Below are 126,528 nucleotides of genomic sequence, written 5' to 3'. Positions count from 1 at the left end.
TATTTCAGTCCGTGTCTTACCCGAGTCCTTTGTCCGTCATTGATGTTACCTGATGTCAGTTGCCGTTCAATGTTCCCTGCCCCGGATCACTTAATAAACCCCTTGTCAGCCCTGAATTCGGCTTGTCTGCTCGTTCCTGCCTGCCGATCCCGCTTCGCCCGACCGCGTCCCGTGACAGTGGTATTGTTCCAGGCAGGGAAAACAACTTAGGAGAAAATTTCCGTGCATGTTGGGTGTTTGTGGTACTGTTGGGCTGAGGGGGTAATTGAGTGACTATTAACCTTTGAAATCCAATTATATTATTTAAACAGGTTAGTAATTAGTGTGATTTAGATGAGGATAAGGATGTTTTATTGTCATTACAAAACGTGTTCTACATGAAGGGAACAAAATGAGGCACTCAGATCCGGTGTATTAGCAATAATAAAATAGAAATAAAATCGAAAGAACAATACAATGAATAATATGGTAACAATTAAAATAAAATAGAATAAAGACATTAAGATAAATTCCATTAGGAGAATTTAACCATGGATGTAAAGTGAGCAGGTGTGAGTGTAGCAGAGATTACTGAGGTCTGTGTGTAATAAAGTATATGTGACACTGGCTGAGGAAGCAGCAACGTGTGTGTGTGCAAAGTCACAGTAATAACCTGCAGCACTGAGGGATCTATTGCAGCGAAGCCCTGACATGTAACACTGGTGATGAATAGCAGTGTTAGATATAGGTATAGTGAGGTACTTATAATTATAGTAGGTGTAGGATCACGGCCTGGATTAGATTTAGTTAGAAACATACAGGGCAAATCTAGATAACACATACACACACAGATTACATATAAATATAAATTTGGGGGCAGTGTGTAGCTCAGTGTGCTAAGCCTGTGATCAGAAAATAGCCCACTTTAGCCCAGCCTGGGCACATCTGTGGGTCCTTCAGCAAGGCCCCCAGTTCCCTGGGTGCCACTATGACTGGCTGCCCATCACGGCCAGCTCACTCTGAGCAAGTTGGGGGAGGCAAAACGAAAATATCTTGATTGGGATCAATAAAAAGTATTAATTCTTATCCTACGGTCTGAGCATTCGGTCAATCCAAGTACAGAGAGTGGCAATGTGGACAATGCTGCTTGCATTTCCGGCCCAGTAAGGCCTGCTGCTGCTCCACAGCTATTTATATTCAGCACTGACCTTTTTCCATTCAGTGGTTGTTAAAATAACTTTGTGTAGCCTAGTAATGGTGTAGTGTAATATTCTTTGGTTTGTAATATAAGGGATTAAATAATATCTTCCAAGTGAGATACAGGCCCTCCACATTTTCAGTGAAAGGAGACCAGACAGCATGAAAGCTCTTCCTACAGTTGCCTCTGCTGTATCTCAGATTTTCAAAAGGTAACATAGAAAACACATCTTTAACCTATTGTCTGAAGGCAGGGGGTCTGGAGGACTTCCACTGCGTGAGAGTTGTTCTTCCACCCAGCAGAGGAGAAGGCTGTGGCTCTGGCCTGTGAGGCGGTGTATTGTTTTTCTGCGGGGAGATGTGAGCATCGGGTGAGACTCGACTCAAATGCAGCCACTTTGAGACAGACGTGGACTTTAAGGAAACACAGACTACACATGGAACAGCAATGACTGAGCTGGGGAACGCAGTGAGGGCAGGCATATTTATACACAGCACACTAATCAGCGATAAAACAGGTGTACAGGGTTAGGATGGAGAACTATAATGGGATACAGGAGAATTAGGAGGGTTACAAAGGGCCAGCAGCGACCCCTGCTGGCATGAGTGGGAGGAGACATGAAAAAATAAGAGATTACAGATCATGACAGGAGCACCAAGCACAGCAACAGTGGGGTCATGCCCAATTATCACACCACATATATGAGAAAACATTATGAAAATCTGTTCCCAAAAATTGTTCAAACATCAGCATGACCGAAACATACGACTGGTTGTATCTAGGCTACACTGGCACTGACAGCAGAGTGTAACAAATTACCAGCTACGACATATATCTGATGATTCAGAAGAAAGACAAGTTGAAGAAACAAAGTGGTTAATTGACTATTGTATAATAATCAAATCACTTCATAATCATCCATCCATTTTCCAAACCGCTTATCCTACTGGGTCGCGGGGGGTCCGGAGCCTGTCCCGGAAGCAATGGGCACGAGGCAGGGAACAACCCAGGATGGGGGGCCAGCCCATCGCAGGACTTCATAATCATGTAATACATAATATGTCACGATGGGAAGAGGGACAATCCAAGGGCAGCCTTGTGGGTTTATTGCTAAACCGAAAGACATGAATAGAACCCAAGAGGAGGAGGAGAGCGTAAATAGGAGGGGAGGAGGGAGGAATAAGCAGGAGGAGTCAGGGAGAACCTACTAACACGGGGAGCAGAGAGGGGTCCTCCTCCTTTTTCCGTAAAACTAATAGCTTGTGACATGGTAAGAGGCAACTTCTTTCTTGAGAGAATTTCTTTAAAGGGCAAGACAACCAAAGCTGTAAATCTAACAGGAAAAAATAGCCTTTGTAGAATTCTATGTGAAGACCCTCTGGGCCAGGCGCCCTGCCGCTCTGCATTGTTTTATTTGCATTTACAACTTTGTACTCCATAATTTTAATATTTTATCACGAAGCCTGAAGAGCAATATGAACTATATCATGCTTTAAGTAAATTGTCTCATCCATTATTAGATTTAAACACAGTAAATAATTCACAGCAAACTGTACTTACAGCCTTCATCCTGCTCTTCAGTCTCTGAGGTGCTGCATCTAAATGGGGACTCGTCAAAAAGCCAAGTGGAGCTGTCATGAATGAAAGCCTTGTTCAAGCTTCCCCTGCCTGACAGCAGGTTAGTCTCTCATTAGACTAAAGTATATTTAACTTCTACAGAACTTTGCAGGCTCATCTAGGATGGAGAATTTCTGCTGCTGAGCGCCTTAGAAAAGATTCTCAGAGGGAGATACGAGTCCTAGGTGCCTGCTGGGTACATATTCAAGACAGAGTTAGGACCGACTCCAAAAATTCTGCACTGTCTCCCAGATTAGAGGAAAAAATTGTATTTTACTGAAAATTTCATTTCTAATAGATGGAATCTGATTTACCTTAGACTTGGTCAGCAGTCGTGGATAAATTTCAGAACAACAGACGGCCTGTGGGCTGGGGGGGACAGGCAGGTTGGCAGGTGGGGGCACGCGGAATGCTCCTAGGGGTGTGGTGGGTGTGCTTATATGATTTACAGGAGCCGAGGCTAAGAAAGGCACTAAACTGCACAAACATCCTCATGTACGAAGTTTTACATGAAAAGGGGCCATGGGCTTGTTGGCGCTATAATTCTTAGCACTCTGACTTGCTCTCTGGGGCTTTGGGTTTTTGAGACAATATGAGAAGGGCAGGTGCCCTTTTGCGTGGAATGTCTCCCATCCCTGTTTTTCCTTCTTCCTCTTTTTGTTTTCTTCAAGTGCCAACAAGAGAAATTAATATGACAATAGCAAAGCATCTGTAATCGCAACAATTTTCTGGGAGAAGGTGTGTGTTTTTTGACATAAATGCAGGGGTGCCAATATTTTTGGCCATGACTGTAATAGTTATTTGTGATTTGTAATCATTATTTAATTTTATCGATCCATCTACCTACCTACACTAAAAAATGTACAGTTGGATGTAATTAATTTTAAGACAAATGGTTACATGAAATTACTATCCAAGAACATTTTATTTTGTAATTCAAATTTTTCTTATTTTTCAAACCAAAAAGTTACAGCACTTCAGCCATTCACATTTATAAAACAATATGACCAATCACTAGTTCAACCTCCCAGCCATTTATCCTTCAAAAACATGGCCCTAGAAACGTTCCCACATTTTCATCATATCTTGTTTCCCATTTAGTCTGTCCAACATTTTTTCATATGAAGCTGCCTTAATCATCTCATCGGTCCATTCCTTTATATTGGGGATTGTTGAGGATTTCAAATGCCTTAATATTACCCTCATGGCAGTTATGAGTCCCACCATCACAGCCTTAAACTGTTTATTATTCACCTTTGGCAATTCCACTCTATCTCCTAGCAGACAGAGTCGGGTTTGCGGGGTAAAGTAAAGCCTAGCCATTTGTCCAGGAGACCAAGAACTCTACCCCAAAATGGATATACCTGAGAGCACTGCCACAGCATGTGTAAATAAGCCCCCACCTGCCTTCTAAAATTCCAACACTGATCAGTATTAATTAGTCCAGTTCTATTTAGTCTAACTAGTGTCCAGTACTATCTGTGTATAATTTTATACACTAAATAAATTTACCTTTTACTTCCCTATATTTCCCCACTCTAGAAAGTATTCTTGACCTTCTCTATTTTAACACTCGTGACTCAATGCCTCAGTTGCAAAAACTTCCAAAAACTCCCTCCTCCTTCTACATCATACTTACTCTTTACGTCTGATTATGACATAAACATCCCATTTACGAATAAAGAGTTTTCACTCCTTTGGGTTGCCATTGTTTCCATACTTTTTCCTATTCGTATTTCAGGATTGTGCCAAATTGAGGAATATGGCTGCATGTAATGTGATACTTTAAGCTTCTTATGTATTTTGTGTCACGATCTCGCTGGCAAAGCGGGCGATCGGCGGGCAGGCGAGCGAACAGGAACAAGCGGACAGGCAAATACGGGGCAGAGCGAGGGTTTAATAAGGTTTCGGGGAACAGGGAGCATCGGACACTGACTTACATCAAACGACATTAATGACGGACAAGGGAAACCGGGGAGACGAGGACTTAAATACACAGGACTAATCAAAGTAACTAGACAAAGCTGGAGACGATCAGGGAAATACACGTGGGTAATCAGGGGGCGTGGCACACACGAGGAGCGGACGAGCCGGGCATGACATTTTGATCCATACATTCCTCAAAAAAGATATTATCGGGTTTGTGTTTCTTATATTGTCCCCCCATTGTCACAGAATGTGCAGAGGTTGAAATAGTGAAGCCAAATCGCTCTCGATAGCTATCCAGTCCACATCAGAATTCACATTCTTCCAGTGATAGTAGAGTTTGGCTATTTCAAATGACATGCTATATAATCTAACATCTGGCAATCCTAGACCTCCCTTGTCTCTGGGCAAAGTAATTTTAATCCTAGGTTTTTTCTTTCCCAACAAAAATCTTTTACTATACTCTCGTACTGCTTAAATATCCTTTGCGGAATATTAAATGGAAGCATCATAGAGAGATAATTAACTTGAGGCACCACAACCATTTTAGTAACATTAACTTTCCCCCCATAAGGATAATTTCAATGCTTTCCATTTGTCCATATTAAGTTTAATTTTGTTCAATGAGGGTTCAAAATTCTGAATTATTATTTTGTCAATATATAAACTCAACAGATTTAAATTTCATGTTTATAGTTCAATTTTATGTTATATAAACAAAATAATTTTTAATACAGTGCATTTTTTTATTAATTCAATAGCACCCATGTTCAATCCACTTAAGTTTGGAAGGTGTATTGGAAGGTAACGCAGATATTTCTTAAGTGGGCATCCAGAGATATCGTCCCCCCTCCAAGTACCCCTTTTCTCCACCAGTTCTGTACGGAGCTCGACAGGAGGAATGGAGAGGTAGAGAAAGGGGTTAGTCTCACACAAAATGTAATGCAAAATAAAGAGTAAATACAAGTGCCATGAAGCAGAATTGAGCTCCAGCAGGCCTCGACTTACAGTAAAGGAATTGTAAGGCAGACATGCTAACAAAACAGCTTTACATTCCCAATTCCAAACCATTAATGGGCAACCTTAGAGTGACAACGGCTAAAAAAAACCTTAGCTATAAGTTGGAATGAAACATTGTGAAAAGCCAAGACTCCACATGAACATGTTCTCCCCTTGCAGAGTCAGATCACGCATTTGAAGTGTTCCCAAGTGTTTGTGTGTTTTAGGTTCCTGTTAGTGAGGGGTCCTTTGCCGTTCTGTCTGACATCCAACAGAAAGTCCACTGTGTCTCTGCAACTTAAGCTGAGTCAGTGTAAGTGTGTGGCTCAGTAGCTCAAGTATTTGGGCTTGTAATCCAAAGTTTGCTGGTTTAAATCCAGCTTCAGATGGATAACTGTATGTTTATGGGCCATTGAGTTATGAAAAATAATCAATGTAGTGAATCACTATATTCTCAAATTACTTGTTGTACTTTTACGAACAACACCATTTATTAAAGAAACAAATTTGCATTGGCAGAATGAAGAATTAAAAATGAAAATAAACTATCATTTAAGAAATTGTGGAAAACTGAATTTACAATATTTGTAAATTGAAGGAAGAGTCCATTAACTTAACGGAAAATGTGCTGGTAATTTTCTGCCAGTACATTTTCCGTTTTTTGGTGGATTTTTTTTTACAGTGTATGACACGCTTGAATTCACTGAGCTCAAGTGTATGTGAAAATTAATATATTTACATCTAGTATGTTTCATGGCTTCACTGTATTTCCCACTGCAATGATCAGTTTCATCTAACTGCTGATGTTAAAGGCAGAGCTGAAATTTAGTTTAGTCATGACCTCAAAATTTAATTGAAGTAGGTATTCTGTACAACCAGACGGAACTGCTGGTTGGGCTGGTCATCACCTGCATTTTCTAAGTGATGTCTAAATGTAAAGTTTCAAATTGCACAATATATATTAATCTGTTTTTAATGTTTTTACAAAATATTTTTTATGTGTTTGCATCTTATATTTTGTATAATGGGCTTGTACATTTGATTCTTCCTTGATTTCGGTGTAATGAAGTGTAACTAGTGAAAAAGAGAGAAACGTTTGGGAAGCATTATTGAGCTGATTGTCCAGAGTCACTTGGGTGATAATTAAGGTCAATATAAATGACGTATTACCCACTGTAATCCTTTGTATTCCACCCGCACACTCTGTTAACAAAATAAGAGGGTTGAAGTTAAATCAGGTTAAAAAGGTAAATTTGATCCTCCGCCTATCGCGGAAGATGCGTTCCAGACCCATCAGCGATAGGTGAAAATCCACGATACAGAAAGACCATATAAATTATTTTTTAAGTTTAAGCCTTAAAATACCCCTCCCACATGCTTTAAACACATGTAAACTCATTAAAACAACACATATATCTGTTTGTCGGGCTAAGGATATGAGTGACATAATAATAATAATAAAAATAAATAATAATATGTAATATATATATATATAGACACACACACAACTTTCTCTCTATATATGTAATGGAATATATAAAAATAAAAACATATATGGCTCTTACACATTCTTTTCATCCTTCTTCATGTAGCGTACTGTTGATTCATTCAAGCCATAATGGCGAACGCCGTCCGCATAACGCTTTCCTTCCCGAAGCACATCCAGAAGTTTTACCTTCTCCTGAATGGTCAACGTCTTCCATCGTAGGGCTTAGAACAAAACGAAAACAATCGGACCACAAACAATGTACGGGATACGCAGAGAATCGTGAGGCGTCGGAGAAAAATCCGTGATATAGTGGGGGAAATCGCTGTAATGTGAAATCTGCCAATCCTGGTTTTCAGCACCATGGACAAAAACCTGTCATTTATAGGGACCTATTATGCCCATTTTCACTGTTCATAATTGGATTTTTATCTTCTGCTAGAATAGATTCACCCTTTTAATAGGTGATATCCTAGAATCCAACATATTATTGCAGGGCTATTTTCATTTGATGTTAACCAAATGTGATATATTTATTTTTACTTTTGATATCTCATCCTTTTCCCCTTATCTGATAAGAGCCGCTGTCCGATGAGACAAGCTGGTGTATTTTTACTGCTCATTGAAAAGTGGGTGGTGCTGACTTTGTGTATTACATCACACTCTGAGACAGTCACTGATTGGTGGGATCTGAGGGGGCGGTGTGACCTGAAAATCATCTATCAATCAACCCAGGATGGGGGGACAGGCAAGTGTAAGGCAACAGTGCTAACCACTGCACCGCTCCTGAAAATCATGAACCATTTTAAATGTTGAAGTATTTTTGAAATATTTATTAAATTTAAATATTTATTAAATCAAAACATTGAGCAGTATACATGATATAGCGACTCATTAATGAATAAGCAATATAATAAGATTCAATTTTGCTTTCACTACTTAAAGCGCCAGAACAAAGCATTTGAAAAAATCAACAGCTATATCTCTTACCAGAAATCAGGAACAGGTTAAGAAAATCCACAGACTTCGTCGCGAGCAGTTTAATATACGATCTATTTCCTTCTACCCAACTCCACACATCAATAATATCACTGCGCAGCAGATATCGCCAGGGAGCTCGTGCTTGTGTCTAATGCGCAGTGATACGAGTAGTGTACTTCGATAGAAGCACGACATTTCTACGGCTGATATTTCCAAACCTGAACAACTCCCAGCACAACTTTGATGGATAGATAGCATTAAGGCCCCTCTAAAATATCTTTTTATAGTTTTGGGGTGAACCTCCCATTTAAACGAAGTACATCGTGGTGCTCATGAATTTGAAAGCCTAGATGCCTCATCTCGCTTTTCCACAACGTGTCAGCAGCGCCACCATCTTGGAGCGGTAATTAGGCATAAACAAGCAACATGTCAGGGTGTAGATGGAAAGATCTTTTGGCCATAACTTCTTTACTAATTAACGCATTTATATCTTACAATTATGTAGAATAAATAAAAAAGCCAACCACTCCCAATTTATGTAGTACTCCTGATAGTACTCTCAACGAAAACTAATCATGCTAGTATCCCGTCAGTGTCACAGGCTAGTAAACATTTTATGTATTTTATTTGACCGTACCGCAGATTTTTTTACCTGTGAAATGTGGTTCCCTGTTTTCTAGTTTTAACATTCCTCATGTTGTTGCAGTTTCGAAAATAGTCGGTTCACTAAGAGATATCACTCTTCTATTTCACAATTGCCGCGCCAATATGGCGTATCGCCCAACGAGGCATCCAGGCTTTCAAATCTATGGCGATGCTGCCTACGCTACTACCCGTCACATGACACAGGAGCTACCGAATACCCGCCAATCGGGAGCCGGCTAGATCAACCACGCCCACCCGTCACATAGAGAAGAGTGAGGCGAAAGAAGCCAATCAGTTTAAAAATGTCACCATTAACGCGGTATTTAGTAGTCCGGAGATATTTTACTTTAAGCAAGGCACAAAATAAAGTTGTAGTATTTGTAATAAAATTTGAAGATTAGCCATCCTCAAGGAGCTGACAGGAAAGTCAGGTACAGATATAGTCCTCATTAACCAGCTAGTCGGTTACTAAACGTCGCCAAATAAGGTTGCCTTTTTCTATGATGTTTTTTTTCAGTTAAATTGACATTAAACAAAGTAATCTGAGACCTGAGATATAACATTGGCAACTATGGTCATTTTTTACAATCATGGATATTTTAACATTGAGGACGTGTGTCTCATGTCATTTTCACATAGCGGGAGTTTAATTGTTTTTATCTATGTCTATGTGTCAACATATATCTATTTCGTTATGTCACTCAAATGTATGATTAGTATCGACATTTCGGTAGACTACTATGTTGTAATAAAACTGTATGGTCCTCTGGGAGTTGGGCAGTAGAAAGGAAATGTAAAGTATCAATAAGAAATACTATTAATGAAGTAGCCGCCCTATCCTTTTACTTTGTATGGAGTGTGCATACAAGACACAACTAATGCAGTTGTACTGTTATGTATATAATTTAAAAGGTATACTTGCCAGCAAAAGATTGAGTTAATAAAATTAAATGAAAAGTATTAAGACCCCTTGTCATTCATAGTATTATATACTTCTTAATTTTACAAAGACTTTTTTCCTATCATATTTTTAAGTTTTTGAAGTTGATAATCTGGAAAACTGCTGCCTGGGATCAACTATCCATTCTTGACTCTTGGAATAGGATTTGAAGTTGAATAAAACAGCCTTACAGCACCCTCTTGTGACATACAGTAATATGGAAAACAGAACAATTACTAACAGAACGCAACATCCCCCCTTATGTATTCTTCTTCCTGCAGCAGCACTGTATTCTATAAAAGACACGCCTTACCTGTAACATTTCTTCCTTTAAGGTCACTACACCCCAGACAAAACAATAATGTAAGTTCAACAAAAAACATTGTGCTTGTGCCTTCCTGTAAGTGCACAACCTTTCACTATGAACTGCCTGTTTTGCTTCCAACAGAAATCAATTACAATTAGAAATGTTCCATTCACTGAGGACCACAGTAAGAGGATCTATGAACAACTGTTATATATTTTACACTGAATCTCTCTTTTCCTTAAAGGTATCTCTTTCTAACCAGAAAATCACGCTCAGAACATGCATTTCATTTCTTTGTTTAACTCTGTGAAGTTCCATAGTCCTTGAGCCGATGACGGTTTGTGTGCCCTGGCTGCACAGCTTCCAGTTCCTTAGGCCATTCCAAGCTCAACTGTTCTTTGGCAGGGCTGGAAATTTGGGAAGTCCACTGGGTACTGAGGCCAAATGGGCAGCATGCCATGCTTTCCCGTCAGCCAGGATGGGTCTCGATGGGTGCAGAGAATTTCTAATGCCCTTTTTGCACATGCGCTGGTTTCCACAGCCGCACTCTGTGCCCATCTCTGAATGACGGAGTGCGAGCTCCCTGTCTTGCATCACAGTACTGTTTCATGCGAGATTGGCAAAGAGACACCCAGCAATGCACTTTATTATCATGTTACTTAATTATCACTTATGCCCCTTCAGTATCAGGCCAAGTACAAACACTACACAAGCAGAGTATTCTGTGGGGAAAGATTAATGTCCTCAACTGCTGAGAGCAGCGTGCTGGTGATGCTCTGTGCTCATTACATCTGTGAGCTCATTACTCTCTGTAGTGCTTTTCAATGCTGCATTGAGCAGTTGCCAGGATGTTATGCTGCCTCTGAGGATAACTGTTTGTTTTGAAGTAGAATAATTCAGAATAATTCAGAAGATGGATACAGATTTTCTCTTATTAAACAAGACACGGGCTCACTCATAATTGTCCAATAAGAGATAAGGAGCATTCCTATTGAACAATCATGACTTCTAGCTTAAGTTAACTCCGCTAACTGAGAAATCCTGCTTAGTGGAACACCTCCCAGGTCAGAAGAGAACAACTACAACAACCAAGAGTCACTACCTGGCTTCTGGTTATTGTGCATTAGCTCACAGCTCAGACTGGGAGTCATTTCATAATGAATCGACTCCTCAAGTCCAAGCCTTGCAGTGGACTGCAAAGCATCCAGGGACACTGCGCAGCACGTGAAAAGATAGCTCTTATGGAGTGACCACTAAACGTAAAAGTGGAAAAATAAATCATTTTAAAAATGTTAAATGAATAGTTAAGGAAGATGTGGCATTTGATTATGTCCATGCATTTTATAATCTATTCAGTACAGGATCATAGGGGAGTCACAATAGGACATACTGTAAGGAAGGGGAATATTCTGCCAAGAAGGTCAGTGCATCATAGGACTCACTGACAGACACAGACACACACAGGCACAAGGAAACAAGCAGCAGAACATGCATATTACATGCAGAGCCAACAAGCCTGTAGGACCTAAGAACAAACTTAGATTTGGGTTTAAAGTGTTCTATCTGGGATTTTCTTGCTGTTGGTACTACAGCCAGACACACAACAGTCTGTAGTCATGATCCTCGTTCCCCAGTAAAATACTATTATTTTCTTTCATGCGTACTTTGACAAAGACATCAGCTTAATACAATGCACAAGGCTCACAAGTTGAAACTTCAAGAATAGGCACAGACCATGACATCACCTTAAAACCAGCTTGGAAGGTGATGAAACTGTAACCTGGCTGTCTTCATCGCCTGATTTAATCCCCATCGTTAACTATGGGGCCTTAATGTAGCATAAGATTAACCACGATCACAAACATTACACTTCTCAGAGCGGCGTCTAGGAGGTTGTCCTAGTTGCTTGTGTGTGTGTGTGTGTGTGTGTGTGTGTGCGTGTGTGAAGTGATACCAGGCTCATGATGGTCATTGACAAGAAAGGGCATTAAACTTGGCAAAAGGGACCGCAAAGAATGGCAGATTGTTATTCTTTATATAAATTCAATAACTAACTAAGTCTTCTTTTATTATTGCTTCTCTTAAAAGAAAAGAGAGAAAAATCCATCAGTTTCTTTTGTTTTCGTTTGTAACTAATTTTCTCTAAAAAAGAATTTACTTTTAGCAAGACAAAACTTCTGAATTCATTTTCTCAGTCTGTCAGTTTGCACGCACACACACACACACACACACACGCACAAACACACACACACATACACACACACACACACACACACACACAGTCAAATGCATTCATAAATGTATATATATAGTCAGGAGTGGTCCTTTCACCACGATATGTCACCCATGTGCACTGTCTTCGAGTAGTGAACCAGTTTTCAATACAATGGTTAAAAAGGCTGTTACGATCCTCAGTCTAGGGTTGAGGACCGCCAGAAAGGTAAAGGGAAAGGAGAGGGGAAAACGAGACAACCAGGGTATGGGAAAAGGGAACATGGGACACAAAGGGATCTATTTTTGTATTTTTTTTATGTTTATTCACAAAGACTTTCACACACAATAGGGCAGCAGACTTCGGGAGTGACACCGCCAAAACAATAAACAAAACACCACTAACGAACACGTCCCAAACTAAGCTAACTCTAAACGAAAAGAAAATGACACAGACTAATCCTAACTCCCTAACCAAAACACAGAATAAGCAACACGTACGCAAAACAAAACAGCCGTCACTCCCTACGCACTTAACAGAAACCAACATACAGAACACCAAAGCCGAAACACAGTATCCGAGGGGCGAAGCAAGAGAGGAGTCAGGAGGAAGGCAAGAGATCACAAACCAGAAAGCAGTCAAAACCAAAGGCAAAGGTACAGAGGGATAAGGCAAGAGACGAAAATCAGAAAACCAAAACTGTCATACACGATCAATCAAAAGAACACAAGCAAATCAATAACGCAACAACCAACTGTGAGCAGAGCTGCCGCTACTCTCCCGCCACGGCCTTTTAAATCATAAATGCGGAAGTAGCGTATAGCTCGGGGCGTGGCCAGGTCCGGGAGGCGGAGACGAAGGCAGCCGGACAACGATCAGGACAATCCCCCCCCAAACCTTACGGCACGTAACAAGGCTCAAACCTTCAGTGCCTCGTTGTGCCATCTCTACCAGTGTTTTTTTCAACAGGGAAAATACAACTTGTATGCTGGCCTTAGAAGCACAACTTAAAAGAATAGCTGCCATGCTTCTGCCTAGCATGGCAGAGGGAGTAAAATGGTATGGGACTGCATTGGTGCTGGTAAGGTGGGTGATTTACACAGAGTACAAGGTGCAATGAACCAGCAAGGTTACCGCTCTGTTTTACAACTCATGCCACCCCCTGTGGTCAGCACTTCTATCAAGCAGCAAGGCTGATTCAAAGCACACTGGTGAAAGATGAGGAATCCAGAGAACTGTCCTGCTTGACTGGCCTACAGAATCATCACATCTCCAGCCTATCAAGCTCATGTGAGACCAGCTTCACCGTGAGGTCAGAGAAAATACCAAGCCAGTCCCACCTCTGGGAATAGCAGGATTGAAATTTCCCCTAATATTGTCATAAACGGACAGCTCTAATGGCAAAGGACTGCAAAGCTGTAATTGCTGCAAATATAGTTTTCATACAGTTTGATTAATTGAAAATGAAGATGAAACTTATTGCAATATTTATTATATCACAAAGCAGAAGGCAGCAGGGAAAAGTAAAAAAAGAATCACCCCAGATGGGACTTAAAACCACGATATCCAGCTCAGAAAGTCAGAGCCGTGGGCGTTTGGCCAGTGGGGCAACCGGCAGACCTGAGCTTATGACCGGGACACTTGACTCACAATGGAAGCTCAGCAAATTATAAGCAAGCCTGCAAAAGTGACATGAATGGATCTGTGTAATCTATGGTAAAATGCATCTTGGGGCTGAGACATTAACACTCACAGTCCATGAGAAGATGACATCCATCACTGGATCTCAGTCAAATGCGCTCATCGAATTTCCGCTATGCCTTTGGCATTTAATGTTTGTACTTAGCTGAAGAGCTAACTGCAAACATTACTTGAATGGGATATAAAAAAAAAAAACATTTGCATTACAGCAATACGTCACACATGACTATGTAAGTGAATAGATGAAACCCTGAAATGCCGAACCTGAACAAGGTTTTCTGGATTACATTCATAATCCTTTGGATCATCGACGACTGTTCAGCAATAAAACCAATAGGTAATGGACACAATCCACTCACCTACAGTAGAGGGGAGCTTCTCCAACTGCAGTCGGCTATCACCTCAAGGCCGGCAGTTGCTCTTCCTCTGGAGTTTCGCCTGAGTAAAAGAGGTAGGTGAGGAGGTGTATGCTCCAAGCTGAGGAGGAGACCCTTCAGACCACCGCTACTGCCCATCATACTGGCCAATGTATGTTCACTCCAGAATAAAATGGACTTATTGCATGCCAATTGTCGGGTGGAGCGGTATCACCTATGTTATTGTCCTGACTGAAACCTGGCTTGATGACACCATCTCTGAGGTTAGTCTCTCTAATTTTATGATCTGGCGGACTGACAGGATGTCTCAGTCAGGTAATAAGTGGGGTGGTAGGGTCGGCATATTTGTCAACGAGCGGTGGTTACACGAATATTAAAGTACACCGCATTGTTTTGGACACCTGACATGGAGATGCTGATTCTATCTGTACGCCCCTTCTACCTTCCGTGGGAATTCCCTACTGTAGTAATTAGCTGTGTCTACATTCCACCAAGCGCCAACACCAAGGCAGCGGCGGAGCTAGTGTGTGAGGACGCCAGCTCCATGACGGCAAGATATCGCGACGCCCCGGAGTTTACTGCGAGTGATTTTAACAACTGTAATGTCAACGCTGTTTTGCCATCTTTTTATCAGTATGTGGATATTCCCACTAGGAAGCTTAATACTCTGGACTTATGTTACAGTAACATCTCTGACGCCTTCATCGCGTGTGTACATCCTCCACTTGGCCACTCTGACCGCAATGTTGTCTTCCTGCTACCTCACTGCAAACCAGAACTGAAGCGCATTAAACCGCATGTGCACCTGGCCACCCTCTGGTCGGAGGAGGCAATTGAACGACTATAAGGTTCACTTGCATGTACAGATTGGGACATTTTCCAGGGTGATCAAAACCATAAAGTTTCTGTAATTACAGACTACATCAAGTTTTGTATTTATTCCACTATTCCCACCAGAACTGTCTGGGGATATCCTACCTACAGACCCAGTATCACTTCCCATGTTAAGCACAGCTTGAAGGAAAAACACAAAGCATTTCTATGCAAGGATTGGTCTTCTGTCCAGTCACTCAGTAGACAAGTAAAGAATGAGATAATCAATGCCAAACTCAAATATAAGAATAGACTGGAGCAAGAGTTCAGTACAATGAACACCAAACAGGCCTTTTGGTTACTCACTGGTCAAATACCCTACCATGACCTTCATCCCATAGGCACTGATCTTACAACTTTTGCTGACTCCTTAAACTCCTTCTATACAATGTTCGATAACTAGGAGTACTCTGCTATCTGTGAGGAGCTGCTCAATGGCTTTCCCTCTGACGATCCTACAAACCCTCCCTTTACTGTAGAGGACATGAGGCAGCAGCTAAGCAGATGCAAAGCTGGCCAGGCCGCCGGGCCTGATTGTGTACCAGCTAAAGTTTTGAAGCTATTCGCCACAGAACAAGCTCCCATCCTTCATTCCATCTTCTGAAACTCATATAGATTGGTGACCATTCCTACAATTTGGAAAACTTCTACCATCGTCCCGGGTGCTAAGAAACCTCGTCCCTCTGAGCTAAATCATTACCGGCCAGTAGCACTCACATCGATAATAATGAAATGCCTAAAGAAAATTATACTCCATATCATCCAGCCAGCTGTCAGACCGCAGCTGGACTCATACCAGTTTGCCTCCTGGGTGAAGAGCAGAACAGAGGATACTGTAGTATGTCTCCTCCACTCCCTTCTCCAACACCTTGAATCTCCAGGCACCTTCGCTACTGTCCTCTTCATTAACTCCAGTTCCGCTTTTATTATCATTCAACGCCACCAGATGATCAAGAAGCTTCTTCAATTGAACATATCCCCATCTCTCATCCGTTGGGTCCATAATTTCCTCAGCAATAGACCACAGATTGTAAGGATAGGCACAGCCAAATCAGCAACTGTGATCAACAACACTGGACCCCCTCAAGGGTGTGTCCTCAGCCCCTTCCTCTTTACACTCTATACCAATGACTGCATTATTTTTCTAACTTTTTCAGTGTAAGATGAAGTTACTTCAGAAAATGTACATTTTTTCTAACCCTTTTCACAAATATTTACAAGGGCTGCCAATAATTGTGGAGGGCGCTGTAGCTTCTCTAGCTATATTTTTATCAGTGAGCTCCCTTGCCTGCAAGTTTTCTTTTACATATTCTGCAGCACCACCTCCCTTCCTGCTTATCTGCTCCCTACTATGTAAATGATTCTCACTGACTGAACAACATTGAAATAATTGCTGTAATCATGTTACAGTTTACTATGAAATGTTTCTGTGCAACAGGTCAGCAAAAGAAATGGGTGTGCAGAGGCCTAACAGTGAGGATACGTAAAGACCACCATCCTCAGCCTCAGCAAGTGGTCCATCAACGTCAAGCGGATGACAGTGAACAGCAAACCCCAGTTCTGCCAACCATAGTTACCCCATCAGCTTGGAGGGAATCTGTGGCTGAGGGGATGAGGAAATCCACGGGGCGGAAGGACCCATTCTCTGTGCCTGAGTACGAGATCCACCACTGGTCCGGAGTGAGATACTGGTCACGAGAGGCAAAGAAGACATCTGTAAATGAAAAATCCATTCTGGACCTTTGTAATGCCCTGCAGTCGTTTACTCTCTCTTGAGGGGGAGCATTATAGATTTCTAAGGCTAACAGGATGTCCAACACCCAGAATTGTATTTAAACCTTTAAAATTATAAAATAAGTTCAGTCTGATATTGTGTCAGCCAAATAGTGTCATCAATGTGCATCATAAATAAAACACATAGCTTACGGTGGACCTAAATTTTCCAAACAAACCAGAAATCATATGAATCATGTCAGTGCACTTTGTACTGAATTGCTCAGGTATAGTGATGTATGCAGGGTTTCATCTATTCCCTTACATAGTCATGTGTGACGTATTGCTGTAATGCAAATGTTTTTTTTTTTTTAAACTCCCCATTCATTTGTGTTCCTGCCACTCTATAGCTAAGTACAAACATTAAATGCCAAAGGCATAGCGGAAACTCGATGAGCGCATTTGAGTGAGATCCAGTGATGGATGTCATCTTCTCATGGACTGTGAGTGTTAATGTCTCGGCCCCAAGATGCATTTTACCATAGATTACACAGATCCATTCATGTCACTTTTGCAGGCTTGCTTATAATTTGCTGAGCTTCCATTGTGAGTCAAGTGTCCCGGTCATAAGCTCAGGTCTGCCGGTTGCCCTACTGGCCAAACGCCCACGGCCCTGACTTTCTGAGCTGGATATCGTGGTTTTAAGTCCCATCTGGGGTGATTCTTTTTTTACTTTTCCCTGCTGCCTTCTGCTTTGTGATATAATAAATATTGCAATAAGTTTCATCTTCATTTTCAATTAATCAAACTGTATGAAAACTATATTTGCAGCAATTACAGCTTTGCAGTCCTTTGCCATTAGAGCTGTCCGTTTATGACAATATTAGGGGAAATTTCAATCCTGCTATTCCCAGAGGTGGGACTGGCTTGGTATTTTCTCTGACCTCACGGTGAAGCTGGTCTCACATGAGCTTGATAGGCTGGAGATGTGATGATTCTGTAGACCAGTCAAGCAGGACAGTTCTCTGGATTCCTCATCTTTCACCAGTGTGCTTTGAATCAGCCTTGCTGCTTGATAGAAGTGCTGACCACAGGGGGTGGCATGAGTTGTAAAACAGAGCGGTAACCTTAATGGTTCATTGCACCTTGTACTCTGGTTCACTACTTGAAGACACAGTGCACATGGGTGACATATCGTGGTGAAAGTATCACTCCTGACTATATATATATATACATTTATGAATGCATTTGACTGTGTGTGTGTGTGTGTGTGTGTGTGTGTGTGCAAAGTGACAGACTGAGAAAATGAATTCAGAAGTTTTGTCTTGCTAATAGTAAATTCATTTTTAGAGAAAATTAGTCACAAACGAAAACAAAAGAAACTGATGGATTTTTCTCTCTTTCCTATCAATAGAAACAATAATAAAAGCAGACTTAGTTATTGAATTTATATAAAGAATAACAAACTATCTGCCATTCTTTACGGTCCCCTTTGCCAAGTTTAATGCCCTATCTTGTCAATGACCATCATGAGCCTGCAAGTATATAAGAGTCTAACAGGTCGAGATGCTGTTCAGCCAAATGGCTGCTTCAATATTAGTTTAAATACTAGAACTCATGGCCATAGGTGGAAATTAATGGGAGAACATTTTAAACTGAACTTGAGAAAACACTTTTACACAGCGTGTAGTTAGAGTATGGAACAGTCTTCCTGTTCATGTAGTGCAAGCTAAACCCCTGGGTTCCTTTAAATCAGAGCTATAGATAAGATTTTAAAAATTCTGAACTATTAGTCAAGTTCTCCCCAAACGTGCTTGATGAGCTGAATGGCCTCCTCTCGTTTGTAAATTTCTTATGCTCTTATTATTTTTCAGTCCAAACTTGGTACCTATTTGGAATAATAGATATATTACCCACCGAAATCAGTCCCCGTACCATGAACGTTGGGTAGAGAAAAACATCTGGTCAGCTTTGCATCTATTGGACATCACAGGAAATGTTCTGTTTTTTGAAAACTTTTGTTTAAAACATAATAGTTTATTAAAAAAGAATTTGATATTGTTCTAAAAGCTATTCCAGCTGCACATTTAATGTTGGTCAGGAACCTTTTAAACAATTCTCCCCTTGACCTATTTCATAGGCTCCCTCCTCTCCAATACAATGGTATTATTTTTAAGGAGGGTAAATTCCTAAATAAAATTATTAGACATAATATTATTAGACATTACTTATGAACTATTTTGTCACCTTTCCAATAAAAGTTCAAATTAACCAGTAAACACATTTGCACTAAATATATTTATTATCCAATACCCCTCAAAGTCAGAGTTACACTTTAAAATATTCAATGTTATATATCCCTGTAATGAATTTCTTCATGCTAAGTTTAACTTTGATAATATATTTGCACCTTTTAAAATAATGACATAGAAACTTTGGACCACTTGTTCTTCTCTTGTTGCTTCTCAACAAGTACAAAATTTCATTTCTTGACTTCCTTTACTTGTAATGATATTATCTTTGGTGTTGTCCTAAATGATGATACGCTTTATCTTTTACTCAATAAAATTATATTGTTGGGAAAATCTATATTCATAAAACAAGATTCGTCATCATGGCTTATAAATGCTTATTATAGTTCATCATTGTTTGTTTCAGTAACGATAACATAAACAGGGGTAGGCACCAGGAGAACATCATTGGCTCTTGCATCGATTACTTTTCCTGTAACACCCTTTAGATTGTTTCCCTGAAGGGCAGCAAACCGACAATTTCGGTGTGATTGAGCTGATCACGTGTGCATAGGGAGGGAATGCGGACCACATGACCTTCCCGGCGAGCTCAGCGCATCCAGCATCACTTCGCAAATACAATCAAAATGTTTTATCTTTATTCACACTTTCTATCTTTATTCATTATCTCTACGATCTCACTGCTGGACGAATGCCTGGCATTCAGAGCATTCTTTATTAGCCATTTGCCTTTGGATGCAGTTTATTAGCATGCCCCAAAGCGTCCAGGCACCAGTAATTGCTTCCCACGTTACTCCGGTCCTGGGGTCTTCTGTAACTGCCCTTTGGGATTACATATATTCAGCATATGCTTTTGTCCGAAGTGAGGAGAGTTTGGGGTCAGAGCACTTGGGTCTAAGGGACTTGCTCAAGGGCTTAACAATGTTACGATTACTCTGCCATGGGAGTTGAACCAACAACCAAACTGGCAGAGATGGCCAACCTGCTGAGCTCCACACCCGCTGACGATCTCCTTTTCCTGTCTGCTGCAGTCTCCATGGACCTGAGTCCAGAGAAGCACTCTGAACTTGAGGAAAGGAGCCCTTCTGCTGGAGATCCAGAGGCTGCGGGAGGCGCTGAGAGAGGCCCTCATGGAAGTGGAGGGCCTTGAATCCAGCACCAAACGCAGCCAAATCTTAGAAAAGAATAGGCATGTCGCCATGGGAAGAAAGAAATTCAACATGGACCCTAAGAAGGGTATCCTGTTCATGGTACAAAACAATCTTCTCCGGCACACGTCTGAGGACATCGCCCAGCTCCTATACAAGGGAGAGGGGCTGAACAAAACAGCCATTGGGGATTACCTGGGTGAGAGAGACAACTTCAATATCCAAGTCCTCCAAACATTTCTTGGGCTTCATGAATTCGCAGGGTTCAACCTGGTACAGGCTCTCAGGCAGTTCCTCTGGAGTTTCCGTCTGCCAGGAGAAGCACAAAAGATTGACAGGATGATGGAGGCCTTTGCACAGAGGTACTGTCAATGTAATCCTGGAGTCTTCCAGAACATTGACACCTGCTATGTACTTTCATTTTCCATAATCATGCTAAACACTAGCCTTCATAATCCAAATGTGAGAGACAAGCCCAGTGTGGACAGGTTCATCTCCATGAATCGAGGAATCAATGATGGAGGCAACCTGCCAGATGAACTCCTCCGAAATCTTTATAAGAGCATAAAGAATGAGCCATTCAAGATTCCTGAAGACAATGGGAACAATGCCTTCTTCAACCCTGACAGAGAGGGTTGGTTCTTCAAACTGGGAGGAGGACGGGTGAAAACATGGAAAAGGCGGTGGTTCATCCTGATGGACAACTGCCTTTACTACTTTAAACATACTACGGATAAGAAACCCAGGGTGATCATTCCGCTGGAGAATCTGAGCATCCGTGAGGTGAAGGATCTCAGGAAGCCTAACTGCTTTGAACTGTACATCCCTAACAACAGCAGACAGCTGATGAAAGCCTGCAAAACGGAGGCGGACGGCCGCCTGGTAGAGGGCAATCATGTGGTGTACCGCATCTCGGCGCCAACCCCTGAGGAGAAGGACAAGTGGATACAGAGCATCACTGCTGCTGTGAGCACTGACCCTTTTTATGAGATGCTGGCAGTAAGAAAAAAACGGCTGAATAAATAAATAACGATAAAGACTGTGTGAATATGGTTGGATGTGCTATTGCAGAAAGTATTTATTTCAGAACAAGGAACTTTGCACAAAGTAATGTTTAACCTTAAGGTAGCATGACCGAATTCCAGGTTTTGTTTTGATGCGACTTATTGTTCACTACAGATTTTATCATCGAAATGCCCTGTCCTTTTTTTGTATAAATGTGAAATTAAATGTTATTTGCACTGTATTGCTGATCTTTATGTCAGAGTACCTTTTTTTCTGAGAATCCACACTGCTGTAAATTTGCATTAACATGATTAGGATTGGGATGGAAAAATTATTTTCCATCTTAACCCATATTCTAAGCATATTGATTTCTGTTTTTTTTAACTTTTTTTTTTTTAATTTTACTTTTACAGCAGTATGATTTAAGACACTAACAGCAATTCATTTTTCAACCAGTAATTGTTAATGTGATAGGAATTGCATTCAACAGCAAATGCGTTCAGCTTAACCAAATGTATAAATCTTACATATTCTGATGATTCGACATTCCCCCGACGTCTGTGTGATGTATTTCAGCAACAACACGCAGTTAATGAGATCACTATGCGGAATTTAGCCGACTGTTATTTTACTGATTAGGATATATCACCCAAGATTGGGGTATACTATATATCAAGGGTCAGCAACCTTTTTGAAACTGAGAGCTACTTCACGGGTACTGAGCCATACAAAGGCTACCAGAACAGACTTTACCTAAACTTATCTAAACTTCATGTAGAATAAACACGTTTTAAATGCTTTTTTGGATATTGTCATTTTCAAATCTATATAAATACAAATGTGATTAAAGAAGAATAGCAACAAGATAAAATGAAATTTTAGTCGCTGCCCACTGGTGAGTTGTGGTATTTTTAGAACAGGTCCGTGGGTGACTCATGTGGTGCTTGGGGGCATCCTGGTGCCAGTGGGCACCATGTTGGTGACCCCTGTTCTAAATGGTATGTAGGATTTGCAAACTACACCAACGCTTCTGATGTAGCTACATTTAGGCATATAGTGGAATAATATAGTGGAAGATTCCTTGGTGAGTGTCTGAGAGCGTGAAAGTCATGCCAGATGCATGGTAGTCGGCAGCCCTGCTTTCCGTCTGCATCTGTCTCTTACTTTAGGTGGCTAGAGATCCAGCATTACTCAGGATTCGGAGCCACTTGCACTGATAATAATTAGTTTCTTTTTCCCCTTGCAGTCTGCTGCTGTATAACATTATGAAATCAGCCCAAAAATCCGCAACCCATGACCTCCTAATATTTACCCGAAACTATGTTTTCAAAATAGCACAACTGGGCATGAACACCGCGGACCTGGAAACTCTGCTGAGCACTGACAATCAGCGTGCAAAGGCTCTTAATTTGGATATGTTTGTGAAACGTTCTGCTGCACAGCACAACAAAGAAAAACAACTGGTCAGTGATAATGAAAAGTACAATCAGCATTGTTTTAACCATGAGAGTCCAAATGCTTAGATAAATTGTCAGTTTTTCAGTGTAAGTATGCTCCTGAGCGCCACGATTCTGAATGATAGTCGGTTTCTCATTGAACCTCCATGCCACTCTGTTAAAATCTCTTGCCACCCCATGTAAAATTTTCTAGATCCACCACTGTGCCAGAGCTAAGACTTAAGAATCTTGAGTATTATTTCAACATAAACTTTGCTTGGGTGCTTCATACTTTAAATTAAATATAAATTATGGCAACGTGCAAAACTATTAAGGAAAATGCAACATATTTGTTTTTCATTTACATAATTATATATGTTGATTATGATTCTTTTTAGTTCCACAGTACATGCAGATACTAAAATTCAAGCATGCACTCTTAGGTTAATTGCTATCAGTTTATATAAAGATTTATAGAAATTTCAGTCAGAGACTAGCTTCTGATATAGAAAGAATGTTTACATTTTTTTGGCTGTGGAATAGTTTTTCAGTGCTGCATGTAGTTTCTCTTTATTGTTTGAATAGGGCACACTTACACATCAACAAGTGCAGTGGCAGTTGTGATGTTCTCGCATATAAGAAAATACAAGAACAACTTTTATTAAAGAAAACGAAAGGCTTTACTCTCCATACTCCAGTGAATTGCATGCATAGGCCTACTGCCACATCTCACTTTGCCAACTTCCGCTTCCGTGCGGCTCAGGAGGATCTGGCTGCAGAACACTGGAAAGGGGTCCACAGCTCAAGGGGACCACCAGAGGACAGATGGAGTGGAACCGGGAACCAAGGGATTTGCCAGTGACTGGCACTCACTGTTGTTTTCGACTACAATAAAAACAGCTGTACTGGCTAAATAATGAGCATACAAAAAGAAAAAAAGACATGGATAGGAATAAAAAAGTAATTAAAAATAGAAAAACAACTGAAGAGTCATTCACACTGAACACGCGTCTCTGCTCTCAGGACGACGATCCTGCCAACTGCGCCAGACTGCGACAGACCGAACTACAAAACTGTAGATTCAGTGGACAGCTGACTACGCCACCCTAGGAATTTCATCCAGCTTTCCATTGAGACTACAGTTTTGCAGTCTGTTCTGCCAAACAATGTATTAAAAAGTGCAGTGTTATACATGACACTGTAATTAGTTCAATTCAAGAGATGTACTATCAAGTAATAATAGTGTGATTATCATAATCACACAAATATATGAATTCCTCTGATACTGAATTAAACAACCCTTTATGCTGTCCCTTATGTGAATTAGTAAACATTTCCACACCTCTTTCACCATAGACAACCATTCTCTCCATAGTCATATGCAATTCCAATTCCCCCTTTTATTTATTTTATGGCAGACAGACAGCAGTGTATTATTATATTATAATTATATTATATTTATTATAATTATATAATTATATTATATTATAATTATTATATATATATCATTATATTAGGGTGCCCCTCGCAGAAGGTAAATTTAATCTTATTTAATTACATTTTCTATATAGCGTCAGATGACAGCAGACGTCATTTACTGTAAGGTTACCTTTACTATATAAGATATAACAGCTCCCAAAGTTCTTCATCTGGTACAGAAAACATACGCCTGACAGATGTTGAAGTTTATTCCGTCTTTATTCTTCTAGACACCGTGAAAAACTATAAAATAAACATATTATTAAATTCCTGCATTACATTTAATCTTACAAGACATTCTAAAAGATCCATGATATTACCGCTAAACAGCGGCTCATACATCACCGCAATTCCACTTTTCAATACAAGACAACAAGTAAATACAATAAATATAAATTACCGTGTGCGCCTTCTGACCAAATGCTTAGGAGTTATTACAGATCCTGCCGTGACAAGCCGACAAACCACAAGTTGACTCCATGAATCTCCCAGCATGCATTTACACCTAACCTATTCCGTCACCTGACCATGTATTCAAGGGTTAACACGGATCAATTAAATAGTCAGCAGAGGGCACTGGCATACATTTCACAGCATACATTCTATATTAAATCAAACCAGCAAAAGGTGATTATAAAATAACCGTCTTAGCGACAGTTACAGAGTGGCGTAGTCACCCTTTCGCTCTATAGCGCCCCCTACCCCTACTATGTTTATAATTATAATAATTGCCTCATGTGCAGTTACGCTGGTTAAATTACCTGGAAATGTTATTAACTGCACATTCTCCTAGAAACTAACAACGGTGCTCACTCAGGTATATTTATAATGGTCAGAAAGCTGATGTAAAGTCTGATATAGTGCTGAATGTGTTATTTTGTAGACAGTAATAGGTTTGATTAATTTTATATTCCATTACTGTAGAAAGCTATACTTGCTTACTTAAGGTATTTTGCGTTATTAATGTGTGATTTAAATGCAAATAGTTTTATTACAGTCAGCATTTATTCACAGTGAGTAGCTTGTCATCATGAAGAGGAAGTGTGAGTTTTTGGGCAACCACAGAAAAGCAGGAAAGTAAGTACAGACAGTGAGATAATTAGTGCCAGTCAGATGATAGACGTATACAGTATGTGAGTCAAAGGTTCTTCATATATTAATCATCCCATTCAGGTAACAAATCCTGAGAGATCCATTCCTGAGCATCATGCCAAGAAGCACCACTTGTTTACTGATAACTGCTTTCATGTAAACTCTGCTGTGCTGAGAGTAAAGATGAAGAGGGAGAGACAGCAAGAGGCTGCTGACGGCAGCGAATGCAGGCGACATGGAGGGGAGTGAGAAAAGGAGCAAATATTGATGTTTAAGAGTGAATAATGACGTCACAGCAGCCTGATCCTGATGTTAGTTTAATATGCTTCTTAGTTTGGCCTGTGGTGTGTATTTCAGATACAGCATTTAATCAGGGAGACTGAGTGTGAGTCAATGGCAGAGAGAGAGAGAGAGAGAGAGAGAGCAGACAGGCAGGTGAAGATGAAGGTGTATTAGGGAGGAGGGGGGAGGAGCTTGGACCTTCACCAAATCAGCCAAATGTAAATGTCACGTCTATCAAACAGGAGACCCTGCTTTCAGGAGAAATGGTTTAAAGATCACAATGGGCTCCCTTACAGCCCCCCCTCGTCTTAAGGGGGGTTCTTTGTTTCTACTGTGCAAAATAATTTGTAACACAAATGTCTAAACTGGCATGAAAGACACATTCAGCTCTTGTGAAGACTGGCATGTGAAACTGGAAAAGGCACTGTGGAAATTCAGTGCACATAAAGACAGGCAGTGCCACAGATTAGCACTGATGACATGGATTCAGAAGATCAATCCTGTTAATATTCAACCTTCAGATGAGCTGGAAAGAGCAGCAGCAAGTGAGGAAAAATCTTCTGAAGTTAAGTACTTGGCACGGCAAGGCCTGGCTTTTCGAGGTGTTGGTAAGGAGAGTGGGAATTTCAAGCAGCTTCTAATGCAAACAGCAGAGGGCGATGCAGAGCTGACCATGTGGCTGAAAGGTCACTTTGATTTCACCAGTGCTGTTTAACTGTAACACCTGTTCCTGGGTTGCCCTCAGTCCTTGTTATTGGTTATTATTCTCACTGTCCTGCATTGTGTCTTGTTAGCTGTGTATTTAAGTGCCTGTTCTGCTTCTGTTCTTTGATGGTTCATTATAGCTGTATGTTGTATGTATGTATATAGTTCTCTAGTTGTGTTTATTCCATCATTTAGTTCATTCCTGGTCATTTGCTGTTTATTTTGGATCCATCCTGATCCTTTTGGTTTTGATGTGTGTGTTGTAAAAAACCCTATTTTTCCAGCCGTGTCATGCACTGCCGCAACCAGAAGAGGGCAGAAGATATGGCACAAAAACAAAGGAAGAAGCCTAACTTTAAAAAGGACAAAAAACATCAAGACTCATCCAGCATTGGGTGGTGGGTTAACGAATAACACAAACAATCAAAGAATAAGCAAACAAATGAGAGAAAAGATGCAGAGATGACTGAGAAGCAGGGGATGACTGGAGAAAAGACGACAGGACCAGAAGACAGGAGGGATACAGGGAGAGCGGAGAAGACAGTATAACTGAAGAATGGGAGAAGAGGAGAGACCGCAGAGGAAGGAGAACATAGATGACTGGAGGGGAGGGAATATAGGAGCAACAGAGAGAAGGAGGAAGGGCTGCGGAGGAGAAGACAGGATAAGAGGGGAAATGTGAGCAGAGAAGGACAAACACCCCCACTGCCCAGCAAAGTGCACTTGTAAGTAAACCACAATTTTAGCCTTGGGCTCAATATCTGGACTTGTCTCTGTGTAGCAATGCATAGAATCCTTGACACTGGTTATGACTGTACTGTATTAGTCCTAAACCTGCCATTATAGTGTAAGGAGAAAAGATTTTTTTTTAAATAAATCATTTAAAAAAAAAGGTAGAGCGATGTAGCCGCCGGAGAAGTCCCCCCCCCCCCCCAAAGCCCTGTTTATTCCCTTCTAGCTACCAGATGAAACTCACAATGCACCCCAACGCCACCTAACTTCTCTTCCACATGATGCACCTTATTTACCCTCTGAATCCTGTCTATTATTGAGCGTTTTTCTATCCATTTGATTATAAGCTTATTACACTGTATGTACATTAGTCAGCCACATATGCTGTACGGCTTTGTTTTCCGGACAGTCTGGGCTACTCAGATATGTAATAATTCGATTTGTAAATGCTGACAGTCTTGATATTATCCTTCTTATCAGGAAAAACTACTTCTGCATATAGATATTTCTCAATTTTTAGTCTCATCTAATATAAAAATTGGCAGGTAGTACAAATATAACCTTATAAATGCTGAGATTAGAGTATCTGCGATGCAGGAATGCAGGGGTTTCATTGGGGACCTTTCTATGGCTTAGTACTGTGAAGGAATACATGGTTAGTGCCAGGCGCAAATGAATATCTTTGATTTTGCATCCATGTGGTAACTTGCTGAAGTTGTCTGATAGTCAGTAATACATGGTTTAATTATTATGATTGTTTATTTATTACTTTATAACATCTAAAAGAAACTGAAATAGGAAAGCTTATTTTAATTTATGGTCCACTGGATAAACACAGACATTACAGACGGTTTTAGAGTCTAATGCTGAATGTTTTTTGCGATCATTTTTCTGCCTGCATATGCTGTGATTGGTGCAGTGAAATTTGAGAATGTGTTTGTGGTCAGTATCATAGCCTCAGACAACAAACCAATGCTGTAGCGTGTCACTGTGTTTACATGTGAGAGGGGTTCCAGTTACATAATGGACTCGTTCTAATTGTTTTGACGGAGCTCGACAAACCTAAAAAATAAATGCTGGTTTTATCAAAAACTATGTCATATAGCTATATTCCAGATTTATTACAGCCAAACACATCTCGGAGCTCCGAGGAACCTCCTTCTCCCTACATTTCCCTCCTTCACACTCTTCCCTCAAATACTGTTACATTTGTCTTTTTTCCACACTCACACCCTATCTTGATCATACTCTGACTGCATGGCATCCATATGCAGGGCAAACTATTTTACAGTCTTATCTAGTATAATAGGACATAAACATTGAATTTGATAGTTATCTTTTATTTACACATTAGAACACAACGCATGAACATGAAGGGATCGTTTGCATTTGCAACCAACACCTCCGCAAACCCCCCTGCGGAATACTGGCCGCGGACAGGGGTGGGAATCCCCAAGCTGGAAGACTGTACTGCGTCACGTTAACATTAGCTAGCTAGTTAGCATGGATACAGAGTGCACCGGGCTAAAACTATAAAGGACGTAAGGTGTGTGATATAGTAAAACACTTACTAACTGGTAATGCACGTTAGCATTACGTTAAATGACAACTTTACCTGTTACTTACCAGAATAGCCTCCTACACGTGCGACGAATGACAGCAGGCAGAAGGCTGCGCGTTTTTCAGAAACACACCGGAGTTAAACTTACGCCGCATTATTTACCGGCACTTCTATCACCAACATTTGCAGCCGTTAACTCATATGTGGTAGTAACACTGAAATTACTTTCTCTGCGTCAAAATAAGGCAACACTGTGATTTTGATACTTTATCATTTATACTTAACTGTACCTTCCTCCCATTCCTCCGTCTCTGCTTATTGACATTTAGGAGAGTGTCAGATATAAATTAACAATTCAAAATTATCAAACAAAGACAGACACAACACTGAAAAGATGACAAAGACACAGTTTGAAAAGTAAATATGTTTTATTGCAAATCTCTTATCTTAACATAGCCTACCTTATCATATGTTAACTTAACCCATCTTATATTTTAACTTAGCCTATCATCATATTTTAACTTAGCCTATCTTATCATATGTTAACTTAGCCTATCATATTTTATCTTAGCCTATCTTGTCATATCTTAACTAAACCTATCTTATTATATTTTAACTTAGCCTATCTTATCATATAACTTAACCTATCTTATCTTATCAACTTAGCTTATATTAATATATTTCGTCTTAGCCTATCTTATATTTTAACTCAGCATATCTTATCCTATCGTATCTTATAGCTACATTAACACTTAAACAGTATCACTTTCCGTTGGGTCCCGCGGGATCCCAGTCCCAATGCAGGGCTCTAACACGGGTATTCTAAGAAAAAGAAAATAAACACTTTACTTAACTTTACTTAAAGCAGTCATATAACTAATAAATAAATAAATAAATACCCAATTAATGCCTTATAAATCATTTATAAAAGTATAAAAAACACGGCTGTAAATACTTATACAAAGGCATAACACATTATAGCTATCTTGATAATACATTATGAATGCTCTGATGTATATATACACAATAAATATCTTCATAATACATTATATCGGCCATTAATCCATAATAAACATGGCTATAATGTGTTATGCTTTTTTTTCTTCAATATTTATACCCATGTCTATAATATATTTATGGATGCATTACAGTGCATTGTGAAGGTGTCAATAATGCAGTTATATTACTGCTTTAAGTCATTTGTAAACCTGAATTCACAACCTTATAATTACTGCCTCTTGCTACTTCTTCTGAAGGGCAGGGGACAGCAGAAGAAGCACCACTTCATCTTCTTCTTCTTCTTGTGGCTCTTCTCAGTATCATCTTCAGAAAGATCTTCGGCATTCACATGGAATGATACTTCTTCTTCACTGTAGATCTTCTCGGCAGCATCAGCATCTTCTTTTGTTTTATCTGTCTTCATCACTTCAGTCTCGTCCTCTTCCTCAGGTCCTTCTTCTGGTATAGTCAGTAGCTGTGATCTGTCTTCAGATGCCACCATACACTGAAACCTGACCAGTGTGGTAGCATCAGCATCTTCTGCCTGCTGGAATACCACATCAGCTTCTTCATTTTCCTCAGGTCCATCTTCCTGTAAAGTCTGCAGCCATATTCTGGCTACATATGCCGCCATGCACTGCCAACTGTCCACTGTGGCAGCATCAGTGTCTTCTGCTTCCTGAAGCTCCTCATCTGTTTCTTCATCTTCCTCAAGGTCTTCCTCCTGGATGGGTTCTAGCCAAGTTCTGCCTACTTGTGACACCACATATTCCACAGCATTCCCTGTACTTTTCCCTCCTCCTCCCTTAACCTCCTCCACATTCACTCCCACCTCACATACATTCTCCTCACCTCCATTTAGCATATCCATCATACTAATACCAGCCTCTGTCCCCTCCATCACAACCCTGGAGGCCTTCCCCTCAAATGTTCCCCACTCTGGTACATCCACATATTCCTCACTACTCTGCCCCCTTACCTCACCCTCCCCCCGGCTTGTCCGGTCCTTCCTGACTTTCTTTTTTTTGTTAAGGTAGCAAGTTTTATAAATTTCCCAGTCTTCAGATGAAAGGCCGTAATTACTCTGAAGACTTTGAGATGAAATACTAGTGCTGGCTAGCAGTCCATCCTTTCCCACACTCTCCCCTCCCTTACCCAAATCAGTAGACCCCCCCAATCCCCCCTTAACCCCCCCAGCCTGGACAGTGGGGAGTGTCACTGGTGAGAACTCCTCCACACCTTCTCCCCAGTTGATCACTTCATCCCACAGGTTCCAGGCTTCCCAGTGTTGGGTGTTGGTCCATCGATCAGCTCTCTCAATTCGCTCTCTGGGGAATAAATGAGAGATTAACCAGCACTTAAGAGAGATAATAAAATAAATAAAGAGCTGGAAATTCTTCAACCATACAGAAAATACAATTGTTATAATTATTATAATAAATAATTACAGGGTTCACATATATAAAAAAGAAAGAATAAAAGAAACAGCGAGCAAGATTGCAAAAAAAATCTACTGTAAAATGCACGATACTGTAAGTGCAATAGCATATTAAACAGTAATGTCACCAAATTATAACTAGAATCAAATACGAAACAACTGTGTTCCACATCAAATGAATACCCAGATGAATACTACCAAGAACTGAGTTAACACTAACCAAGCTAAGAATATTTGAAAGTGTTAATCCTGTGTAACAATGTAAATAGATGTAATGATAAACTTAGAAGCATCTAGCCTACTCCGAAAGTAATGGCCCAATTTTTTTTAACAATTTACCTACCACCCTGTACAGTAGGGGGTCCCAACTTCCGGTCGGTGTTCCGGTACCGTCCGCGCGGAGTATTGCACCGGGCGGCAGACAACCGGGGGTAGAGGAGCCAGCCGTCCCGTTTATTAGGGGATCACGCCGTTTTGGAAAGAAAGCTGCCCGTATTGATGTACGGAAATACGCCATTAGCCCCGCATGTCCGTATACACCGTCAATCTCCCGCCGCTCGGCGTGAGAACCCCCAAATTATACCGCCGTCTTACCCATCCGTGACACTTTTCTACGACGGAAACCGATCCGCGGACATCGAAAGGTTGGGAAGCCCTACTAAACTAGCATGTTTGAGATGAATTTACTAACCAAATAGTCTGTCATTATTTAAATATTAGCAACCACAGTAGCAATAAAAACCACTGCACTTTAAATGACGTTAAAAAATATGTAATATTAAAAAAATATGTAATGTTTTTTATTGTATTATAGACATTTACTATGTCATTATAGTATAAAAGGCTAAATAATCAAAGTAGCACAACATCAGTTGAAGAATTCAAAGACATTTTGGAGAGCTAACAAGCTACTCACCTCTGCGCCATTTTCACTCAGAGTTTGTTGTGCTTCAAACGGTAAAGTTTGTTTACGTTGTTTCTATGGAAACTGCTCTGACTCTCCGCTTGACCGTAATATAAAGGCATGTATGCAGTAATTTTCTGATTGCAGATTTGATCCCTATGCAGTAATTGACCTCTTGGACCCTCTGGGCTGCCTTCACCTGCATTGAGGCAGCTGTTACGTTTGCTGTCATTACATTCAGCCCAAAATATCAAAGTACAGGATTTAAGATTTGAATTAATAACAGGACCATGGGAAACAAAACATATATGTTATTGATCCCTCGAAGAAAGTTTTCAATTTTCTCCTTCTTTCAGTTCTTAAATAACGTGTCAGTTTTTGCTCTGTTTGGTTGGGATTTACCATTTTAACATTGTAGCAGTTCCTAGGCAATACACAGACAAATTCTTTTTTTTAGGATGGAATTATGCTGTAAACGATTACCTTCACGTTTCAACAAAGGTACTTGCTTTTGATATATAATTTTTTGTACATGTGTACTCTGGTCATACCCCTTGTACATATGGATGGCATGGAAGGACAGTCACTGCTGTCACCTATACTGTCCCTGTCTGCTTTTCTCATTTAAGTGTTGATATGGCAAAAGAAGATGGACCTTTTGTAGAAATTTCCAGCCAGAGACTTGGTTCCTATATGAAGAGAATATTTTATTTTAATTCAGGCTAAGAAACTACAGAAAACCAGCTCTGCATGTGATCTCCCCTTTACTGCACAAGGAGGGCACACACATCAACAATTAGCAATGCAGCAAAATACAGATGAACAATTTCTCACAGTTTCAGAATAAATCAGATTTCTCTGTAATTCAGAGATTGTCTAAGACTAGATCATTTTCTGCACTTGAACCTAATTTCAAGATAAATGACACCTGGGTCTATTAAAAGAAGGTGATGCTGCCTGACCCACCAACCAAGGCTGGGAGGAAAGGGAGGAATACTAGTCAAAGGAAGGAAGAAAAGCAGCCCACCCTGTCTCATGGTCATGGATACAAAAGTCAGGGAGTGTTACGAAGAAGACACCACACTTAAGACCATTGGTTTTATGCACTGAATTACACCAGATAGAGTTTTTGCATTCTAGCTGTGTTACGTAACATTCCTCAGCCTTCATTTGTTTCCACAGAATGCAGGACATAATTTAGGGTCCCAAACAAGACAGCGGAACTGCAGTATAGCCAATTATTTGTTTCAGTAGTTTTATAACAACTCGAACATAAAATGTTTGTTTTTCTTAGATAAAAGTCCAGTTGAAACAGACTTTATTTTTAAATGTTAGATTGGATTTAAGAGATGGAATATGTTGCTTGTGTTAATACTGCTTTGATTTTGAGGATGAAGTCTGAAGTGTAGGTGACGTGTAACAGGTTGTTATTTTACTTTTAATTTATAATTATACAAGATTCTGTTTTCCTTCTTCTGTCTAACCTGATGGGTACAATATCCTTTAAACTTTCCCATGATGCTTTTGTCCTGCATCGCCCCTCCCTCTGTCTTTTCCCCTTTATAAGGGTCCCGACCTCATTTCCTCTTCCCTTTGGTGTATTGCACACGTGGGAAGAGGTGAGGATCTAGTGGCAGGGTCCCCCGAGTTAGTAAATCAATTGTATAATTATGACCCATATATATTATATTTGATTTATTATTCATCATAAGCAGGGGATAGAAAACACGTCTATACATAAGTATATACATTGTTTTACTTTGTGCAGAGAGAGCGAGAGGGCCAGAGCATATGAAGTTTACCCCTTTCCTTATTTGTTGGGGAAAGCGCCCGGCGTTTCCACCCCAACTCCACATTTATGAGACACACACAGGTTGCAGTTTTACTTGCAAGGGTACCCACACTCTCTGCAATGCAAACTACAGCAGAATGTGTTACAAAGGGTGGTTCCCCTTGACTCCTTTATTTATAGTCAGTGGGAGGCGCAAGAGTCATGCAGAATAGGGAGGTGAGAGAAAGTTCTGGTTTTGCTAAGGTGGGAATGCTATTATTAATATAATCTAAAGTATGAGGCTAGGGGAAAACAAAATAATATATATACATATTTACATTCATTGCTGATCATACAGGAGTGATAACAAAATGATTAATAACAGTTTCTTCAACCTAACAGTCCCTCCTGTTTATCATGACAGTATGATCAAAAACATCAGTATTGTACAAGTTGCAAAAGCATTTCCAGTACAACTGTCATTTAGATCACATCATCATCATCCTAACTGTGGAGTACAGAAAACCATCAGGAGTCGTTCCTCCTGTTTATCATAGAAAAACATCTAATTCCGTTACTTCAGGTCCGAGCCCTGCACGGGTGCTTTCGGCTCAGCCGTCATTTTGAATTACATGTCTTCTTCATCGCTATCGCTGGAAACAGGCTCTGTCTCCATATTCTGAGTAAGGGAGAGAAACATTGTACTGTGTGTCCGAAAAGCAGCATTAAGAGCTTGATTAATAAACATTTTCAAACATGGTATAACAGTTATAAAACAACAGAAAAACAAAATAAAAAACAAAACAAAAGAAAATATAAGTGAAACAATACTTTGGTACCCTATACCTGCAAAAGATGCGGCACATTTGGCCTGGGACATATTCATGGGTTTTCCATATACAGTGGGTCCTTCACTCTGAGTAGGCATCACAGAACAAACATAGCAATTCGTCACATTTTTTGCTGTTACAGTGTCATGTACATATCGATACCAGTAGTTCTTCATGAACGGGTGTGAGTGGTCAGCAGGCAACGGGCGCAGATGGAAGTCATCATGGGTCCATCGCCGTAGGTGCTGCAATGGAGCTAGTGGGAGCAAGGACAACCATACAAGTCCAACAACAAGAATGACCCCTAGAGTCACCTTACCACATCCCCACCCCGTCAGAGCCATCCTAATAGAGTGCAGTTCAGTTGTTTTCTTCACCGGGTTGAGACAGCAGCACCCTATTGGTTACTGTGCCTTTGTAGCGGACTTCCACTGCTACTCTGTCGCTGAGGCCTCTGATAAGGGCTTGATGGGTTTAAAGTGACTTTTGTGTATCCAGGAAGGTCGTTCTGCTATTTTCACAGCTGTTGGTGTTGTGAGGAGGACTTGATAAGGACCGTCCCACCGGGGTGTGCTCCACTCCTTCCGCAACAGGACCTTGACCAGGATCCAATCCCCTGGCTGCAAGTTATCCTGTTGGTTAGAAACAGAATTTACTGGCAGACTACTGGGGCTATGTTTTTGTTGTGATGATAGCAACTTTCGCATCCAATTAGCCAATGTATTTTCTCTGTCCGCTTTCCCTATATCACTCATTTCAGTTGCTAGAGGAAACGGCCTTCCGTACACTATCTCAAAAGGTGTTAATCCTGCAGGAATGGGAGTTATTCTCATCCACAATTTTACTAGAGACAAACATTCTGGCCACGGCCTTTTTGTCTCTTCCATTGTTTTTCTGAGCCTTGTTTTAATAGTGCCGTTAGTTCTCTCCACTAAGCCTGCACTCTGAGGGTGATAAGCACAATGATTCTTAAGCGTAAAACCTAATGCTTGTGAACAAAGGGACATGGTCTGATTTACAAAATGAGTCCCATTGTCTGATCTTATAATATGAGGTATGCCATAAGTAGGGAAATAATGGCCTACCAAACATTTTGCAACAGTCATTGCATCACAGTGCTTTACAGGGTATATTTCTACCCACTTAGAAAAGGTGTCTATAATGACTAGACAGTACTTCTTCCCTTGTGACCAAGATAATTCAATAAAATCCATATGTACAACTTGAAACGGGTACTCAGCTACAGGGAACTGGCCACGTTTTGGTCTCATGTTACCCTGTGCATTATGTTTACAGCAAATTAAGCATGTTCTACAAAATTGCTTTGCATAATCAGAAAAATTTATAGCATAAAAGTATTGCTGGATAATATGTACCATCCCTCCTGTTGAGACATGAGTATTTCCATGGCTCACTAAGGCAGCTGTTTTGTATAAGTTTTTTGGTAGGATGGGCTTGTCATTCATATAGTAAACTTTCCCTTGCTGTATTGCTCCTCTCTTGATCCAACTCTGTATTTCTGTTTTAGGAGCATGAATCTGTGCATCACACAGCACATCACTATCTATGAAAAGAATGTCTGCCACTGATAAGGTGGGCTGTTTCAGGGCCGCTTCTTTGGCAGTTTTATCTGCAAAGTTGTTTCCTTTAGCTATTGTGGAAGCATCGGTTTGGTGTGCTTTACATTTGCACAGTGCAAGGCGAGTCGGTAATTGTACAACATCTAATAATCTAAGTAGTAAGTTTGTGTGAGTTAGAGACGTTCCCTGCGATGTTTTAAAACCTCTATTTTTCCACACTCTTGCATGGTGATGAACAGCTCCAAACACATATTGACTATCAGTGTATATAGTAAGTGACTTATTTTTGAATAGCTCGCATGCCCTAATTACAGCATAGAGTTCAGCCGCTTGTGCTGAACAAGCAGGTGGGAGTGCATTGGCCTCTAACACTTCAGTGGACGTAACTACAGCATACCCGACCTTATTTTTTCCCATATCATTTTTTGATGCTGATCCATCTACATAAACAACCATTGAATCTGATATTGGGGTCTGTAAAATATCTGCTCTGGGTTTTGTTTGCTCTTCCACAACTGCTTTGCACGAATGTGGCTCTCCATCTTCCGTTGTCGGAAGAAGGGTGCTAGGGTTAAGAGGACCACATCGCTGTATAGTAATGTTTGACTGTGAAAGCAGGAGTGAGACTAAGGTCAGATGTCTAGCATGTGTGAGGAACGGAAGCGGCGTCTGCAGTAAAACTAATGAAACTGAATGTGGCACCTTCAGGGTGAGTGGGTGACACAACACTAATTCTGCTGATAATTTTACTGCTTCTGCAGCAGCTGCACATGCTTGCAAACATTGTGGAAAACCAGCTGCTACTGCATCTAATCATTTAGAATAGAATGCTAGTGGTCTTTCCTTTGTCCCGAACGGCTGTGTTAATACCGCTTTCATATAACCTTGATTAGCATCAACACATAAGGTAAATGGTTGTTGATAATCTGGTAAGGCAAGTATCACATTTGTTTGTAGTATCATTTTTAAGTTTGTGAATGCCAATTCTCCTTCTTTTGTCCACTGAATTTTATCTTTTAAGGCCATGTCTTTCCCATAAATTAAGGTTTGCAGAGGTTGAACGAGTGCAGCATAATCAGGTAGCCATTCTCTGCAATAATTACAAAGTCCTAAGAAGGACATCATTTGCTGTTTAGTCTTTGGCTTTGGTGCCTCTTGTATTGCCTGTTTTCTAGTTTCTAATAATGATCGACCTTGTTGGGAGAGTTTATGTCCAAGATATATAACTTCCTCCCTGCAATATTGTAATTTTTGTTTTGATGCTTTATGTCCTGTATCATATAAATGCTGTAACACCAACAGTGTGGCTTCCTTACAATGCTGTTTTGTATCTGAAGCAATTAATATATCATCTACATACAGTAGCACTTGACTATGGGATGGTATTTTACAGGTACTCATAGAATATCTAAGGGCCATGGTATATACATGTGGACTTTCTGAAAACCCTTGAGGGAGTCTAGTATATGTGTATTTTTTTCCCTTATAGGTGAAACCAAATAAATGTTGAGAATCAGAGTGCAATGATACTGAGAAAAATGCATTACTGAGATCAACTACTGAGAAGTAACTTTTATCAGGGGTTAATGAGTTGAGCAATAAGTGCGGGTTGGGCACGTCTGGTGCTGCGTGTTGCACTATGTTATTAACTGGTCTTAAATCCTGCACCATGCGCCATTTCCCTGTATGTCCCTTCTGGACAGGGAAGATAGGAGTATTGCAAGTGGCCTCAGGAGCCTCTCGCAATATTCCTGATGCCAACATATCCTGCACTACAGGGGCTATACCTTTCTCTGCCTCAGGTTTTAACGGGTATTGTCTAACTACCGGGCGGTGTTCTGATTTCACAATTACTTTGTATGGTGGGAACCCCTTTACCAGTCCTACATCAGTGGGGGAGGACGACCACAACCCTTCCGGGAGGCGATCTAGATCTGGACATGATCCCCCCTCCAGAACAGAAAAAATTTGTCAGGTTGGGTCCTGCAAGTGTGTGGTGAGAGTGGTTTGAACTCTCCATCCCAAAGGGAACCGCCACACATTGTGTTTTTTGTCATAGCTCCAACAGGAGCCAGGTACGGGTTGGTAGTCATTGTAACTGTGCATGGAATCTCGTAAGAACATCTCTACATCCCTCCACTGCATCTGAGGTGGTTTTGATAGAGATACGTGTGGTGTTTCCCCTCTGAACACAGCCTGTTGTTTATTAGATAAGATGACTGAGGCAGCAGAAAAGCCAGTAGTGGAGTTAACATACAAATGTTGTAAGGTAATACAAGTGTCTTGGAGGGCATGAAACGTTTTGTCATAGGCATAATCTGGTCCTGGGGTGCCTTTGTACCACATAGTGACGTGTAAGGCATCGTCAGGCATGAACTGGGTTTGTTTAGGGGACTGCTTTTCTCTAGTTTTTCGCAACAATTCTCGTGTCTGTGCAGTTCCCCCTAGGTCCAGTGACCAGTAATATTGTGGTGCTCCGGTTCCTTGCACAACATAGGCTTCCTCATTTATGATTGCTTTCATGCCAGAGTTTGTGGCAACTACACTAATGCCCATCTGTACCATAAGGTCACGGCCTAACAGATTGACAGGGCAAGAAGGGCTTATTAACACTTGTGCTTGACATTCAATCCCAGTTTCCTTATCTTTTACTGCAACTGGGTTTGTTAGCTGATGACTGTCTGTTTGGCCTCCTGCTGTTTTTATATTTATGACAGATGAGGAGTATGTGACTTCAGGAGGACTGGAGGTTAGGACAGTCCTACAGGCTCCAGTATCACACAGGCATTCGTATACTTTGCCATTTATGATTAATTTCCGACTTGGCAAAGTTCCCCACTGCCTTTCTGCTAATAGCTGACATACTGCTTGCAAATCTATTTCCTCATCCAGGAGGTCTTGTAAGGTAACCTCCGTTTCTTCCCTTAAAATGACCTCTGTTTCACCTCGGATAGTGTCGGCAACAGGGGTCTCCGAGGAGGGTCATTGGTCATTTTCGGTGGAGTTTGGATTAAATGGTCGCTTCCCTGACCTGCAGTCCCTGCTTAAATGTCCAGGTTTCCCGCATGTCCAACACTCTGTTTCCTGTGAAAACCCTCCTGTTTGTTTATTTCTAAATCTTCCTCAGCCTCTAAATCTTCCTCTTCCTCTACCTCTGAATCCCCCGCGTCCCCGAGGGTTCGTTTGCACTAGCGCTACCACGTCAGAGGCGCTGAATATTGTATCTGTCTTTTGCTGTTTCTGCGCTTTCTGTGCGTGTTGGGCATATTCTAAGGCTTGTTGGACTGAGCCAGTATTCTGATGTACCCAATGTTTGTCGAGATATTTTCGCAATTCAGGCTTTAGGCCTGCGACAAAAGCTCGTTTTAATTGTTGCTGATACACTCCTCCATCTTCCTCGTCGTGAGGAATTCCTGAATTTCCCCTGAACACCACTCGCATCCTATCCATAAAATCCTCAGGTTCCTCTCCATCTTTTTGTTTGCACTGCGCTATTCGCCCATAATCTGCACGTCTTACGAAGGCTGTCTCTACCCTGTTTCGCAAGTCTCGTAATGCTTGTATGAGTTCCTGCGAGTCATGTGCTAAGACTTCATCATTATTACCATGTCCTGTGAAGTCTCCCGCTACACGTCCCCATTTATGGGTAAACAACTGTCTTAGGCATCGGTACATTTCCCTGCCGTTCAAATGAAAACTACTTTGTAATTCTAGGATGGCAGTCCAAAACTCGGGTACCCCTTCTTCAACCGGGGGTATTCCTTTTAAAGCCGCTGTTCTATCCTCAGCGGTCCAGGGTCTATATACTAACATAGTTTCGGGTCCTGCATTATTTGGGCCTCGATTTGGATTTGCCACTTCTACGAGGGGACACTGCCATTCCACCTCCTCTTGGATGCCATTGTACTTTAGCTGTGGCCAAATCTTTTACAGGATATAGAGAGGGATCAGACCCTCGAGTTAACATGCGAGATGGTTCCACCCCCCCCCCCTTGCTTCTTGTCTATCTGTGGCTGGAACCAGCGCCGGTGCAGGCACCGGAATTTGTGGGGGCGGTGGAGGAGCTGGAGGGGCAGAAGGTCTTGCTGCCGTTTCTTCGTCTAGTGTGATTAAAGCCACCTGCAGTTTTTTCTCCTTATTTCTCTTTTTCTGTTGTCTCTTATTATCTCTTAGTTTACTCTGTTCTAACCATGCATCAGAGAGAACGTATTCCTTTTTTCTATCTTGGCCTTTTTTATTATTGGTAGTCTGTAACATCTCCAGTTTTAAGTTTCCCTGTAACTTTAATATATCTGGAGTGTGGAGTTTTCCTTCAAACCCATGTTTTTTCCTCCATCTCTGACTACTTATTTGTCCTGATCCTGGTTTATATCCTTCCATAAACTTCTCATCTCCCTCTAGTTTGATTTGTTTACTCAGATTTTTTCCCATTGTTACCTTTTATTGAATACACTACAAAACATAAAAAATCCTAAAAGCAAGTCCCTGGCATGAGACCTCAGGAGGACACCAACACGGCCTTCTACTGCTCACTATTAGAGCAGCGGTGTTAGTTTTCAGGGATGAAACCCGTCCTTGATCCTTCAGTCACCAGTATGTTGTTGCTTTTAGGGTGGATCGTGTAGGTTAATCTAAAACCTATAAAAACACATCCACATACATCAATATATATATTTCCAATAACGCCTACTTTCTCTCCCGGTTAATTTCGGCTAACCTCAACCACATGCATGTCTTGGCCACCTACTTATTTAGGTGCCGTATGTCTCACTTGGCCACCTACTCACTTAGGTGCCATATCTCTCACCTGTATAGTGTGCTCTCTGTTCCGTCACCGAGGTCCTTCAGACATCACCAGACGTCGAGCGCAGTTCTAACCACCGGCCTGATGACGAATTCACATCACAGGTCTTTCTTGCACCCGTCTTCGAGTGACTGCCGGCAGTTTTCGGTGTCGCTTCTCTCGGCGTACTGGAGACGTCTTCGGGATTCCTCGGATCCGGCTCGAAGGACCAAATTCTATGTTGGGGAAAGCGCCCGGCGTTTCCACCCCAACTCCACATTTATGAGACACACACAGGTTACAGTTTTACTTGCAAGGGTACCCACACTCTCTGCAATGCAAACTACAGCAGAATGTGTTACAAAGGGTGGTTCCCCTTGACTCCTTTATTTATAGTCAGTGGGAGGCGCAAGAGTCATGCAGAATAGGGAGGTGAGAGAAAGTTCTGGTTTTGCTAAGGTGGGAATGCTATTATTAATATAATCTAAAGTATGAGGCTAGGGGAAAACAAAATAATATATATACATATTTACATTCATTGCTGATCATACAGGAGTGATAACAAAATGATTAATAACAGTTTCTTCAACCTAACATTATTGTTCCCAACAGTTTCAATAAAATCCAGGAACGACAACGGCGTCTGTAATATCCCTTCCTCCTGCACCCCACACACACCTGATAACACCCCAAAACACAATGCAGAGTATAGGCAGGGAATGACCGGTTACATAGGTACACTAGTGCGGCTTGTAAATATGCCCTTAATTTATGCCTGAATATCCCTCCCATATAGTGGCTGACCACATATCATGTGAAAGACCTGGAGAGAGTGAGTGTATATATATATATATGTATGATGTACATGTGAGAGACACCATCGGAAGTCCAGTTCAGTTCCTCAGAGGCACTGCTATGGAGGCACTTACAGTAATAAACTTGCTGACCGCAAAAACTGGCACTATGATGGAAGTTATGCAGAAGTGCAGAGTAGATGGAATAATTTTTGTACCTCAATAAGATTGTATGCCTTTTGCCTGTGTCTCCAGCCAGTGCCGGGGGTGAAACGCGCCTGCAATTATCAGCGGGATAACATTATCGTTTTTTTTATTCTGTGGAAAATGAAAGACCGATTTGCTGGCCAGATTTATTCATGAATCATAAACATGTTGTGGGCTATATAAGTAAAGTCAGGGCTCTCAAGTCTTATGCATTGACTGTGAGACACTTGCATTTCAACCAGTACACATGTTCACACAACGCACCTTATGTTTGTCAAGCTGAGAAGTAAGGGTTAGGGTTATAATTATCAATAAATAATGTACTTCCCTGTGAAACAATGATGCTGGATGTTTATTTGCATATCATGATATGGTGCAGCCTTTTAATAGGTTTCTGTTTTTCTGTTAATCCATTCATGGTGTTGAATAAGTCAGCAAGCATAAGTGTAAGGCTAGTGAGTGACTGGTGTTTTCGGGGGAGACTCCCTAGAGCTGGAGAGAAATACCTTAAGGCACGGGATGAAAAATCCCAAATCTTCCAGGAAAAATGTCAGCATTATATGTATTTGCCACACAGAACAGAACAAAAAATTCCTTAGGGAATCACACGCCTACCATAGTCACTATACTACTCAGAACGCCTGGCAGCCACCAAATCAAACATAGGAAAAGGTCCGGATTCATAGCGTTAGAATGTGGTAGAGACTAATATCCATAACGTACCATCCTAGAACACACTGTGCTCTAAAATTTAAACCCAATTAAAATCTGAATATTAAATGAGGAAAATAATTTGATTTGTTCTTCTATCCCAAGTTGTGGTCTAAAAGCAATAAGACCACCATCCATTATACCTGCTTTGGGGAAAATGCACTCCTGTAGCCACTAGGGGAGCTCTCACCTCTTCTGGGCCCAGCTAAATAATTATGTTACGCATTCTAACAAGCTTTATTATCTGTGTCAATAAGCCCTGCTTTTACACTAACACTCCTGCTGAGAGGCTAGTTTGATTACCAGTCTTGCCCTTGTCATTAGGAACACATGAGAATTTGCGCAGTGCTGTTTCACAGTGGATTCTCACTGGTTTTCCTGGTACGATACATTTTATTTAGTTTCATACCACAGGTTATTGTAAGAGGGATCAATTGGTTTACTTTTATACTGGTGCAAGGAAACTATTATTATGATGGTGGGTTACCAAACACGGTAGCTGGCTACCTCAGACATAAGACGCCCATTATGTACCTGTGTGTCACCTATATGGGCTTGGAATCTGTATATCAATTGAAATAATTATTCATAGCCCAGATAGCATCATATTATTGTTTCAGCGTTGAAGTATAGTTAAATGCATTGAATTATGGTCAGTGTTAAATTATCAGCATTGAAACTGAATAGATTTTTGGTAATTTTTTCAATATTGAAAAATTAATGGTGGCGAAACCTTGATATAAAGCGACTTTTTCAACATTGAAAATAAGATGCTGAGTTAACATCAATATTATTGAAAATAAAAATGGAAAAATGAATTTATGGGGGGCGGCATGATGGTGCAGTGGTTAGCACTGTTGCCTCACACCTCTGGGACCCGGGTTTGAGTCTCCGCCTGGGTCACATGTGTGGAGTTTGCATGTTCTCCCTATGTCGTCGTGAGGTTTCCTCCGGGTACTCTGGTTTCCCCCCACAGTCCAAAAACACGGTGAGGCTAATTGGAGTTGCTAAATTGCCCGTAGGTGTGTGTGTGAGAGTGACTGGTGTGTGAGTGTGCCCTGCAATGGGCTGGCCCCCCATCCTGGGTTGTTCCCTGCCTCGTGCCCATTGCTTCCGGGATAGGCTCCGGACCCCCCCGCGACCCAGTAGGATAAGCGGTTTGGAAAATGGATGGATGGATGATGATATAACTGGTCTGTGAACATTAGTGAGCATATGATGTAGGCTGTCCAGGAATGTAATAATGTGTGCAGTGTTACATGGGCCCAGGGTTGCATGATGGTGAACAGCACCGTTCTGACTTATAGCTGCGCACATAGTTATGTTACCACCACGCTGTCCTGGGACATTGATTATGGCACCGTGTACAATAATGTTCCTGCCATGCTAACGCGTTCACTGTTTCTTTCAAAAGGGACTCTGTAAATGTGCTTCATCCTGATTCTGTTGCATGCCAGTACACGAGATAATGCAGAGATGCTCACATTGTTCATGGTTTGGGAGATGGTGTCATCCTCTGTTATACGCTGCTGTATTTCTCGTAGCCTAATGGAATTATTTGTGATCACCATATTAACTATATGGGTCTCTCGTTCTTCAGTGAACATTCTTCCTCTGCCCCCAGATTCTGGATGTCTAGCAGGTCTGTAGAGTACCCTTTTCAGTTTTTACCTGTACAGCATTGTTGTGTTTCTCATTAGAGTATAGTACTATTACAAAACGTACTGTGAAGTAACTGTACTAACCGATTCTCATTTGGAACCGTCCTTATGATGCCTGCTACAGCGTAGCGGCTCAGGTCAGACTGAACCCATTGGCCAGCTTCCCTCAGGGTCATTCCATGGTTGATCACATGATCCACTGTTGTAGCTCTGATGACATCAGTTGTTCTATTTCTTCTTACCCTTCCTCCTTCCTCTTCACCTCCTCATCCTCTAAATTCACCTCCTAGTCTTCATTCTCTTCCTCGCCCTTCTCTAATTCTCACTCTTCTCAGTCTTCCTTCTCCCTCCATTGTTCTCCACACTGAAAGCTTACTGTACCTGTGGCTTATTTATAGCGCTCATGCTGATTGCAAAGTGAACTAATTATCTAAAACCGTTTTCACATGTGACAGTGTGGCCAGACAGCTGGCAAAGTAGTGTAATCAATAGCTATAAATGTGTATAGTTTTACTAGGAGTGTGTTGATCATTTAGAAATTGTGTGTAAAACAGTGAGTTGTGTTTACAGTTCCGCAAAAAGAGTGCTGTGCAGTGGATTGTATTTACACATTTGCAAATTGTGTGTTACAAAAGTGCAAACTGAGTGCAAAACAGTGAGTAATTTTGCTATAACTATTAATAGTTTTATAAGAATCATTGTTAGTGTTTAAGTATTCAGAAAAACTGTAAAAAAATTAAACGGGGGTGACTGTCCATTAAGCTAATCTGCAATCCTATTACACATAGCATGACACAGTACTGTTTTTGACTTTTTCTTTAAATCCACCGCGATTGTGGTCATCTGGGTCGTGGGGGGTCCGGAGCCTATCCCGGAAACAATGGGCACGAGGCAGGGAACAACCCAGGATGTGGGACCAGCCCATCGCAGGGCACACTCACATACCATGCATTCACACATGCACACCTACAGGCAATTTAGCAAGTCCAATTAGGCTCAGCATGTATTTGGACTGTGGGGGGAAACCAGAGTACCCGGAGGAAACCCCACAACGACATGGGGAGAACATGCAAACTCTGCACACATGTGACCCAGGCGGAGACTCGAACCCGGGTCCCAGAGGTGTGAGGCAACACTGCACCACCATGCCGCCCCACTCTCAAGACCACATCATCTAATATTATCTCAATATGTGACTGTGTATATTTCTCACACAAGGATAACTGAGAGGTTATCTGATAATGCTCCAGTCCAGTGTCCATAATATACACTTCTTCATTACGCTAATCGTTATCAATCGCATTTTCAGATGCAGAACTATGGGGACAGAAGCAAAAAAGTTACTCATTGATGCCTTTAGTGTAACTGAGCTACAAAAAATTACATCTGCTCAATTTTTGCTCCACTTCTCTTTTCCTGCATTTCCATGAAACTTTCAAGTTGGCGCTGGGGCTTGTGGTCAACCAATAGGAAAAGTTTATCACTATAAGCCCCACCCAGTAAGTCTTGGTCGAGAAAAAAGTATGTTCTTTTTGGAACTAAAAAATGGTTCAGGAACTACCTCCTAAGACCTTCAATTGGGCCAAGTTCGTGCAGTAGGAAATCGCCTTATGACCTGCACCCACAATGGCTTGTTTAGAGACAACGGTTCAGCTGCCTGTATGCTTTTTCACCTGCGGCAGAAACAGCAGGCAAACCAGCACAAACAAGGTACAAACATGCAGTAATGGGGGTTCAAATCCCCAGACAGCGCCACCCACTGGGCCACATAGCATTTCATTTATCTGCAAATGTATATTTAAACCTTTGAGGTCCATCTCAGGCTCTTTGCAAGCAGAGATCAGGTCACTGAAATCTGAAGCACTGTGTTACTAATCTTACTAAAGCATGACAGAAGTGCTCACTTCTTTAACATTTATTCTGTGATCAAAGCATTGACTGCAAAAAACAAGGAGACCATAACATCTCTAATAGGTGAAAACCCTAAATGTTAAGCGCCCCCTACTGGCTGGCTGCAGTACCATTATTAGCACCACCCATCCCCATGTCTTTCAGTGGTAAGAGGCGATTTTCCACATCACTTTCACTTTGCCCCCCCCCCCCCCCCCCCCAACAAATCCTGAGAGATCCATTCCTGAGCATCATGCCAAGAAACACCACTTGTTTACTGATAACTGCTTTCATGTAAACTCTGCTGTGCTGAGAGTAAAGATGAAGAGGGAGAGACAGCAAGAGGCTGCTGACGGCAGAGAATGCAGGCGACATGGAGGGGAGTGAGAAAAGGAGCAAATGTTGATGGTTAAGAGTGAATAATGACGTCACAGCAGCCTGATCCTGATGTTAGTTTAATATGTTTCTTAGTTTGGCCTGTGGTGTGTATTTCAGATACAGCATTTAATCAGGGAGACTGAGTGTGAGTCAATGACAGAGAGAGAGAGAGAGAGCAGACAGGCAGGTGAAGATGAAGGTGTATTAGGGAGGAGGGGGGAGGAGCTTGGACCTTCACCAAATCAGCCAAATGTAAATGTCACGTCTATCAAACAGGAGACCCTGCTTTCAGGAGAAATGGTTTAAAGATCACACTGGGCTCCATTACAGCCCCCCCTCGTCTTAAGGGGGGTTCTTTGTTTCTACTGTGCAAAATAATTTGTAACACAAATGTCTAAACTGGCATGAAAGACACATTCAGCTCTTGTGAAGACTGGCATGTGAAACTGGAAAAGGCACTGGGGAAATTCAGTGCACATAAAGACAGGCAGTGCCACAGATTAGCACTGATGACATGGATTCAGAAGATCAATCCTGTTAATATTCAACCTTCAGATGAGCTGGAAAGAGCAGCAGCAAGTGAGGAAAAATCTTCTGAAGTTAAGTACTTGGCACGGCAAGGCCTGGCTTTTCGAGGTGTTGGTAAGGAGAGTGGGAATTCTGATCCTTCCTGATCCTTTTGGTTTTGATGTGTGTGTTGTAAAAAACCCTATTTTTCCAGCCGTGTCATGCACTGCCGCAACCAGAAGAGGGCAGAAGATATGGCACAAAAACAAAGGAAGAAGCCTAACTTTAAAAAAACTTCAAAAAACATCAAGACTCATCCAGCATGGGGTGGTGGGTTAACGAATAACACAAACAATCAAAGAATAAGCAAACAAATGAGAGAAAAGATGCAGAGATGACTGAGAAGCAGGGGATGACTGGAGAAGAGACGACAGGACCAGAAGACAGGAGGGATACAGGGAGAGCGGAGAAGAGAGTATAACTGAAGAATGGGAGAAGAGGAGAGACTACAGAGAACATAGATGACTGGAGGGGAGGGAATATAGGAGCAACAGAGAGAAGGAGGAAGGGCTGCGGAGGAGAAGACAGGATAAGAGGGGAAAATGTGAGCAGAGAAGGACAAACACCCCCACTGCCCAGCAAAGTGCACTTGTAAGTAAACCACAATTTTAGCCTTGGGCTCAATATCTGGACTTGTCTCTGTGTAGCAATGCATAGAATCCCTGACACTGGTTATGACTGTACTGTATTAGTCCTAAACCTGCCATTATAGTGTAAGGAGAAAAGATTTTTTTTTTAAATAAATCATTTTAAAAAAAGGTAGAGCGATGTAGCCCCCGGAGAAGTCCCCCCCCCCCAAGCCCTGTTTGTTCCCTTCTAGCTACCAGATGAAACTCACAATGCACCCCAACGCCACCTAACTTCTCTTCCACATGATGCACCTTATTTACCCTCTGAATCCTGTCTATTATTGAGCGTTTTTCTATCCATTTGATTATCAGCTTATTACACTGTATGTACATTAGTCAGCCACATATGCTGTACGGCTTTGTTTTCCGGACAGTCTGGGCTACTCAGATATGTCATAATTCGATTTGTAAATGCTGACAGTCTTGATATTATCCTTCTTATCAGGAAAAACTACTTCTGCATATAGATATTTCTCAATATTTAGTCTAATCTAATATAAAAATTGGCAGGTAGTACAAATATAATCTTATAAATGCTGAGATTAGAGTATCTGTGATGCAGGAATGCAGGGGTTTCATTGGGGCCCTTTCTATGGCTTAGTACTGTGAAGGAGTACATGGTTAGTGCCAGGCGCAAATGAATATCTTTGATTTTGCATCCATTTGGTAACTTGTTGAAGTTGTCTGATAGTCAGTAATACATGGTTTAATTAATATGATTCTTTATTTACTACTTTATAACATCTGAAAGAAACTGAAATAGGAAAGCTTATTTTAATTTATGGTCCACTGGATAAACACAGACATTACAGACGGTTTTAGAGTCTAATGCTGAATGTTTTTTGCTATCATTTTTCTGCCTGCATATGCTATGATTGGTGCAGTGAAATTTGAGAATGTGTTTGTAATCAGTATCATAGCCTCAGACAACAAACCAACGCTGTAGCGTGTCACTGTGTTTACATGTGAGAGGGGTTCCAGTTACATAATGGACTCGTTCTAATTGTTTTGACGGAGCTCGACAAACCTAAAAAATAAATGCTGGTTTTATCAAAAACTATGTCATATAGTTATATTCCAGATTTATTACAGCCAAACACATCTCGGAGCTCCGAGGAACCTCCTTCTCCCTACATTTCCCTCCTTCTCACTCTTCCCTCAAATACTGTTACATTTGTCTTTTTTCCACACTCACACCCTGTCTTGATCATACTCTGACTGCATGGCATCCATATGCAGGGCAAACTATTTTACAGTCTTATCTAGTATAATAGGACATAAACATTGAATTTGATAGTTATCTTTTATTTACACATTAGAACACAACACATGAACATGAAGGGATCGTTAGCATTTGCAACCAACACCTCCGCAAACCCCCCTGCGGAATACTGGCCGCGGACAGGGGTGGGAATCCCCAAGCTGGAAGACTGTACTGCGTCATGTTAACATTAGCTAGCTAGTTAGCATGGATACAGAGTGCACCGGACTAAAACTATAAAGGACGTAAGGTGTGTGATATAGTAAAACACTTACTAACTGGTAATGCACGTTAGCATTACGTTAAATGACAACTTTACCTGTTACCAGAACAGCCTCCTACACGTTCGCCGAATGACAGCAGGCAGAAGGCGGTGCGTTTTTCAGAAACACACCGGAGTTAAACTTACGCCGCGTTATTTACCAGCACTTGTAACACCAACATTTGCAGCCATTAACTCATATGTGGTAGTAACACTGAAATTACTTTCTCTGCGTCAAAATAAGGTAGCACTGTGATTTTAATACTTTATCATTTATACTTAACCGTACCTTCCTCCCATTCCTCCGTCTCTGCTTATTGACATTTAGGAGAGTCTCAGATATAAATTGACGATTCGAAATTATCAAACAAAGACAGACACAACACTGAAAAGATGACAAAGACACAGTTTGAAAAGTAAATATGTTTTATTGCAAATCTCTTATCTTAACATAGCCTACCTTATCATATGTTAACTTAGCCTATCATATTTTATCTTAGCCTATCTTGTCATATCTTAACTTAACCTATCTTATTATATTTCAACTTAGCTTATATTAATATATTTCGTCTTAGCCTATCTTATATTTTAACTCAGCATATCTTATCCTATCGTATCTTATAGCTACATTAACACTTAAACAGTATCACTTTCCATTGGGTCCCGCGGGATCCCAGTCCCAATGCAGGGCTCTAACACGGGTATTCTAAGAAAAAGAAAATAAACACTTTACTTAACTTTACTTAAAGCAGTCATATAACTGCATTATACATACTCAATTAATGCCTTATAAATCATTTATAAAAGTATTAAAAACACGGCTGTAAATACTTACACAAAGGCATAACACATTATACCTATCTTGATAATGCATTATGAATGCTCTGATCTATATATACACAATAAATATCTTCATAATACATTATATCGGCCATTAATCCATAATAAACATGGCTATAATGTGTTATGCTTTTTTTTCTTCAATATTTATACCCATGTCTATAATATATTTATGGATGCATTACAGTGCATTTTGAAGGTGTCAATAATGCAGTTATATTACTGCTTTAAGTCATTTGTAAACCTGAATTCACAACCTTATAATTACTGCCTCTTGCTACTTCTTCTGAAGGGCAGGGGACAGCAGAAGAAGCACCACTTCATCTTCTTCTTCTTCTTCTTCTGGCTCTTCTCAGTATCATCTTCAGAAAGATCTTCGGCATTCACATGGAATGATACTTCTTCTTCACTGTAGATCTTCTCAGCAGCATCAGCATCTTCTTTTGTTTTATCTGTCTTCATCACTTCAGTCTCGTCCTCTTCCTCAGGTCCTTCTTCTGGTATAGTCAGTAGCTGTGATCTGTCTTCAGATGCCACCATACACTGAACCCTGACCAGTGTGGTAGCATCAGCATCTTCTGCCTGCTGGAATACCACATCAGCTTCTTCATTTTCCTCAGGTCCATCTTCCTGTAAAGTCTGCAGCCATATTCTGGCTACATATGCCGCCATGCACTGCCAACTGTCCACTGTGGCAGCATCAGTGTCTTCTGCTTCCTGAAGCTCCTCATCTGTTTCTTCATCTTCCTCAAGGTCTTCCTCCTGGATGGGTTCTAGCCAAGTTCTGCCTACTTGTGACACCACATATTCCACAGCATTCCCTGTACTTCTCCCTCCTCCTCCCTTAACCTCCTCCACATTCACTCCCACCTCACATACATTCTCCTCACCTCCATTTAGCATATCCATTATACTAATACCAGCCTCTGTCCCCTCCATCACAACCCTGGAGGCCTTCCCCTCAAATGTTCCCCACTCTGGTACCTCCACATATTCCTCACTACTCTGCCCCCTTACCTCACCCTCCCCCCGGCTTGTCCGGTCCTTCCTGACTTTCTTTTTTTTGTTAAGGTAGCAAGTTTTATAAATTTCCCAGTCTTCAGATGAAAGGCCGTAATTACTCTGAAGACTTTGAGATGAAATACTAGTGCTGGCTAGCAGTCCATCCTTTCCCACACTCTCCCCTCCCTTACCCAAATCAGTAGACCCCCCCAATCCCCCCTTAACCCCCCCAGCCTGGACAGTGGGGAGTGTCACTGGTGAGAACTCCTCCACACCTTCTCCCCAGTTGATCACTTCATCCCACAGGTTCCAGGCTTCCCAGTGTTGGGTGTTGGTCCATCGATCAGCTCTCTCAATTCGCTCTCTGGGGAATAAATGAGAGATTAACCAGCACTTAAGAGAGATAATAAAATAAATAAAGAGCTGGAAATTCTTCAACCATACAGAAAATACAATTGTTATAATTATTATAATAAATAATTACAGGGTTCACATATATAAAAAAGAAAGAATAAAAGAAACAGCGAGCAAGATTGCAAAAAAAATCTACTGTAAAATGCACGATACTGTAAGTGCAATAGCATATTAAACAGTAATGTCACCAAATTATAACTAGAATCAAATACGAAACAACTGTGCTCCACATCAAATAAATACCCAGATGAATACTACCAAGAACTGAGTTAACACTAACCAAGCTAAGAATATTTGAAAGTGTTAATCCTGTGTAACAATGTAAATAGATGTAATGATAAACTTAGAAGCATCTAGCCTACTCCGAAAGTAATGGCCCAAATTTTTTTTAACAATTTACCTTCCACCCTGTACAGTAGGGGATCCCAACTTCCGGTCGGTGTTCCGGTACCGTCCGCGCGGAGTATTGCACCGGGCGGCAGACAACCGGGGGTAGAGGAGCCAGCCGTCCCGTTTATTAGGGGATCGCGCCGTTTTGGAAAGAAAGCTGCCCGTATTGATGTACGGAAATACGCCATTAGCCCCGCATGTCCGTATACACCGTCAATCTCCCGCCGCTCGGCGTGAGAACCCCCAAATTATACCGCCGTCTTACCCATCCGTGACACTTTTCTACGACGGAAACCGATCCGCGGACATCGAAAGGTTGGGAAGCCCTACTAAACTAGCATGTTTGAGATGAATTTACTAACCAAATAGTCTGTCATTATTTAAATATTAGCAACCACAGTAGCAATAAAAACCACTGCACTTTAAATGACGTTAAAAAATATGTAATATTAAAAAAAATGTAATGTTTTTTATTGTATTATAGACATTTACTATGTCATTATAGTATAAAAGGCTAAATAATCAAAGTAGCACAACATCAGTTGAAGAATTTAAAGACATTTTGGAGAGCTAACAAGCTACTCACCTCTGCGCCATTTTCACTCACAGTTTGTTGTGCTTCAAACGGTAAAGTTTGTTTACGTTGTTTCTATGGAAACTGCTCTGACTCTCCGCTTGACCGTAATATAAAGGCATGTATGCAGTAATTTTCTGATTGGAGATTTGATCCCTATGCAGTAATTGACCACTGACCTCTTGGACCCTCTGGGCTGCTTTCACCTGCATTGAGGCAGCTGTTACGTTTGCTGTCATTACATTCAGCCCAAAATATCAAAGTACAGGATTTAAGATTTGAATTAGTAACAGGGGGGCGGCATGGTGGTGCAGTGGTTAGCACTGTCGCCTCACACCTCTGGGACCCGGGTTCGAGTCTCCGCCTGGGTCACATGTGTGCGGAGTTTGCATGTTCTCCCCGTGTCGTCGTGGGGTTTCCTCCGGGTACTCCGGTTTCCCCCCACAGTCCAAAAACATGCTGAGGCTAATTGGAGTTGCTGAATTGCCCGTAGGTGTGCATGTGTGAGTGAATGGTGTGTGAGTGTGCCCTGCGATGGGCTGGCCCCCCATCTTGGGTTGTTCCCTGCCTCGTGCCCATTGATTCCGGGATAGGCTCCAGACCCCCCGCGACCCAATAGGATAAGCGGTTTGGAAAATGGATGGATGGATGGATTAGTGACAGGACCGTGGGGAAAAAAACATATATGTTATTGATCCCTCGAAGAAAGTTTTCAATTTTCTCCTTCTTTCAGTTCTTAAATAACGTGTCAGTTTTTGCTCTGTTTGGTTGGGATTTACCATTTTAACATTGTAGCAGTTCCTAGGCAATACACAGACAAATTCTTTTTTTTAGGATGGAATTGTTATGCTGTAAACGATTACCTTCACGTTTCAACAAAGGTACTTGCTTTTGATATATAATTTTTTGTACATGTGTACTCTGGTCATACCTCTTGTACATATGGATGGCATGGAAGGACAGTCACTGCTGTCACCTATACTGTCCCTGTCTGCTTTTCTCATTTAAGTGTTGATACGGCAAAAGAAGATGGACCTTTTGTAGAAATTTCCAGCCAGAGACTTGGTTCCTATATGACGAGAATATTTTATTTTAATTCAGGCTAAGAAACTACTAGGGGTGCAACGGATCGCGGTTGATCCGTGATCCGTACGGATTACGACCCACGGTTCGGAACGCACGTGATCCGCGGATTAACTCGTTTTTTAAACTTTTAGATAAATAAAAAAAAAATTACCGCAGATAAAACAGTGTTTTCTGCTGATATTGCTTAAATAATAAATAATTAATTACACAGAAGTCGTGTTTACGTCAGCGGAACATGTGACTCAGTCAACAACGATGGCTAGCGGCGGAACAGAGGAACTCGAAAAGCCTTCTGCGTCATTCAAATCTTTTGTATGGGAGCATTTTGGCTTTCCTGTAAAATATAATGATGACGGAAGAAGGGTGGTGGACAAAACAGTTACAGTGTGTAGACACTGTGGCACGAGAAAGCCGTATGAAAGTGGCAATACATGGAGTATGGCCACGCATCTGAAGCGACATCACCCCGGTGTGCAGACAGGATGCAAACCGAAGCAACCACAGCAACAGCTGCTCACCGCTGCATTTAAGCAGCACTTTGCACCAGAATCAGAGCGGGCTAAAGCTATTACCAAATCTATCGGGATGTTTATCGCGGCAGACATGAGGCCATACTCTGTTGTTGAAAACAAGGGTTTTAAAAATCTCCTAAAAGTGCTTGAGCCACGGTACGAAATACCCTCGCGCACACATTTCAGCATGAAGGTCATGCCTGAACTTTACGAACAGGAAAAAAGCAAAATCGTCGCAGACTTATCAGATGCATCCTCTATTTCGATCACCACAGACGGGTGGACATCAAGGGCTACCGAAAGCTACGTGACTGTGACTGCCCATTATATAACAGCGAGATGGGAGATGCAAAGTCCGGTGCTACAGACACGCCCCCTCTATGAGACTCACACAAGCACAAATCTAGCGCAAATCCTGATAGAAGCAGTAGCTGAGTGGAAGTTAAAGAGACACAATGCATGTAGCAATATCCCAGTCACCACAGATAATGCCAGAAACCAAGTAAATGCAGTGACAGAAGCTGGACTAGGGCCACAGATATCTTGCTTTGCACATGTGATAAATTTAGCATGCCAAAGAGGAATCTCAGTTAACCAGATGGATCGCCTTCTTGGGAGGATTAGGAAGGTGGTTTCTTTTTTCCACAGAAGTACAACAGCAGCTCATGTCCTTAAAACAAAGCAAGAAATGCTACAGCTACCAGCCCACAAGCTCATACACGACGTCACTACAAGATGGAATTCCACATATGACATGTTGGAGCGCTATCTTGAGCAGCAGGCAGCAGTATACTCTGCACTGGCAGAAAAGACACTGAAAAAAAATATCAGAGACATTGTCACCTTGTCTGATGATGATGTGAAAGTAGCAGAGGAGGTCCTTCAGCTCCTCAAACCTCTCAAAACAGTCACAACCCTATTGAGTACTGAAAATGCACCATCTGTGTCCATGATCCTACCTCTGAAAACCAGAATTATACAATCCATGTGTGCAAATGAGGAAAACACCAGCATTACCAGAGATGTTAAGGCTGCCATAAGAGGGGACCTGATTTCCAGATACACCAACCCCCCTGAAATACAAGATTATCTTCACAGATCTACTGCACTTGATCCAAGGTTCAAGTCCCTGACTCACATAGAACCAGCCCTACGCGAGAAGACATACACTGATCTCACAACTGAGATTGTGGCTACTGAAGAGGTAAAAAATAATACAGTTATTCATATTATTTAATATTAATATAATTAAGTTATAAAATATTTTAACTATTATTTATGTGAATATTTGATCTTAATTTTGAAAATTACCAGCATATGTTATTGATTGCCTATGAAATATATAACAAGAAATATAGTTAAATAACTCAGTAATTTTTTCTGCAGGGTCAAGCCACAGAGCCAACACCCTCTGAAGAAGACACAGGGCCAAATGCATCTCCTCCACAAAAGAAGTCTGCCATAGAAGAGCTTTTTGGGGATACATTTGTGAAAGAGTCAGACACAGAGAAAACTTTTTACAACACAATCAAAGAGGAGGTAGCATCATACAGGGCAGCAAGCAGTTTGCCAGTGGATGGTGGTAATCCGCTGGCGTGGTGGAAACACAATGAGTGTAAATACCCTCACATTGCAAAAATGGCAAGACACTACCTTGCTGTGCCTGGCACTTCAGTTCCTAGTGAGAGGGTATTCTCCACAGCAGGTGACATAGTGACAGCTAAGAGGTCTACTCTCTCCCCAGAGAATGTAGACATCCTCATCTTTTTGAAAAAAAATTTGTCATTATAAGGTTTGGCCTGTTTTCAGTTCTCAGGTTGTTTTTCAATTGTTGCATTGAAGTATTCAAGTATTGAGAATTTTATTTAAAAATTGTATTTATTCAGCTTTTTCAGTTATTTCTTGGTTTTATTTTTGTAATTTATTTTAGTTATTTTTGATAAAACCAAAAGTTCCTTGCCATACTGTTCTTGTAATAAATGAGAAGCAAATTACATTTGACTCCTCCCATTTTTGCTGATCCGAAAATTGATCCGATCCGTGACTCAAAATCCGTGATATGATCCGAACCGTTAGTTTTGTGATCCGTTGCACCACTAAAAATAGCAGTCACTCCCTATGCAGCAATACAATCACACATACATAACATACACACAAGTCAAAGCAACAAGGGGGCTAGTGAAGACGTAAACCAAAGAAAACCAAGCGGGGAGACAGCAAGCCAAACTGAGGTCGCGGGGGGGACCGGAGCCTGTCCTTGGAACAACAGGCGTAGGCAGGAACCAACCCTGGGCAGGAGTCAACACTCTGCAGGGCGCAAACACTCACAACTCAGATTTGCCAATTAACCTACCCTGCGCACTTTTGGACTGTGGGAGGAAACCGGAGCCCCTGCTGGAAGTCTTTCCCCATTCACCAGATTATATTGCCAGAAGACTGAAAATTAGATATCAAATACTAGAGTGACATAAAAACAAAAAACAAGTTTGCTTGTAATGAGACGCAAAACAGAAGATTATCTCTTTTTATATTTTGAGAAAACATTTTAATATTTATCCAACCGGTCAAATGGTTTAATACTTCATACAGCAGCATTTCTAAACTCATTCCTCAGCCCACCAGACAGCTCCACGTTTTTGCTCTGTCCCAGATCCCTGCATGCATGAACCAAACAGTCACCTTTTACTGCTGTGCTGAGAGCTTGGACAGAGCAAAACTGTGGATCTTTGCAGTGGGGTCCAAGGACTGGGTTGAGAAACCCTGGCATAGAGGAGACTGCAGTGAGAGCCAAGAAAAAAAGAGATTAGAGAGGAAGGTAAAATGCTTCCATTAGCATGGCAAATAAGCTGCAAGTACAGACCCTGTGCTTCCATTACAAACAAAAAGCCTGTATGACCCTCCTAAACACACAAGTCAGATTAACTTAACCAGGGGAAATAAGCATAAAACTTGGCAAAGACTAGACTATGAAAAGGGAAGGTGAACATCGTACTTACACGAACTTCTGCTAAAGCAAATGGACAAACCCCTTTTAACTGAATCAAGTTACTTTAAAAAATTTATAATTCAAAAATAAATCAATAAAAATTAAGAAAAACACAATAATGCTTTGAACTAATACTGCAGTCAGTCCTAAATGTTCCCATGACATTCTTTTCGTCACGACGCACACTCGGTACATACTGGTTAAAAACCATTTATAATCCTTCATGTATCAGTCTATGATGGAGCACCCCAACCTGGGCCACCCATCCAACATGGCAGATTTCTGCCCCCTGGCCCCGGAGACTAGCAGACTAACCTCAGGAAACAGGGAACCAGGGGGACATGGGCCGCTGACTGGATGGGCGGCTCCAGAATGAGGTGAAGCAGAAGGTAGACTCCACAGCAGAGGACCGAGGAATGTAGACCAAAACCAGGGAACCTGAAGTGGCAAGAACACAAACCAGGACAGACATATAAAACCAAAGCAAACGCATCAGTGGCACAGCCCACCAGCTTGTGAAAGATGGCTACCTGGCATCATGAATCCCTAAATCAAAAACCTTTGTGATGGCAACTTTACCACCCAGGACTGATCCCTTCTAAAGACCTCAAGTTTCAATGCAAGGTTTCTGAAATGTTTTGAAACATTAGTCCATGTGACTGCTGTGGTATTGTTCCAGGCAGGGAAAACAACTTAGGAGAAAATTTCCGTGCATGTTGGGTGTTTGTGGTACTGTTGGGCTGAGGGGGTAATTGAGTGACTATTAACCTTTGAAATCCAATTATATTATTTAAACAGGTTAGTAGTTAGACAGTGTGATTTAGATGAGGATAAGGATGTTTTATTGTCATTACAAAACGTGTTCTACATGAAGGGAACAAAATGAGGCACTCAGATCCGGTGTATTAGCAATAATAAAATAAAAATAAAATCGAAAGAACAATACAATGAATAATATGGTAACAATTAAAATAAAATAGAATAAAGACATTAAGATAGATTCCATTAGGAGAATTTAACCATGGATGTGAAGTGAGCAGGTGTGAGTGTAGCAGAGATTACTGAGGTCTGTGTGTAATAAAGTATATGTGACACTGGCTGAGGAACGTGTGTGTGTGCAAAGTCACAGTAATAACCTGCAGCACTGAGGGATCTATTGCAGCGAAGCCCTGACATGTAACACTGGTGATGAATAGCAGTGTTAGATATAGGTATAGTGAGGTACTTATAATTATAGTAGGTGTAGGATCAAGGTCTGGATTAGATTTAGTTAGAAACATACAGGGCAAATCTAGATAACACACACACACACAGATTACATATAAATATAAATTTGGGGGCAGTGTGTAGCTCAGTGTGTTAAGCCTGTGATCAGAAAATAGCCCACTTTAGCCCAGCCTGGGCACATCTGTGGGTCCTTCAGCAAGCCCCCCAGCTCCCTGGGTGCCACTATGACTGGCTGCCCGTCACGGCCAGCTCACTCTGAGCAAGTTGGGGGAGGCAAAACGAAAATATCTTGATTGGGATCAATAAAAAGCATTAATTCTTATCCTACGGTCTGAGCATTCGGTCAATCCAAGTACAGAGAGTGGTAATGTGGACAATGCTGCTTGCATTTCCGGCCCAGCAAGGCCTGCTGCTGCTCCACAGCTATATATATTCAGCACTGACCTTTTTCCATTCAGTGGTTGTTAAAATAACTTTGTGTAGCCTAGTAATGGTGTAGTGCAATATTCTTTGGTTTGTAATATAAGGGATTAAATAATATCTTCCAAGTAAGATACAGGCCCTCCACATTTTCAGTGAAAGGAGACCAGACAGCATGAAAGCTCTTCCTACAGTTGCCTCTGCTGTATCTCAGATTTTCAAAAGGTAACATAGAAAACACATCTTTAACCTATTGTCTGAAGGCAGGGGGTCTGGAGGACTTCCACTGTGTGAGAGTTGTTCTTCCACCCAGCAGAGAGGAGAAGGCTGTGGCTCTGGCCTGTGAGGCGGTGTATTGTTTTTTTGCGGGGAGATGTGAGCATCGGGTGAGACTCGACTAAAATGCAGCCACTTTGAGACAGACGTGGACTTTAAGGAAACACAGACTACACATGGAACAGCAATGACTGAGCTGGGGAACGCAGTGAGGGCAGACATATTTATACACAGCACACTAATCAGCGACAAAACAGGTGTACAGGGTTAGGATGGAGAACTATAATGGGATACAGGAGAATTAGGAGGGTTACAAAGGGCCAGCAGCGACCTCTGCTGGCATGAGTGGGAGGAGACATGAAAAAATAAGAGATTACAGGACATGACAGGAGCACCAAGCACAGCAACAGTGGGGTCATGCTCAATTATCACACCACATATATGAGAAAACATTATGAAAAACTGTTCCCAAAAATTGTTCAAACATCAGCATGAACGAAACATACGACTGGTTGTACCTAGGCTACACTGGCACTGACAGCAGAGTGTAACAAATTACCAGCTATGACATATATCTGATGATTCAGAAGAAAGACAAGTTGAAGAAACAAAGTGGTTAATTGACTATTGTATAATAATCAAATCACTTCATAATCATGTAATACATAATATGTCACGATGGGAAGAGGGACAATCCAAGGGCAGCCTTGTGGGTTTTATTGCTGAACCAAAAGACATGAATAGAACCCAAGAGGAGGAGGAGAGCGCAAATAGGAGGGAGGGAGGAAGGAATAAGCAGGAGGAGTCGGGGAGAACCTACTAACACGGGGAGCAGAGAGGGGTCCTCCTCCTTTTTGGGTGAAACTAATTGCTTGTGACATGGTAAGAGGCAACTTCTTTCTTGAGAGAATTTCTTTAACGGGCAAGACAACCAAAGCTGTTAATCCAACAGGAAAAAATAGCCTTTGTAGAATTCTATGTGAAGACCCTCTGGGCCAGGCGCCCTGCCGCTCTGCATTGTTTTATTTGCATTTACAACTTTGTACTCCATAATTTTAACATTTTATCACGAAGCCTGAAGAGCAATATGAACTATATCTTGCTTTAAGTAAATTGTCTCATCCATTATTAGATTTAAACACAGTCATAATCCACAGCAAACTGCACTTACAGCCTTCATCCTGCTCTTCAGTCTCTGACGTGCTGCATCTAAATGGGGACTCATCAAAAAGCCAAGTGGAGCTGTCATGAATGAAGGCCTTGTTCAAGCTTCCCCTGCCTGACAGCAGGTTAGTCTCTCATTTGACTAAAGTATATTTAACTTCTACAGAACTTTGCAGGCTCATCTAGGATGGAGAATTTCTGCTGCTGAAGAGATTCTCAGAGGGAGATACGAGTCCTAGGTGCCTGCTGGGTACATATTCAAGACAGAGTTAGGACCGACTTCAATAATTCTGCACTGTCTCCCAGATTAGAGGAAAAAATTGTATTTTACTGAAAATTTCATTTATGGAATTTTACCTTAGACTTGGTCAACAGCCATGTGGATAACACTGAATTCAGCACACTGAATGCTCCTAGGGGTGTGGTGGGTGTGCTTATATGATTTACAGGAGCCGAGGCTAACAAAGGCACTAAACTGCACAAACAGCCTCCTGTACGAAGTTTTACATGAAAAGGGGCCATGGGCTTGTTGGCACTGTGTTTCTTAGCAGACTGACTAATACAGCCAACTGGACCCGTCTACCTCTTCAAAAACATCCATGCAGAGTTTCCTGCCTGTTTCTGACAGCTTTCACTGCTTTTCTTTTGCTCCAGTCCTTTGCACTTTTCCAGGTTTTAGTATCTTGACCTTTACAATCTGGAGGATTGCTACCCTCCAACTAGCTGTTTTGGGTCAAAATGGCCCCATCTGGGTTAATTTGCATCATTAATTACAGCATAAATCGATACATTCCAGATGAATTTTTAAGGTAATTTCAACAAAAGCCTGTAAAATTGTTAGTTCTGTTAGGCAGAACTGAAAATATGATGTTAAATGTATCACAGTGCAATTGTATTAAAAATAAATCAATGACTTTGCATGACTATTTTTGCACGACAGATTTAAATTTCATGTTTATAGTTCAATTTTATGTTATATAAACAAAATAATTTTTAATACAGTGCATTTTTTTTATTAATTCAACAGCACCCATGTTCAATCCACTTAAGTTTGGAAGGTGTATTGGAAGGTAACGCAGATCTTTCTTAAGTGGGCATCCAGAGATATCGTCCCCCCTCCAAGCACCCCTTTTCTCCACTAGTTCTGTATGGAGCTCGACAGGAGGAATGGAGAGGTAGAGAAAGGGGTTAGTCTCACACATAATGTAATGCAAAATAAAGAGTAAATACAAGTGCCATGAAGCAGAATTGAGCTCCAGCAGGCCTCGACTTACAGTAAAGGATTTGTAAGGCAGACATGCTAACAAAACAGCTTTACATTCCCAATTCCAAACCATTAATGGGCAACCTTAGAGTGACAACGGCTAAAAAAAACCTTAGCTATAAGCAGGAATGAAACGTTGTGAAAAGCCAAGACTCCACATGAACATGTTCTCCCCCTGCAGAGTCAGATCACGCATTTGAAGTGTTCCCAAGTGTTTGTGTGTTTTAGGTTCCTGTTAGTGAGGTGTCCTTTGCCGTTCTGTCTGACATCCAACAGAAAGTCCACTGTGTCTCTGCAACTTAAGCTGAGTCAGTGTAAGTGTGTGGATCAGTAGCTCAAGTATTTGGGCTTGTAATCCAAAGTTTGCTGGTTTAAATCCAGCTTCAGATGGATAACTGTATGTTTATGGGCCATTGAGTTATGAAAAATAATCAATGTAGTGAATCACTATATTCTCAAATTACTTGTTGTACTTTTATGAACAACACCATTTATTAAACAAACAAATCTACATTGGCAGAATGAAAAATTAAAAATGAAAATAAACTATCATTTAAGAAACTGGAAAACTGAATTTACAATATTTGTAAATTGAAGGAAGAGTCCATTAACTTAACGGAAAATGTGCTAGTAATTTTCTGCCAGTACATTTTCCGTTTTTTGGTGGATTTTTTTTTACAGTGTATGACGCGCTTGAATTCACTGAGCTCAAGTGTATGTGAAAATTAATATATTTACATCTAGTATGTTTCATGGCTTCACTGTATTTCCCTGTGCAATGATCAGTTTCATCTAACTGGTGATGTTAAAGGCAGAGCTGAAATTTAGTTTAGTCATGACCTCAAAATTTAATTGAGTAGGTATTCTGTACAACCAGACGGAACTGCTGGTTGGGCTGGTCATCACCTGCTTTTTCTAAGTGAGGTCAAAATGTAAAGTTTCAAATTGCACAATATATATTAATCTGTTTTTAATGTTTTTACAAAATATTTTTTATGTGTTTGCATCTTATATTTTGTATAATGGGCTTGTACATTTGATTCTTCCTTGATTTCGGTGTAATGAAGTGTAACTAGTGAAAAAGAGAGAAGCTTTTGGGAAGCATTATTGAACTTATTGTCCAGAGTCACTTGGGTGACAATTAAGGTCAATATAAATCACCTATTACCCACTGTAACCCTTTGTATTCCCCCCGCACACTCTGTTAACAAAATAAGAGGGTTGAAGTTAAATCAGGTTAAAAAGGTAAATTTGATCCTCTGCCTATCGCGGAAGATGCGTTCCAGACCCATCAGCGATAGGTGAAAATCCACGATACAGAAGTTTTTTTGAAGTTTAAGCCTTAAAATACCCCTCCCACATGCTTTAAACACATGTAAACTCATTAAAACAGCACATATATCTGTATGTCGGGCTAAGGATATGAGTGACATAATAATAATAATAATAATAATAATAATAATAATAATAAAATAATTTTTAATATATATACACACACACACAACTTTCTCTCTATATATGTAATGGAATATATAAAAATAAAAACATATATGGCTCTTACACATTCTTTTCATCCTTCTTCATGTAGCATACTGTTGATTCATTCAAGCCATAATGGCGAACGCCGTCCGCATAACGCTTTCCTTCCCGAAGCACATCCAGAAGTTTTACCTTCTCCTGAATGGTCAACGTCTTCCATCGTAGGGCTTAGAACAAAACGAAAACAATCGGACCACAAACAATGTACGGGATACGCAGAGAATCGTGAGGCGTCGGAGGAAAATCCGCGATATAGTGGGGGAATCGCTGTAATGTGAAATCTGCCAATCCTGGTTTTCAGCACCATGGACAGAAACCTGTCGTTTATAGGGACCTATTATGCCCATTTTCACTGTTCATAATTGGATTTTTATGGTCTGCTAGAACAGATTCACCCTTTTCATAGGTCATATCCTAGAATCCAATATATTATTGCAGGGCTGTTTTCATTTGATGTTAACCAAATGTGATATATTTATTTTTACTTTTGATATCTCGTCCTTTTCCCCATAACTGATAAGAGCCGCTGTCCGCTGAGACAAGCTGGTGTGTTTTTACTGCTCACTGAAAAGTGGGTGGTGCGGACTTTGTGTATTACATCACACTCTGAGACAGTCACTGACTGGTGGGCTCTGAGGGGGCAGTGTGACCTGAAAATCATCCATCAATCAACCCAGGATGGGGGGGCCAGCCCATCGCAGAGCACACTCACACACCATTCACTCACACATGCTCTCCTACGGGCAATTTAGCAAGTCCAATTAGCCTCAGCATGTCTTTGGAATGTGGGGGGAAACCAAAGTACCCAGAGGAAACCTCACGACGACATGGGGAGAACATGCAAACTCCGCACACATGTGACCCATGCGGAGACTCGAACCTGGGACCCAAAGGTGTAAGGCAACAGTGCTAACCACTGTACCGCTCCTGAAAATCATGAACCATTTTAAATATTGAAGTATTTTTGAAATATTTATTAATTTTAAATATTTATTAAATCAAAACATTGGGCAGTATACATGTTATAGGTACTTATTAATGAATAAGCAATATAATAAGATTCAATTTTGCTTTCACTACTTAAAGCGCCAGAACATCGTATTTGAAAAATTCAACAGCAATATCCCTTACCAGAAATCAGGAACAGGTTAAGAAAATCCACAGACTTCGTCGCGAGCAGTTTAACATACGAACTATTTCCTTCTACCCGACTCCACACACCAATAATATCACTGCGCAGCAGATATCGCCAGGGAGCTCGCGCTTGTGTCTAATGCGCAGTGATACGAGTAGTGTACTTCGATAGAAGCCCGACATTTCTACGGCTGATATTTCCAAATCTGAACAACTCCCAGCAGAACTTTGATGAATGGATAGCATTAAGGCCCCTCTAAAATATCTTTTTATAGTTTTGGGGTGAACCTCCCATTTAAACGAAATACATGGTGGTGCTCATGAATTTGAAAGCCTAGATGCCTCACCTCGCTTTTCCACAACGTGTCAGCAGCGCCACCATCTTGGAGCGATAATTAGACATAAACAAGCAACATGTCAGGGTGTAGATGGAAAGACCTTTTAGCCATAACTTCTTTACTAATTAATGCATTTATATCTTACAATTATTTAGAATAAATAAACAAGCCCACCACTACTGCCCCCCCAAATTTATGTAGTATTGCTCATAGTATTCTCAACAAAAACTAATGCTAGTATCCCGTCAGTGTCACAGGCAAGTAAACATGTTATGTATCTTATTTGACCGTACCGCTGATTTTTTACCTGTGAAATGTGGTTCCCTGTTTTCTAGTTTTAACATTCCTCATGTTGTTGCTGTGACGCCCGCTCCGTCCGCTCCTCGTCTGTGCCACGCCCCTGATTACCCACGTGTGCTTCCCTGATCGTCTCCAGCTTTGTCCATTTACTTTGCTTGGTCCTGTCTTATTTAAGTCCTGGTCTTACCTGTTTGCCTTGTCTGTCATTGATGTTAGTCGCGTCAGATGTTACCTGCTACCCGTTCCCCCGATTCCCTTATTAAAACCCCAGTTTGCCCCATAATTCGCCTGTCCGCCTGCTTCCTGTCTGCTCGCCTGCCTGTTCGCCTTACCGGCTTCCAGCGTCCCGTGACAGTTGCAGTTTTGAAAATAGTCGGTTCACTAAGTCATATCTATGAATCTTCTATTTCACAATTGCCGCGCCAACATCGCATATCGCCCAACGAGGCTCACAGGGTTTCAAATCTATGGTGGTGCTGCCTACGCTACTACCAGTCACATGACACAGGAGCTACCGAATTCCCGCCAATCGGGAGCCGGCTAGATCAACCACGCCCACCCGTCACATAGAGAAGAGTGAGGCGAAAGAAGCGAATCAGTTTAAAAATGTCACCATTAATGCGGTATTTAGTAGTCTGGAGATATTTTACTTTAAGCAAGGCACAAAATAAAGTTGTAGTATTTGTAATAAAATTTGAAGATTAGCCATCCCCAAGGAGCTGACAGGAAAGCCAGGTACAGGTTTAGTCCTCCTTAATCAGCTTGTCGGTTACTAAATGTCGGCAAATAAGCTTGCCTTTTTCTGTGATTTTTTTTTCAGTTAAATTGACACTTAAAGAAGTAATCTGAGACCTGAGATATAACATTAGCAACAATGGTCATTTTTTACAATCATGAATTTTAACATTGAGGACGTGTGTCTCATGTCATTTTCACATAGAGGGAGTTTAATTGTTTTTATCTGTGTCTGTGTGTCAACATATGTATATTTCGTTATGTCACTCAAATGTATGATTAGTATCGACATTTCGGTAGACTGCTATATTGTAATAAAACTGTATGGTCCTCTGGGAGTTGGGCAGTAGAAAGAAAATGTAAAGTATAAATAAGAAATACTATTAATGAAGTAGCCGCCCTATCCTTTTACTTTGTATGGAGTGTGCATACAAGACACAAATAATGCAGTTGTACTGTTATGTATATAATTTAAAAGGTATACTTGCCAGCAAAAGATTGAGTTAATAAAATTAAATGAAAAGTATTAAGACCCCTTGTCATTCATAGTATTATATACTTCTTAATTTTACAAAGACTTTTTTCCTATCATATTTTTAAGTTTTTGAAGTTGATAATCTGGAAAACTGCTGCCTGGGATCAACTATCCATTCTTGACTCTTGGAATAGGAATTGAAGTTGAATAAAACAGCCTTACAGCACCCTCTTGTGACATACAGTAATATGGAAAACAGAACAATTACTAACAGAACGCAACATCCCCCCTTTACGTATGTATTCTTCTTCCTGCAGCAGCACTGTATTCTATAAAAGACACGCCTTACCTGTAACATTTCTTCCTTTAAGGTCACTACACCCCAGACAAAACAATAATGTAAGTTCAACAAAAAACATTGTGCTTGTGCCTTCCTGTAAGTGCACAACCTTTCACTATGAACTGCCTGTTTTGCTTCCAACAGAAATCAATTACAATTAGAAATGTTCCATTCACTGAGGACCACAGTAAGAGGATCTATGAACAACTGTTATATATTTTACACTGAATCTCTCTTTTCCTTTAAGGTATCTCTTTCTAACCAGAAAATCACGCTCAGAACATGCATTTCATTTCTTTGTTTAATTCTGTGAAGTTCCATAGTCCTTGAGCCGATGATGGTTTGTGTGCCCTGGCTGCACAGCTTCCAGTTCCTTAGGCCATTCCAAGCTCAACTGTTCTTTCAGGACCAGTCTTTGGCAGGGCTGGAAATTTGGGAAGTCCACTGGGTACTGAGGCCAAATGGGCAGCATGCCATGCTTTCCCGTCAGCCAGGATGGGTCTCGATGGGTGCAGAGAATTTCTGATGCCCTTTTTGCACATGCGCTGGTTTCCACAGCCGCACTCTGTGCCCTTCTCTGAATGAGGGAGTGCGAGCTCCCTGTCTTACATCACAGTACTGTTTCATGCGAGGTTGGCAAAGAGACACCCAGCAATGCACTTTACTATCATGTCACTTAATTATCACTTATGCCCCTTCAGTATCAGGCCAAGTACAAACACTACACAAGCAGAGTATTCTGTGGGGAAAAATTAATGTCCTCAACTGCTGAGAGCAGCGTGCTGGTGATGCTCTGTGCTCATTACATCTGTGAGCTCATTACTCTCTGTAGTGCTTTTCAATGCTGCATTGAGCAGTTGCCAGGATGTTATGCTGCCTCTGAGGATAACTGTTTGTTTAGAAGTAGAATAATTCAGAAGATGAACACAGATTTTCTCTTATTAAACAAGACACTGGCGCACTTATAATTGTCCAATAAGAGGTAAGGAGCATTCCTATTGAACAATCATGACTTCTAGCTTAAGTTAACTCCGCTAACTGAGAAATCCTGCTTAGTGGAACACCTCCCTGGTCAGAAGAGAACAACTACAACAACCAAGAGTCACTACCTGGCTTCTGGTTATTGTGCATTAGCTCACAGCTCAGACTGGGAGTCATTTCATAATGAATCGACTCCTCAAGTCCAAGCGTTGCAGTGGACTGCAAAGCATCCAGGGACACTGCGCAGCACGTTAAAGGACAGCTCTTATGGAGTGACCACTAAACGTAAAAGTGGAAAAATAAATCATTTAAAAAATTTTAAATGAATAGTTAAGGAAGATGTAGCATTTGATTATGTCCATGCATTTTATAATCTATTCAGTACAGGATCATAGGGGAGTCACAATAGGACATACTGTAAGGAAGGGGAATATTCTGCCAAGAAGGTCAGTGCATCATAGGACTCACTGACAGACACAGACACACACAGGCACAAGGAAACAAGCAGCAGAACATGCATATCACATGCAGAGCTCAGCCATGATGTTAAGAGCACGACACCCTGAGCCAACAAGCCTGTAAGACCTAAGAACAAACTTAGATTTGGGTTTAAAGTGTTCTATCTGGGATTTTCTTGCTGTTGGTACTACAGCCAGACACACTACAGTCTGTAGTCATGATCCTCGTTCCCCAGTAAAATACTATTATTTTCTTTCATGCGTACTTTGACAAAGACATCAGCTTAATACAATGCACAAGGCTCACAAGTTGAAACTTCAAGAATAGGCACAGACCATGACATCACCTTAAAACCAGCTTGGAAGGTGATGAAATTGTAACCTGGCTGTCTTCATCGCCTGATTTAATCCCCATCGTTAACTATGGGGCCTTAATGTAGCATAAGATTAACCACGATCACAAACATTACACTTCTCAGAGTGGCATCTGGGAGGTTGTCCTGCCTGCTTGTGAGTGTGTGTGTGTGTGTGTGTGTGTGTGAGTGTGTGTGTGTGTGTGTGTGAACTGATAGCAGGCTCAGATGGTCATTGACAAGAAAGGGCATTAAACTTGGCAAAAGGGACCGCAAAGAATGGCAGATTGTTATTCTTTATATAAATTCAATAACTAACTAAGTCTTCTTTTATTATTGCTTCTCTTAATAGAAAAGAGAGAAAAATCCATCAGTTTCTTTTGTTTTCATTTGTGACTAATTTTCTCTAAAAAAGAATTTACTTTTAGCAAGACAAAACTTCTGAATTCATTTTCTCAGTCTGTCAGTTTGCACGCACACACACACACACACACACACAGAGGTGTGAGGCAACAGTGCTAACCACTGCACCACCATGCCGCCCACGCTACCAGAACAGACTTTACCTAAACTTATCTAAACTTCATGTAGAATAAACACGTTTTAAATGCTTTTTCGGATATTGTCATTTTCAAATCTATATAAATACAAATGTGATTAAAGAAGAATAGTAACAAGATAAAATTAAATTTTAGCCGCTGCCCACTGGTGAGTTGTGGTATTTTTAGAACAGGTCCGTGGGTGACTCATGTGGTCCTTGGGGGCATCCTGGTGCCAGTGGGCACCATGTTGGTGACCCCTGTTGTAAATGGTATGTAGGGTTTGCAAACTACACCAACGCTTCTGATGTAGCTACATTTAGGCTTATAGTGGAATAATATAGTGGAAGATTCCTTGCGTGAGTGTCTGAGAGCGTGAAAGTCATGCCAGATGCATGGTAGTCGGCAGCCCTGCTTTCCGTGTGCATCTGTCTCTTACTTTAGGTGGCTAGAGATCCAGCATTACTCAGGATTAGGAGCCACTTGCACTGATAATAATTAGGTTATTTTTCCCCTTGCAGTCTGCTGCTGTATAAAATCCACAACCCATGACCTCCTAATATTTACCCGAAACTATGTTTTCAAAATAGCACAACTGGGCATGAACACCGCGGACCTGGAAACTCTGCTGAGCATTGAGAATCAGCGTGCAAAGGCTCTTAATTTGGATATGTTTGTGAAACGTTCTGCTGCACAGCACAACAAAGAAAAACAACTGGTCAGTGATAATGAAAAGTACAATCAGCATTTTTTTAATCATGAGAGTCCAAATGCTTAGATAAATTGTCAGTTTTTCAGTGTAAGTATGCTCCTGAGCTCCACGATTCTGAATGATAGTCGGTTTCTCATTGAACTTCCATGCCACTCTGTTAAAGACTTAAGGATCTTGAGTATTATTTCAACATAAACTTTGCTTGGGTGCTTCATACTTTAAATTAAATATAAATTATGGCAACGTGCAAAACTATTAAGCAAAATGCAACGTATTTGTTTTTCATTTACGTAATTATATATGTTGATTATGATTCTTTTTAGTTCCACAGTACATGCAGATACTACAATCCAAGCATGCACTCTTAGGTTAATTGCTATCAGTTTATATAAAGATTTCCCATTCGGTGCCTGTTGTAGAAATTTCAGTCAGAGACTAGCTTCTGATATAGAAAGAATGTTTACATTTTTTTTGGCCGTGGAATAGTTTTTCAGTGCTGCATGTAGTTTCTCTTTATTGTTTGAATAGGACACACTTACACATCAACAAGTGTTGTGGCAGTTGTGATGTTCTCGCATATGAGACAATACACGGACAACTTTTATTAAACAAAACAAAAGGCTTTACTCTCCATACTCCAGTCAATTGCATGCATAGGCCTACTGCCGCATCTCACTTTGCCAACTTCCACTTCCGTGCGGCTCAGGAGGATCAGGCTGCAGAACACTGGAAAGGGGTCCACAGCTCAAGGGGACCACCAGAGGACAGATGGAGTGGAACCGGGAACCAAGGGATTTGCCAGTGACTGGCACTCACTGTTGTTTTCGACTACAATAAAAACAGCTGTACTGGCTAAATAATGAGCATACAAAAGGAAAAAAAGACATGGATAGGAATAAAAAGGTAATTAAAAATAGAAAAACAACTGAAGAGTCATTAACACTGAACACGCGTCTCTGCTCTGAGGACGATGATCCTGCCAACTGCGCCAGACTGTGACAGACCGAACTACAAAACTGTAGACTCAGTGGACAGCTGACTACGCCACCCTAGGAATTTCATCCAGCTTTCCATTGAGACTACAGTTTTGCAGTCTGTTCTGCCAGACAATGTATTAAAAAGTGCAGTGTTATACATGACACTGTAATTAGTTCAATTCAAGAGATGTACAATAAAGTTATAATAGTGTGATTATCATAATCACACAAATATATGAATTCCTCCGATGCTGAATTAAACAACCCTTCATGCTGTCCCTTATGTGAATTAGTAAAAATTTCCACACCTTTTTCACTATAGCCAACCATTCTCTCCATAGTCATATGCAATTCCAATTCCCCCTTTTATTTATTTTATGGTAGACAGACAGCAGTGTTTCCCCTATCATTATATTAGGGTGCCCCCCCGCAGAAGGTCAAGTTAATCTTATTTTATTACATTTTCTATATAGCGTCAGATCACAGCAGAAGTTATTTACTGTAAGGTTACCTTTACTATAGAAGAGCTCTATATCATTGTCATTTTAATAAACAAATTAAATAGCCTTTTGTTATTTATCTTATTTGCACAAAAGCGTTTTCTCTCTATACCAGAGGTGCCCAATACATCGATCGCGATCTACTGGTCGATCGCAAAGACTGAGTAGATCGCATGACATAAAAAATAGAGGAAGGGCGACGCGATCAACCGCGCCAGCTGCTGCAAAACTCCAGTAAGCAACCGAGTCGCCTCCAATTTATTTCTACTAAACTTAAGAGAGGGTATAAAACTGAATGGGGGAGCAGGACCAAGTACGAAGCCAATAACCTACCACTTCCATACGGAATGAAAGGAGGAGTACTTTTTCCCCACAAGGTCATATTCGAAGTGCGTTTGTTTCATCTGTCAGTCTACCATTGCTATTCCGAAGAAGGGAAATGTGGAGCGGCATTTTCGGACTGCTCATAAAAACTACGGCATTAACTTCCCTCCGAAAAGCGAGCTAGAAAGAGAAAGGTGAAGGAACTAAAATCCCAGTTCAATTAAAAAATAATGCATTTATGCCAAAGGGAAATTAATAATAATGATCAGAAAATATGTAGCGTCAGCCACCTGAAAAGCAGAGAAAAATATCTGCGTTTTTTAAAGGGTGATAAAGACGTTTCACAATGGAATTTTCTGCTTTAAACTATCACCATTTTTTGCTATCAGCAATCGTTTTTAAAGCCTAACAGTTAATATATTTTCAGCTCGAGCCAAACATCCGCAATAGGCTGCCAGGAGACCATCTTGTAACTTGCATGCGGATCTCAATAAATAGGCCTGACGTTTCTGACTTCCCATATCAAGAGGCTCTAGAAATGTTATTTTTTTCCCCTTGTCCTGTCCGGCAGCTTTAGCAGAATCATGGTCTGAATGCACTGCTGTGCCAAACATGCTTGCTTTACCATGAGGGGATCTATAAACTCTGTATAGACCCCTCATGTTGATCTATTTCTTTTTATTTTAATTTTATTTATTTATTTCAGTTTTAACACATGTAAAAACATTGCAGTGGGTGAGCTGGCCGTAGTGGAGTGACATATTAGGAGGGGGAAAAAAGAAAAAAAAGGAGTGATAGATTCAGAATGGAATAAACAAAATTATAGTGTGCAGAAAGTAACACAACTATACAAGCATATAAAATCTTAGTGTGTGCTTGGATGGGTGCGTGTGTAGGTGGGGATTGTGATGGTGATAAGGGTTAATAGGAAACACCTGTGAGGGGAAAGGAGGAACAACATAAATTGTCAGCGAAGGAGTAAGAAGGGGGGCCCCATATGCTCGGTGGTGCTTGGAGTCCATGCTGCAGCTGCCAGATGCGGAAGCGCGTGCGCTGGGGGGAAATTACTGCATTGTGGGACATACGGCGAGTTATTGGGGTGCGCAGAGTTGGGAAGCTAATGACGCCGGTCCGCGATTGGTGGCAGCGACGTGGATTCCAGGCGCCACAGGAAAGGTTTGTGGTTCCTTCTAGGAGTTGGATTATGGTTCCTGTTGTGGGTTTTGTTTTCGGGGGATTGGGCTGTCTTCCCCCAACTAGTTACTTTAAATAATATTGTTTGATATAAATTGATTTTTTTTTCCTTGTGTGTTTATGTGTTATTTAGGAGGAATCACATGTGATTTTGGTGTTCATGGCCCTTGTGTTGATGTGAGCTGCCCAGGCCTTTTTATTGTACACGTGTGAACTTTAGCTGGGTGTTTTAGCTGAGTGTGAAGTGTTTTCCCAAGTGTTTTAGAGATTGCTGTGCTGAGGTCATTGTGTGGGGGGTTGTGGTGCTGCCTGGGTGCTCTATTCACTTATTGAGGCAGCGACACTGAATTGTGGAATCCTGGTAATAAAGGCTTATTGCTAGACTTCTGTTGTGAGCTGTTTCTTATGCCTGGTGCCCAGTTTAGCCGAGTTATAAACCTGCATCATTGGGGAAAAGTGATCCTCTTACAATTATATTGTGTTGATTACATTATAATGTTTACATTGTAATGATTACATCATGGATATTTGGCATACATTTTAATATCATAATACTTGTATTCTACGTTGTATAGTGCTAAATAATATTCCATAAGAGCAGCTTCACTCCTGAGTGTCCTGGGTGATTGTAGCTCAGGTCCAGCTCTCTCAGGTGTGAGGGGTTTGACCTTAGAGCTGAAGCCAGGGAAGAACAGCCTTCTTCTGTGACTCTACAGCCTGCAGAGAGACAGACAAAAACACTGATAAATAAGATCACCAATACAATTATTACTTTTAAGTAAATGTAACTACTTTCCTATTGACAATGTGTTTCCTTTCAATAAATACAGTTTACTACATGGAAGGAATACTCAGTAATACTGGCCTCAGTTTCTCCAGTTTACAGTGTGGAATACCCAGTCCAGCAGAGAGCAGCTTCACTTCTGAATCCTGTAGGTCATTGTCACTCAGGTCCAGCTCTCTCAGATGTGAGTGGTTTGATCTGAGAGCTGAAGCCAGCGCCTCACAGCATTCCTCTGTGAGTTCACACCGGTTCACCTTTAGGAAAATGAAAGACTTTTAAGATTCAAGGTTCTTTATTTGTGACATGCGTAGTTATACAGGTACAACATCCAGTGAAATGTATCCTGAACCGCTCTTTTAACTGTGCAACATTAGAATAATTAAATTTTAAAACCACTTTTTACATTGGTGCACTGTATATTACATCACAGTGAGCCGTTACATTCATCACAGAAGAGATTCTTTTAAACAATGAATTTATTGTACAGCTTTTAAGTGGCACATTAACACTCACCTCAGTTTTGACGAACATTATATTTTGTTAAACTCAGCATATTTATATTTAAAATTGCAACACAACCATCACTTTTCTTTGTCTATTAGCTGCTAACCAACACAGTGCTAACCATGACAGTTTGGTGTAAGATCAGTGGGTAACGCCTGAGGGAGGTTATCCATTTTACCATAAACGATGCTGAAAAATGGGCTGAGGAGGGATGTTGAATATCAAGAGCAGTTCTGTTAAAAGGATACAGCGACTGAATAGAGGGGAACATTACTGATATTAAAGGTAAGTTAAGGATTTTGACAGGCGTAGCCTAAGTGTCAATGTACTAGCTAATCAGCAAACATCAAAATATTCTTTGCAGCGTGAATAACTAACGTTAGTTATTAACAAGCTTGATTTATTTTCTGAGTTTACAATTTTCTGAGACAACAAGCACTATTATCCTGAGAGAGGCTGAAAACGCTGGATACATATTACTAAACATATATGGTACATTACAGAGTTAATCAATGGGGTATGAATATATTTTAGGTCCAAGCAGAGTCAGGTACTTCACCTCCAATGGATCTTGGGTTTTCACATAGAAAATAAAAATCTTCAGCCCCACTGTGAGGAATTATAGCAGGAGGCAGCTTGGTTATATGAAACATCCTCACTACTGTAAATCCATGATTCTGCAAAAGTGTGTTTTCTAAATTTGAACTTAGCTTCTAAGTGTCCCGGTTACAAGGAAATCAAGGGAAAGACAAACCTTGATCACATTCTTGTTTTTGATAAGATGTACATCCTGGTTCACAACAATATGCCACACTAGCATCAACGAATTTTGTGGAATTCATCCAACCTCAGCCTCGTTTTCATTTTAAAAATGGTAACCTCTGCGAAATAAGCTAATTCAGTGCCAGAACATTGGAGTTCACCCCAGTGAGCGAGAGGGTTACCTCCCTTCTCCTTCGAGTTGGGGGAGGGGGTCTGACTGTTTATGCGTATGCACCGAACACCAGCTCAGAGTACCTGGCCTGCTTGGAGACCTGGGAGGGGGGGCTGGGAGGTGCCCCCCGTGGGGACTGCATTGTCCTGCTGGGAGACATTAACGCTGATGTGCGTAGCGACAGTGAAACCTGGAAGGGTGTGATTGGGAGGAACGGCCTGGCCGATCTGAATCCCTGTGCTGCCCACAGTGTGTCCATAACGAACAGCATGGTGGAACATAAGTGCTCCTGTGACGGGAGCACCCTGGGCCGCAGGTGGATGGCCGATGGCAGTCTGATGGGACTGGTAATTTGTCACTTTTAATATCTGTCCTTAAACGTTTCATGTTCTTTTAATTAAATTTTTCATTGTCATATTTAGTCCTCCGATTTTACTTTGTGCATTAAGCATTTTATTTCTTATCTTTTCTGGAAAGCACTTTGAATGACCTTCTTGTATGAAGATGTGCTATACAAATAAACTTGACTTAAACCGACATAAAATATTCATTCTCTACTCACTTCAGCTTCTCCAGTTTACAGCTGGGATCCTCCTGTACAGCAGAGAGCAGCTTCACTCCTGAGTCTCCTGGGTGATTGTAGCTCAGATCCAGCTTTCTGAGGTTTGACTTCAGAGCTGAAGTCAGGGAAGAACAGCCTCTCTGTGACTCTACAGCCTGACAGTCTATAGAAAGGAAACCACAAAATTTCAGACAAAATACAGGCAGCAGCGACCTGTCAAATCACCAGTGCTGACGTTGCCAGTGACTGGCCTGGACCCACCAGAGCAAACAGCCCTTCACCCCCCCCCCCCCCCCCACCCTTCCCCCATCCCAGGTCTCCCTGTTGCTGATAAAAAGCTGCCATTCGGGGGTAATATTCTGCACTTGGGTTTGCCTGAGTGCCTCTGTTCCTGCAGCTGCCACACACTGTTCACTGAAGCTCACCTTTTAGCGTCACTGACTGTAATAACAGACATAAATGATTGGCTTCTAAATTATACCATCCAGTGAGAGCGACCCACTGCGTCAGACAACTGGACTCTCTCATCCCCAGTCCTGCCAGAGGAAGAGCACTGAGGACAGAGAGGATGAGACCCTGGACTGATGTCAAGATCAAATGGTGTGACGTCATAGAAACCGCAAGATGCCCACGGTCGAGCAGAGAACCACCCGTGAGGAAGTGAGGAATGCCAACAGGAGGCGGTTGGTATTAGATCAGTGGGTAATGCTGGTAGAGTAACCAGTGCTCCCACCCACTCCTTATTTTCTACATCCTTTTTTGCCTGCTGTCGTGTCACAGAGACACAGAGTTTGGCCAAAACACACTGATGCTCTTCTGACTGTACATTAAGTCGCTCAGTCCCCACAAGCCGTAGTGAGGAATTGTCTCTACGAAAAATGACCCTTTTCACAGAGACCCCTCTGTGTTGTCCTGTGTGTGTGACGCAGCTCCTGACCCCCTGCCCAGTCAGCATGATCCCCAGTCCCCATTTATCCCCAGTTATCACTTTGCGAGGCTGTAGAAGTCCTGCCATTTCCTGCAGACTTCAGTCCCAGATCACTGCTGGCCACGGTGGCCTTTCATCCTGGCAGAGATTTCCCTCCATTGTTTTCTCCACATCCTTCATTAGAAGGAGATGTGAACATCCCCAGCAACTACTGCAGGCCTGTCTGGCTTTAAATTACGCAAATTATAAAGATAAGTTAATTGCAAAAAACTGGAACAGTATTTTCAGAAATTCTGTTTGAGAGCCCATAGCACATGAACATTTTAAAGCCTGTGGTCCACACAGATCTGTACAGTACAGTGAGGATAGAAGAGATTAATCTCTCATAGCTGACAGGTGGCTGATTTGACACAGAATTGTGGTCATGCAGCAGATTTCTAAAATAATAGAGTATTTTATTTGATGTAATTCCAAGGAAATGTGATTTAGCTTCTTCTATGGGACTGTGAATAGTCCAGCGCATGCATTTACTCTAGTGTACAGCAGAACAATATTACACGTTTTCTCAGTTACTTTGGTACATTGTCAGATCAGAAATGAAATTCTCATAACTACTTGTACAACCTCCACATCATCGAGTCCCTTTTGCACATCATAAATGCAAAGTCTCATTCTTTTGGTCAAATTGCAAATGCTTTGGCTCAGTCATGCGAATAATTATGTACAATCCTACATTTTCAATTGTTCATGACATGTTGGTCAAAATATATTATACTGGTTCTCTGTTGAAAAGTCTGACATCTGGTGTTAGTTCATTATATAACTCATTACCTGCAAAATGGTCGTCATAATCACTCAAGCATGTTCTCTATACATCTGTACAACTGTGCATGTATATATATCCAGTACTGTGCAAAAGTCTTAGGCAGTCCAAAGAAATGTTTAAAGCTGTTTATTTGTGTAGCAAGTGTACTTTGGCTTAGAAAAAAAGCACAATTTAACATTAGAACGTGTGCAAATTAAGAGTAACACAATAAAAACTAGTAATAATTTCTTAAGTTTTCTAAAAAGTTACTGATATCTAGTTGGATGGCTAGATGAACACCGCTTCAGTTCCCAAACTTCTCCTCAGGGGCACCTCAGTCGTTCCATGATTTTGTTAAATTTCCCCAACAGCTCAATTAAATATATAAATATATTGGTTTAAAAAGTCAGTGAGAGATTGACTAGCTGTATGAGGTGGGCTAGTGGCCAAGTCAAAAAATGCATGGCTGCACTGGACGGTCACTGCAAATACTAGGATGATTTTAGCAGAGATTCTGAAATGGCGAAGCTGACACACTTTGACAGGCATCATATCATAGTTTTATACCAACACGAGGATAATCTAAACATCATTTTCTTTGCCTGCCTAAGACTTTTGCACAGTACTGTATGAACAGAGAGCGGTGAGCTGGAGACCAGAGTCTTGACCCTGAGGAGTGAAACATAATATTTAATTTCTCTGTTGTGTCACAAACCTGACAGATACACTACTTGTCAAAAAGAAAAGAACTTACTTCCTCGCGCATTTCTAAAAGGATGCTTTTGTCAAATCCCTCCAACTCACTGAAAAACCACAGATCAAGATCACATATTATGGTCTAAATAAAAATATAATATAGATATATAATATACACAGTTCATGGTGCATTTTGTAATACTCAAGACACACCAAGGCCATGCACAGTGCATGCTGATAAAAGGGAGGGGAAAAACACTTCAATACATTCTCTGTATCACAAGTGTTACGTCCAACAATTCAAGGTGGTCTCTCTTACAATTGTCACGCGCGCTCGTCCGATCCTCCCGTGTGCCACGCCCCCTCGTTAACCTCGTCTGGAATCTCCATGTCATTCGCTGTTTCCAGTTGTTTTCATTAGTTCTATGTATTTAACTCCGCGTCAAAATATATTTTCCCCGTCCAGTCATTTAAGTCCCTACTTCTATTATCCTGTGTTCCTAGCTGGTTTCCAGATTCTCCATCTTCCTGTTCCTGCTTCCCCGATCCGTGACGTGACAACAATCAACATGAACGCGCCACAGTCCACAGAACCAATCTGTTGAGGAACATCCTGCAAAATACAAAATAACACTAACGAAAACATTTCTTACAATTCTAATACAAATGTAACGACAGAAAATGCTGAAATCTACTTTACCATGTTTTTCAAGCATTTTCCAGTGTCCTGGGCTTATTCGGTTTGTCAGTTTGCTGCAAAAAGAATTTTGGAATTGTCAGGGGCAACATAACTACAGCTTTTCATGAAACGGGATTAAAACTCTATGTATGAATTAATGGACACACAGAAGACCTTTTGTCACATTTGTAAATGTTTCACTGTTGTGCTACATCTGGTTGTGTTACCGAGAGCGTATGACAGTCTCTGCCCCAATTGTCGTCAGGAATGAACGAAGAAAATGATTATTAAAATATTAAAAAACAGCAAACGATACGACTTAAATATTATAGCATTTATTGTACAATATACTATACATATGATCAGGAGCGCACATAACTGCATGGTGCGCAAGTACGCATTCCCCGTACACGCGGGGCAACTCCTTGTTGTAGCAGCGGAAATGCGTATTTATTTTATGTGCATTCACGCTGTTATGACAAGAAATTACCGTGCATCTTAACATTTAGGTTAATTTGTAATTCTTTCGCGGCATGAAGGCTAAAATACACAATGATTTCTTGTCATAACAGCGCGTATGCACATAAAGTAAATACGCATTTGCGCTGCTACAAGACATTACCGCGCGTATCGCTTTAGACAGCGAATGAGTACTTTCATATCAGTTATGTGCCCCCTGCATATGATCATTTTTGCATATAAAATAAGGGGGGCGACTTACGCAGGGTTGCCAACTTGGGTCAGCTTGTTGGCATGAGATTTTCAATTCGGGACAAGCCTACACACGTATTCACATTTATATAACAGTTTCATTACCTTGTAAATAGTCTTTATGGTTTGCAAACTGCCGAAACGCTTCTGATGCAACCAGTTTTAGGTTTTAAATGGATTAATGGAGATTCTCCATAAGATTTATTGCTGTGAGCGTTTGAGTCCGAAAGCCCGAGTCTCGCGGCACATACGTCAGAGTGGCAATCTGCTTACAGTCGAATCGGAGCCGAACGCGGCCGAAAGTCGCCGACGAGCTGCATAGTATCGCATTGTCTGTTATGGTACGAATTGGGCGTCCGTGACAACAACTTGATTGCTTTTGAATCACATGTACTTATCTTCTCAAACTGCTTTCGAGCATCTTAACGACTGGTTGCATTTTGAAGTCTCTCGCCATCTAAAGAATGGAGAACAAAGAAATAAACATAGTTAAGATTAAAATTAAAATTACAATTAAAGTAAAAATAACGACGAAGGAAGGCGTCATTAAGAAGACAGATGACACAGACAAGCCCCGATCTACACGGAGGGTGTCTGACATGCCGAAGGTAAAGCCCTGGTTTAAGATACCTTATTAGAACACGTTAATTATAGCATAAAATGTGTTATATCAATAATCTTTCCTTGTTTTAACAACCGGCTGTCCAGACTGGAAGAGAAGAAAATCAACGTGGCCAGAGGGTTCGTCCGTGGAGCGGGAGGGACAGGCTACCCACGCTGGAGGAAGAAGGAGCGAGGAGGAAGAGGCCCCAACTGAAATACCTTCATCGAACCGACAGCAACGGCTCCTGCGATCTACAACCAGAGAGAGGCCAGGGGCAGCGTCAGCGACCGGCGGAACAGCAACTCCTGACAAGGATCCATGGACTCATGGGATATGGCCGGAGAAGGAGGACTGACTGCAGAGACATTGTTCCTGATGGACTTGTGGGTTATGGGCGGGGACAGAGGGATAATAGTGATGTTGTTGATGGACTTGTGGGTTATGGGCGGGGACGGAGGGATAATAGAGATACTGTTTAAGTGTTAATGTACAAAAGAGATAAGATAAGATAGGATAAGTTAAAATAGGATAAGATAAGCTAAGTTAAAACATAATAAGATAGGTTAAGTTAACATATGATAAGATATGCTAAGTTAAATTTATCATAAGATAGTTAAAATAGGATAAGAGCTTTATAATAAAACATATACTTACTTTTCAAACTGTGTCTTTGTCATCTCTTCATTGTTGTGTCTGTCTTTGATAATTTTGCACCGTTAAATTATATCTGACACTCTCCTAAATATCAATAAGCAGAGACAATGGAATGGGAGGAAGGTACGGTTAAGTTAAAGGAAAGGATAAAGTATCAAAATCACAGAGTTACCTTATTTTGACGCAGAAAGAGTCATTTCCGTGTTACTACCACCTATAAGTTAATGGCTGCAAATGTTTTATAGTTTTAGTCCGGTGCACTCTGTATCCATGCTAACTAGCTAGCTAATGTTAACATGACGCAGTACAGTCTTCCAGCTTGGGGATTCCCACCCCGGTCCGTGGCCAGTATTCCGCAGGGGGATTTGCGGAGGGGTTGGTTGCAAATGCAAACGCATCCCTTCATGTTTGTGCGTTGTGTTCGGATGTGAAAATAAAAAAATCAAATTCAATGTTTATGTCATATTATACAAGATAAGACTGTAAAATAGTTTGCCCTGCATATGGATGCCATGCAGTCAGAGTATGATCAAGACAGGGTGTGAGTGTGGAAAAAAGACAAATGTAACAGTATTTGAGGGAAGAGTGAGAAGGAGGGAAATGTAGGGAGAAGGAGGTTCTTCGGAGCTCCGAGATGTGATTGGCTGTAATAAATCTGGAATATAGCTATATGACATAGTTTTTGATAACACCAGCATTTGTTTTTAGGCAAAAATGGCAGGCAGATCAGAACTGGCCGGATTTGATGCTGCAGCTTTTATTGAAAGACAAAGTGCTGAAGTTTGAATGACTGTGTGTTTATTTCAGTTACTTTATATTGGACTCAAGGATTCGTTTCATCATACAAATACAGCACAGATAACGTTTGCTTGAAATTACTGAAAAGTAAGTGATACCAGAATCAGAGGGTCAATAAGCTTTTAAGTAATAATGTGGATTGTGCTTGGGATAGAAGCTGCACGTTGTGTTGAAGAAAAGTATAGATTTTCATTTGACAAAATATGCTAATGAATTGTAAAAACAATATTAGTGACATTCATCTTTAGATGACATTAATTACATAACTAATAATACTTTGAGAAGAAATGTTTTGTCATTATTTTCTATTACCATTGCTTCTTACAGTAAATTATTCTTGATGCCCCCAGTCGGTAGCCCATGTATGTAAAATATGTGGGTAGGATGCCGGTTAAACCCCCCGATTCACGTGCAGCATTTGATCACAGTTGACCCCATTCATGCTGGGCAGAGTCATCCTGTCTTAGCAGAGTCCTACTGAAGCTGTCTGTGAGCTTATTCTCCAGGTCTCACTGGCTTTTGTGTGGCTCCCCACACTTCTGTCACAGTAGACAGTCCTGCCTGCCTGCAGCTTAACCAATGAAGCGGCTCTTTCCTTGCATATAATTAATGCAGCAGCTATTTACTTGCATCTATCACTCAGGCGGCTGCTTCCCTGCATGTGACCTACTACAGTGTTTTATAAGGTGTTTCCTTTGCTGTTCTCAGTCTCTGCCCCAATTCCCCAGTTTCTTTCGCAGTTTTTCCTGCCATCTCTGCCACAGCTTCAGCTGCATTGTCTGCAGTCTCTCCTGCACTGTCTGCTCTGGCTGCAGCTCTGCCTCTTTCAGCCCCCCCCCCCCCCCCCTCCTATGGCTCCTGCTGCAGCCAAACCCCCCGCAGTTACACCCACTATTCCTACTACTGCTCCTGCCCCTAATGCCCAACTGCCCCAGCATCAGCATCTCCTGCTGCCCCTAATGCCCCAGCTCACTCTCTCTCTTGCTCTTCTCCTGATCTCAGACTCCCCTGCTTCCTCTCCTCTCTCATCCATCTCTTCTTTTGTCGTTTTCACCTCCATTTCTGCTATGACCTGCAGTGATTTATTTCCGTAATGACTGCTGCCATTGTTTGTCACCATGTTCTCTATAGTTGTCAGCAGCTGTTTAATCTGAAGGCTGTTACTCCTGTACTCTGATTCATCCAGGTTTCCATCAGAGCTTGAAGGTCTTCCTGACCCTTGGCCTGGTTCCTGATCAGGTGTGATGATCTTTGTTCTAACAGCCAGTTCTTCATTTCCTCCAGTGTCTGAACAGCCTGTGATTCCCCAGCTTCTCTCCTCTCTATCATCACTTGCTGTAGTTGTTCCACGAGATCTGCAGACTGAGCATTTTTATCTTTTCTGTTCCAGTGCTTAGAGTGAATGACATGGACTCGGCCTCCACACTTATCAACAAGTTCCTTCAGATCCTTGTTCTCCTTCACATATTCCTCAGTGGTTTGGTTTTCTTTAAGCCCATCAGCCTGTGTGAAGAGGACACCTGTGTGTTTCAGGGCTTCCTCCCCAAACCACTTCAGTACCATCTTCACTGACTCGTTCTCTTTCCCCAGGATAACATGTCCTGTGCTGCTCTTCCCAGATCCTGTGTTTCCCAAAAGCACAATTCTTACTTCAGAAGGTGCGTTGGGAGAGAAATACAATATCAGTTACCATGAATATTATACATTTGTGTCAGTTTGATTGAAGACTCATAGCAATTTGCTAAAATCAAGCCTGTCAACAGGAGGCACCGTGAATGTGGTTATAATGAACATGAACATGCCATATTGCTGTGGGAATTCTCCAGCATGTCTTTAGCATGTCTTGGGTGCAGCTACTTTATTCTGTCAGCAGATGGCAGTGCAGAGCCACACAAAGCATGAGCGCATGGGAAAGAGACTGACAGTCAGAGGTACTTATTCAACTCATTTTGTTACTGAACACAGATATTTCATCTGTCTGCTTATCCAAAGGAAAACCTCATTTCTATACATAGTTTGTTTACCTGAACACTGACAGAAAAGCTTAGATATGCAGCCACTCTTAGCAATTTCACGACAGATGCTTCTGTCCAGCTCAGTGGATGTCAGTCTGGCTCAGGGGTCGGCAACCGAATTGAGAAGAGCCACTTTTCGGAAAACCATTGAAGCCAAAGAATTTTATTGGAAACAAACATTTATTCTAAACAGATGAGCATCTTTTTATACATACCAACGACAAAGTAAAACAATTTTAAATGTTTTTTGTGGACTTTTGAACAAAAATGCCATGTTTGCCCTAATTTTATGAATCATATCGTTTTCTTTTCTTTATATTAACAGGTTAAGGTGTTTCGTTACCTTGATAAAAAACCCAGCAAGATGAGGGGCTTTCCATTTTTGTAATGAACTGTATGCCAAAACAAAATGTTCACTTAAGTGTGTCAATTTTCAAGTTATTACAGTTTTTTTCAATTGCTTAGACACTAAAATTAAAACTTTCTCACAATTAACAAATCTTTATACTCAAGGAGCAAAACACCGGCCTAGATTTGCACAACTGTAAGCACATTTTCAGCTTCACACTTTTTGCAAAACATAACACACAGTGATTTGCAAAACACTAAACACACTTAACATACATTACACACAAAAATCTATCATGAAGTCACTTCCTTGCAATACCAAAGCACTGACTGTCAAATTACCTCACCGTCCAACCAATTGGTTCAACACAGTCATCAGGTTTGCAAACACTTGTTTGCTTAATGTAGACACACCAATCAGGTGTTTAAGCACTATAAAAAGGCAACAGGCAAGTTCACCTGTCTTCAACAAAAATGGACAGTGTCAGAAGAAGAGGAAGAGTATGGATGAGAGGGGGAATCCGGAGAGAACAAGGTGGAGGAAGAGGCCAAGGTAGGGGAAGAGGAAGAGGGAGAGGAAGACCTAGAGGAGGGTTAGGACATGCACAAAGAAGAAGACGACCAAATCTGTGTAACGAAATTCGTGCTACAATTGTGGACCATGCAATAAACCACGGACTAACACTGAGGGAGGCTGGACTGAGAGTACAGCCTAACCTAAGCAGGAACACAGTGGCATCAATAGTTCGGACATTTCGTCAAGAGCACAGGTGAGAAACGTATCTTCTGTCAACAGAAAATCCATAGCTTACTGTATGTACTATATCAACCGTTTTGGTATGTATTCATGTTTCATTTTACAGTAAGCTACATGTATTTTGTTTGCCCAACATAGGATTGAACGTGGAGAACACCAAGGAGGGAGGCGCCCTATATTCACACAGGAGCAAGAAAGAGAGATCATAAACCTCGTTTTGGCCAATAATGCAATCAGACTTCGAGAAATTCAAGCCCATATTGTCAATGATCACCAAATTCTCAATAATGTCCTACAGGTCTCTCTGTCAACAATAGGCTGTATCCTTAAAAAACATCAAGTTCTGATGAAACAATTGTATAAAGTGCCATTTGAAAGAAATTCAGACAGGGTGAAAGTCCTGCGGCATGAATATGTGGCGGTATGTTTTGTTCACTGACTGTAGTATTGTGTACTGCACACATAACCTTTTTATAGTACATGTAATTTTACTGTATAACATACCTACAGTATATTGATAACGCAATGTGATATTTTGCTGTATTTCAGAGAGTTTTGCGAATGGATGCGGAAGAAGCCCTGCATGAGTTTATATACATTGATGAAGCTGGATTTAACCTGACAACAGTGAGGAGAAGGGGAAGAAACATCCTTGGCCACAGGGCTATTGTCAATGTACCAGGGCAACGTGGGGGTAACAGTACCCTTTGTGCTGCCATTACACAGAATGGGGTCCTCCACCGCCATGCCAACTTGGGTCCTTACAACACTGACCTCATTCTTACATTTTTAGACCGATTACACAATATTATCACAGCAGCAAACCAAAGGGACCAGATGCAATACATTGTCGTCTGGGACAATGTGGCTTTCCATCGTTCCGCCCAGGTCCAAAACTGGTTTCATCAACACCGACTATTTACAGTTCACTACCTTCCACCATACTCCCCCTTCCTAAACCCCATCGAAGAGTTCTTTTCTGCATGGCGGTGGAAGGTTTATGATCTCCGGCCCTATGTCCAGATGGCCCTCATTCAAGCTATGGAGGAAGCATGTGATCAAATTGAAGCAGCATCCATACAAGGGTGGATTCGTCACTCCAAAAGATTCTTTCCACGTTGCCTTGCAAATGAAAATATAGCCTGTGATGTTGACGAGGCCCTGTGGCCAGATCCAGCTAGGCGGAGAGATGTTTAGGTTTTTATTTTTATTCTGTACTGAACTGGATATGTAATTTGTTACAGTATTATTGTAAGCTTACAGTACAATGGTATGTTTAGTACAGTTTTTGACGATTGCTTACACACGAAAATTAAAAGTAGTACACTATTAGCAAAACTGCACACTCAACAAGCAAAACAGCAGCCCATATTTGCACAACTATAAGCACATTGTCAACCTCACACTTGTTGCAAAACTCTACACACAGTGATTTGCAAAACACTAAACACACTTAACATACATCACACACAAAAATCTATCATGAAGTCACTTCCTTGCAATACCAAAGCACTGACTGTCAAATTACCTCACCGTCCAACCAATTGGTTCAACACAGTCATCAGGTGTGCAAACACTTGTTTGCTTAATTGTAGACACACCAATCAGGTGTGTAAGCACTATAAAAAGCAGCAGGTGAGTTCATCGGTCTTCAAGCAAAATGGAAGGAGGAGGAGGAAGGGGAGGAAGAGGAATCAACAGAGGAAGAGGAAGAGATGGGGGCCATGCTGGAGGTAGAAGAAGAGGAAGACGAAGACAAGAAGGTGCTCAAAGAGGACCGAATCTGACAAATGAGATCCGCGCAACACTGGTTGACCACGTTGTCAACCACGGCCTGACGCTGAGGGAGGCTGGACTGCGAGTACAGCCAAATCTAAGCCGCTACACAGTGGCAAGTGTGATAAGAACATTTCGCCTGGAAAATAGGTATTGTACAAATATCACCATATCAAGAACATCTGCACGGTTTCAGTAACTGCTTTACAGTACTGTATTCTATGCAGTATCAGCACTTCTGTTACCTTGTCCTGTGAATATACTGTATCATTGTTTACTGTTTTTTTCTACATAGGATTGAGGGTCAGGAACGACAAGGGGGAAGGCCTCCTATGTTCACAGAACAGCAAGAGAGGGAGATAGTAAACATGGTTTTGGCCAACAATGCTATAACACTCAAACAGCTCCAAGCTAACATTGTCAATAACCATGCCAGTTTCAACGATATCCATCACGTCTCAATATCAACACTGGCACGCATCCTTAAAAAAAAAACATATTCAATTGAAGCAAATTTATCGAGTGTCTTTCGAGCGCAATTCCGAAAGGGTGAAACAACTGCGGCATGATTATGCATAGGTATGTATTCACTTTAGCAGTGTGATCTTGCATACCGTCTCATAATCTTTTACTGTACTGTAATATGTATACTACATCGACACTGAACTACACAATTTTGCCTGACACTGTTCTTCAGGTAGTTCTACGAATGGATGGAGAGGAGATCCAGCATGAGTTCATTTACGTAGATGAGGCTGGGTTCAACCTGACGAGAACACGAAGGAGGGGAAGAAACGTCATTGGCCACAGGGCTATAGTCAATGTCCCAGGGCAACGTGGGGGAAATATAACACTCTGTGCAGCCATTACACAGAATGGGGTACTCCACCGCCATGCCCATATGGGCCCTTACAACACAGCACTCATACTTACATTCTTGGACCAGTTGCACAACATAACAGCAGCAAATCAAATCGATCATATGCAATACATTGTTGTCTGGGACAATGTGTCTTTCCACCGCTCTGCTCTGGTTCAGAACTGGTTTCAGCAACATCCACATTTCACCGTCCTACATCTTCCACCATACTCTCCATTCCTCAACCCTATAGAAGAGTTTTTCTCGGCATGGCGGTGGAAGGTATATGATCACCATCTCCAGGCTGAGGTACCCCTCCTCCAAGCCATGGAGGAGGTCTGTGACCAGATGGAGGTAGCAGCAATACAAGGATGGATTCGTCATTCAAGACGTTTCTTCCCAAGGTGTCTAGCTAATGACAACATTGCCTGCGATGTTGATGAAATTCTCTGGCCAGATCCAGCTAGGCGAAGAAACAATGTCTAGTGTTTTTCTTTGTTACAGTAAACTGACAGTACAGTACGTAAAGTGACATGTTGTTACAGTACTATGAATCTCCATGTCAACATTTTGGGCATGTTGAGAAATAAATGAGTTTCTTCAGTGTGCAACATTGGTTTTGTGTAGTGTTTGGTGGATTTACTTTACATTTGTACTTTGTTGATGGTAGCCTACTCTAATCATAGGAAAGTAGAAGTGCTAAAAGTGTTTTAGGTTTATCACAGCAGAGTGTAACTCGTGCAAACAGAGTATGGTAAATGTGAAACATGTGTTTCTTATGGTACAAAAGTGTGGTTTTTAAACATAAGTATATAGTTTTTACAAGAGTATTTCATTATGCAAAGGATTTGTAGTGTTTTGCTAATTGGGTGAGTGGTTGTGCTAATTGTGTGTACTGTTTTAAAACACGGGCCCTGTTTCGAAAACCGTGCGTAAGCAATCGTCAAAAACTGTAATACCATATGGAAACTGGAAAAATGTTTTGTTACGTAGGAATGTTTCGTTCAAATGTTCAGTATTGACTGACTTGAGTACATGAAAAGAAATAAATATGTTCATCAAGGTGCAGTACTTGTCTAGTGTGTTGTGTTTGGTCAATATATTCATGTTCTTTATCAATATCTCAAAAAAGAGAAAAAAAATCAAACCAAGACTATATCATTAGAAAGGTAGAAATGTTACAAGTGTTTCAGATTGAGCACAGCAGTGTGTAATTGGTTCAAACAAAATCCGACTGTATGAACCATGTCTGCGCCATAGGGTACCAAAGTGGGCTTTTGGTAAATTATTGTACAGTTTTGAATTAAGTGTTTCATTTTGCAAAAGATCTCAGATGTTCTGCTACTTGTGTGTGTAGATGTGTGAATTGTGTGTAGGGTTTTGACAAAATGAGCCTTGTTTTTAAAATCGTGCCTGAGCAATCATAAAAAACTGTAATATGATGGTTTGTGTTAACTGATTGGTATAAAAATACCATTTTTACAAAGGTTTGAAGAGTTAAGCAAGATTTATTAGCTTTTGCAAGAGACCTGTTTGTTTTGCTGATTTGGTGGTTTTTTTATTTGAGTGCAGAGTTTTTGCAAAATAGCCAGTAGTTACAAAAATGTGTTTAAGCCATCAGAAAAAAACGTGTGTGCTTTGGTGCACATCCATCCATCCATCCATCCATCCATTTTCCAAACCGTTTATTGTACTGGGTCGCGGGGGGGTCCGGAGCCTATCCCGGAAGCAATGGGCACGAGGCAGGGAACAACCAAGGATGGGGGGCCAGCCCATCGCAGGGCACACTCACACACCAGTCACTCTCACACACACACCTACGGGCAATTTAGCAACTCCAATTAGCCTCAGCATGTTTTTGGACTGTGGGGGGAAACCAGAGTACCCGGAGGAAACCTCACGACGACATGGGGAGAACATGCAAACTCCACACACGTGACCCAGGCAGAGACTCAAACCCGGGTCCCAGAGGTGTGAGGCAACAGTGCTAACCACTGCACCATCATGCCGCCCCCCATAGATTCATTTTTCCATTTTTATTTTCAATAATATTGATGTTAACTCAGCATCTTATTTTCAATGTTGAAAAAGTCGCTTTTTTTTTTTTTTTCAATATTGAAAATCTGACCAAAAATCAATTCATTTTCAATGCTGATAATTTAACACTGACCATAATTCAATGCATTTAACTATACTTCAACGCTGAAACAATAACATGATGCTATCTGGGCTATGAATAATTATTTCAATTGATATACAGATTCCAAGCCCATATAGGTGACACACAGGTACATAATGGGCGTCTTATGTCTGAGGTAGCCAGCTACTGTGTTTGATAACCCACCATCATAATAATAGTTTCCTCGCACCAGTATAAAAGTAAACCAATTGATCCCTCTTGCAATCACCTGTGGTATGAAACTGAATAAAATGTATCGTACCAGTCTTGGGGAAAACCAGTGAGAATCCACAGCACTGCGCAAATTCTCATGTGTTCCTAATGACAAGGGCAAGACTGGTAATCAAATTAGCCTCTCAGCAGGAGTGTTAGTGTAAAAGCAGTGCTTATTGACACAGATAATAAAGCTTGTTAGAATGCGTAACATAATTATTTAGCTGGACCCAGAAGAGGTGAGAGCTCCCCTAGTGGCTACAGGAGTGTTAGTGTAAAAGCAGTGCTTATTGACACACATAATAAAGCTTGTTAGAATGCGTAACATAATTATTTAGCTGGGCCCAGTAGAGGTGAGAGCTCCCCTAGTGGCTACAGGAGTGTTAGTGTAAAAGCAGGGCTTATTGACACAGATAATAAAGCTTGTTAGAATGCGTAACATAATTATTTAGCTGGGCCCAGAAGAGGTGAGAGCTCCCCTAGTGGCTACAGGAGTGCATTTTCCCCAAAGCAGATATAATGGATGGGATACAAGAACAAATCAAATTATTTTCCTCATTTAATATTCAGATTTTAATTGGGCTTAAATTTTAGAGCACAGTGTGTTCTAGGATGGTACGTTATGGATATTAGTCTCTACCACATTCTAACGCTATAAATCCGGACCTTTTCCTATGTTTGATTTGGTGGCTGCCAGGCGTTCTGAGTAGTATAGTGACTATGGTAGGCGTGTGATTCCCTAAGGAATTTTTTATTCTGTTCTGTGTGGCAAATACATATAATGCTGACATTTTTCCTGGAAGATTTGGGATTTTTCATCCCGTGCCTTAAGGTATTTCTCTCCAGCTCTAGGGAGTCTCCCCCGAAAACACCAGTCACTCACTAGCCTTACACTTATGCTTGCTGACTTATTCAACACCATGAATGGATTAACAGAAAAACAGAAACCTATTAAAAGGCTGCACCATATCATGATATGCAAATAAACATCCAGCATCATTGTTTCACAGGGAAGTACATTATTTATTGATAATTATAACCCTAACCCTTACTTCTCAGCTTGACAAACATAAGGTGCAGCGCGTGAGCATGTGAACTGGTTGAAATGCAAGTGTCTCACAGTCAATGCATAAGACTTGAGAGCCCTGACTTTACTTATATAGCCCACAACATGTTTATGATTCATAAATAAATCTGGCCAGCAAATCGGTCTTTCATTTTCCACAGAATAAAAAAAACGATAATGTTATCCCGCTGATAATTGCAGGCGCGTTTCACCCCCGGCACTGGCTGGAGACACAGGCAAAAGGCATACAATCTTATTGAGGTACAAAAATTATTCCATCTACTCTGCACTTCTGCATAACTTCCATCATAGTGCCAGTTTTTGCGGTCAGCAAGTTTATTACTGTAAGCGCCTCCATAGTAGTGCCTCTGAGGAACTGAACCGGACTTCCGATGGTGTCTCTCACACACACATCATACATATATATATATATATATATATATACACTCACTCTCTCCGGGTCTTTCACATGATATGTGGTCAGCCACCATATGGGAGGCATATTCAGGCATAAATGAGGGGCATATTTGCAAGTCGCACTAATGTGTCTAGTTATAAACTTAGTTGTATTGTCTCCAAAAAATGCGACTAAATGGTCGCATCCTGGAACCCTGTGGAGCCACACTTTTGATTTCTTAGGCATATTTTACATAATGCGATAAAAACATCGACACACACATGAACCAGGTCACTAGTTTGTCTCTGGGCTTTTTCCTTCGGCCTATATGGCATGTTTGTGAAATGTTACGTCACATAGCTAATCACCAGTGATCTTAGATCTATACCCAAGTATGCTCCCAGACAGCAGCTGACTCCGATCTGGATCCGCCTCTAAGCCGGCAAATCCGCGTTACAGTCACATCCGTTTTACAGCTGGAATACGGACAAGGCCCGGACCCAGGCTTCCGTGGCGGGAACGCAATAATGTCAGCAGAATCAAAGCAGCTACGGGCCGGATCCGGGGAACGAGCGCGCAAATTTTCATTTTCTGGAATCTGACAGGATCACCGCAGCGTGGGTCGAGGCGCAGGAAAAGTTTGAGGAAACAGTTTTATTCCGGTACATACAAGACACACAATGCGGTTAAACTGTGTTTGAAGTAAATTAATACTTTTTGATTATGGTGGGTCGTTAATTGTTAAGTTAATCTTAAAATGTTTGACTTTTGTCACTAGTTTGTTAGCCGGCAACTGATCGCTCTGTGTTAGCTATAGCTCTTACTAAAATAAGCGTGGGTCGGTTAATAAAAGGTAACTGAGTTATCCATCCATCCATTCATCCATTTTCCAAACCGCTTATCCTACTGGGTCGCGCGGGGGTCCGGAGCCCATCTCGGAAGTAATGGGCACGAGGCAGGGAACAACCCAGGATGGGGGGCCAGCCCATCGCAGGGCACACTCACACACCATGCACTCACACATGCACACCTATGGGCAATTCAGCAACTCCAATTAGCCTCAGCATGTCTTTGGACTGTGGGGGGAAACTGGAGTACCCGGAGGAAACCCCACGACGACATGGGGAGAACATGCAAACTCCGCACACATGTGACCCAGGCGGAGACTCGAACCCGGGTGTCAAAGGTGTGAGGCAACAGTGCTAACCACTGCACCACCATGCCGCCCCCGTGCAGAAAATCAATAAAATGAAAATTAGACACAAACTAATTCAACTCAATAAAGAAAATATTATTAAGCTAAGAGAAGTAGAGTTTTTAGGTTTACCATTCATGTAGTACTGGAGACTCACTCAGACCATAGAATCATACAGATTAGCATCCATCCATCCATTTTCCAAACCGCTTATCCTATTGGGTCGCGGGGGGTCCGGAGCCTATCCCGGAATCAATGGGCACGAGGCAGGGAACAACCCAGGATGGGGGGCCAGCCCATCGCAGGGCACACTCACACACCATTCACTCACACATGCACACCTACGGGCAATTCAGCAACTCCAATTAGCCTCAGCATGTTTTTGGACTGTGGGGGGAAACCGGAGTACCCGGAGGAAACCCCACGACGACACGGGGAGAACATGCAAACTCCGCACACATGTGACCCAGGCGGAGACTCGAACCCGGGTCCCAGAGGTGTGAGGCGACAGTGCTAACCACTGCACCACCATGCCGCCCCTCAGATTAGCATTAAAGACACAATTTAGTAATTTAAGCATCCAAAATGAGTAAAAGAGGGGCAGGGCGACTGCTCATTTGTACTACTCCCTGTATACTTTCTCATAATGCTACACCATGGGGTTCCTACAACAGGCCTTGAAGAAACCTCTGTCCGGGACAGGTTACTTGTCACACAGGTGGACCACAGTCATCAATGATGAGATAAATACCTATTTCATTAAATGATTTTAAAAATAACACTTGAATATTCTAATGGAACGGTAATTCAACGTGTACCAGCAAGAAACCTTCAGCATACAACGCAATGTTTTAAGCAGCAGACATGCTTTAATCACAGGACTTGTTCACCATGTCACATTAGGCCTGACAAACTGCAACTACTGTACAAGAGACGTATCCAAGAAATGGTCATATATAACATCACTTCAGAAATTCATGACACACTGTCTGATATTACAATACAGTTCATAAAAATGCCCGGGGCGAACCTAAAACAAAAGGAAGATGACACTTCACGATTCTAATACACATACCACTTAATTTCAGAGTACCGCAATTCACATAACTTCTACTACAAGAATCCCACACCGACATGCCAGTTAAAATCAGGCTCAGACGACGCTTCTAGCTGCAGAAGAAAAATACATTTGTGACCAACTAAAATTCGGCCTCAACGTCTGCCTCTTAAAACGGGACACTTCATTCATATTACTGCATGTCACAAGAGGGTGCTGTAAGGCTGTTTGATTCGACTTCAATTCCTATTCCAAGAGTCAAGAATGGATAGTGGATCCCAGGCAGCAGTTTTCCAGATTATCAATTTCAAAAACTTAAATATATGAGAGAAAAAAAAGTCATTGTAAAATTAAGAAGTATATAATACTATTAATGACAAGGGGTCTTAATACTTTTCGTTTAATTTTATTAACTCAATCTTTTGCTGGCAAGTATACCTTTTAAATTATATACAACACAGTACAACTGCATTATTTGTGTTTTGTATGCACACTTCATACAAAGTAAAAGGTTAGGGCGGCTACTTCATTAATAGTGTTTCTTATTGATACTTTACAATTCCGTTCTATTGCCCAATTCCCAGAGGACCATGCAGTTTTATTACAACATAGTAGTCTACGGAAATGTCAATACTAATCATACATTTCAGTGACATAACTAAATAGACATATGTTGACACACAGACACAGATAAAAACAATTAAACTCCCTCTATGTGAAAATGACATGAGACACACGTCCTCAATGTTAAAATCTATGATTGTAAAAAATGACCATCGTTGCCAATGTTATATCTCAGGTCTCAGATTACTTCGTTAAGTGTCAATTTAACTGAAAAAAAAAATCACAGAAAAAGGCAAGCTTATTTGCCGACATTTAGTAACCGACAAGCTGATTAAGGAGGACTAAACCTGTACCTGACTTTCCTGTCAGCTCCTTGGGGATGGCTAATCTTCAAATTTTATTACAAATATTACAACTTTATTTTGTGCCTTGCTTAAAGTAAAATATCTTCAGACTACTGAACACCGCGTTGATGGTGACATTTTTAAACTGATTCGCTTCTTTCGCCTCACTCTTCTCTGTGTGACGGGTGGGCGTGGTTGATCTAGCCGGCTCCCGATTGGCGGGTATACGGTAGCTCCTGTGTCATGTGACGGGTAGTAGCGTAGGCAGCACCGCCATAGATTTGAAAGCTTGGCTGCCTCGTTGGGTGATACGCCATATTGGCACGGTAATTGTGAAATAGAGGATTCATAGAGATGACTTAGTGAACCGACTATTTTCAAAACTGCAACAACATGAGGAATGTTAAAACTAGAAAACAGGGAACCACATTTCACAGGTAAAAAAATTTGCAGTACGGTCAAATAAGATACATAACATGTTTACTAGCCTGTGACACTGACGAGATACTAGCATGATTAGTTTTTGTTGAGAATACTGTGAGCAGTACTACATAAATTGGGGGGGGGGCAGTAGTGGTGGGCTTGTTTATTTGTTCTACATAATTGTAAGATATAAATGCGTTAATTAGTAAAGAAGTTATGGCTAAAAGATCTTTCCATCTACACCCTGACATGTTGCTTGTTTATGTCTAATTATTGCTCCAAGATGGTGGCGCTGCTGACACGTTGTGGAAAAGCGAGATGAGGCATCTAGGCTTTCAAATTCATGAGCACCACGATGTACTTCGTTTAAATGGGAGGTTCACAAAAAAACTATTAAAAGATATTTTAGAGGGGGCTTAATGCTATCTATTCATCAAAGTTCTGCTGGGAGTTGTTCAGGTTTGGAAATATCAGCCGTAGAAATGTCGGGCTTCTATCGAAGTACACTACTCGTATCTCTGCGCATTAGACACAAGCACGAGCTGCCTGGCGATATCTGCTGCGCAGTGATATTATTGGTGTGTGGCGTCGGGTAGAAGGAAATAGTTCGTATATTCAACTGCTCGCGACGAAGTCTGTGGATTTTCTTAACCTGTTCCTGATTTCTGGTAAGCGATATTGCTGTTGAATTTTTCAAATACGTTGTTCTGGCGCTTTAAGTAGTGAAAGCAAAATTGAATCTTATTATATTGCTTATTCATTAATAAGTAGCTATAACATGTATACTGCCCAATGTTTTGATTTAATAAATATAAAAATTTCATAAAGATTTCAAAAATACTTCATAATTCAATACTTCAAATAGTTCATGATTTTCAGGAGCGGTACAGTGGTTAGCACTGTCGCCTCACACCTCTGGGTTCCAGGTTCGAGTCTCCGCATGGGTCACACGTGTGCGGAGTTTGCATGTTCTCCCCATGTCGTCGTGGGGTTTCCTCTGGGTACTTCGGTTTCCCCCCACATTCCAAAGACATGCTGAGGCTAATTGGACTTGCTAAATTGCCCGTAGGAGAGCATGTGTGAGTGAATGGTGTGTGAGTGTGCTCTGCGATGGGCTGGGCCCCCATCCTGGGTTGATTGATGGATGATTTTCAGGTCACACCACCCCCTCAGAGCCCACCAGTCAGTGACTGTCTCAGAGTGTGATGTAATACACAATGTCCGCACCACCCACTTTTCAATGAGCAGTAAAAACACAACAGCTTGTCTCAGCGGACAGCGGCTCTTATCAGATAAGGGGAAAAGGACAAGATATCAAAAGTAAAAATAAATATATCACATTTGGTTAACATCAAATGAAAATAGCCCTGCAATAATATATTGGATTCTAGGATATCACCTATTAAAAGGGTGAATCTATTCTAGCAGAAGATAAAAATCCAATTATGAACAGTGAAAATGGGCATAATAGGTCCCTATAAACGACAGGTTTCTGTCCATGGTGCTGAAAACCAGGATTGGCAGATTTCACATTACAGCGATTCCCCCACTATATCGCGGATTTTCCTCCGACGCCTCACAATTCTCTGTGTGTCCCGTACATTGTTTGTGGTCCGATTGTTTTCGTTTTGTTCTGAGCCCTACGATGGAAGACGTTGACCATTCAGGAGAAGGTAAAACTTCTGGATGTGCTTCGGGAAGAAAAGCGTTATGCGGACGGTGTTCGCCATTATGGCTTGAATGAATCAACAGTACGCTGCATGAAGAAGGATGAAAAGAATATGTAAGAGCCATATATGTTTTTATTTTTATATATTTCATTACATATATAGAGAGAAAGTTGTGTGTGTGTATATATATATTACATATTATTATTTTATTTTTATTATTATTATTATTATTATTATGTTACTCATATCCTTAGCCCGACAAACAGATATATGTGTTGTTTCAATAAGTTTACATGTGTTTAAAGCATGTGGGAGGGGTATTTTAAGGCTTAAACTTAAAAAATAATTTATATGGTCTTTCTGTATCGTAGATTTTCACCTATCGCTGATGGGTCTGGAACGCATCTTCCGCGATAGGCGGAGGATCAAATTTACATTTTTAACCTGATTTGACTTCAACCCTCTTATTTTGTTAACAGAGTGTGCGGGGGGATACAAAGGATTACAGTGGGTAATGGGTGATTTATATTGACCTTAATTGTCACCCAAGTGACTCTGGACAATCAGCTCAATAATGCTTCCCAAAAGCTTCTCTCTTTTTCACTAGTTACACTTCATTACACCAAAATCAAGGAAGAATCAAATGTACAAGCCCATTATACAAAATATAAGATGCAAACACATAAAAAATATTTTGTAAAAACATTAGAAACAGATTAATATATATATTGTGCAATTTGAAACTTTACATTTAGACCTCACTTAGAAAATGCAGGTGATGACCAGCCCAACCAGCAGTTCCGTCTGGTTGTACAGAATACCTACTCAATTAAATTTTGAGGTCATGACTAAACTAAATTTCAGCTCTGCCTTTAACATCAGCAGTTAGATGAAACTGATCATTGCAGAGGGAAATACAGTGAAGCCATGAAATATACTAGATGTAAATATATTAATTTTCACATACACTTGAGCTCAGTGAATTCAAGCATGTCATACACTGTAAAAAAAAAAATCCACCAAAAAATGGAAAATGTACTGGCAGAAAATTACCAGCACATTTTCCGTTACGTTAATGGACTTTTCCTTCAATTTACAAATATTGTAAATTCAGTTTTCCACAGTTTCTTAAATGATAGTTTATTTTCATTTTTAATTCTTCATTCTGCCAATGCAAATTTGTTTCTTTAATAAACGGTGTTGTTCGTAAAAGTACAACAAGTAATTTGAGAATATAGTGATTCACTACATTGATTATTTTTCATAACTCAAAGGCCCATAAACATACAGTTATCCATCTGAAGCTGGATTTAAACCAGCAAACTTTGGATTACAAGCCCAAATACTTGAGCTACTGAGCCACACACTTACACTGACTCAGCTTAAGTTGCAGAGACACAGTGGATGTTTTGATTTAATAATTCAAAAATTCAAAAATACTTCAACATTTAAAATGGTTCATGATTTTCAGGAGCGGTGCAGTGGTTAGCACTGTTGCATTACAGAACGGCAAAGGACCCCTCACTAACAGGAACCTAAAACACACAAACACTTGGGAACACTTCAAATGCGTGATCTGACTCTGCAAGGGGAGAACATGTTCATGTGGAGTCTTGCTTTTCACAATGTTTCATTCCTGCTAATAGCTAAGGTTTTTTTTAGCCGTCGTCACTCTAAGGTTGCCCATTAATGGTTTGGAATTGGGAATGTAAAGCTGTTTTGTTAGCATGTCTGCCTTACAATTCCTTTACTGTAAGTCGAGGCCTGCTGGAGCTCAATTCTGCTTCATGGCACTTGTATTTACTCTTTATTTTGCATTACATTATGTGTGAGACTAACCCCTTTCTCTACCTCTCCATTCCTCCTGTTGAGCTCCATACACAACTAGTGGAGAAAAGGGGTGCTTGGAGGGGGGGACGATATCTCTGGATGCCCACTTAAGAAATATCTGCGTTACCTTCCAATACACCTTCCAAACTTAAGTGGATTGAACATGGGTGCTGTTGAATTAATAAAAAAAATGCTCTGTATTAAAAATAATTTTGTTTATATAACATAAAATTGAACTATAAACATGAAATTTAAATCTGTTGAGTTTATATATTGACAAAATAATAATTCTGAATTTTGAACCCTCATTGAACAAAATTAAACTTAATATGGACAAATGGAAAGCATTGAAATTATCCTTATGGGGGGAAAGTTAATGTTACTAAAATGGTTGTGGTGCCTCAAGTTAATTATCTCTCTATGATGCTTCCATTTAATATTCCGCAAAGGATATTTCAGCAGTACGAGAGTATAGTAAAAGATTTTTGTTGGGAAAGAAAAAACCTAGGATTAAAATTACTTTGCCCAGAGACAAGGGAGGTCTAGGATTGCCAGATGTTAGATTATATAGCATGTCATTTGAAATAGCCAAACTCTACTATCACTGGAAGAATGTGAATTCTGATGTGGACTGGATAGCTATCGAGAGCGATTTGGCTTCACTATTTCAACCTCTGCACATTCTGTGACAATGGGGGGACAATATAAGAAACACAAACCCGATAATATCTTTTTTGAGGAATGTATGGATCAAAATACATAAGAAGCTTAAAGTATCACATTACATGCAGCCATATTCCTCAATTTGGCACAATCCTGAAATACAAATAGGAAAAAGTATGGAAACAATGGCAACCCAAAGGGGTGAAAACTCTTTGGGATTTATTCGGAAATGGGATGTTTATGTCATAATCAGATGTAAAGAGTAAGTATGATGTAGAAGGAGGAGGGAGTTTTTGGAAGTTTTTGCAACTGAGGCATTGAGTCACGAGTGTTAAAATAGAGAAGATGAATGGTCAAGAATACTTTCTAGAGTGGGGAAATATAGGGAAGTAAAAGGTAAATTTATTCAGTGTATAATTATGCGCTGACACTACTGGACACCAATTAGACTAAATAGAACTGGACTAATTAATACTGATCAGTGTTGGAATTTTAGAAGGCTTATTTACACATGCTGTGGCAGTGCTCTCAGGTATATCCATTTTGGGGTAGAGTTCTTGATCTCCTAGACAAATGGCTAGGCTTTACTTTACCCCGCAAACCCGACTCTGTCTGCTAGGAGATAGAGTGGAATTGCCAAAGGTGAATAATAAACAGTTTAAGGCTGTGATGGTGGGACTCATAACTGCCATGAGGGTAATATTAAGGCATTTGAAATCCTGAATAATCCCTAATATATAGAAATGGACCGATGAGATGATTAAGGCAGCTTCATATGAAAAAATGTTGGACAGACTAAATGGGAAAAAAGATATGATGAAAATGTGGGAACGTTTCTAGGGCCATGTTTTTGAAGGATAAATGGCTGGGAGGTTGAACTAGTGATTGGTCATATTGTTTTATAAATGTGAATGGCTGAAGTGCTGTAACTTTTTGGTTTGAAAAACAAGAAAAATTTGAATTACAAAATAAAATATTTTTGGATAGTAATTTCATGTAACCATTTCTCTTAAAATTAATTACATCCAACTGTACATTTTTTAGTGTAGGTACGTAGATGGATCGATAAAATTAAATAATGATTACAAATCACAAATAACTATTACAGTCATGGCCAAAAATATTGGCACCCCTGCATTTATGTCAAAAAACACACCCCTTCTTCCAGAAAATTGTTGCAATTACAGATGCTTTGCTATTGTCATATTAATTTCTCTTGTTGGCAATTGAAGAAAACAAAAAGAGGAAGAAGGAATAACAGGAATGGGAGACATTCCACGCCAAAGGGCACCTGCCCTTCTCATATTGTCTCAAAAACCCAAAGCCCCAGAGAGCAAGTCAGAGTGCTAAGAATTATAGCGCCAACAAGCCCATGGCCCCTTTTCATGTAAAACTTCGTATATGAGGATGTTTGTGCAGTTTAGTGCCTTTCTTAGCCTCGGCTCCTGTAAATCATATAAGCACACCCACCACAGCCCCAGGAGCATTCCGCGTGCCCCCACCTGCCAACCTGCCTGTCCCCCCCAGCCCACAGGCCGTCTGTTGTTCTGAAATTTATCCACATGACTCCTGACCAAGTCTAAGGTAAATCAGATTCCATCTATTAGAAATGAAATTTTCAGTAAAATACAAATTTTTCCCCCAATCTGGGAGACAGTGCAGAATTTTTGGAGTCGGTCCTAACTCTGTCTTGAATATGTACCCAGCAGGCACCTAGGACTGGTATCTCCCTCTGAGAATCTTTCTAAGGCGCTCAGCAGCAGAAATTCTCCATCCTAGATGAGCCTGCAAAGTTCTGTAGAAGTTAAATATACTTTAGTCAAATGAGAGACTAACCTGCTGTCAGGCTGGGGAAGCTTGAACAAGGCCTTCATTCATGACAGCTCCACTTGGCTTTTTGACGAGTCCCCATTTAGATGCAGCACGTCAGAGACTGAAGAGCAGGATGAAGGCTGTAAGTACAGTTTGCTGTGGATTATGACAGTGTTTAAATCTAATAATGGATGAGACAATTTACTTAAAGCATGATATAGTTCATATTGCTCTTCAGGCTTCGTGATAAAATATTAAAATTATGGAGTACAAAGTTGTACATGCAAAGAAAACAATGCAGAGCGGCAGGGCGCCTGGCCCAGAGGGTCTTCACATAGAATTCTACAAAGGCTATTTTTTCCTGTTAGATTTACAGCTTTGGTTGTCTTGCCCTTTAAAGAAATTCTCTCAAGAAAGAAGTTGCCTCTTACCATGTCACAAGCAATTAGTTTTACCCAAAAAGGAGGAGGACCCCTCTCTGCTCCCCGTGTTAGTAGGTTCTCCCCGACTCCTCCTGCTTATTCCTTCCTCCCTCCCTCCTATTTGTGCTCTCCTCCTCCTCTTGGGTTCTATTCATGTCTTTTGGTTCAGCAATAAAACCCACAAGGCTGCTCTTGGATTGTCCCTCTTCCCATCGTGACATATTATGTATTACATGATTATGAAGTGATTTGATTATTATACAATAGTCAATTAACCACTTTGTTTCTTCAACTTGTCTTTCTTCTGAATCATCAGATATATGTCGTAGCTGGTAATTTGTTACACTCTGCTGTCAGTGCCAGTGTAGCCTAGGTACAACCAGTCGTATGTTTCGTTCATGCTGATGTTTGAACAATTTTTGGGAACAGATTTTCATAATGTTTTCTAATATATGTGGTGTGATAATTGAGCATGACCCCACTGTTGCTGTGCTTGGTGCTCCTGTCATGATCTGTAATCTCTTATTTTTTCATGTCTCCTCCCACTCATGCCAGCAGGGGTCGCTGCTGGCCCTTTGTAACCTTCCTAATTCTCCTGTATCCCATTATAGTTCTCCATCCTAACCCTGTACACCTGTTTTGTCGCTGATTAGTGTGCTGTGTATAAATATGTCTGCCCTCACTGCGTTCCCCAGCTCAGTCATTGCTGTTCCATGTGTAGTCTGTGTTTCCTTAAAGTCCACGTCTGTCTCAAAGTGGCTGCATTTGAGTCGAGTCTCACCCGATGCTCACATCTCCCCGCAGAAAAACAATACACCGCCTCACAGGCCAGAGCCACAGCCTTCTCCTCTCACACAGTGGAAGTCCTCCAGACCCCCTGCCTTCAGACAATAGGTTAAGGATGTGTTTTCTATGTTACCTTTTGAAAATCTGAGATACAGCAGAGGCAAATGTAGGAAGAGCTTTCATGCTGTCTGGCCTCCTTTCACTGAAAATGTGGAGGGCCTGTATCTCACTTAGAAGATATTATTTAATCCCTTATATTACAAACCAAAGAATATTACACTACACCATTACTAGGCTACACAAAGTTATTTTAACAACCACTGAATGGAAAAAGGTCAGTGCTGAATATATATAGCTGTGGAGAATCAGCAGGCCTTGCTGAAGGACCCACAGATGTGCCCAGGCTGGGCTAAAGTGGGCTATTTTCTGATCACAGGCTTAGCACACTGAGCTACACACTGCCCCTAAATTTATAATTATATGTAATCTGTGTGTGTATGTGTTATCTAGATTTGCCCTGTATGTTTCTAACTAAATCTAATCCAGGCCTTGATCCTACACCTACTATAATTATAAGTACCTCACTATACCTATATCTAACACTGCTATTCATCACCAGTGTTACATGTCAGGGCTTCGCTGCAATAGATCCTTCAGTGCTGCAGGTTATTACTGTGACTTTGCACACACACACGTTGCTGCTTCCTCAGCCAGTGTCACATATACTTTATTACACACAGACCTCAGTAATCTCTGCTACACTCACACCTGCTCACTTTACATCCATGGTTAAATTCTCCTAATGGAATCTATCTTAATGTCTTTATTATATTTTATTTTAATTGTTACCATATTATTCATTGTATTGTTCTTTCGATTTTATTTCTATTTTATTATTGCTAATACACCGGATCTGAGTGCCTCATTTTGTTCCCTTCATGTAGAACACGTTTTGTAATGACAATAAAACATCCTTATCCTCATCTAAATCACACTGTCTAACTACTAACCTGTTTAAATAATATAATTGGATTTCAAAGGTTAATAGTCACTCAATTACCCCCTCAGCCCAACAGTACCACAAACACCCAACATGCACGGAAATTTTCTCCTAAGTTGTTTTCCCTGCCTGGAACAATACCACAGCAGTCACATGGACTAATGTTTCAAAACATTTCGGAAACCTTGCATTGAAACTTGAGGTCTTTAGAAGGGATCAGTCCTGGGTGGCAAAGTTGCCATCACAAAGGTTTTTGATTAAGGGATTCATGATGCCAGGTAGCCATCTTTCACAAGCTGGTGGGCTGTGCCACTGATGCGTTTGCTTGGGTTTTATATGTCTGTCCTGGTTTGTGTTCTTGCCACTTCAGGTTCCCTGGTTTTGCTCTACATTCCTCGGTCCTCTGCTGTGGAGTCTACCTTCTGCTTCACCTCATTCTGGTCGCCCATACAGTCAGCGGCCCATGTCCCCCTGGTTCCCTGTTTCCTGAGGTTAGTCTGCTAGTCTCCGGGGCCAGGGGGCAGAAATCTGCCATGTTGGATGGGCGGCCCAGGTTGGGGTGCTCCATCATAGACTGATACATGAAGGATTATAAATGGTTTTTAACCAGTATGTACCGAGTGTGCGTCGTGACGAAAAGAATGTCATGGGAACATTTAGGACTGACTGCAGTATTAGTTCAAAGCATGATTGTGTTTTTCTTAATTTTTATTGATTTATTTTTGAATTATTAATTTTTTAAAGTAACTTGATTCAGTTAAAAGGGGTTTTTCCATTTGCTTTAGCAGAAGTTCGTGTAAGTATGATGTTCACCTTCCCTTTTCATAGTCTAGTCTTTGCCAAGTTTAATGCTTATTTCCCCTGGTTAAGTTAATCTGACTTGTGTGTTTAGGAGGGTCATACAGGCTTTTTGTTTGTAATGGAAGCACAGGGTCTGTACTTGCAGCTTATTTGCCATGCTAATGGAAGCATTTTACCTTCCTCTCTAATCTCTTTTTTTCTTGGCTCTCACTGCAGTCTCCTCTATGCCAGGGTTTCTCAACCCAGTCCTTGGACCCCACTGCAAAGATCCACAGTTTTGCTCTGTCCAAGCTCTCAGCACAGCAGTAAAAGGTGACTGTTTGGTTCATGCATGCAGGGATCTGGGACAGAGCAAAAACGTGGAGCTGTCTGGTGGGCTGAGGAATGAGTTTAGAAATGCTGCTGTATGAAGTATTAAACCATTTGACCGGTTGGATAAATATTAAAATGTTTTCTCAAAATATAAAAAGAGATAATCTTCTGTTTTGCGTCTCATTACAAGCAAACTTGTTTTTTGTTTTTATGTCACTCTAGTATTTGATATCTAATTTTCAGTCTTCTGGCAATATAATCTGGTGAATGGGGAAAGACTTCCAGCAGGGGCTCCGGTTTCCTCCCACAGTCCAAAAGTGCGCAGGGTAGGTTAATTGGCAAATCTGAGTTGTGAGTGTTTGCGCCCTGCAGAGTGTTGACTCCTGCCCAGGGTTGGTTCCTGCCTACGCCTGTTGTTCCAAGGACAGGCTCCGGTCCCCCCCGCGACCTCAGTTTGGCTTGCTGTCTCCCCGCTTGGTTTTCTTTGGTTTACGTCTTCACTAGCCCCCTTGTTGCTTTGACTTGTGTGTATGTTATGTATGTGTGATTGTATTGCTGCATAGGGAGTGACTGCTATTTTTAGTGGTGCAACGGATCACAAAACTAACGGTTCGGATCATATCACGGATTTTGAGTCACGGATCGGATCAATTTTCGGATCAGCAAAAAGGGGAGAAGTCAAATGTAATTTGCTTCTCATTTATTACAAGAACAGTATGGCAAGGAACTTTTGGTTTTATCAAAAATAACTAAAATAAATTACAAAAATAAAACCAAGAAATAACTGAAAAAGCTGAATAAATACAATTTTTAAATAAAATTCTCAATACTTGAATACTTCAATGCAACAATTGAAAAACAACCTGAGAACTGAAAACAGGCCAAACCTTATAATGACAAATTTTTTTTCAAAAAGATGAGGATGTCTACATTCTCTGGGGAGAGAGTAGACCTCTTAGCTGTCACTATGTCACCTGCTGTGGAGAATACCCTCTCACTAGGAACTGAAGTGCCAGGCACAGCAAGGTAGTGTCTTGCCATTTTTGCAATGTGAGGGTATTTACACTCATTGTGTTTCCACCACGCCAGCGGATTACCACCATCCACTGGCAAACTGCTTGCTGCCCTGTATGACGCTACCTCCTCTTTGATTGTGTTGTAAAAAGTTTTCTCTGTGTCTGACTCTTTCACAAATGTATCCCCAAAAAGCTCTTCTATGGCAGACTTCTTTTGTGGAGGAGATGCATTTGGCCCTGTGTCTTCTTCAGAGGGTGTTGGCTCTGTGGCTTGACCCTGCAGAAAAAATTACTGAGTTATTTAACTATATTTCTTGTTATATATTTCATAGGCAATCAATAACATATGCTGGTAATTTTCAAAATTAAGATCAAATATTCACATAAATAATAGTTAAAATATTTTATAACTTAATTATATTAATATTAAATAATATGAATAACTGTATTATTTTTTACCTCTTCAGTAGCCACAATCTCAGTTGTGAGATCAGTGTATGTCTTCTCGCGTAGGGCTGGTTCTATGTGAGTCAAGGACTTGAACCTTGGATCAAGTGCAGTAGATCTGTGAAGATAATCTTGTATTTCAGGGGGGTTGGTGTATCTGGAAATCAGGTCCCCTCTTATGGCAGCCTTAACATCTCTGGTAATGCTGGTGTCTTCCTCATTTGCACACATGGATTGTATAATTCTGGTTTTCAGAGGTAGGATCATGGACACAGATGGTGCATTTTCAGTACTCAATAGGGTTGTGACTGTTTTGAGAGGTTTGAGGAGCTGAAGGACCTCCTCTGCTACTTTCACATCATCATCAGACAAGGTGACAATGTCTCTGATATTTTTTTTCAGTGTCTTTTCTGTCAGTGCAGAGTATACTGCTGCCTGCTGCTCAAGATAGCGCTCCAACATGTCATATGTGGAATTCCATCTTGTAGTGACGTCGTGTATGAGCTTGTGGGCTGGTAGCTGTAGCATTTCTTGCTTTGTTTTAAGGACATGAGCTGCTGTTGTACTTCTGTGGAAAAAAGAAACCACCTTCCTAATCCTCCCAAGAAGGCGATCCATCTGGTTAACTGAGATTCCTCTTTGGCATGCTAAATTTATCACATGTGCAAAGCAAGATATCTGTGGCCCTAGTCCAGCTTCTGTCACTGCATTTACTTGGTTTCTGGCATTATCTGTGGTGACTGGGATATTGCTACATGCATTGTGTCTCTTTAACTTCCACTCAGCTACTGCTTCTATCAGGATTTGCGCTAGATTTGTGCTTGTGTGAGTCTCATAGAGGGGGCGTGTCTGTAGCACCGGACTTTGCATCTCCCATCCCGCTGTTATATAATGGGCAGTCACAGTCACGTAGCTTTCGGTAGCCCTTGATGTCCACCCGTCTGTGGTGAACGAAATAGAGGATGCATCTGATAAGTCTGCGACGATTTTGCTTTTTTCCTGTTCGTAAAGTTCAGGCATGACCTTCATGCTGAAATGTGTGCGCGAGGGTATTTCGTACTGTGGCTCAAGCACTTTTAGGAGGTTTTTAAAACCCTTGTTTTCAACAACAGAGTATGGCCTCATGTCTGCCGCGATAAACATCCCGATAGATTTGGTAATAGCTTTAGCCCGCTCTGATTCTGGTGCAAAGTGCTGCTTAAATGCAGCGGTGAGCAGCTGTTGCTGTGGTTGCTTCGGTTTGCATCCTGTCTGCACACCGGGGTGATGTCGCTTCAGATGCGTGGCCATACTCGATGTATTGCCACTTTCATACGGCTTTCTCGTGCCACAGTGTCTACACAATGTAACTGTTTTGTCCACCACCCTTCTTCCGTCATCATTATATTTTACAGGAAAGCCAAAATGCTCCCATACAAAAGATTTGAATGACGCGGGAGGCTTTTCGAGTTCCTCTGTTCCGCCGCTAGCCATCGTTGTTGACTGAGTCACATGTTCCGCTGACGTAAACACGACTTCTGTGTAATTAATTATTTATTATTTAAGCAATATCAGCAGAAAACACTGTTTTATCTGCGGTTATTTTTTTTTTATTTATCTAAAAGTTTAAAAAACGAGTTAATCCGCGGATCACGTGCGTTCCGAACCGTGGGTTGTAATCCGTACGGATCACGGATCAACCGCGATCCGTTGCACCCCTAGCTATTTTGTTTTGCAAGTGTGTGTTGGACTCTGTTTATTTGGTCAGGGAGTGAGGTGGAGTGTTTGTCTTTTGGTTTCCTTTTCTTTTGCACTTAGGTGAGATTAGCTGTGGGTCGCACTTGATAGTTGGGGATTTTTTTTATTTTGGCTGTGGTCACTCCCAAAGTCTTTTGCACCGGGTTATTTGTTCAGTGTCAGTATTATACATGAAAAAAAATGAAAATACAAAAAATATCCCTTTGTCCACTGGTGTTCCCTTCTTGCCCTCAACCCCGTTTGTCCCTTTATCCCATTCCCCTTTCCCGTGAATACTGTTACACTCCAACCCTAGACAGGATATCAAAACAGCATCTTACCTATAGTTTTAAAAGAGATGAGGGATATTAATCATTGACCTTTACCTTTGCTATTTCAGAAATCCGTATCTGCTACCTTGTGACTGGAAGTATACACTGTAAAAAAAGGCAAAATTTGTCACAGTTTTAAACGATTTTATATCAGCCAATTTGACTACAGTATAATTATTTTTTTCCTCTTATGTTAAATGACAGAAAAGTTTTATCAAAACTACATTGCATAACTGGCATCGTAGTACTGATCAGCACCGATTCAGACATCCCGATGAACAAATATGAAGTTCATTTAAACTGTGGTACCTTAAATCCGTCAAGTTACCTCGATAAGCCAGTAACCCTGATTCGTAGTATAGGCCACTGATCACAAGCACTCTGTGTAAACGTATTGTTTAACCGGCGCTGTTGCATTACCAGGGTGAGAGGTTGACTTGCTGGTTAGCTATAAAAACAGATGTTAGTGCAACTCCACGTTAATGGTGCGGTCATCATGGCTTATAAATGCTTATTATCGTTCATCATTGTTTGTGTCAGTAACGATAACATAAACAAGGGTAGGCACCAGGAGAACATCATTGGCTCTTGCATCGATTACTTTTCCCGTAACACCCTTTAGATTGTTTCCCTGAAGGGCAGCAAACCGACAATTTCGGTGTGATTGAGCTGATCACGTGTGCATGGGGAGGGAATGCGGACCACATGACCTTCCCGGTGAGCTCAGCACATCCAGCATCGCTTCGCAAATACAATCAAAATGTTTTATCTTTATTCACACTTTCTATCTTTATTCATTATCTCTACGATCTCACTGCTGGACGAATGCCTGGCATTCAGAGCATTCTTTTATTAGCCATTTGCCTTTGGATGCAGTTTATTTGCATGCCCCAAAGCTTCCAGGCATCAGTAATTGCTTCCCACGTTACTCCGGTCCTGGGGTCTTCTGTAACTGCCCTTTGGGATTACATATATTCAGCATATGCTTTTGTCCGAAGTGATGAGAGTTTGGGGTCAGAGCACTTGGGTCTAAGGGACTTGCTCAAGGGCTTAACAATGTTACGATTACTCTGCCATGGGAGTTGAACCAACAACCAAACTGGCAGAGATGGCCAACCTGCTGAGCTCCACACCCGCTGACGATCTCCTTTTCCTGTCTGCTGCAGTCTCCATGGACCTGAGTCCAGAGAAGCACTCTGAACTTGAGGACATCCGGCTGAGGAAAGGAGCCCTTCTGCTGGAGATCCAGAGGCTGCGGGATGCGCTGAGAGAGGCCCTCATGGAAGTGGAGGGCCTTGAATCCAGCACCAAACGCAGCCAAATCTTAGAAAAGAATAGGCATGTCGCCATGGGAAGAAAGAAATTCAACATGGACCCTAAGAAGGGTATCTTGTTCATGGTACAAAACAATCTTCTCCGGCACACGTCTGAGGACATCGCCCAGCTCCTATACAAGGGAGAGGGGCTGAACAAAACAGCCATTGGGGATTACCTGGGTGAGAGAGACGACTTCAATATCCAAGTCCTCCAAACATTTCTTGGGCTTCATGAATTCGCAGGGTTCAACCTGGTGCAGGCTCTCAGGCAGTTCCTCTGGAGTTTCCGTCTGCCAGGAGAAGCACAAAAGATTGACAGGATGATGGAGGCCTTTGCGCAGAGGTACTGTCAACGTAATCCTGGAGTCTTTCAAAACATTGACACCTGCTATGTACTTTCATTTTCCATAATCATGCTAAAGACTAGCCTTCATAATCCAAATGTGTGAGACAAGCCCAGTGTGGACAGGTTCATCTCCATGAATCGAGGAATCAATGATGGAGGCAACCTGCCAGATGATCTCCTCCGAAATCTTTATAAGAGCATAAAGAATGAGCCATTCAAGATTCCTGAAGACAATGGGAACAATGCCTTCTTCAACCCTGACAGAGAGGGTTGGCTCTTCAAACTGGGAGGAGGTCGGGTGAAAACATGGAAAAGGCGGTGGTTCATCCTGATGGACAACTGCCTTTACTACTTTAAACATACTACGGATAAGAAACCCAGGGTGATCATTCCGCTGGAGAATCTGAGCATCCGTGAGGTGAAGGATCTCAGGAAGCCTAACTGCTTTGAACTGTACATCCCTAACAACAGCAGACAGCTGATGAAAGCCTGCAAAACGGAGGCGGACGGCCGCCTGGTAGAGGGCAATCATGTGGTGTACCGCATCTCGGCGCCAACCCCTGAGGAGAAGGACAAGTGGATACAGAGCATCACTGCTGCTGTGAGCACTGACTCTTTTTATGAGATGCTGGCAGTAAGAAAAAAACGGCTGAATAAATAAATAACGATAAAGACTGTGTGAATATGGTTGGATGTGCTATTGCAGAAAGTATTTATTTCAGAACAAGGAACTTTGCACAAAGTAATGTTTAACCTTAAGGTAGCATGACCGAATTCCAGGTTTTGTTTTGATGCGACTTATTGTTCACTACAGATTTTATCATCGAAATGCCCTGTCCTTTTTTTGTATAAATGTGAAATTAAATGTTATTTGCACTGTATTGCTGATCTTTATGTCAGAGTACCTTTTTTTCTGAGAATCCACACTGCTGTAAATTAGCATTAACATGATTAGGATTGGGATGGAAAAATTATTTTCCATCTTAACCCATATTCTAAGCATATTGATTTCTGTTGTAAATTTTACTTTTACAGCAGTATGATTTAAGACACTAACAGCAATTTTTCAACCAGTAATTGTTAATGTGATAGGAATTGCATTCAACAGCAAATGCGTTCAACTTAACCAAATGTATAAATCTTACATATTCTGATGATTTGACATTCCCCCGATGTCTGTGTGATGTATTTCAGCAACAACACGCAGTTAATGAGATCACTATGCGGAATTTAGCCGACTGTTATTTTACTGATTAGGATATATCACCCAAGATTGGGGTATACTATATATCAAGGGTCAGCAACCTTTTTGAAACTGAGAGCTACTTCACGGGTACTGAGCCATACAAAGGCTACCAGAACAGACTTTACCTAAACTTATCTAAACTTCATGTAGAATAAACACGTTTTAAATGCTTTTTTGGATATTGTCATTTTCAAATCTATATAAATACAAATGTGATTAAAGAAGAATAGCAACAAGATTAAATTAAATTTTAGTCGCTGCCCACTGGTGAGTTGTGGTATTTTTAGAACAGGTCCGTGGGTGACTCAGGTGGTCCTTGGGGGCATCCTGGTGCCAGTGGGCACCATGTTGGTGACCCCTGTTCTAAATGGTATGTAGGGTATGCAAACTACACCAACGCTTCTGATGTAGCTACATTTAGGCTTATAGTGGAATAATATAGTGGAAGATTCCTTGCGTGAGTGTCTGAGAGCGTGAAAGTCATGCCAGATGCATGGTAGTCGGCAGCCCTGCTTTCCGTGTGCATCTGGAGGATCAGGCTGCAGAACACTGGAAAGGGGTCCACAGCTCAAGGGGACCACCAGAGGACAGATGGAGTGGAACCGGGAACCAAGGGATTTGCCAGTGACTGGCACTCACTGTTGTTTTCGACTACAATAAAAACAGTTGTACTGGCTAAATAATGAGCATACAAAAGGAAAAAAAGACATGGATAGGAATAAAAAGGTAATTAAAAATAGAAAAACAACTGAAGAGTCATTCACACTGAACACGCGTCTCTGCTCTCAGGACGATGATCCTGCCAACTGCGCCAGACTGCGACAGACCGAACTACAAAACTGTAGACTCAGTGGACAGCTGACTACGCCACCCTAGGAATTTCATCCAGCTTTCCATTGAGACTACAGTTTTGCAGTCTGTTCTGCCAAACAATGTATTAAAAAGTGCAGTGTTATACATGACACTGTAATTAGTTCAATTCAAGAGATGTACTATCAAGTTATAATAGTGTGATTATCATAATCACACAAATATATGAATTCCTCTGATACTGAATTAAACAACCCTTTATGCTGTCCCTTATGTGAATTAGTAAACATTTCCACACCTCTTTCACCATAGACAACCATTCTCTCCATAGTCATATGCAATTCCAATTCCCCCTTTTATTTATTTTATGGCAGACAGCAGTGTATTATTATATTATAATTATATTATATTTATTATAATTATATAATTATATTATATTATAATTATTATATATATCATTATATTAGGGTGCCCCTCGCAGAAGGTAAATTTAATCTTATTTAATTACATTTTCTATATAGCGTCAGATGACAGCAGACGTCATTTACTGTAAGGTTACCTTTACTATAGAAGATATAACAGCTCCCAAAGTTCTTCATCTGGTACAGAAAACATACGCCTGACAGATGTTGAAATTTATTCCGTCTTTATTCTTCTAGACACCGTGAAAAACTATAAAATAAACATATTATTAAATTCCTGCATTACATTTAATCTTACAAGACATTCTAAAAGATCCATGATTTTACCGCTAAACAGCGGCTCATACATCACCGCAATTCCACTTTTCAATACAAGACAACAAGTAAATACAATAAATATAAATTACCGTGTGCGCCTTCTGACCAAATGCTTAGGAGTTATTACAGATCCTGCCGTGACAAGCCGACAAACCACAAGTTGACTCCATGAATCTCCCAGCATGCATTTACTCCTACCCTATTCCGTCACATGACCATGTATTCAAGGGTTAACACGGATCAATTAAATAGTCAGCAGAGGGCACTGGCATACATTTCACAGTATACATCCATCCATCCATTTTCCAAACCGCTTATCCTATTGGGTCGCGGGGGGTCCGGAGCCTATCCCGGAAACAACGGGCACGAGGCAGGGAACAACCCAGGATGGGGGGCCAGCCCATCGCAGGGCACACTCACACACCATGCACTCACACAGGCACACCTACGGGCAATTTAGCAACTCCAATTAGCCTCAGCATGTTTTTGGACTGTGGGGGGAAACCGGAGTACCCGGAGGAAACCCCACGACGACATGGGGAGAACATGCAAACTCCACACACATGTGACCCAGGCGGAGACTCAAACCCGGGTCCCAGAGGTGTGAGGCAACAGTGCTAACCACTGCACCACCATGCCGCCCTCACAGTATCCATTCTATATTAAATCAAACCAGCAAAAGGTGATTATAAAATAACCGTCTTAGCGACAGTTACAGAGTGGCGTAGTCACCCTTTCGCTCTATAGCGCCCCCTACCCCTACTACGATTATAATTATAATAATTGCCTCATGTGCAGTTACGCTGGTTAAATTACCTGGAAATGTTATTAACTGCACATTCTCCTAGAAACTAACAACAGTGCTCACTCAGGTATATTTATAATGGTCAGAAAGCTGATGTAAAGTCTGATATAGTGCTGAATGTGTTATTTTGTAGACAGTAATAGGTTTAATTAATTTTATATTCCATTACTGTAGAAAGCTATACTTGCTTACTTAAGGTATTTTGCGTTATTAATGTGTGATTTAAATGCAAATAGTTTTATTACAGTCAGCATTTATTCACAGTGAGTAGCTTGTCATCATGAAGAGGAAGTGTGACAATCGTGAGTTTTTGGGCAACCACAGAAAAGCAGGAAAGTAAGTACAGACAGTGAGATAATTAGTGCCAGTCAGATGATAGACGTATACAGTATGTGAGTCAAAGGTTCTTCATATATTAATCATTCCCATTCAGGTAACAAATCCTTAGAAATCCATTCCTGAGCATCATGCCAAGAAGCACCACTTGTTTACTGATAACTGCTTTCATGTAAACTCTGCTGTGCTGAGAGTAAAGATGAAGAGGGAGAGACAGCAAGAGGCTGCTGACGGCAGAGAATGCAGGCGACATGGAGGGGAGTGAGAAAAGGAGCAAATATTGATGGTTAAGAGTGAATAATGACGTCACAGCAGCCTGATCCTGATGTTAGTTTAATATGCTTCTTAGTTTGGCCTGTGGTGTGTATTTCAGATACAGCATTTAATCAGGGAGACTGAGTGTGAGTCAATGACAGAGAGAGAGAGAGAGAGAGAGAGAGAGAGCAGACAGGCAGGTGAAGATGAAGGTGTATTAGGGAGGAGGGGGGAGGAGCTTGGACTTTCACCAAATCAGCCAAATGTAAATGTCACGTCTATCAAACAGGAGACCCTGCTTTCAGGAGAAATGGTTTAAAGATCACACTGGGCTCCCTTACAGCCCCCCCTCGTCTTAAGGGGGGTTCTTTGTTTCTACTGTGCAAAATAATTTGTAACACAAATGTCTAAACTGGCATGAAAGACACATTCAGCTCTTGTGAAGACTGGCATGTGAAACTGGAAAAGGCACTGGGGAAATTCAGTGCACATAAAGACAGGCAGTGCCACAGATTAGCACTGATGACATGGATTCAGAAGATCAATCCTGTTAATATTCAACCTTCAGATGAGCTGGAAAGAGCAGCAGCAAGTGAGGAAAAATCTTCTGAAGTTAAGTACTTGGCACGGCAAGGCCTGGCTTTTCGAGGTGTTGGTAAGGAGAGTGGGAATTTCAAGCAGCTTCTAATGCAAACAGCAGAGGGCGATGCAGAGCTGACCATGTGGCTGAAAGGTCACTTTGATTTCACCAGTGCTGTTTAACTGTAACGCCTGTTCCTGGGTTGCCCTCAGTCCTTGTTATTGGTTATGATTCTCACTGTCCTGCATTGTGTCTTGTTAGCTGTGTATTTAAGTGCCTGTTCTGCTTCTGTTCTTTGATGGTTCATTATAGCTGTATGTTGTATGTATGTATATAGTTCTCTAGTTGTGTTTATTCCATCATTTAGTTCATTCCTGGTCATTTGCTGTTTATTTTGGATCCATCCTGATCCTTTTGGTTTTGATGTGTGTGTTGTAAAAAACCCTATTTTCCACCCGTGTCATGCACTGCCGCAACCAGAAGAGGGCAGAAGATATGGCACAAAAACACAGGAAGAAGCCTAACTTTAAAAAGAACAAAAAACATCAAGACTCATCCAGCATGGGGTGGTGGGTTAACGAATAACACAAACAATCAAAGAATAAGCAAACAAATGAGAGAAAAGATGCAGAGATGACTGAGAAGCAGGGGATGACTGGAGAAGAGACGACAGGACCAGAAGACAGGAGGGATACAGGGAGAGCGGAGAAGGCAGTATAACTGAATAATGGGAGAAGAGGAGAGACTGCAGAGGAAGGAGAACATAGATGACTGGAGGGGAGGGAATATAGGAGCAACAGAGAGAAGGAGGAAGGGCTGCAGAGGAGAAGACAGGATAAGAGGGGAAAATGTGAGCAGAGAAGGACAAACACCCCCACTGCCCAGCAAAGTGCACTTGTAAGTAAACCACAATTTTAGCCTTGGGCTCAATATCTGGACTTGTCTCTGTGTAGCGATGCATAGAATCCTTGACACTGGTTATGACTGTACTGTATTAGTCCTAAACCTGCCATTATAGAGTAAGGAGAAAAGATTTTTTTTTAAATAAATCATTTTAAAAAAAGTAGAGCGATGTAGCCCCCGGAGAAGTCCCCCCCCCCCCCAAAGCCCTGTTTGTTCCTTTCTAGCTACCAGATGAAACTCACAATGCACCCCAACGCCACCTAACTTCTCTTCCACATGATGCACCTTATTTACCCTCTGAATCCTGTCTATTATTGAGCGTTTTTCTATCCATTTGATTATCAGCTTATTACACTGTATGTACATTAGTCAGCCACATATGCTGTACGGCTTTGTTTTCCGGACAGTCTGGGCTACTCAGATGTGTCATAATTCGATTTGTAAATGCTGACAGTCTTGATTTTATCCTTCTTATCAGGAAAAACTACTTCTGCATATAGATATTTCTCAATTTTTAGTCTCATCTAATATAAAAATTGGCAGGTAGTACAAATATAATCTTATAAATGCTGAGATTAGAGTATCTGCGATGCAGGAATGCAGGGGTTTCATTGGGGCCCTTTCTATGGCTTAGTACTGTGAAGGAGTACATGGTTAGTGCCAGGCGCAAATGAATATCTTTGATTTTGCATCCATGTGGTAACTTGTTGAAGTTGTCTGATAGTCAGTAATACATGGTTTAATTAATATGATTGTTTATTTATTACTTTATAACATCTAAAAGAAACTGAAATAGGAAAGCTTATTTTAATTTATGGTCCACTGGATAAACACAGACATTACAGACGGTTTTAGAGTCTAATGCTGAATGTTTTTTGCGATCATTTTTCTGCCTGCATATGCTGTGATTGGTGCAGTGAAATTTGAGAATGTGTTTGTGGTCAGTATCATAGCCTCAGACAACAAACCAATGCTGTAGTGTGTCACTGTGTTTACATGTGAGAGGGGTTCCAGTTACATAATGAACTCGTTCTAATTGTTTTGACGGAGCTCGACAAACTTAAAAAATAAATGCTGGTTTTATTAAAAACTATGTCATATAGCTATATTCCAGATTTATTACAGCCAAACACATCTCGGAGCTCCGAGGAACCTCCTTCTCCCTACATTTCCCTCCTTCACACTCTTCCCTCAAATACTGTTACATTTGTCTTTTTTCCACACTCACACCCTATCTTGATCATACTCTGACTACATGGCATCCATATGCAGGGCAAACTATTTTACAGTCTTATCTAGTATAATAGGACATAAACATTGAATTTGATAGTTATCTTTTATTTACACATTAGAACACAACGCATGAACATGAAGGGATCGTTTGCATTTGCAACCAACACCTCCGCAAACCCCCCTGCGGAATACTGGCCGCGGACAGGGGTGGGAATCCCCAAGCTGGAAGACTGTACTGCGTCATGTTAACATTAGCTAGCTAGTTAGCATGGATACAGAGTGCACCGGGCTAAAACTATAAAGGACGTAAGGTGTGTGATATAGTAAAACACTTACTAACTGGTAATGCACGTTAGCATTACGTTAAATGACAACTTTACCTGTTACTTACCAGAATAGCCTCCTACACGTGCGACGAATGACAGCAGGCAGAAGGCGGCGCGTTTTTCAGAAACACACCGGAGTTAAACTTACGCCGCGTTATTTACCGGCACTTCTAACACCAACATTTGCAGCCATTAACTCATATGTGGTAGTAACACTGAAATTACTTTCTCTGCGTCAAAATAAGGCAACACTGTGATTTTGATACTTTATCATTTATACTTAACTGTACCTTCCTCCCATTCCTCCGTCTCTGCTTATTGACATTTAGGAGAGTGTCAGATATAAATTAACAATTCAAAATTATCAAACAAAGACAGACACAACACTGAAAAGATGAAAAAGACACAGTTTGAAAAGTAAATATGTTTTATTGCAAATCTCTTATCTTAACATAGCCTACCTTATCATATGTTAACTTAACCCATCTTATATTTTAACTTAGCCTATCATCATATTTTAACTTAGCCTATCTTATCATATGTTAACTTAGCCTATCATATTTTATCTTAGCCTATCTTGTCATATCTTAACTTAACCTATCTTATTATATTTTAACTTAGCCTATCTTATCATATAACTTAACCTATCTTATCTTATTATATTTCAACTTAGCTTATATTAATATATTTCGTCTTAGCCTATCTTATATTTTAACTCAGCATATCTTATCCTATCGTATCTTATAGCTACATTAACACTTAAACAGTATCACTTTCCGTTGGGTCCCGCGGGATCCCAGTCCCAATGCAGGGCTCTAACACGGATATTCTAAGAAAAAGAAAATAAACACTTTACTTAACTTTACTTAAAGCAGTCATATAACTGCATTATACATACCCAATTAATGCCTTATAAATCATTTATAAAAGTATTAAAAACACGGCTGTAAATACTTATACAAAGGCATAACACATTATAGCTATCTTGATAATGCATTATGAATGCTCTGATCTATATATACACAATAAATATCTTCATAATACATTATATCGGCCATTAATCCATAATAAACATGGCTATAATGTGTTATGCTTTTTTTTCTTCAATATTTATACCCATGTCTATAATATATTTATGGATGCATTACAGTGCATTGTGAAGGTGTCAATAATGCAGTTATATTACTGCTTTAAGTCATTTGTAAACCTGAATTCACAACCTTATAATTACTGCCTCTTGCTACTTCTTCTGAAAGGCAGGGGACAGCAGAAGAAGCACCACTTCATCTTCTTCTTCTTCTTGTGGCTCTTCTCAGTATCTTCTTCAGAAAGATCTTCGGCATTCACATGGAATGATACTTCTTCTTCACTGTAGATCTTCTCGGCAGCATCAGCATCTTCTTTTGTTTTATCTGTCTTCATCACTTCAGTCTCGTCCTCTTCCTCAGGTCCTTCTTCTGGTATAGTCAGTAGCTGTGATCTGTCTTCAGATGCCACCATACACTGAAACCTGACCAGTGTGGTAGCATCAGCATCTTCTGCCTGCTGGAATACCACATCAGCTTCTTCATTTTCCTCAGGTCCATCTTCCTGTAAAGTCTGCAGCCATATTCTGGCTACATATGCCGCCATGCACTGCCAACTGTCCACTGTGGCAGCATCAGTGTCTTCTGCTTCCTGAAGCTCCTCATCTGTTTCTTCATCTTCCTCAAGGTCTTCCTCCTGGATGGGTTCTAGCCAAGTTCTGCCTACTTGTGACACCACATATTCCACAGCATTCCCTGTACTTTTCCCTCCTCCTCCCTTAACCTCCTCCACATTCACTCCCACCTCACATACATTCTCCTCACCTCCATTTAGCATATCCATCATACTAATACCAGCCTCTGTCCCCTCCATCACAACCCTGGAGGCCTTCCCCTCAAATGTTCCCCACTCTGGTACCTCCACATATTCCTCACTACTCTGCCCCCTTACCTCACCCTCCCCCCGGCTTGTCCGGTCCTTCCTGACTTTCTTTTTTTTGTTAAGGTAGCAAGTTTTATAAATTTCCCAGTCTTCAGATGAAAGGCCGTAATTACTCTGAAGACTCTGAAGCAGTCCATCGTTTTCCACACTCTCCCCTCCCTTACCCAAATCGGTAGACCCCCCCAATCCCCCCTTAACCCCCCCAGCCTGGACAGTGGGGAGTGTCACTGGTGAGAACTCCTCCACACCTTCTCCCCAGTTGATCACTTCATCCCACAGGTTCCAGGCTTCCCAGTGTTGGGTGTTGGTCCATCGATCAGCTCTCTCAATTCGCTCTCTGGGGAATAAATGAGAGATTAACCAGCACTTAAGAGAGATAATAAAATAAAGAGCTGGAAATTCTTCAACCATACAGAAAATACAATTGTTATAATTATTATAATAAATAATTACAGGGTTCACATATATAAAAAAGAAAGAATAAAAGAAACAGCGAGCAAGATTGCAAAAAAAATCTACTGTAAAATGCACGATACTGTAAGTGCAATAGCATATTAAACAGTAATGTCACCAAATTATAACTAGAATCAAATACGAAACAACTGTGCTCCACATCAAATGAATACCCAGATGAATACTACCAAGAACTGAGTTAACACTAACCAAGCTAAGAATATTTGAAAGTGTTAATCCTGTGTAACAATGTAAATAGATGTAATGATAAACTTAGAAGCATCTAGCCTACTCTGAAAGTAATGCCCCAAATTTTTTTTTACAATTTACCTACCACCCTGTACAGTAGGGGGTCCCAACTTCCGGTCGGTGTTCCGGTACCGTCCGCGCGGAGTATTGCACCGGGCGGCAGACAACCGGGGGTAGAGGAGCCAGCCGTCCCGTTTATTAGGGGATCGCGCCGTTTTGGAAAGAAAGCTGCCCGTATTGATGTACGGAAATACGCCATTAGCCCCGCATGTCCGTATACACCGTCAATCTCCCGCCGCTCGGCGTGGGAACCCCCAAATTATACCGCCGTCTTACCCATCCGTGACACTTTTCTACGACGGAAACCGATCCGCGGACATCGAAAGGTTGGGAAGCCCTACTAAACTAGCATGTTTGAGATGAATTTACTAACCAAATAGTCTGTCATTATTTAAATATTAGCAACCACAGTAGCAATAAAAACCACTGCACTTTAAATGACGTTAAAAAATATGTAATATAAAAAAAATGTAATGTTTTTTATTGTATTATAGACATTTACTATGTCATTATAGTATAAAAGGCTAAATAATCAAAGTAGCACAACATCAGTTGAAGAATTCAAAGACATTTTGGAGAGCTAACAAGCTACTCACCTCTGCGCCATTTTCACTCAGAGTTTGTTGTGCTTCAAACGGTAAAGTTTGTTTACGTTGTTTCTATGGAAACTGCTCTGACTCTCCGCTTGACCGTAATATAAAGGCATGTATGCAGTCATTTTCTGATTGCAGATTTGATCCCTATGCAGTAATTGACCACTGACCTCTTGGACCCTCTGGGCTGCCTTCACCTGCATTGAGGCAGCTGTTACGTTTGCTGTCATTACATTCAGCCCAAAATATCAAAGTACAGGATTTAAGATTTGAATTAGTAACAGGACCATGGGAAACAAAACATATATGTTATTGATCCCTCGAAGAAAGTTTTCAATTTTCTCCTTCTTTCAGTTCTTAAATAACGTGTCAGTTTTTGCTCTGTTTGGTTGGGATTTACCATTTTAACATTGTAGCAGTTCCTAGGCAATACACAGACAAATTCTTTTTTTTAGGATGGAATTGTTATGCTGTAAACGATTACCTTCACGTTTCAACAAAGGTACTTGCTTTCGATATATAATTTTTTGTACATGTGTACTCTGGTCATACCCCTTGTACATATGGATTGCATGGAAGGACAGTCACTGCTGTCACCTATACTGTCCCTGTCTGCTTTTCTCATTTAAGTGTTGATACGGCAAAAGAAGATGGACCTTTTGTAGAAATTTCCAGCCAGAGACTTGGTTCCTATATGAAGAGAATATTTTATTTTAATTCAGGCTTGCATGTGATCTCCCCTTTACTGCACAAGGAGGGCACACACATCAACAATTAGCAATGCAGCAAAATACAGATGAACAATTTCTCACAGTTTCAGAATAAATCAGATTTCTCTGTAATTCAGAGATTGTCTAAGACTTCTGCTAGATCATTTTCTGCACTTGAACCTAATTTCAAGATAAATGACACCTGGGTCTATTAAAAGAAGGTGATGCTGCCTGACCCACCAACCAAGGCTGGGAGGAAAGGGAGGAATACTAGTCAAAGGAAGGAAGAAAAGCAGCCCACCCTATCTCATGGTCATGGATACAAAAGTCAGGGAGTGTTACGAAGAAGACACCACACTTAAGACCATTGGTTTTATGCACTGAATTACACCAGGTAGAGTTTTTGCATTCTAGCTGTGTTACGTAACATTCCTCAGCCTTCATTTGTTTCCACATAATGCAGGACATAATTTAGGGTGCCAAACAAGACAGCGGAACTGCAGTATAGCCAATTATTTGTTTCAGTAGTTTTATAACAACTCGAACATAAAATGTTTGCTTTTCTTAGATAAAAGTCCAGTTGAAACAGACTTTATTTTTAAATGTTAGATTGGATTTAAGAGATGGAACATGTTGCTTGTGTTAATACTGCTTTGATTTTGAGGATGAAGTCTGAAGTGTAGGTGACGTGTAACAGGTTGTTATTTTACTTTTAATTTATAATTATACAAGATTCTGTTTTCCTTCTTCTGTCTAACCTGATGGGTACAATATCCTTTAAACTTTCCCATGATGCTTTTGTCCTGCATCGCCCCTCCCTCTGTCTTTTCCCCTTTATAAGGGTCCCGACCTCATTTCTTCTTCCCTTTGGTGTATTGCACACGCGGGAAGAGGTGAGGATCCCCCGAGTTAGTAAATCAATTGTATAATTATGACACATACATTATATATTATATTTGATTTATTATTCATCATAAGCAAGGGATAGAAAACACATCTATACATAAGTATATACATTGTTTTACTTTGAGCAGAGAGAGCAAGAGGGCCAGAGCATATGAAGTTTACCCCTTTCCTTATTGTTCCCAACAGGTTCTATAAAATCCGGGAACGACAACGACATCTGTAATATCCCTTCCTCCTGCACCCCACACACACCTGATAACACCCCAAAACACAATGCAGAGTATAGGCAGGGAATGACCGGTTACATAGGTACACTAGTGCGGCTTGTAAATATGCCCTTAATTTATGCCTGAATATCCCTCCCATATAGTGGCTGACCACATATCATGTGAAAGACCCGGAGAGAGTGAGTGTATATATATATGTATGATGTGCATGTGAGAGACACCATCGGAAGTCCGGTTCAGTTCCTCAGAGGCACTACTATGGAGGCGCTTACAGTAATAAACTTGCTGACCGCAAAAACTGGCACTATGATGGAAGTTATGCAGAAGTGCAGAGTAGATGGAATAATTTTTGTACCTCAATAAGATTGTATGCCTTTTGCCTGTGTCTCCAGCCAGTGCCGGGGGTGAAACGCACCTGCAATTATCAGCGGGATAACATTATCGTTCTTTTTATTCTGTGGAAAATGAAAGACTGATTTGCTGGCCAGATTTATTTATGAATCATAAACATGTTGTGGGCTATATAAGTAAAGTCAGGGCTCTCAAGTCTTATGCATTGACTGTGAGACACTTGCATTTCAACCAGTTCACATGCTCACGCGCCGCACCTTATGTTTGTCAAGCTGAGAAGTAAGGGTTAGGGTTATAATTATCAATAAATAATGTACTTCCCTGTGAAACAATGATGCTGTATGTTTATTTGCATATCATGATATGGTGCAGCCTTTTAATAGGTTTCTGTTTTTCTGTTAATCCATTCATGGTGTTGAATAAGTCAGCAAGCATAAGTGTAAGGCTAGTGAGTGACTGGTGTTTTCGGGGGAGACTCCCTAGAGCTGGAGAGAAATACCTTAAGGCACGGGATGAAAAATCCCAAATCTTCCAGGAAAAATGTCAGCATTATATGTATTTGCCACACAGAACAGAACAAAAAATTCCTTAGGGAATCACTCGCCTACCATAGTCACTATACTACTCAGAACGCCTGGCAGCCACCAAATCAAACATAGGAAAAGGTCCGGATTTATAGCGTTAGAATGTGGTAGAAACTAATATCCATAACGTACCATCCTAGAACACACTGTGTTCTAAAATTTAAGCCCAATTAAAATCTGAATATTAAATGAGGAAAATAATTTGATTTGTTCTTCTATCCCAAGTTGTGGTCTAAAAGCAATAAGACCACCATCCATTATACCTGCTTTGGGGAAAATGCACTCCTGTAGCCACTAGGGGAGCTCTCACCTCTTCTGGGCCCAGCTAAATAATTATGTTACGCATTCTAACAAGCTTTATTATCTGTGTCAATAAGCCCTGCTTTTACACTAACACTCCTGCTGAGAGGCTAGTTTGATTACCAGTCTTGCCCTTGTCATTAGGAACACATGAGAATTTGCGCAGTGCTGTTTCACAGTGGATTCTCACTGGTTTTCCCCAAGACTGGTACGATACATTTTATTCAGTTTCATACCACAGGTTATTGCAAGAGGGATCAATTGGTTTACTTTTATACTGGTGCAAGGAAACTATTATTATGATGGTGGGTTATCAAACACAGTAGCTGGCTACCTTGCACCAGAATACCTTAGTGAACTGCTGACCACATACAACCCTCCACGCTTGCTTCGCTCTCAAGCCATGGGATATCTGTTAGTGCCTAGGGTAGAAAGAGCTACGGCAGGCTGCAGAGCTTTCTCCTACAAAGCTCCTCAGCTGTGGAATGGTCTTCCACCGGATGTGCGGGTTTCAGGTTCACTCTCAATATTCAAGTCCAGACTAAAAACACACCTGTTTAGTTTAGCGTATAGGGACACCAATTCTAGCCCTAGCTAACTCTTCACTCCCAGTCAGACCTGTAGTGTGAGGTGTAGAGCTGGGTGGGGATCGGTGCCATTGGCTTTGGATGAACTGGATTGTCAGTGCTGTCACTCTAGCTTTGCAATCTCTTGTGGAACTGGAGTGCTGACATTTCAGGGACTCCCCATGCCGGCATTCCCACTTGCCTCTCCCTCCTACTGATGCTGCCATAGCCATATCTGCCGGAGCTTGCAGATTGCACTTCATATTGTACTCACCTAGCTTTTAGCACTGCCAATAGCCTCCTCTACTATGCCTAATTGTACATTTTATTTCCCCTACTCCTCCTGGGGGGTGATGCCTGGAGACCTCAATCTATCAAGATATCCAGCACACCCGACCACCACCAGTGACGTCCCTGCATCCAGCTCGCCGTTCTGATCTTCCATGTATGACCCGCTGCCTTACCTCTGGTTGCCTGGCAATTGGAAGAAGACTCGGCTTCGGCATTGGCTTATCTTCCTTGCTCTCCTCTCTCTATTTGACTATCCCTGCCGGCCCCTGGAGGATGGGCTTCCCCTTTGAGTCTGGTCTCTCTCAAGGTTTCTTCCTTCTAGGGAGTTTTTCCTTGCCACTGTCGCCTATGGCTTACTCACTGGGGGCTTTGGGTGCGGATACTGTAAAGCGCTTTGAGACAATGTAATGTTGTGATAATGCGCTATATAAAAATAAATTTGTTGTTGTTGTTGTTGTATCTCAGACATAAGACGCCCATTACGTACCTGTGTATCACCTATATGGGCTTGGAATCTGTATATCAATTGAAATAATTATTCATAGCCCAGATAGCATCATGTTATTGTTTCAGCGTTGAAGTATAGTTAAATGCATTGAATTATGGTCAGTGATAAATTATCAGCATTGAAACTGAATTGATTTTTGGTCAGATGTTCAATATTGAAAAATTAATGGTGGCGAAACCTTGATATAAAGTGACTTTTTCAACATTGAAAATAAGATGCTGAGTTAACATCAATATTATTGAAAATAAAAATGGAAAAATGAATTTATGGGGGGCGGCATGATGGTGCAGTGGTTAGCACTGTTGCCTCACACCTCTGGGACCCGGGTTTGAGTCTCTGCCTGGGTCACATGTGTGGAGTTTGCATGTTCTCCCCATGTCGTCGTGAGGTTTCCTCCGGGTACTCTGGTTTCCCCCCACAGTCAAAAAACATGCTGAGGCTAATTGCAGTTGCTAAATTGCCCGTAGGTGTGTGTGTGAGAGTCACTGGTGTGTGAGTGTGCCCTGCAATGGGCTGGCCCCCCATCCTGGGTTGTTCCCTGCCTCGTGCCCATTGCTTCCAGGATAGGCTCCGGACCCCCCCGCGACCCAGTAGGATAAGCGGTTTGGAAAATGGATGGATGGATGGATGTGCACCAAAGCACACACGTTTTTTTCTGGTGGCTTAAACACATTTTTGTAACTACTGGCTATTTTGCAAAAACTCTGCACACAAATAAAAAAACCACCATATCAGCAAAACATTGTAGGTCTCTTGCAAAAGCTAATAAATCGTGCTTAACTCTTCAAACCTTTGGAAAAATTGTATTTTTGTACCAATCAGTTAACACTAACCATCATCTTAATAAGCACACAATGTGCCAACTACACACTTATGGTAGGAATGGAAAACACATCTGGCTTTTGCTTTCTCTGTGCACGAGGTATGTCAATTTGAGGTCATACTTTTGTCATAAATAGTTCTGTAAACACAATTCAAGATTCAAATTTCAAGTATGAATGTTTATTCACATGCATCAAAAGAAACATAAGACAACATACAATTTCACTGAGAGAGAGAAAAAAAATCATTCTTGTCGTCTCTTTGGGTCCGGCCACAGAATTTCATCAACATCACATGCAATGCTTTCTAGACCAAGGCACCGGGGAAACTCTCCTGGAGTGCCTCATCCAGGCCTGACATGATGCCTGGTCAATATTCTCGCATGCCTCCTCCATTGCCTGTAAAAGAGCCATGCGTTGATGGGGATGACGATCATAGACCTTCCAGCACCAGGCAGAGAAGAATTCTTCAATCGGATTCAAGAATGGAGAGTAAGGCGGGAGGTTGAGTACAGTGAAGAGTGGGCGACTGTAAACCAGTCCTATGGAAACTAATATTGTCCCATATGATGACATAACTGGTCTGTGAACATTAGTGAGCATATGATGTAGGCTGTCCAGGAATGTAATAATGTGTGCAGTGTTACATGGGCCCAGGGTTGCATGATGGTGAACAGCACCGTTCTGACTTATAGCTGCGCACATAGTTATGTTACCACCACGCTGTCCTGGGACATTGATTATGGCACCGTGTACAATAATGTTCCTACTCCAATTAGCCTCACCGTGTTTTTGGACTGTGGGGGGAAACCAGAGTACCCGGAGGAAACCTCACGACGACATGGGGAGAACATGCAAACTCCACACACGTGACCCAGGCAGAGTCTCAAACCCGGGTCCCAGAGGTGTGAGGCAACAGTGCTAACCACTGCACCATCATGCCGCCCCCCATAAATTCATTTTTCCATTTTTATTTTCAATAATATTGATGTTAACTCAGCATCTTATTTTCAGTGTTGAAAAAGTCACTTTATATCAAGGTTTCGCCACCATTAATTTTTCAATATTGAAAAAATGACCAAAAATCAATTCAGTTTCAATGCTGATAATTTATCACTGACCATAATTCAATGCATTTAACTATACTTCAACGCTGAAACAATAATATGATGCTATCTGGGCTATGAATAATTATTTCAATTGATATACAGATTCCAAGCCCATATAGGTGATACACAGGTACGTAATGGGCGTCTTATGTCTGAGGTAGCCAGCTACTGTGTTTGATAACCCACCATCATAATAATAGTTTCCTTGCACCAGTATAAAAGTAAACCAATTGATCCCTCTTGCAATAACCTGTGGTATGAAACTGAATAAAATGTATCGTACCAGTCTTGGGGAAAACCAGTGAGAATCCACTGTGAAACAGCACTGCGCAAATTCTCATGTGTTCCTAATGACAAGGGCAAGACTGGTAATCAAACTAGCCTCTCAGCAGGAGTGTTAGTGTAAAAGCAGGGCTTATTGACACAGATAATAAAGCTTGTTAGAATGCGTAACATAATTATTTAGCTGGGCCCAGAAGAGGTGAGAGCTCCCCTAGTGGCTACAGGAGTGCATTTTCCCCAAAGCAGGTATAATGGATGGTGGTCTTATTGCTTTTAGACCACAACTTGAGATAGAAGAACAAATCAAATTATTTTCCTCATTTAATATTCAGATTTTAATTGGGCTTAAATTTTAGAGCACAGTGTGTTCTAGGATGGTACGTTATGGATATTAGTCTCTACCACATTCTAACGCTATAAATCCGGACCTTTTCCTATGTTTGATTTGGTGGCTGCCAGGCGTTCTGAGTAGTATAGTGACTATGGTAGGCGTGTGATTCCCTAAGGAATTTTTTGTTCTGTTCTGTGTGGCAAATACATATAATGCTGACATTTTTCCTGGAAGATTTGGGATTTTTCATCCCGTGCCTTAAGGTACTTCTCTCCAGCTCTAGGGAGTCTCCCCCGAAA

At 41.1% G+C, this 126,528-nt stretch overlaps 2 protein-coding genes across 3 annotated transcripts; both read right to left on the bottom strand.

The window, feature by feature from the left end:
• Nucleotides 1–28,898: 28,898 nt before the first annotated feature.
• On the bottom strand, nt 28,899–117,909 carry LOC125725242 (uncharacterized). 2 transcript variants are annotated; one of them, XR_007387381.1, is made up of 2 exons: nt 49,838–50,110; nt 28,899–29,290 (listed from the first exon to the last, which is right to left on the bottom strand). XR_007387381.1 is itself a non-coding variant. In XM_049002017.1 (2 exons), the coding sequence occupies exon 1, from the start codon at nt 117,817–117,819 to the stop codon at nt 117,148–117,150; it is 672 nt and encodes a 223-aa protein (XP_048857974.1). In that variant the 5' UTR covers nt 117,820–117,909; the 3' UTR covers nt 28,899–29,290; nt 116,565–117,147. The 2 variants fall into 2 exon arrangements, 1 of the variants encoding a protein (XP_048857974.1); XM_049002017.1 differs by lacking the exon at nt 49,838–50,110 and adding an exon at nt 116,565–117,909.
• LOC125725243 (uncharacterized) lies at nt 29,371–30,773 on the bottom strand. The gene is made up of 2 exons (XM_049002018.1): nt 29,868–30,773; nt 29,371–29,468 (listed from the first exon to the last, which is right to left on the bottom strand). Exon 1 carries the CDS (start codon nt 30,544–30,546, stop codon nt 29,875–29,877), a length of 672 nt encoding a protein of 223 aa, XP_048857975.1. The 5' UTR covers nt 30,547–30,773; the 3' UTR covers nt 29,371–29,468; nt 29,868–29,874.
• Nucleotides 117,910–126,528: the final 8,619 nt, after the last annotated feature.

This window comes from Brienomyrus brachyistius, unplaced genomic scaffold (genome assembly GCF_023856365.1).
Source record: "Brienomyrus brachyistius isolate T26 unplaced genomic scaffold, BBRACH_0.4 scaffold63, whole genome shotgun sequence".
In the NCBI taxonomy this organism is placed as follows: Eukaryota; Metazoa; Chordata; class Actinopteri; order Osteoglossiformes; family Mormyridae; genus Brienomyrus; species Brienomyrus brachyistius.
The sequence above is the reverse complement of the archived record's forward strand: the minus strand, read 5'-3'. Positions and strand labels throughout refer to the sequence as shown.

Bases quoted from the DNA above. Each gene is read 5' to 3' on its own strand.
- LOC125725243 (XM_049002018.1), bottom strand. From the start codon at position 30,546: ATGGAGGGGACAGAGGCTGGTATTAGTATGATGGATATGCTAAATGGA.
- LOC125725242 (XM_049002017.1), bottom strand. From the start codon at position 117,819: ATGGAGGGGACAGAGGCTGGTATTAGTATGATGGATATGCTAAATGGA.